Raw genomic sequence first — 138,335 nt, 5'->3', positions numbered from 1 at the left:
CTCGAACATCTGGGTAGATGGTAGGATTTCTTCTTAGGTGGGAGAAACAGCAGAGGGGAGTCAGGAGCTGGAGGAAGTGTTGAAACGGAAAATATCAAATCTGTTGAACTTGAAATCTGGGCCCTGCCTGTCGGGCACTGGGGTTCCTCAGCACTGTTGAGGTTTGGGGTTGGCTATTTCTTTGTCTGGGGATGCCCTGTGCATTGGGGGACAGTTAGCAGCCTCCCTGGCCTCTGCTCACCGGATGGCAGTGGTGTGCACCTGCACACACACCCAGGACATTCCTAGTTGGACAACCGAAAATCTCCCCAGACACTGCCCAGCGGCCCCCGGGGAGAAGCCACCCCTGGTTGCGAACCCCACTTCACACAAACTCTCTCACGCAGTCCTCACCCCCACCCTATAAGAGCAGCCCTGAAGACCCTGTTATTGTCACCGACCCTGTTATTGTGCCGACGGGGAAACTGAGGCCCAGTGTCAAAAAGAAACTTATCCCAAATGATGGTTTTTGTTTGATTCTGTTTTGTTTTGTCATTTTGGCCAAATTGGGCTTGCATGCCCAGCAACCATCATGGACAGCTGTGGACCAGGCAGGTGTGTGGAGGTGACCAGGTTCAGGGGGGAGCTGGGGTGAAGGTCGAATCTGCAGTTGGGAGCCTCTGGTGTCTGGGTGGGTTATTTCTGTGGTGCTGAGGTTGAACCCAGGGCCTCGAGCATGTGGCAATGCCCTTCCACGAGCACCCTCCAGCCCCTGGAGGGGACCCGTCGGCAGGGGACCGGCTGAGGTCGCCCTAGGAGAGTGTAACATCCTTTTTCTCTGAAGGACTCCATCTCCCTGTGGGCTGTGCCCTCCCCTCTGAATCACTCCTGTAGGCAAATCTAGGAGGTCACCCTCCTGTGACCGCTCCTCCCCCCAGCTCCTGCCCCTTCCTCCAGCTGCGCAGGGGCCCAGCCCCCTGCCCTCCCTTCCCTGATGACACAAAGTAAAACACAGGCGCAGCCTCAGAGAGAGAGGAGCCCGGCCAGGCGATCCTGACAAGTGGAACGCCCCATACAACAAAGGTCTCTTCTCATCCAGCAGTGGAAAGACCACTCAGTCCTGCTCAGTCCTGCTCAGTGGGGGTGCAGATGCGGGAACAGCCCCACCAGGGCACAGGCGAGTGAGTGACGGCTTCGTCCACCAAGAGGATGGTCAACCCTGTGCTTCACTGTAAACATTTTTCACTGATGTAACTTCAGAAGAATTGCAAGAATGATACAAAGAATTTCCAGATGCCCTTCATCGGCGTCACCCAGATTCCCCAATACTGACACCTCACTCTGCCCTCCCCTCCCCTCCCCCCTTCTCTTCCCTCTCCCTCTATGCTTCTATATAGTTTATTTATATTGTACATGTTTTTATATCTCACATATTTCGTATATTATATATTTTATTGATAGCCACACCGCTTGCTATGAGGTTGCGGTCACGAGGTCCTTTCCCATGACTTCCAGGTGCACACGCCCAGGGTGAGTGGGACTCTCTTATGGAACCACAGTCAGGATCACAAGCAGGAAGTCAACGTGGATGCAGTAGATTATGGATTTTCCTGGGGTCCGCACCGTCTGTCCGCAGGGCATGGGGTTTTAGGGAAGGAAAATCCCCGATCCTGTGTGTGACCCAGTCATAGGTCCCTTTGGCTTCTCTTGCCTTGGAAGTTGCTCGGTCTTGCATGGCGTGACCTTGACCTTCCTGGAGAGCCCCTGCCAGTCATTTCATAGACCTGGAGTCCGGGCTCGGCTGACGCTCCCTCCTGATTAGACTGGGGTTGGGCTGGCGTTGGCAGGCCCGCTTCCCTTCCCTCTGCCTACAAGGCTGGTCTCTTGGCCTTTCAAGCTCCTCTTCTCCTCCCCCCCGAGTGTCACTTCCAATGTCACCTCTTCCAAAGAGCCTTCGCTGGCCACCCTCTCTGGAGCAGGTCTGCTCTTCTCTGTGACGCAGCCTGCCTACTTCCTTACCTGTGATTGTGTTGACACACGCCATTTGCGTGGCCTGGAGTCCCTTTCTGTTAAGTGAGCACGGTGAGCAGCTTCCTTCCCTGCCTTGTTCTCTGCCTCTGTCCCGCCGCCTAACACCGTGCCTGGCATATAGTAGGTGCTCAAGAAATGTTTGTTGAACAAGTGAATAATGAGAGTGAATAAAATCAGGGGGTAGAATAAAATAGATGATATCAGTAGGATCCCATTTTTCTGGGGGGGAAAACATGCCTGTGATCATACATCTATGAGGGATGGACTAGAAAGATGTGGTTCAAAGTAGAAGACTCTTTGGGAGAAGAAGAGGAGAAGGGCAATTGTTTTTTTTTATTTTTCTCTCTTTAACTTTAGGTCGTTCTTTACTGCTGAATTTTTTACAAGGAGTTTGTATCGTCTTTGTAATGATGGATTCCGTAGGGACCACCAGCTCCCATCCCCCTCCCTCCAGAACCTCCCTTGATAGTTTCCTGCACATTCTTGGAAACTGTCCCTGCCATGAGGGGCAGAACTGGCGCATCCTGAGGGCAGGGGCGCCCACCCCTCCTCCGTCCTGGGCACCCTCCCGGGCACCCTCCCACCCCTCTCTCCACAGAGTCTGTGGCTGAATCAGTACGCAGCTTTGTGAACCGGACCCTGGATCCGAGGCCAGTGTGCTGGGCCTCCTTCTGCAAACATCCTGGGCTGCTCACGCCCCAGGCCACAGACCCCAGCCCTCTGCTGGCGGGCCCCTCGCGAACCTTCCACCTGGCACACTCCTACTCGCCTCTCAGGACCCAGGTCAGGCCGCCGCCTCTGGGAAGCCTTCCCAGCTCCAAGGGCACTGGCGCCCTCCGCTGCCTCCCTCTCTGCTCGGACGCAGACTCGGTTGGAACCTGCATCAGGGTCCCCACCAATCAGAGCCCCTGTGTTCCTCTGAGTCCTAGGGTCCAACCCAGCACCTAGGAGGCTGCAGGAGTCCTGTGTCTTCTGCCAGCGTCCACGAAACTGTAACAGGGTGAAATCAGCAAGGCCTGGACACACCTGGACATAAATAAAGTACTTCAGTTGACTTTCAGGGAAAGCCTCCAGAGTCCGCTCCAGGCCAGCTTGGCAGGTCAGCGACCGTTCACATCATAAGCTCAAAATCCCCCAGAAAACAAACCTGCGACCTGTGAAGAGGGACAGTGACCCTCTCCACCTGCACGTGAGAACCCTGGGACCCCTCCTCCATCCAGCCAGGGAGCAGCTTCTCCCCCGTCCTCCCTGGGAATCCCCCACCCCCTGGAGAGGCCCAGTTGGGCTCCTTTTCCTCAACCTCTGGCCTCCCCCTGCCCGTCGACCATGCACAATTGCTTTTCCTTTTTGCATAACCCTGGTGCCGAGGTATTGGCCTCTCTGCACATCGGGCAGCGAGCCCACCCTCGGTACCCAGGACACCCTAGCCTGGAGGAACAGGGGCTCCCAGCCCTCCCAGAACCCACCACGGCAGCGCAGCACCCACCTATTGAACCCTGGGGTGTGGCCCTGGGGTGTGGCCCCAGGGTTCAATAAGTGTGACCAAGTAAAAGGACAAATGTGCTTGGACTGGGGTACAGCTGTGAGTCAAAGGGGTGGGGGGAGAAGGAGGAGCTGAAGTCACCCTGAGAAAGCCACCGGGGAATTCTGCAGGGCCCTGGGGCCAGAGGAAGTCCCTGCGGGAGGGCCTGCTCCTTCCTCCCCTCCCAGGGAGGTCTGGTCCCGTGGGCCGGGCAGTTGCCAGGGCAACTCTGCTTTGTTGCTGGTTGTACCAAAACATGCAGAGTCCTGACCTCTCCACCCGCCATGGGGGGCGGGGGGGCAGGGGGCGGGGTTTGCAGCAAGAGATGGAGGAACCAGGTCATGTCCACACGTGGGGAAGGAGCGGGCTGGTCTCTGCTTGCTGTAAAACAAGATGCCCCAAACTCAGCACTCCCCGGCTGCTACGGGCACCCCACTTCCTCGCCAGCCTCTCCCAGCCCACCCACCCAGGATCTCCCCCCCAAGCCGTTCCTCCTGGGACCCTCCTCCTTCACCCCACCAGCTCGTCCTGGGAAGGAAGCAGGGAGTCCCTGGCTGTGGGCATCCAGCTCTGACAACACTTCAGAGCCCCCAGACCCGGGCAGCTGACACGTTCACGGCAGGCCAATGGCTGAATCCATTGTTCCCCAGCGTGGGGTGCCGTGGAACCCCAGAGGTTCGCAGGAGGCGCAGGGAGTTCCCTTCTCGCAAAGAGGAAGCCTGGGCTTGGTTTTAGTCTTGTCTGTAACACGTGTCCATGGCCCTCGAGCAAAGAAAGTGCAGATCTGACTCGCCAACCTCTGGCGGGCCGACGGTTTTAATTTAGAAGCTCTGCCTTACTCCATGTGGATTTTAATAGGAATCTATTTAGGGCAAATGACACTGGTCTTCCATTTATAGCAGTGACCTAAACTTTCCTTCCCAACCTGAGTCTAAAAAGTGAGTTAAAGGTAAAATATGAAGTGAGCAATTGTTCAGGTAGAGCATGAAGGTGACAAAGTGGGAAATGTGTCACCGTTTGAAGAGTGGGGTCACTGATGGTGGAACAGCAGGTCTGGTGACATGGGCAGGGGCTACTGGGAAGTGACCCCTCCAGTACCTCCAATGTGTCCCACCCCGTCCTTCACAGAGATCAGACCATCTGGTGCCTGCTGGTCTCGAGTGTCCTTCCCGGCCACCATGAGAGGGTCCTCGGTGTGAACCCTGTGTGTCTTCTCTGCCTCTGTTTTGCAGCTGGGGCAGTTGGGACCAGAAGTGAGAACCCAAAGCCACAGGCCTAATGAAGGTCACCTCTGCCCCGTGAGGGTCTACTCCCAGCATCCAGGTGTGACCGGCTGAGCGGGCATCTCTGATGTCACCCGAAGCCCTGTCCTGCCCCAGATCCCCCCAGTTCCTCTCTCAGGAGCTGACGTGGCCCGAGGTGTAGACCAGGATGTCTGTCCTCCTCTAGAGACACGTCGGGCCGGTGGCCTCCCGGGTGGCTGGAATTCTCACCCACAGCCAGCAGGCCCCAAGCCAGCCACCAAACACCAGCTCTCCAAGGAAGCCGTTGGCCACGTACATGATGGAGAAATGTCATGTTTAGGGGTCGGGAAACCTAACGAGGACTTCACAGCCGTGAGGATGACGTGGAACGCAGTTTCAGTGTCTGCAGGTTAAGCGCTGTCAGGACGCGGCCACCCGCACTGGTGGCATTTTGGCGGTGGCTGCCTTCGGCTGCCCTGGCAAAGTTCAGTACAGTGACCCAGACGCGGGCCGCCGTGGCTTTGCGTGGCTGCTCAGTTCACTGCAGACCACCGTGGCACAGCTAGGAGTTGACACAGGCGTGTCCCCCTAGGGCAGCCTCTTGGTTTCTTACCAGTGCACAGCCACCCTCCACAGCAAGAAACATGCTTTGTTAAAAATTGTGATAAAATACAGGTAATGAATGTTCCATGGTCACCGTTGTCAAGTGTGCAGTTCAGTGGCACCAGGTACAATGCTGTGCACCCACGGCCACGGTCCATCCATCCATCTGGCAAAAATGAAAACTCTGGGCCCTTCAACTTCTACCACCCCCTTCTCCCCGTCACCGCCATTCTTGAACTTGACTGCTCCAGGCTCCCCATGTAGCGCCATTGGTCTATTTGTGACTATTTCTCGTAGCACAAGTGTCCTCAGGGTTCATTCACATTGTAGCAAGATTCCCTTCCTTCGAAAGGCTAAAGAGTTTTCTACGTCTGCACACACACTTTGTTTACCCATCCATGGCCAAATGGCACGGCTTTGGGGCGCGATCAGGGGCGCGTTACTTTGTCTTCCAATTAGGCGCCAAGCTTCGTGCTCCTGTGCAACGCCTCTGATTCTGCACTAAAGGTGACCTCGTAGGCTGACGTTTCTTAACCATCTGGCCATTTCTAGAACAAGCCAGCCGACCCCCGTTTTTATGTCATCATGACCACACAGCAGCCAGGGGACTGCGTCAACATGGTCCTGTTTCAAACACGAACTGAAACGCTCCATCTTCCATCTGCCACCTTGTGTGACATGCTCTGTGAATGTCCCGCTGTTCCCTTGCCTTTGCCATCCCAGCCCTGGAACAGGCCCACAGCACCCCAGCCCCCACCCAGCGCATCCTCTCTTGCAGCCAATCATCCGCCAATCAGCAGCCAGTCATCCCTGAACTCGCTCCTCGTTGGTACCAGCTCGCGGGGAGTGGGCACGGGTGGGGGCAGGGAGGGCTCTGGTGTGTGCCCCCAGGCCTGCCCCTGCCTTCCGCCCGCCACCTTTCCTGAAATTGATTAGAGACTCTCCAAATGACAGGCTCCGAGCCACCAGGCCCCTCGGCACGCGCGGATCTCGGGCTCGTGAGCGTGCCAACCGCTTAGGCTTTGAGAAGCTCAGGAGGAAAGGGCTGCAGGGACTCGGACCCCAGTAAAGTTCACCTGAGGGGGACTTGGGGTGTCCAGTCCTGCAGAAGAAAACCCAGTCAAGCCCAGTGAGACACGTCTCTAAGTACAAAATAGGACTGGGGATGGGGCTCAGTGGTCGCGTGCCCCCGAGGTCAATCCTCTTATCAAAAACGGGGGGCGAGGGAGACACTCAAACGTTAAAATGGTGGAATTGCTTAACCTGGGTACTTAGAGCCTCGGGACCTCAGGACAAGGACTGTCAGAGAGTTCTGGGGGGCGGGAGCTTACAGGGCATGAGCCCTGACCACCCCCAGCCTCCCCGCCCTCCTGATCCCTATCTGAGGACCCCACAGGCTGTGAGCTGCCTGCAGCTGGACCCTGTCCTCTGGCCCCTGGCAGGTGTCAGGGTCCCCCGCAGTGTGGCCGGCCTCCCATCCCCCTCTCCTTCAGTCCCGCCGGGAGCCCCCCCAGGCTTCAAGTTGCTTGGGGGTCTCCTCTGTCCACTGGCCCTTCCTTTCTGTCCTCACCCCCCTCCTGTGGACAGGCTAGCCACTGTCAAACGTCACCTCCACTGGGATGTGCCCCTTCCTTCCCCTGAGCAGTGGTCACAGCCCTGTGTCCACAGGGCCACTCACCTGCAAGTCACAGCCGAGTCTCCGAATCAACACCTGGCAAAGGGGGAGAACTAAAGGGCCCTGTAAGGCTGCTGCGGGTGGACGAGGGGTGGGCGGGGGGCAGGACACGCCCCGCCCGGAGCCCCACGCAGGAGACGGGCTCCGCGAGCATGCGCTGAAGATCTCCAGGGCCTGCTGGCTCCAGGGTCCTGGCTGGTGGCACCAGGTGCCATCCTCCATGGGCACATACAGAAAAAACCACAGAGAGGAGCCCGAGCCCAGGAAGCAGAGGGGACGCAGCCCACGGGGAGGCACCCGTCCAGGACCACCAGGAGGAGGGTGGGCTGCGCCTGCCAGAACCCTCAGGTGGGGTTGGAAGATGAGGGTCCAGGGCTGAGTGACTGGAGGGACGGGGCCAGTGCAGGAATGAGGTCGCTCATCTAACCTGCTGGGGGTTAAGATCTCTGCTCAGAGAGAAACTCAAGGAAAGCAAGCGAGGAAGAGCATCGTGCGTTTATGGATCACGTGGTGTTTGCTGGGTGCTGTGCGGAACATTCCACATAGGCTGGTTCCGTCCACATCCAGGTCCTGCAGGGAGGCTGAAGTGGAGCACAGGAGCCAGGTGGACCTGGGTCCAAATCCCAGCTCTGCTGCTTCTGGCTGTGTGTTCTCAGGCAGGTTACTTCCCCTCTCTGAGCCTGTTTCCTCATCTGTAACTCGGTCGGGGGTCGGGGGTTAACAAGAGAACAGCATGCAGCATATTTAGTACAAGGTGTGATGACACAGGAGCTTTCCTGGGAAAACGAAGACCCAAAGAAGCCGCTACACCTGGGTGGTTTTGTGCTTGGTTTCTGGGTAGGACAGAAGACGGGATAGCAGACAGGACCGGTGGGACAAAGCCAGAGTGGCCGCGGTGTGAAGCCCCGGGTGTACGTGCCACTGCCCCATACTTTGATCATGAGCAGCACACGAAATCAATTGTTGGACCTTACCTTCAGGCCCATGAGTGACCTCTCTCCTGACCTGACAGGTCCCAGCAAGCTGACGTTCAACAGAGAGAGTCTTCTGTGATGGGGGAGTTTAGGGTGTGAGGCTTCATCCCTGTGCGGAGCGTGTGGAACTTCACGTAGCAGAAACACTAACCCCAGCCCAGGAAATCAACAGAGACCTGTCACCAAGAGCAGAGAAGAAACAACCCGAGGTAGGTGAGGACTAGCATGCCAAGTGACCAACACCAAGGACAACGGGAAATACCCTCCCAGATCCTATCTCTGGGGATGGAACCCGGGGGTGCCCTACCACTGACTCATTTCCCCGGCCCTTTTTATTTTTTTTATTTTGAGATGGAGCCTTGCTAAGTTGCTGAGGCTGGCCTCCAACTTGTGACCCTCCTGCCTCAGCCTCTCCAGGTTGCTGGGATGACAGGCGTGCGCTCCCACACCTCACCTCCTTCCTTTCTCTTAAGATCATCTATGCTTCGCTTTGATGTGTCCTCATTCCCGCCTGTGACCACATGGAGGACCCTCATGGTCTGAGTTGAGGTCTACCTCCTGTTGGGAATCTCCCCGGACCCCTGTCCAGTGAGAGTCTGAGGAAGAGTGGAAAGTCGTGAGGAAATGATTGGACAAGAGGGACTCAGCTGGGACACTTAGCAAGGTCCGCTCGCGGAGAGTCCTCTCAGGGTCCTCCGTCTTCAGAGATGAGGACACTCCTGTCCCCGGGGTACAGGGCGCCCCCCACACAAGGCTCTGAGGACCCACTTCAGGGAGAGCTCCCAGAGCCCTCCTGGCCCCTGCCGGTGCCCAAACCCCTTCTGCTTAAAATCTTCCACATTTGGGGGAGACGCGTCCTGAGCCCTGTCAGCAGGGACGTTGGGCTGCACCAAATAAACGTGTCAGCACTGGACGATTCTGACCTATAAAGATGGCAAGTTCATGTGGTTCCACCTCAAAGCCTCGACTGTTCCCCAGAGCCAGCCCAGCCTGCAGCCCCTGGGGACCCTGCCGACTGTGCCGACTGTCCACCCGCGCTGCCCACGCCCCAGCTCACGGTTTTCTGCTCCAAGAAGAATCTGGAAGGTTCCACACAGAGGGTTGGGTCTTCCCACCTTCTTGGTGGCTGCCGGCCAGGACAATATGGAGGGCCGAGCCACACCCGTGTGCAGGGTGGATGGCAGGTCCCTGCACGGATGGTGGTGGGTCCCTTCGGATGGGCAAGGGCGAGCCGTCTCCGCACGTGGAACTCGCAGACAGACGTCGACAGATCGTGGCGGGCCTCTGCTGAGGGGCACCCATTAGGGTATTGGTGATGGTGGAAACTGGGACCCTCAGGGGTGGGGCCACCCAAGGAGTCCTGTAGGTCCAGGGACTCGGAGGTCCCCGTGGAGGAGGGAGACAGAAAGGAAGCCAGTCCTGTAACCAGCCAAAAGTGGAAGGCCAGCAGGGGGGACGGAGGTCCACACCCGCTTCCCACCCCAGAGAGGCACTTTCAAACCCCGGGGGGTGGCATCTCCCAGCTCCTAACCCCGGGACCCGGAGCAGAGGGGACAAGGTTAAGTGGCATAGAATGGTCTCCGTTGGCCTCCATGGCTGCTCACCCCCTCACGGCAACCCCTCTGTTCTGGCTGCTTCTCCACGCACACTGTGACCGAATTCAGGGGCTCCCCCCGTGCCCCGAGGCTCCCGGGCCTCTCGGGAAGAACGGCAGAGCCATCGCGGGAACTGGGGACGAAACCCGCCCTCTGTGTGCAGCCCTTCCCAGGGCCGGATGCTAACGTCCACGGCTGGGATGAGGGACACTGTGGCTCTGTCCACCGAGGGTGCCCTGGGATCAGCCACATCCCGCGAGAGGGCCGCCCCTCCAGCCAGCAGCAGAGGTGGAGGCGGAGAGATGGTGGCAGCGAACGCGAGTCCACAAACCAAAGCCAAACTGGGAGGACCCCCCCCTCCCAGTGTCCAGGAGACAGAGGTGGGCGCAGGCACAGATCAAAGGAAAACAGACGACCTGATGCCACCCCGAACTGTCATGGAAACCGTGGCCAAGGGACAAGGGGCTTCAGACCTTCCCTCCCAAGAAGGGACAGGGGCTAGAGGAAGAGTCACCCCGGACACATCCTCTCTGCAGCGGCCATCAGGAGATGAGGGAGACCATGCACGCACTGGCTACAGTGACCCCAATTCACCCCACCCGTGGTCCTGGCAAGTCCCCGGGGGCCGTAAGAAAGCAGACGGAACCGGCGGGTGACAGTGGGTTACAGGGGATTAAGTAACCCAGCCACAGTGCCCAGCCGGGAACCCCAACCGCACTAGACCTCGCTGACGCCCTCCTTGACATGGACACAGCCCTGAGAGTCCCCTCTGCCTTCACAGCGGAAGCCAACAGTGGACAATGTCCCCTCAGGGATGCCTCCAGAGCCCCACCGCGTGTCCCTGTGAGGTAGCACCAGATCCGGGAACCAGTCCCCACCGCCACTGGAAAAGCCGTCTCGTCCTGTGGATGACACTGGGTCCCCTCTGCGTCTGCCAGGGCTCAGGGAGGCTGCGCCCATGCGCTTGACTCACCCGCCAGGGGGAGGACGGGACATGAACCCGACCAGGGGCAGGCCCCCGCTTATCAGAGAGGTTCTGGGGTGTCGTCTGGTCGGGTGAGTTCAGGGTGAGGCCTCGGGGCGAGATCAGGGTGAGGCCTCGGGTGACAGACAGCCGGGCGTTTCCTCTTCCCGTCACTCAGAGGCAAACGCAGCACTTTGTGGAGCTGCTGGGTTATTGGAGGGCTCCCCCGTGGGCCCAGTGACTGCGACCCCTGTGTCATTTGTGTAGGAGGGGACAGCGTGGGACTGGACCGACCGGCACACTGAGGCATTAATCAGGACAAATGGACAGCAAAACAGACCCGAGCCCTGGGGACACCAGACCCGTGGAGACCTGCTGGGCTTACCGCCCACGTCACTCTGGACGCCTGGGGACGGGTCTTGAAGAAGGACGATGGGATCTGGGTCCCTCTGTGTGGCTGCAAATTAAAGCAAAGTAAAGAAAAAGAAGCGAAGCAACACGGGACACAGGAGGTGACCTTGAAGAGCCAGGGCAGATGGCTGTGTGACCTCAGGGGTCCAGCGAGGAGCCCGTGTGGGAGACCTGAGTCCCCTGGCTCAGTACCGAGTAAAAGGCCACTCAAGCCGCGTCCCGGGTGGCACACCACAGATGGGGCTTATGGCAGTGGGTGGAAGGACACAGACCCCCAGTAGACTTTGGTCACAGATAGGAAGGGGGTGGAGGAACTTGGCCCACAGAGCCCGTCACCAAGGACACCCCAGTCGAGGTCACGGCCACCGACCCATCAGTGGATGGCTACAGCAAACAGCCAGGGCCTCACGACCGGGGACAGTTCAGCTGGCAGCCACCGTGGGCGGGCAGCTCCTACAGCCAGGAACGGAGACCCCTCATCTCCAGCCTAGGACCACAGCAGCAGCGCCTGGGCCCGTCACACAGGAGCAGGAGGGGACGAAACGCCAGGAGCCACACCTCCACCTCAGGTCACCCCCACACTGATGGGTCAGCAGGAGCAGAGCCCGGTGTGGAGAGCCGTCGGGTCCCCTGGTGGCGGAGGCTCGGCAGGCTGCAGAAGGACCGGGAATGGGCGGTCACTGCTCCCGAAGGCCACTGACGGCACACACACCGGCCATCCAGAGGACGTGGGTGGAGGACAACGGCAGGCCTGGCGGGGAAGACAGGTGGCGCTGTGTCCAACCACAGTGTCACACAGTGTGGCACACGACTGCCCGTCACCCTCCCGTTTCCAGGAAGTGACAAGACCTGATAAGAGGAGAAGGCCCCGGAGGGCGCCCAGCACAGGAAATGGCCCCTCGGCCTCCTGACAGATTGAAGATGCGGGTGGAGAGATGAAGTGAGCCGCTCTGACGGGCTGGGACTGCCCGCCAGGGTGCCCCGTGTCCCTGCCGCCATCAGGAACCGTCTTGCCTGCTCTCGGCACCACCCACAATGACTGATGCCACGGAGGAGTGTACCCAACACGGCCGTCCCCCTGCAGCGAGGGCAGAGAGACTCCCTCGAGGCGCTGACTCGGGGACACAGCTTGACGCAGGTGGTCCCAGCCAAAGCCAATCAGAAGGCAGCTATGAAGGGACTCATCCGGCCTAGCGCCACGGAGGGCACCCACAAGGGCCAGGGATCTCATGTCACAGGCCACGCCACACCTCAGTGGGCGCAAGACCAGGACACAGCGTGGACTCTCCAGCTGCCACCCAGCGCAGCAGGAGCCGGGCCTCTCCAGTACCCAGACTCAGCCCCTCTCCATACCCAGACTCAGCCCCTCTCCAGTACCCAGACTCAGCCCCTCTCCATACCCAGACTCAGCCCCTCTCCATACCCAGACTCAGGCCCTCTCCAGTACCCAGACTCAGCCCCTCTCCAGTACCCAGACTCAGGCCCTCTCCAGTACCCAGACTCAGCCCCTCTCCATACCCAGACTCAGCCCCTCTCCAGTACCCAGACTCAGCCCCTCTCCATACCCAGACTCAGCCCCTCTCCAGGACCCAGACTCAGCCCCTCTCCAGTACCCAGACTCAGCCCCTCTCCATACCCAGACTCAGCCCCTCTCCATACCCAGACTCAGCCCCTCTCCAGTACCCAGACTCAGCCCCTCTCCATACCCAGACTCAGCCCCTCTCCAGTACCCAGACTCAGCCCCTCTCCATACCCAGACTCAGCCCCTCTCCAGTACCCAGACTCAGCCCCTCTCCATACCCAGACTCAGGCCCTCTCCAGTACCCAGACTCAGCCCCTCTCCAGTACCCAGACTCAGCCCCTCTCCAGTACCCAGACTCAGCCCCTCTCCAGTACCCAGACTCAGTCCCTCTCCATACCCAGACTCAGCCCCTCTCCAGGACCCAGACTCAGCCCCTCTCCAGTACCCAGACTCAGCCCCTCTCTAGTACCAGTTCGTGACTCTGTCTGTGTGTTGGAGATGGTGGGAGCCAGGTGCGTGGCCACATGCACCTGTGTTGGCCCACTGTGGCCCTGTGGGGGGGGGTGCAGGCGTGGGAGGTTGACAGGTTTGCTTTTCGTGCGTGTGTTCACGTGTAGGGGTGGGGTGCAGGTGTAAGGGACACCAAGGTGACTGAGCTGCACCCCTGGAGCACAGGTCCTGGGGCCAGAAGGCTCTTGTAAAGGAAATCCACACTCATGAGGGACAGTCCATCAGTAAAGACGCCCCAGGCCCAGGACAGAGCTGTCCCAGAGACCACCTCACTGCCAGCCCTGCCCACCCAGCGCCTCCTCCCTTGCCGAGAGGCCCAGGCCCTTTCCCTCCGTGGGCACCGAGCCCCTGGCCCCCCTCTGAGCCGCACACCCTGGGGGCCGCCCTGTGCCTCACAAGGTCCCGTCACCCCCGTGCATCCCGTCCCATGGTCTGCCTCTGGCCGGTCTCCTTTGCAGGGTGGCAGCCAGAAAACCTAGGCTGGGTGGAGGAGGGCCAACCCCCCTGCCCCGCTCTGCCGCTCTGGGTGAGGCTCGCCCTGCCGGGGGCACAAAAGGCCGGCCGTCTGCAGGACGCTCCCTTCCTGGACTGAACAGGCCAACTGGCCTCAGAGCGTGGGAACCGGCAGGAGGGGGCGACTGAGCCTGCACACCTGGGGCGTGTGCTCAGGTGTGTGCACAGGTGTTCATGTAGCTGTCGGTGGGTGGGCGCAGGCGTGTGTGTGTGTGTGTGTGTGTGTGTGTGTGTGTGTGTGTGTCGGGAGGGTGGCCACATCGCAGCACAGTCTGCTCTGCAGAGCAGGGGCTGAGGCGGCCACCCCTCCCGGGGCCCTGTGCATCCGGGCCCTGCTGCTGCCCCTCTGCTGCAGACCAGGTGTCCACCCTAAGCCCTGGCCAGGGAACTGGGTGGCTCTGTGCTGCCTGGCTCCATGGAGTCTCCAGGGTCCCTCTCCAGAGCCATGAGGGCCTGGGGGAAAGGCTGCCCTCCTGACCCCAGAGACAGCACATCCTGCCGACCGTGAGTGGCCCCTGTGTTCTCTCCCGGCTCCCAGGACCACACCCAGAGCAGACACGGTGGGGGGGACACGGTGGGACTCCACAGGCTAGGGACACGCCTGGCTTCGCTCCAGTGGCCACCTCCTGACCTCGGATGGTGGCACAGATGGAATGTCAGTGCCTAGAGGCCCCTCAGCCTCGGGGGCCAGGGCGCTCCCCCATCCCAACCCGCATCAGAAGACAGCCTCGTCCAGGCTGGGCCTCGGTGGGGCGAAGCCCAGCCCAGGTCCAGACAGCCCCAAGAAAACGTGGGATCACACTCCACTGGGAGGCCGCTCTGATCTCTCTACAGGGCACCAAGGACATCCCCACATGAGGAAGAACCAGTCTGAGCCAGAAATGCCCAGGGTGGCTGGTGCCCCTGAACAGACAATGAGGCCCTTCCTTTTATTCGGGAGGGGGAGGGTACTGGGGACTGAACTCAGGGGCACTTGGCCACTGAGCCACATCCCCAGCCCTATTTTTTGTATTTTATTTAGAGACAGGGTCTCCCTGAGTTGCTTAGCGCCTCGCCATGGCTGAGGCTGGTTTTGAGCTCACGATCCTCCTGCCTCAGCCTCCCGAGCCGCTGGGATTATAGGTGTGGGCCACTGCGCCCCTCTGAGGCTCTTCCTTTTCCCCTCTGCAGGTTCCACATCCAAGTCTAGGAAACAAACTGACCACAGGCAGATGGACAGGAGAAAGGGAGCTCAAGGGTATCGCCTGCCCCTGTGCACGGGAGCCGCACAAAACGTGAGACTCAAGGAAAGGCCAGGAGTTGAAGTTCGACAGCACCCACCCTCAGCTTCAGAAAGGAATGGGGACCTGGGGCATATGGGGGAAGGAATGGTCGCCAACGAAGACTGTGACGTTGCCCACTGAAGTCTCACGGGCAGCAGTCCTCAGAAGAGGCCCTGGACTCTGGACTTCACCAGAGGCTGCAGAGGGCAGGAGGCCACGTCCCTGTTAGTCTCCTTTTCTGTCACTCTCTGACGGATGGGTATCTGGGAGGGGGTTCATGACAATCATCTCCCACGGGAGGAACCATCTTTAAGGAGATAAGGGCAATAACTCAGAGAAAGCCCGCTTCCCCCTTCTGTCCTGGGAAGGAAGGGAGCCTGAGGGGGGCGTGTCCAAGAGACCTTGGTCCCCAGGTGGCCCCTTCAAGGTCGGCTTGCCAAAACGCCACACTTGGGGTTTCACTTTTTGAGCCTTAGAATCTTCCAGAAGCAGCTGGAGAATACCCCAGTCACGTCCCCAGTGGTGGAGAACTCTGCTGGGAAGAGGCAAAGCTGCCCCCTGTAGCACCCGTCCATGTGGTGCCTCCCTCGGGTCCTGAATTCACTCTCCCGTCTGTTCACCCAGAGGGCACCTGCCATGAGCCGACCCTTCCCTGGGCACCAGGGATACAGGGGTGAGCAGGTCAGAGACGGGCTGAACCCACGCGGGCTCACGGGGAAAATGCTAAATGACAATCGTGGTCACCAATAAATAAGGTTGCCCATAACCACAGGGTGCCCAGCTAAAATGTGCATTTAGATAAACAACCAACGCTCTTTTGTGCCCCCACGTAGTATTTGGGACCTGGGGAAGTTACTGTTATCTGAAATTCTAGTGTAACTGGACGTCTTGTATTTATATGCCTACGTGAGGTATTTTCAGCTGGTGACAAATCATCTGAGGACGACAATCCAGGCAAGAGAGTGGTGGCAGGGAGGGTCTTCTTTAGCCTGGTGGTCCCAAGACAAGACCTGGGTGGGCAGGAAGGCCCCGCCCCCAAATCCACCTGTGCCCCAGCCCCACCGGCCCCCAGCTCTCGAAGCTGCATTCTGACTCCTTGTCCCTATAAAATCATTAGATCTGTCCCCAGAAGCCAGACAAAATCTAGGGAGACTTAGCTGTCATTTAAGCTCCTACAAGCAGGTGGCCCCCAACAGATAGGAAATCTTTGAACAGAATTCAGAATAGAATCAAGCAGGGAATCTGTCTGTTGAATCCACAGACGAGGTAAAGCCACTTGGGAGAGCATCTCGTCACCCTAAACCTTCATTGAGAAATAGGGAATTCACAGGGTGAACTCAGGGCACCTGGGCTGTGTAACCACCCCCTTTGCAGATTACAAGAAATCCTGCTTAAGTAACTAAAAATAGGGCTCAAGTCCCATCAAGATCTTGGCCAAGACATGGGAACCTCAAAAGTGGTTTAAAAGGCAACCCCAAAATATATTTGGAGTGACATCGTTGCTTGGCAGATCTGCGTGTTTTAGGAGAATCAACACATATTAGTTACACATTTGTGTTAAGAAATAATGAACACAGGGCTGGGGGTGTGGGTCAGGGTAGAGAGCCCTTGCCGAGCATACACAAGGCTCTGGGATCAATCCCCAGCATCACAAAAAATAACATTGAAAAATAAGGGCTGGGGTGGTGGCTCAGGGGTAGAGCACTTGCCTAGCACATGTGAAGCCCTGGGTTCAATCCTCAGCTCATAAAAATAAACAGATCAAATAAAGGTATTGTGTCCATCGACAACTAAAACAAATTTTTAATTAAAAAATAATGAATACAGGTTTGAAATTTCTGCTATTTGTAATTATTTAAAAGAACATGGTCTATGGGAATAACAGGCCATTCTTCAGGTTTTAATTTGAAATACATAGACGAGTTCTTGATTGATTCAGAATGGTGGTTTTTAAGTCAAAATTGTGAACCTAAAAAGAAAATCAGAACCAGGAATCTGGGCTAGCAGGAGACCCCCACCTGGCTCTGCGTGGTCCATTGGATGACGGGCGTATCCTCGGGGCTTCCTGAAAACACAGGGAAAGCCAGGCCAGCTATTTTGCAACAAAAGTCAGTGGTTGAGGGGTCTCTGCAGGAGCTGGCTCAGCTCCTTGTTGAGGACAGCAATCGTGGGCAGGTGTCCCTGTGCGAGCTTACCTGAAGTGTGGAGCCTTTGATAGGTCCTGTTGCCCGTAAACAGGTGGGCACGCAGAAATTTCTTGTGATCACGCCTGTGACTGCCATGAGGGATCCTGGCTTGATCTTTTAAAAATATTTTCTTAGTTGTCAATGGGCTTCATTTTATTTATTTGTATGCGGTGCTGAGAATCGAACGCAGTGCCTCACACATGCCAGGCCAGCGCTCTGCCACTGAGCCACCACCCCAGTCCTGACTTGATTTTGTTAGGGTTTGACCCTAGGTGACTCCATCTTGGGACCAGTGGCCTTTACCAAAGCCTACAACATTTGTCAACGGTATTAAAATCTAAGAACTTAAGTTCACCACACTTAGAAGTTATTAGAATTCTAAAAAATATTTAAATGCCTAAGAAAGTTTTCTTAAGGCAGCTTTCTTTTAAAAAGAAAATGAACATATTAAGTGTATAAGTGCAACTTAAAGGCTTTAAACATGTTTCATTGGCTAAGATTATAAATGGCATCAAAATTCGGTTTTATAAACTTAATAATTTAAAAAATCATTCCTAAAGTTGTTACGTTCATTTAAAAAATGTTTGGGTTTTTTTGTTTTGTTTTGTTTTGTTTTTGTTTGTTTGTTTGTTTTCCTAGCCCAGCACAGTGGCAAGCATCTGTAGTTCCAGCTGCTCAGGAGGCTAAGACACAAGGCTCACTTGAGCCCAGGAATTCAAGGCCAGACTGGGCAACAGAGCCTCATTCGAAGAGAAAGAAAAAGAAAATTCTAAGCTTTAGAAAAATTTTTATTGTGGTGGTAAAATACATTTAACATAGAATTTACCACCTGAACCATTTTTAAGGGTATCGTTCAGTTGCGTTAGGGACACAGACATTGTTGTGTAACCAACCTCCAAAACCCTTCTGCTCTCACAAAATTAACTCCGCGCCCATCACACAAACCCTGCCCCCTCTGTCTTCAGCCACAACAGTGGCCCCCATTCTGTTTTCCATCTCCATGAATCCGACTCCTCTAGTGCCTGGTGCAGGTGGAACTGTACTGCATTTGTGCACAAAAGAAGATGCTTAACCTGAACTTAAAGCTCAAGGGGCCTGTTGAGCACGAGACGTGGTAAATTGGTAAATGGTTGACGTGTAAGTTGAATGTTAATTTTTGAAAGCCAAAGGAAACCGACAAACTATTCTCAGCACAAAAGCTTCAAGCCTCAGGGGCACCAACCATGCACAATGACACTCGTGTACACAACAGTTATGGAAATTGAAATAATGTCACCCACTGCCACCACGAGGCCCCGGGGGAAACCAGACATCATGATCTCCATTGAGACGCGGCTGGCTTCAGCCTGAGTGGGTGGTCCCTGTTTCCAGACCCTGCCCACCAGTAACAATAGCAAAGCTACCACTTTCTAGCACCTTCTATGTGCCAGGGCTTCAAGCCCCTTCCCCTGTTTCATCCTTACAACGCTCACACACCGCAGGACACTTTCACCACCACGTGTCACAGGTGGGGAAATCAAGGCACAGAAAGACACAAGCCGGGCTGGATGCAAATTCGGGAATGGAACCATCTACCTGCCCCTTCTTTCTTCTTCCAGCGCCAAGGGGGGGGCCTCCTGAGGTCGGTGGCGCCCCCTGCTGGAATCCAGGCACATGGCGCATCCCTGAGGCTTCTGCTCAGGGAAGAGGAGAAAGGAAGCGCTCCCCACCCCAGATCTCCAGAACCCACCCCAGTAGGTCTTTACCCTCCCCTCTGCCTCTCTCTAAGGCCAGTCCCACTGTCCCACAGGGCTCTCATCACTTGTCACCTAGAGCACCACCTCCCGCCTGCGCTCAGAATCCAGCTGGAACGCGCTCAGAACCGGCACCCAAGTCCTCCACCGCCTGCCCCCCACATTCCCCCACGCCCCCTGAGCCTCCACACCCCGTCCTTAGCTGCTCTCCTCCCCCACTCCCACCTCCGCCCCCGCCTGCGGAACTCCGACCCATCCTGCTGCGGTGTGTCAAAGGCCCCTCTTCTCCGTGGCTACCAGTCACCCTTCCTCCTCTGCGTACCCCCATCCCGACCCCACGTGCCCTGTTTGCCGAGGGCTTCTGTACCTGGGGACTCCCCAGACCCAGCTGCAGCCCTGAGCCCCCCACCCCCCGAGGGCAGATGCCCCAGCTCCCTTGTCACTTGGCTGGGGTAATTCTGAGGGTCCTGTCCCACAGTCTCCCAGAGACCCCCCAAGGGGACCACGCTCTAGTTGCCCACAGCAGCAGATTGACTAAATCACCCCATTTAATGGCCCCGGCTCTGGGTTCCTCCTCCCTGAGCTGCGCCCAGGTTGCTCCACCGACGAACAGCTGTGCTGAATTCCCGTCTCGAGATCTGCTTCCCGGGGAGCCAGGCTAGACCACGGCACACGCCTTCTCCCCAGCATTTAGCCAATTCCCCGGGCTGGAGCCCTGGCCACCAGAGGCCTTGGGTAATGACCTTCAAAGCCACAGGCAAGTGCATTGAGCACTCTCTACGTGCCTGGCTCTTTATTTAAACTTCACAGCCACCTAGAAGATCAGGTCCCATTTTTCAGGTGAAAAAAACTGAGACTCAAGGAAGATGGACTGCGAGCCACCAAGTGGCAGGGCTGGGACATCAGCACAGCGGAAGGATTCCAGAGACATGTGTCCAGCAGAAGTGATCACGGCACCTGCCTCGCAGGTGGGTGTAAGTGCCTGAGAGGTGGCGTTCTTCCATGCACACCCATGCACGCCTGTGTCCTGTGACCCTCCTCCTGGCCAGCCCAGTGCCTGACCAGTGCTTAGTGCTGGTTTATTAGCTGCTTATTAAAACAAACCAACAAGCTCACAGGACAAAGGCCCCAAGGTACCAGGACAGGCCTAACAGATGGAGCACGAGGGACCAGCCTCTGTTACCAAAGGGCTGTGTGACCTTGGGTAGGTCACTGCTCCTCTCTGGGCACATTCTCAGAGCCTCACTTGCCCCTCAGGAACCTGCCACCAGCTTCACACAAATAGTCTCCCTGAATCCCGACCCCAACCACTCAGGGGAAAGAGAGTGCCCAAGCTAAAGGAAGTTGCCCCTGAGCGAGGCTGGACGGTGACAGGCAGCATCTTGATTTTTCCAGAGTCAGCTGGGCCGGGACCACATCTGGTGAAAAAACCCTGGACCTCCTCCTGCTTCGAAGATGGAGGCCTGGCGCCACCTAGTGGCCGTCACCTCTGCGCGGTTTCCTTTCCTGTGTATCCTCTGGTCACCAATAGCGCCAGAACTTGAGAATTCCACTCCTCCAGGGCATGCCTGTCGCCCAGGCTCAGCCAGGAGAGCCCAACAGCACCAAAGTGGCCACAGCCCTGCCTAAAGCCTAACGGGCCTGAGCAGCGCTTCCAGAAGAAATATGATGCAAGCCAGGAGCGCCCACCTCACATGGGGTTTTAAATTTCCTAGCAGCTGCATCTTTTAAAAATTCAAAGATATAAGTGAAATTAACTTGAAAACGTATTTTTATTTGACCCAATATATCCAAGATGAGACCATTTCAACATGTAGTCGATACTTTTGTTGAATTACGTTCTTGGGCCGGGGTGTGGCTCGGGGGTGGAGCGCTGGCCCAGCATCAGACACCAGGCACTGGACTCACCCCCAGCATCGCACCAAATAAATAAAAAGTAAATAAAGTGACCTTTTCTCCTACTCACACTTTACACCTGTGGCACTTCTCAGTTCAGACTAACACACTCAAGCGCTCCCTGCACCCAGGCCATGGCTTGGACACCGCAGGTCCACGCAGCCCAGGCAGCTTGCTGGCCCTGAGGGCTCTACAGAGTCCACTGCTTATGCAGGGCCCACCACTCCAGCTTGGCTTTACTGACCAGGAGTAGAAATCTGCCCTGCAGGTCATTTTACCATGTAAATTACAAAACAAGGAGATATATACACACACACATATACATACACACTTAGCTCTGGGTGGTGGCAAGGATTCCAGGGGATAATGGAGTACGGGGCCTGACAATGGTTCAATCATGGTGGAACTGAAACCTTCCCATTGCCTGGTGACATTGTGGCCGTGCTGACAACCCAACCGATGACTGCCTATGCATGCAGCACGCTCAGCCCTGGGCCCTAGCAGGCTGTAAACTCTTCCTAAGTGGTAACCCAAGCCTTAGGCTACGGTTCAGCCCACCGATCATTAATTTTGTGTGTAAATTTGGCTAAGCTATGGTGCCCAGTCACCTAGCTAAACACTCATCTAGATGTTACTACTATTTTTAGATGTGATTAACATTAATTAATAGACTTTATTAATTAACTTTTAGATGTGATTAACATTAATTAATAGACTTTGAGTAAAGCAGATTGCCCTCCAAAAATGTGGGTGGGCCTCATCTAATCTGTTAAAGGTCTCAAGAGCAAGGACTGAGGTCTCCCTAAGAAGCGATTCGGCCTCAAGAGCCCAACCCAGAAGCTGCCTGGGTTTCCAGACTTTGGATCTCAGACCCAAGACTACCACGTCCTCTCTACCTGGTTTCTAGCCAGCCTCCCCAGTTGCTGTACACACTGCAGACTTGCCAATCCCACGACCTTCTGAGGCAATTAATGGAAATAAAACCCTCTCTCTTGCACTCCAGAGAGATAAATAGAGAGACAGACAGACAGACAGACAGGACCCCCCCACCCCAGGTAGAGGATGATTCTTGAGGAGCACAGAACTGGCACACTGTGGCGTGAGAACAAGGTGACACCGGCCCCCTCCTCCCTCCAGGTGAGGTACCCTGCAGGGTAGAAGGTATCGCCCAAGAGGAATTAAAGTCCCACTGCAGTGTCTCCCCTCCTCCCCCTCCTTCACAGACCAGAGACCCTCCCCAAGGGGCGGGACCAGAGGAAAGGGGAGCCAGGAAACTGCCCAGCATGGGGTGCCACTAAGGAGGCTAGACCTACGGGTCCCTGTGGTGCAATCAGCAACCAGAGTGACTTTCCTAAAGCCCACATCATGCCATTGCCAAATTCTGGAGTCCTCCTGTGGCCTCCCGTGACCTTAAGATAAAGCCTAAAATCCTTTTGCACAACTTACAAGGCTCTGTGTACCCCAGCCTCAGAGAGGCTACCGCTCACATTGCAGAGTCTTTGGAGCAATTTATAAAATAACACGGACAGTCAGAAGCCCCTTTTACAAAAGCTTGAAATAACTGTCTATGTGCACAGAAAATAACCAGCAGCCAATGAGACCTGGCTCTGTGCCAGACCCTGATGTGCCAAGTGGGAACAGTGCATCATATTATTTTCTATAATCATGGAGGCTGGGTACTGCCGGCATCTTCCTTACAGAGGAAGAAACAGAGGTCCAGAGAGGTCTCCAGCTAGTGAGGGGCAGAACCAGACCTGACCCCAGGTCTTCTAAGTCCAAAGGCCTCACTCCTCTCTGCCAGGCGCCTCAGTACAAATTGGGTTTAATGATAGTGTCCCCCTCATGGTTAAATGGCTGAGATGGGAAACTGTCAGGATAGCTCCTGGCACAGCCTCAGGGCTCAGCAAGGGTGGCCGCCAGCAGAATCACACCATCCCCAGGCAAGCAAGATCACACTCACACACGTTCACAGTGATGTCCTCTGGGGCCAGGTCCTGATGATCATAATTTTAAAAAATTTTTCCGAAATGGCAAGGTATCACGTATTTCTCTCTTTTTAAATTCTTGCACATCCAACAACTTGGTGAGCTGTCGGGCTCCTCGAGCAGGCCCATGCATGTTTGAGCCACCTCTGGCCAGGCTCCCCCAGGCCTGGCACAGACAGACCCCCAGTGGAGGATCCGAGCAGGAAACGGTGCAGAACAGCCCCTCCCCGCCCAGGCGCTCCGGCCTCGCGCTCAGCCAGGGCATGAGTTGGGGGAGGTAGGGGTCCGCCAGGGCCAGGCACTGGCCTCAGATAAGTCCCCTTGGCTGGCACTCCCCAAAAGGCACCATGAGATGTCTGGAGGCTTTTCCGGACCCCCGGGGAGAGTGGGCACGGCCCTGAGGCCTGGGACCTCCGGCCCTGGATCCACGACAGCTGTGACCACTTCAGCTATTTTAAACCCTTGGGCACCCGGAAACTCCTGACCCATCAACCAGGCGCTGGCCCAAAGGGGTAAGCCAGAGCCAGGGCATGCCTGTGAGTGGCCAGAGGGGGCTGGATTGTTTAAGGGGAGGGGGTTCATTTCTGAGCACTCGCCTCCTGCTGGACTCTTGTGTTTTCTGAATATTAGCATCTCATTTAGCACCATCCTACCTCGGGCCCAGAGTTCGAACAGATGGGAAAATGGGGCTCTGAATAGAAGGGCGAATAGCCGGAGGCTACACAAGAGCCAGACTGGGAAGAAAAACCTCTGCCTTCTCCCGCCTTGCTGTCTTCGGTCCCCTGGCCTCAAGTTCCCATCCTGCTCTGCCCACTCTCAGGAGCCGAGTGACCCAGCGCGATTCTTGGCTCTTTCTGCACCTGTTTCTTCTTGCAAAGTGCAGGGTCCCTGCCGGGTGTGATGCTCTGTTCTAAAACATGAAAGGTGCCGCTGGGAACAGCTCGGCCCCCAGAAATGACGCAATGAGCACCCACTGTTATTTCTGCTCCGCTGCTCACCGTGGCCTCTGGCCTCCTGTGATCACCCCTGATCCTGCTACAACCTGTCTGGGCCTCACTCAGTGCGGAGAACGCAATGTCCTCCTCCAAGTCTGGGCCTCAGTTTCCCTGAGGGTTCAATGACGGGAATGTTCAGTATCTGCCACACACAGGAAGGGTTCAACAGGATCTCCCTGCAGAGGGGTGCCCAGACCCAAGACCTGTGCAGGTGCCACCCACAACCTGCCTCCTGGCTGGAGGATGCACTCAGGGGCCACCAGGGGCCAATCAGAAGTTCTCCTTACATCTGCTGTTATCCCTTTGGGAGTGAAGGACCCCTGGCCGGGACTTCAGCCCTCCCTTTCCCCACCCACATTCCTCCCGAAGCCCAGCTGCCCAGGAGATGGACTCTTCACCACTGCCTAATTTGAGCCTCCTTTGGGGGGACAGCTGGGATCACAGGGCCGAGTATACCTCACTGGGGGTGCTTCTGAGCCTTGCCCCTTGTCCAGGCACACCCTTTCCTGGGACTCCCATGCCCCCACCTCCCTCCCAAACACAGTCCCCTCCAACCCACCTCCTCCCTCTCCCGGCCTCTGCCCTCCCATTCCTGCCCTTGCCCCAGGAAGACCACTCGCTCACACACTGCTCGATTATTTGAACAGCCCCTGGCTTTGGTCAGGGGAAAGTGCCAGGGCTGTTTCAGTCCCCCACTAGACCGTCACCCTGCACTTCAGCCTCCAAGGACACAGACTGACCTCTACAATGCCATCCCTTCGCTCTGTGGCCCAGGACAGAGCCCCCGGCCGTAATCCTTGCCCCCTCCCTGTCTCTCCACTGGCACATTCTCTCAGTCACCAGATGCCACCCAAATCTCAGTCCATAAACACCTGTCAGATCAATCCCCTCTCCTGCAGCCCTCTCACGCTCCCCCAGCCAGGGTCTTCATTCCCCCTCCGCAGCTCAGCCTCCTCGCCAGGGGTGCCAGGGACAGTCAGGGCAGCTAAATGACCCAGTGATCCATTGCAGTCCTCGCTGTTCCAAGCTCTCGCCCACTGATGCCCTGGCTTGGCATCCGGTCCCTGCCAGCTGCCGGTCCTCCACTCCCACCCAGCTCCCGATAGCAACGTGGATCTGGTGGGGGCGGGGGCGGGGTTGGTCGGGTCGCAGGGCTCCCTCCCCTCCCCCTGAGTTTGCAAAAGACTCCTTTAAGAGGGCGCAGACATCCGGCCTCCGAGACTCCTGCCCGGGTCCCAGCCTCTGTGCTCGCGCCAGCTCCTGCCCTCGTCCCTTGGCAGCTCCACGTTTGCCTTTTCTGCCCCTCGAGGTTGGGGGACGGGGTACTGGAGGGACGAGAGGGCTCCAAGAAGGGAAAAAATGCCCAACCCAAACTCGCCAAGAAATTGGCAACCTGGACCACGGCGAGGGCGGGGCGAGCTGCGGAGGGCGGGGCCACGCTTGACGAACGGGCCGTCGGTCCACTGCCCGAGGAGCCCGGCAGGCCGCCCCGCCCACGCCCCGCCCCCCGGCGGCAGAATAAGGCGGCCCGCGGGACCACGGCGGCGGACGCCGGCGGCTGCAGCTGGGTCACCTGCCACAGGTGCTCGGGGAGGCCCGGGAGTCCGCGCGCGCCGGGACCAGGCGGGACACTGCGGGCGGGGAAGATGCTGCGCGAGCGGACCGTGCGGCTGCAGTACGGGAGCCGCGTGGAGGCGGTGTGCGTGCTGGGCACGCAGCTCTGGACCGATGTCTGCAGGTGAGCGCCCGCGCCGGCCCGAGACCCCCTCCCATCACCGCCGAGCACCCCACCCCGGACTCTGGGACGTAGGCAGGCTGACCCCCGCCCCAGTCGTCCCGCAGTATGAAGCCCCCAGACATCCTAAGGACCTCACCCCGAAACCTGCCCACCGCCAAACCTTGTGTCCACGGAGCTGCCATCCTGACACCCTCCCAGGCACCCGGCTCCAGCCTCAGCTCCTCCCCGTCCTCCGGCTCTCCCCACCGTCTGGCCCTCATCCGCCCCTCTCCCCAGGACCTCAGCAGGCCCCAGCTTCTCCACCACCCACTCCCCTTTCACTTCCGCTCAGCCCCTCCTGATTCACAGCCTCCTTCCCACTTTCCACTGCCAACTCACCAGAACCTCCTGGATGTCCCCTGGGGTGGAGCAGGACCAGAGGGGAGCTTCCCTGTGGAGGAATATGGCTCTGGGGGTTGTTTAGGCTCTGATTTCACCCTCTAGGGGCTGCCGGTGGTTGCCTGTCCCCCAAGTACTGGCCATGATGTTCATGTCACCAAATGCCCTGCCCGATTTCACCTTGAGTTCAGGGAGGGACCACATTCCACCTGCCCAATGCCTGGGATGCAGGATGCAGAGGTGGGGTCTGCAGAAAGCACCCCAGATTCGGGATCCTGTTCCCTCCCCATCTCTCTGTCCACAAGCTTGGTGAAGGATTGCTGAGACAGCAGGATTGTATGGTAGCACCCTACCATTACCCACAGTTCCACGAAAATGGCCAAGGCTGGTGTTTTACGTTCCCCGGTGTGCAGGATGGGGCCTGGGGACTGTGGGGCAAGCCCCTGCAGGATCATGCTGGGTTTGGTCTGCAGCCCTCTGTTCCAAGAATCTGAAATGTTTCCCCTGGCAGGTGGGATTGGCCGTGTTGTTCTGGGAAGAACCCACATGCAGGACCCAGAGGTGGGACCCTGTGCTGATGACCCGGTGGGTCCCCTAGTCTCTGTGTCATTGCTTCCAAATCATTCTGATGCCTGAAGCACCCTGCTTCTCCCAGGCAAAACCCACCTCTGCAGGGCAGTGGCGATGCCTATAGTCCCAGCAGCCAGGGAGGCTGAGGCAGGAGGATTGCGAGTTCAAATCCAGCCTCAGCAACTTAGCCAGGCCCTACGCAACCTGGCAAGACCCTGTCTCAAAATAAAAAATAAGAAGGGCTGGGGGTGTGGCTCCGTGGTAAATCACCCCTGGTTCAATCCTTGGTACCAAAAATAATAATAATAATAACCCACCTGTGTGTCTCCCATACTCCCTCCCGGCCCATTCTGTCCTTCGGCTCCTCTGGCCCCAGGAGCCCTGCCCACCTGCTCAGCCAGTCTCCTGCCATCTCCACTGCAGGCACTGGCCATGCGGATGCCATCAAGCCCCGGGGCTCCTCTCCACTCCTCCTGCCCTGGCCTCAGCCCCGGCTTCTGCCTCGCCTGGGCCTGGGCCTCTGTTGTCCCTTGTGTAGGTCTCAGAGGTGGCCTGGGGTCTCTGAGGGTCATAACACAGAGTGGAGTGTGGTCTGGGCACCAGTGGCCGGGGCCTTTCTCCACCCCCAGCTCAGCACTGGGCACCGCCAGGGAGTGGGCTGGGAGCCAGGGTGCTCAGGTCTCTAAGCCTCAGCTGTCACCATACCCGCCTGTTTGTTTGCTGGGGCACTTGGGTGCTGCCCGAAAGGCTGGCTTGGTGCCTCCAGTGGGGGCTGGGGAGCAGAGCAGGGCCCCCTGCCCTCGTTTGTCCTGGCAGAGCCAGGCCCAGCCTGGGCGAGGCCAGGAGTGGAGCAGGTGCCAACTCACTCTCCCTCTGGCAGGGGACAGGGGTTTGACAATAGTCTTTGTCCTTCCTCAAGACACCAGCCACAGCCACAAAGATCTGCACCCCCCAGCTGCCCTCGGGGTTCCCCCGCCACCAGGAGAGGCTGAGCAATCTAGACCAGCACCGTCCAAAAGAAATGGGGCGCAGGCCACAGGGGCCATGCCGATACCATCAAGCCCTGGGGCTCCTCTCCACTCCCCCTGCCCTGGCCTCAGCCCCGGCTTCTGCCTTGCCTGGGCCTGGGCCTCTGTTGTCCCTTGTGTAGGTCTCAGAGGTGGCCTGGGGTCTCCAAGGGTCATAACAAGCAGGCACAATTAGTTCTTACTTAATCCAGTATAACCAAATATCCTCATTTTGACGCGTCTGTCCTCCAGATAAAGGTCGCTAATGAGATACTTTACGTCCTTTCGTGCTGTTTTTGAAGTACAGTGTGGGTGTTAGCTGACGGCACTTCTCAGTGTGGACCCGTCGTGTTGCGAGCGCTCAGCAGCCACGCGTCCGGGTGGTCACTGCCCTGGACAGCACCCCTCGGGAGCAGCATATCTCTGTCTCAGCCTGTAGGGCTGAATAAGCCTCTGTCCAGGGGGCTGCCCTGCACATGGTAGTGACATCCCTGGCCTGTACTCACCAGGGGCCAATAGCAACCTCCTAATCATGACACCCAAGGTGTCCCCAATCAAGGCCAGCCGTCCCCTGGCAGGGGACAGAATCACTGCCAGCCGGAGTCCCAGTCTAGCTGGAGGGAGCCTCTGTGGCTCCTAGGGCTGGACTGTCACCCTGCTGTGGTGTCTGATGCCTGCGGTGACAGGAGACCCTGTGCTAAGGAACCAGCTGGCCATCTCTCTCCACCCCCGGGTCTCGCAGGTTGTCCTTTGATTGTCCCATTGTGTAGATGAGGACAGTGAAGCTCAGAGAAACGAAGTCATTTGCCTGGTGACACATAGGACTCAGGTCCATGTCTGTCTGACTCAGACGCACGCTCTTGTCCTCCTCGCCATCCTGTGTGACGCTGACGTAACCAGCAGGCGGAACCAGATGACCCCGTCAACTGTGTGGCTTCCACCTTCCTCCTGGCCCTGAGCCCCCCCAACCCACCCCAGAGACTTCGCCCACTGCGTTGGGCCCCCGCTTCCCACCAAGTCCTCCCCAGCCAGACACGGGGGCTGGCCCAAGCCCCCAGGGCCTCCAGGTAGACCCCAAGCAGCAAGCCTGGCGGACCCCAGGCCAGTTAGGTAGGAGCGGCTCCCCGACTGGGCTTGGCAGCCCCTTTCCCATGGCCTCTGGACTCCCTTTCCAGCCTCAGAGAAGCAGCCCTTCCCCCCCTTCCTCAGCAGCCCTGGGGTCCTGGCAGGAGCTGCCCAGGGTCAGCGTTAGCCCCCACCCCTCCTCAGGACGCCTGTCCACTGGGGGTGACCTTGAACTGCCTTCCCTTCCTAAGCTTCCGTTCACCCACCTGAGTGTCAATCAGAGAACCCAAGGAGGGGCCTTTTGGCCCAATAGAGACTGTAAACCTGATCATGGGGTGGACCGGCGGCCACTTTGCTGCAAAGGCCACCATGGGAAGGCGTGCTCTGGGCCACCTCTCCTCTCCCTTCAGGAATATTTGCCCTGACCCAGCCCCTTTATTATTTTTATTTTATATTTTTTAGTACTAGGAATTGAACCCAGGGGTGCTCTACCACTGAGCTACATCCCCAACCCTTTTCGTTTTTTATTTTGAAACAGGGTCTCATTCATTTGCTGAGGCTGGCCTCAAACTTACAATCCTCCTGCCTCAGCCTCCCGTGTCTGGGATTAGAGGCATCGGCCACCACACCTGGCCACAGCCACATTCTGACTGCTAATCTCCAGCAAGCTACCAGTAGAGGCCCCCCCAAAAAGGAGGTAGGACTTTTTTCTGGAGAACGTACCTTGTAGTCGTTATTCTATTTCCCTCTGCCATTGCTAGTGGGCTCATCTTAGATCTAGCACAAGTGCACCTTGCCCAGTCTCCGCCACGGTCCCTGCAGCTGGCAGCCACCACTTCAGTGGGGCTGGCTGGGGTCTATCTGATGGGGCTTTGAAGTTGGAAAGGGGCACAAAGTGTGGTGTCCCCACCCACCTCTGTGGGTACTGGAGATGTGGACATCCGGGAGTCAGGCAGCCTTGGGGGACAGTAGCAGGGCGGTCACACTCTGCTGCGTGTCCTCCCGTTGACCCACTGACCAGGCCTTGGCTTCTCCTGTCCCTTCCTTGGGTTTTTGATCTGAAGAGATCGGGACTGCTGATAAAGCAGGTGGCCCCTCCCCTCTCTGCAGCAGCTTCAGGACAAAGATAAGCATTAGCAATTGTCCCCGCCCCTGCAGCAGCCGGCCTCAGGAGGAGCCTGTGGGCGGCAGGGGGATGGTCCCCTCCCCTTCCTCATTTCCCCAAGGCAGAGCTGCCCAGCCACTCCCCCTCGGTTGGGCCGAGTGCCCACCTCTGACTGGCAGAGGTGCCAGGGCAGGATCCTGGGCAGGGCTGGGCAATCGGCGGACAGACCGACGCGCACCCTGCCCCGGGGAAGAGCCCGCAGCACTGAAATTCCTCCCGACTCCCTCCTCTGTGTCTCTGTCTCTTGGTTCCTGTGAGTGCTGGGGGCTTTTGTTTTTAAAATGTCATTAGGCTGAGTTGGTGGCCCGCACCTGTAACCGCAGAGACTCAGGAGGCTGAAGCAGGAGGATGGCAGCCTGGGCAACTTAGCAAGACCCTGTCTCAAAGTAACAACAAAAGGGCTGGGACATGGCTCAGTGGCAGGGTCTTGCCTAGCCTACGTCAGGCCCAAGGCTCATCCCCGTTCCCCACCCCCCCAAAAAAGGATCATTAGGTCTAAGGGTAGGATCGGAAATTCAGTAGCAGCAACAAGGCATGGGGTGCCATGGGCTCCCCTGCCCAGTGTGCCAGGCCCTGCCTCACCAATGCCACCTCCCCCAATCCAGGCACCTCTTCCATTCTGGCCCCACTGACTTTGTGAGTGCTGGTAGGCCTGAGTTCTCCAAGCTCATTCCCACCTCAGGGCCTTTGCATCTGCTGTTCCTGCTTCCTGGAACACTATCCCCTGAACTTCTCTAAGCCTGACATTCGTCAGTCCAGGCTTAGCCAAGCAGCTCCTCCACGCAGTCTTCATGGACTACCCCATGTCATCATGCCCCGAGTCCTAGCTACTCTTTACCTCATAGTCCTCTTTTGCTTCTTTGTAAATCTTACTAGTTACTTACTATTACTAACTCGTATTTATTGAACAATTACTATGCACTTAGGAGCCCTCTTAACACGTTGTACAGTTATCTCTGTGCATTTTAATTTACGTGCCTTTAGGGTCAGTGCCGCCCAGCAGCATCTTGCCCGGCATGTGCGAGGCCCCGGGGTTCTCTTGGTAGTAATGAAAAAAAAACACGTGTTTAAGTCTCCCAACTTCATGAGATAGGAACAGTTACGGCCCACTGCTTTTGCATCTGGGGAAAGTCAGCCGTGCCTGTCCAAGATGACCAGCTGGCCGGTGGTGGCGGCAGGGCCCAGGCCTCCCCCGGACGCCTCCCCTTGCTCATCTTCTGCGGAGCCAGTGAAGTGCTCTGGGTGGAGGAGATGAATGGCCGCATGCGGCCATCAGTGCACGTGGACCAGCCTGCCGTGGGGCTGAGCTCCCCACCCCCCATCTCCAGGGACGTCCACGACGGTGTGGGCCTGGGGAAGGTCAAGGGCATGTGGCCGAGCTTGGCCGGAGCAGCGCTTGCTCCTGAGAGAATGACGGAGGGGGGAACCCGGCCAGGTCAGGTGGCCCCATAAATTAGAACAACACCCAGAGCCATCAACCCGACGCGGGAGGCCCTGCCAGGAGGTGCTCCGGCTCCAGTTTCAGGCCAGTGCCCGGGTGGGAGAGCCTGCCATCCCGTCTGCAAGCCTGCCGCCTCCCGCAGAGCTGGGGCCCTGTGCTCTCCCTGTTGACCACAAGGCCCTGAGTTGGGGTGAGGTCGGGGTGCAGGGCCTCCCCCCTCCAGCCACACCTAAATTAAGTTTGAGGGGAGAACAGTTTGGGGAGACCACCCTCTTCCACCCAGCCATGCCAGATCCTGTGCCAGGGGCTTTGAGGGCCTGACCTTCCTTCCCAGTCATTCCCCTAAGGTCCTGGCACAGGGAGACGCTGGGTGTCCCAGCTCCGTCTCTGACCCCCACCGACCTAGTCAGCAGGGGCTCTAGAGGTTCTAAGACCTCTCATGGTCCTGAGCCAGGTACGACCCTGCCCCCTGCTGCCCTCCACCTGGGCCTCTCCACCTGGGGGTTCTCTGCAGGAGGGAGCGGCCAGACCTGGATCCCAGGGGGCTGCAGTTCACCTCACACGCTGCCATCACTGTCCCTGGGATTTACTGGGAGCAAGTGCTCATCCCCGTGGGCCTCCATGTGCTCCTAGGTAGAACAGAATGGCCTTGGTACAGGTCTCATGGGTTACCCAAAGGATGGACCGTACCAGGGATTGGTCCAGTGCCTGGGACATGATAGACACTCAGTACGTAGCTATCATGCCTTAGTTTTGGGCTTATTGAGATTAAAACAAATCATGATAAGATGTGGCTCCTGCTCTCAAAGGACGCTGAACACTTGTTGCTGTTGTTTGAAACACAGGGAAGGAGAGGTGATTCCTGGCTGGTGGCGTCAGGGAAGGCCTCCTGGTCCAGGTGACAGCTCAGCTGGGTATCGAAAGATGGACGGGTCCTGAGTGAGCCCGAGGACCTGCTCCATGCGAGCAAGCGTACCTGGTGGGAAAGTGACCGGGAACATTAAGACTAGAAGGTTGATGAACTTGAACCAGGGCTTCGAAGGCGTGGCTCAGGTGTTGAACTTTGGTCTGTAGGTAGCAGGGAGCTGTGGCAGGCTTCTGAGGAAGAGAGGAACCATGGAGGAGATTGCGTCATCACCAAGGAGAGGCCCAGGCAACTGGAGGCACCAGTGCCTAGTGAGGAGGGAGGCTGAGGTTGCCGGGGGGAGGAGGAGGCTGCCTGGAGACAGACGTCATGGCTGGCCTCGCTGATGCTTGCCAGGGCAGCTGCCCACCCTCCAGCTCCATGCAGAGCACCAGGTGTGAGGCCTGGATGGAGACCTGGCCTCCCTCCCTTCTGTCCTCGAGGGTGCTCGCCACGGTCGCATGCCAGGCTGGCACCCAGAACTCCCCCTTCCAACTCCTCCAAAGACCCGAGGGCAGGATGTCACACCCAGGCTGCCAGGAGCTGGGGTCACTCTGGGGATGAGCCCCGGCTGGTGTTAACGAGGCCCAGGCCAGATGGACAAGCGGCGGGTGCCCGGTGCCAGCCAGGAGCAGGCATGTCGTGCCGTCAAGTCTGGGACTGAGTGAGCCTCCCCAGCACTGCAAGGCCAAGCCGGTGTCCTGCCCCACGGACTGAATGAAGACCAGAGAGGCTGGGTAGCTCCCCAGAGGCCACACAGCACTTGAGGGGCTAGGCAGATGTCCTTTTGCTTGACACCCACCGCTTGGCCATGTCTTTCCATTTCCAGGGTCACCATCTGGTCCCATGCCAACCTCATCCCTCACCCGGGTGGCCATGGCAATCCCCTGCCCACTGTTCCTCCACTTCCGCTATTGCTCTTCTGAAGCCCATCCCTGTCCTGATCCTGGGTGAGCTTCTATGGTGCCCAAATGATCAGGACCTTCCAGTGACTCCCCTGGACTCCAGGGGCCTTTGGCCCCTGGGCCTCAACTTGACTCTCCAGACCCGTTTTCTGTGTCGCTCGCCCCCCCAATTCCCCAACCCTCCCCCACAGTCTAGGATTCTCCCTCCACGCACCCCCCACCTTACTCACAAATCCATTCCTGCTCACCTTCTTGCCGTTTCTCGAACACGCCAGGCCAGCATCGGCCTCGGGCCATGGCCCAAGCTGTCCGCCTTGCTTGGAAACCACGAGAAAGCTTATTGGAAATGTGGTTCTCAGGCCCCTGGCCAGAGCTGATGAATCAGAAACGCGGGCGGTGGGCCCAGCCTCCGTCTTTAAACAGATCCGCAGGTGAGGTTCACGGGCATTCCAATTCTCTAGGACAGGAAGTTGAGACCCCAGCTCAAACGCCACTTCTTCAGGGAACCCCTCCTTGAGCCCCAGACCCCGTGACACCCCTGTGGATGGTGTGATCTACCGAGAGTCTTTCTCATCCACTGGAATGGGAAGGCCACCAGCCCAGAGAACACATCATCTTTGTCGACACGTCTACCCCAGCACCTAGAGCTGTGCCTGGCACATAGTAAGTGACAATAAATACGTGTTAAGTAAACGAGTGGCCATGGGCGCCAGCCCCCTACCCCAGCCCGTCCTGGGGCAGACACAGATGCACCGTGTGCCTGGTCCAGGCCAGGTGCCGAGACAAGGAGCCAGCTGCCCAGGGGAAGATACACAGGGGCACGAGGGATTGAGCTGGGTCTTCAAGGAGGGACATTTGCCAGGCAGAAGCCAGGGCAGGGCATTTGGGGGAGAAGGAACGGCACCATGAGATGGGACGAGGATGGGAATGGGGGGTGGGATGGCAGAAAACGAGTCTGGAGAGACAAGTTGAGGCGTGGGGGCTGGATGCCACCCACTGAGCACCAGGCTGCGGAACGAGGTGGGCACGGCACAGTCCTGAGCTCTGTTTACACCACGCCTGGCCCGCCAAGAAGGTCTGGTTCATTCATTCATTTTCTCCCAAAGCACAAGCTAAGCACAGCCATCCCAGGTGCTGGGACAATGCAGGCCGGCTCCAGGGACCCTGTCCTCCCGCCCATCCTCCCACCCACTCTCAGGTCTCTGCCATAAGCAAAAGGGATGTCATAGACACTCCCTGCCCCACTCTTTGCTCTGCCCCCATCCTGAGCCCCTCCCTGCAGCCTCGGGGGACCCTGGAGCTGCCCACAGCCCCTGCTCCCGGGGTCTCGAGTTTCTGCAGAGGATTCTAAGAGGATCTTCCTGGAGAGGGAAGCAGCCAACAGGATCCACAGGGGGACAAAGGCGCCTTTGTCACTTCTGCCAGCTCCAAGAATAGCTGTTTGCTCAGCTCCCAGCATGACTGGTGCTGAGTGGGGGAGGGTGGGGCTCCGGCTCTGATGTGGGCTGGGTGTTAACCCTCGGACCCTCTGGGGCTCCTCCTCTGGACCCTCTGGGGCCTCCTCCGGTTTCTCACTGGCCCAGAGAATAAAGGCGGCAGGAAGCATCCTTAGAGTCACTAAGGCAGGGTCCTAAGAGACCATCCCCTCTGGGGACTTGTGAACTTTCTAAATAGAATTGTGTGCAGATGAAGTAACAGCGGCTCTGGGTAAAGCTGGGCAGGGGTTCAGCAGCGGCCCCCGCTCCCCAGGACCTCCCTCCCCCACTCTTGGCCAGGGTCTGCGCCTCTGACTCTGGTTCCCTCCTCCCACTTAACACTCAGTGACACAGAGAGGGAAAGCCACTTGCCCTGGGCCAACCAGCAAGCTGATTCGCTGGGATCTGCGCTGGAGGGAGGTGTCCCAGACCCGCAATGGCCAAAACCATACCCCTTCGCAATGGCCAAAACCATACCCCTTCGGTGGCACTGTTGGCCCTTTAAACGGCTCACACTTCCTTAATAGCTTTATTTAGATGGAGATGTCGTAGCATTCCAGGAATGCCATAAAAAGAGACGGTGTCATAAACACATCAGCCTCAGTTCCTCTAAGGCCTCCAGGTGTCCTGCCTCCCAGGGAGAGGCTGGCCTTAGCCCGCTCACTCCCACCCTCTTAGCTGAGGACCAGCCACTGTGCCCAGCCGGGCTGGACTCTGAAGGGTGAGGATCCTGGACCCTGCCCGCCTCCCTGGAACCACCTGGCGGGACCTGGAGGGCAAGGTGTCACCAGCCCTGCGGAGGAGGGAGTGGAGGCAGGGGGAGGGGATCGTCCATGTCTTGTGGCCTGGCTGACAGGCCCTCAGAAGGGCAAGCGTCACATCAAGACCCCCTCAGCCAGCCCGCGACAAAACTGGGCCCAAACGCGGAGCTTCTGCAGATGCACCCCGTCCAGGGCCTTTGCCTGGACTCTGTGTCCCTCCTGATGAGGGAAGCTGGTGGGCGGCAGCTGGCCACAGCCACCAGGCGTCCAGCTTCCCATGCGTCCAGTGTCCCCCTGGCAGGCCGGGACTTTAGAAGGAAGCAGAGAGACCAGGAACAGCTCCCCTGCCCGCGCCGGGGACGGCTGCCCGAGCCTCGCCTGCTGGCGCCTTCAGCGCCCGGGACCAGGGTCTTTGCCGCGAGCCCCTGCAGGTGGTGGCCTGGTCCTGCCATCCGGGGTCTGTGTTTTGTGGGTCTGTTGGGCTTCTGCTCTGCTGTGGCCTGAGTCCAAGGCCTCACGTGCCAGGCAAGTGCCCCCGCGGCACCACACCCCAGCCCCAGCCCCTGGCCTGGGTCAGAGGCTCGCACCCCCGCCACAGCCACCCAGGGCTCTGACCACTGGGCAGCACTGGGCAGCAGCACCCACAGTCCCCAGAACAGGTGAGAACACCCGCCCTCAGGCCAGCCCTTCTGCAGAGCTGAGCGTCCACCGTGGTCCGAGGCCTGCAGCTGCAGCTGTCGCTGGACTCCGAGAGGCGCCCGCCTGGGCCTCCCCTCCCACCGGCCCCTGCCAGCTGCCTCACCCCACCCAGTGAGGCCAGCCAGACTCCCTCGAGGCGTGGGATCGACAAGTCTGCAGTGTTAAGAAGGAAGAGGATCTGAAGGTCAAATAGCACCCCTGTCGGCCTGAGGCCCTTCCAGAGTCACAAACCCCTGGCCCCCAGAGCACAGGTCCCCAAAGACAGATGCAGGCGCCTCCTGCTCCCGTCGGTCACAACCCCCTGTGAATCCCACCCGGAACCTCTGAGCCCTCCTGGGCCTTTAGGAATCCTCAGATCAAGGGCTGGTTTGAGCGGAAACCGCACCTTCCGCCCGGCTCCCTGTCCCCGTGACCTCCCTTAAGCCAGGGTCTTATCAGCTCGGGCTGCCATGACCCCGCTGTGGGGGAGCTCACGGCAGGCTCCTTCTCACAGCTCCGGAGAGGAGGAGTGTGACCTTACCCTCGCGTGGCCTCCTGGGGTGTGGGTGTGGGGGCATAAACACTGTCCCCTCAGCCAGACCACACCAGCTGTCCTGCCTGAAGTCTGGAGGGCTTCTCAAGAAATCCAGAGCATTTCCTTCTCAGTCAGCAGGAGGAGAATCCCGGCCGAGGGTCCTTCAACAGAGCCACCCCGTCCTGCCCATTTAGGACCCTGGTTGACAGAGACAGGGAGGCAGGGTCCTAGGCCCAAGTCTGTCTTTGGAGCAGATTCCTCCCTCTGTCCGGGTCTCGTCGTCCACCTGTGGTACCACGTGCTCCCAAGGCACAGCACAGCGCTGAGGGCTTCCTCAGAGCCTGGGTCCTGTCCATGCCTGTCATCCCATCACCTCAGGAGGCTGGGGCAGGAGGATCGTAAGTTCAAGGTCAGCTTCAGCAACTTAGGGAGGCCCTAAGCAACCTAGTGAGATCCTGTCTCAGGATGAAAAAGGTGAGGGGCTGGGATGCGGCTCTGTGGCGAGGCATCTCTGGGTTCAATCCCTGCTACCAAAAAACAAAGAAGGACTTGGGTCCTGAGGCTGCGGGTCCCGAGTACGGTTTTCAGCACCAAAAAAGAAAAAGAATTCTCGGGTCCCCGGGCCCCTCCCTGCTACTCCCTGTGTTGGCCAGTTCCTGTCGTGACTGAGTGATCACCCTACGGCTGGGTCCTCTGAGGTCCCCCAGACGGGAGCCAGGAGAGCCCTTGCAGACCTGCTCCTGCCGGCCCTGGTCACACCTGCCCAGGGCTCCCCCTTGACCCTCGGTCTTCTCTTCCCACAGCGCGGCCCCGGCCGGGGCCCAGACTTTCAGCCTGAAGCACTCGGAGGACGTGCGGGTAGAGGTCGTCCGCGATGGGGAGGCTGAGGAGGTGGCCACCAACGGCAAGCAGCGCTGGGCCCTGTCGCCCAGCACCATGCTGCGGCTCACCATGAGCAAGGCCAGCACCGAGGCCAGCGCCGACAAGGTACGCGCGGGAGGGGGGGGGGGTGCCGCGGGCAGGCCGGACAAGCCTGTCCCAGAGACACAGAACGCAGCCACGCGTGTCCTTGTCAGCCCCCAGAAGGCCACATCCAAAAGGCAAGAAAAGAAATCCACGTTGAGAGTAGATTTTGCCTGAGCCCACCTATCAAAATGCCATTTTGAAGCCGGGCGAGGTGGCGCACGCCTGTCATCCCAGCAGCTCCGGAGGCTGAGGCAGGAGGATCTCGAGTTCAAAGCCAGCCTCAGCAGCTCCTCGAGACCCTGTCTCTAAATAAAAAAAGGGCTGGGGATTGGCTCAGTGGTGAAGCACCCTGAGTTCAACCCCCAGTACCAAAAAAAAACACAAAAATCTTGACAAGTCATGAATATTAAGAAATCAACAAGACGTTTTATAACCTTTTCCTGTAACAAACCTAAGCCCACCTGAGTCCACACTAGTCACGCTTCAAGTGCTTGGCAGCCGCGTGGCTGGGGACCATTGCATTGGGCAGCACCTGCTAGGTCCCGGAACCACGGTGTCACGGGGGTAGAGCGCAGGCTGCGGGGTGACGGGCCGTTCCGATGCTCAGCACCACAGAGCCCTGGATCTCACTGTGTCTAAAGTGGGGTGCTGAGCAGTCAGGGAGCTGGCTCGGGTCCCCTCGTTTCCAGCTCTACCATATGCCATGCTGGCCCTGGGCATCCGCCAAAGAAAACCACCTCAGGCTGCCCTCCCACCACCACCCGGGAGCTTAGAGGGAGCTGGAGGCACAATGTGGCAGATGTGGGGACCCCACAGGTAGTGGGGTGCACAGGTGGGCAGGTGGCATCCTGGCTGCACTCGGAGGGGAGTCCCTGGTCTGGTGCCATCACCTGGGAGAGGCACTGGACAACCCAGGAGTACTTCCTGGAGGAGGCTGAGGGGGAGGACTTGCCAGGCTGAGGCCTAGGTGGGGCTCCCTCAGGATTTCCTGCTTGTGACCTATGGTCTCTGCCCTCCTCTCTACCCTGTGTGCCCCACCCCCAGGTCACCGTCAACTACTATGACGAGGAGGGGATCGCCCCCATCGACCAGGCTGGGCTTTTCCTCACGGCCATCGGTGAGTCAGCGAGGCTGGGGTCTCGGGGCTGCTGTCCCCAGGGCTGCCCCCACCCTGCTCCGGCTCTGCGCTCTCACCAGACCCTGTAGCTGCAGGCGAGGGGAAGGCACCTCGCCGCCCTCGCCTGCCGTCCTGATGCCAGGCCGCCTGCGGGAGGCGGCCTGTCGAGGTCAGCCAGGACTCACCCCGCGTCGGGGTCCCCTGTCTGGGCTCTGTGGGCCACACAGGAGAAAGGAAAGTCCTTCCTTCCCTCAGCTCTTTTGCAGCCTGAAAAAGAGATTCCCACCGTCCTTGTGCTCCTCAAGCCCAGTCCTGGGGGCACAGAGATATGGCCTTGGGTCCTCGGCTCACCTGATCCAATCCTTCATTTGATCCACCGGATGGTGAGGCCCAGAGAGGTTAGAAAACTCATTCAGAGTCACACAGCAACCAGGTGACAGGTGGATTCTGAATCAGGATGATTCCCCCAGCCCAGGTTCTCTCCACTGCACGACCCTGCCCTCCCGGGGACGCTCCCTCCCAGGCAGGTGGAGCCTGCTTTGCAGGCCCAGGGAGGTGACCTTTAGACCCTGCTGCCGCTCCCCTGCTGTGATGGAGGTGTTACCCAGAGGCCCTCCCAGAGGTGACTTTGTCCATGTGGTTGAACATGGACAGAGCTGCCACATGGCAGGGGAAGGGAACTCAGACACCGAGCGCCAACGATGTGCTGGGTGCTTTTTATTTTTTTTTTTTTTTTTTTTTTTTTTTTTTTTTTTGGAGGTGCTGGGGATTGAACCCAGGGCCTTGTGCACATGAGGCAAGCACTCTACCAACTGAGCTATATCCCCAGCCCTGGGTGCTTTTTAAAAGTAACAATAACTGCTCCCTCCTCCCGCTCAGCCGCGCTGCACCCAGGCTGTGTGGGCGCCTCGACAGCGAGTCGGGCTGCAGCGCTAGACCCTCCACCTATTCCCTTCCTCTCCTTTCTCCCTTTTTGCGGTTCTGGGGATCCAATCCAAAATCTTGTGCACGTTGTCGCTGGCTGGGCCCCCAGCGGCACCCCCTCCCCTCCATCTAGCCTCAGGGTGATTCCAGGGACAGACTTAGTCTTGTCCCTGTTTTGCTGATGAAAAGAATCAAGGCTATAAAAACCAACAAAAGGTTGCCTGGGGCCACACACCTAGAAAGTGGCTGATGTGACTAAGTCACTTGGGTTAGGTCACATCCTCCTCCTGGGGGTTTTGGAACCCCCCCAGCCCGCCCCCCACACCCCCACACCCCCCCACACCCCCACACCCCCGCCAGCCTCCTCTGTGCCCTCAGCTACAGGAACGGGCTCCGTGACTTTCCCATTCCTCAGCCGACCCCCAGTGGGCCTGGTGGGTGGTCAGTCTGCCCTCTTTCTGCATCCAAGGGTGGCCAGCCCGGGCCTGGGACTTTGATGGGGATGACCTCAGGGGGCCCTGGGAGATGAAACCAGAGACGCCCTGGTTTGCTGGGCCCTGGCACGTGAGCGCACCCCACATACACAGTCTCGGATGACTGTCCTCGGAAACCGAATCCCAGGGGCAGGGACACCTGAGGACAGAGACCTGTCCGATGAAGGTGATCCCTGGGGCTGCCTGTGCCGTCCAGACGTCCACCCGCGCAGGCAGACTGAAGACATCTGGAAACCAGGAGGAGGACGGGCTCTTCTCCTTCGTCAGAAGACAGAAGCTCAGAGGGAGCCCCACGGCGCCCGCGGTCAAGGGTCTGAGCTTCTGCGTCCCCTGGACACTTGTGTATTTAACTGCCGGGACTTCCAGATCCCGAGGTTCCACGGGCCAGTAAGATGCCCCCTCTGGGCCCCTAAGGAACATGAGAAGCTTGACAATGTTGACGCATGACCAAAAAAGAAGACATTAGAATAACAGCTTGCCTCCAGCTCTCACTGTCATGGCACCATGAAAAGTGACAGGGGCTCTCAAGAAAGGCCAGGCCATTTACAGAGTCCAAAATCAAGCTAGAGGAGAGCTTGGGCTTGCCCCCCTCCAGGATCTCCTGCTGAACTTGTGCTTCCTGATGCCCGGGGACCCTGAAGGAAAGGAGACTGGCTTCCCCTGGGAGCTCTGATCTCTGCGTCCCCCACCCCAGGCCTCCTCTTCCTCCGGCATCTACCCCAGGGGCCCTTGAGCCCCCATCCCGAGCCATCAATAGGGCCAGTGCCGGGAGGCAGGAACACCCGAGACCACACTGAGACCTCAGGCCACCACCATCCCGAGCCTCAGTTTCCTCATCTGCAAGATGGGACACACTGGTCATTGTTGAGCGGGGCTTCCAAGGATGCACGGAGTGGCCCGTGCAAGGGGACCGAGCCAGGGCCAAGGGCGCAGAGCAGGTGCTCAGCGGAAGCCCTCTCAGCCTCCCTTCCTCAGGGTGGCCACAGGACTCTGCCTGGAGGACGATGAAGCTTACTGTCCTGCAGCCTCCTCCCTGGGAACAGATAGACGGTGCCCTTGGCCAAATCAGGCCCTAATTCAGTCCAGTCCTGCAAGAACTTGCTGTGTGACCGGGATGAGCAGCGCACCTCTAGGCCTCCCTTTCTCCAAGCTACAGAGTGGAAATTAGCCTGAGGACCTCCAGGACTCTGGTTGGAGCTGATCGCAGAGCCTTCCCCTGAGGGCCAAGCGGAGGGGACAACCTGAGGAGGGGGCCGCTGCCAGGCCCTGGCGGTGAGAGCAGCACACAGAATGGGCCTTGGGAACCTGTAGCCACCAGCTCAGTCGCTCCTCGGGCCCCTGACCAGCGCCCGCGTTGGCTATGGGAGAGGGAGTCCTCGCTCCCCGCCGCATCCCAGGCTGCTCAAGCCCGGAGGCCAGCACCCGCCACTGTCCATGGGGCTGGCAGCCGGCCAGCGTCTTGATCCTCAGGGCAGACGGCCTTGAACCCAATCCTAGTGACATTTCCCGTTAATCTGCCCCACACCCAGGCGCCACCCGACCCCTGGGAGCTATTCAGAGGAGCTGAGGTAGGAGCCCGAGCCTCTGGGAAATGTCTGGAGCCCGGAGTCCCTGAGACAGGTGTCCTCCCTCCTCCCCCCGGGCGGGCAGCGCTCTGGGCAGGTCCTGCCAGCCCCGATCACTGTCCCCGCAGGCCTCGGCCCCCTGACACTGGGTGACATCAGACACCGAGGAGCCTGGCAGGGGAGCAGACCCAGGGGATGGCTTGCAACTTGGGGGACCTCGGAGGGAGGGTGAAGGGCAGAGAGGCCATGCAGTTGGCTGTAGGGACAGGCCGCAGGTCCCAAAGAGAATCAGGAAGCACCGTGGAGGTGGGAGGAGGTGATAAGGGGACAGTGATCAAATGCCCGAATTTCATAACAGGAAGGCCGCAAACCCTGGCCCAATTTAATAAAGCAGGAAATAGAAAGAAGTATTGTTTTATTTTTGTACCAGGAAGATGAAAAGAAGAGCTGGGTAAGAAACCATTTAGTGCTGTTTTGTTTGATTTTTTTTTTTTTTTTTTTTTTTTTTTTTTGCATATGGTACAAATATCACGTTGAAAATTTTTGGTTTCTTTGCTTGTGTTTTTGTTTTGTTTCTTGGTGCTAGAGACCAGATCCAGGGTGCTTTACCACTGAGCCACGTCCTCGGCTCTTTTTTGTTTGTTTGTTGTGAGGCAGGGTCTCACTAAGTCGCTGAGGGTCTCACTAAGTCGCTGAGGCTGTCCTCAGACTTGCAATCCTCCTGCCTCAGCCTCCCGAGTGGCTAGGATTACAGGTGTGTGTCACTGTGCCTGGCTAAATTGATAAAATTTCAAAAGTTAAGAAATTCATATTGCAACAAAGCAACGCAGAGCGCTTCCTAATCGCTCTCTAAGAACCGGGGCTTCAGTGCCCGTGACAAAGAGCTTCCGTGCAGCTTAGAGACAGAGGCCCCAGGGCTGCAGGGTGGCCGAACGCCTCTCCACCTTCAGGGGAGCAAGCATTGCGTCTTTGAAGGTGGCCTTAGCTTTTGGCAACAGCCCAGGTAGGAGGTCAGTCAGAGGTCAGCCAGAGGTCAGCCAGAGGTCAGTCCTAGATCCATGGAGACAACAGAAAAGAAGAGACCCGGAGCCGGAGCCGGCCTGCATCCAGGAGCTTCAGGGGTGGCTTCCCTGCCGGGTGCCTTGGTGAAAGCCTGGGTGCCCTGTGTGGACGCCGGTGGTGGCAGGTCCCAGGGAGCGACTCTGAGGAGAGCGGCCGTGGAAAGCGGTCTGCAGTGGGCGCGGGTGGGAAAGAAACTGGCCTCCAGCACCAGCCCTGCTCCTGCTCCTGACCTCAGCCTCTTCGGGAGCACGGGCGGGCCCCTTCTCCCCGGGCCCTTGCTCGCCCCCTCCAGGATCTCCAGGCCAGCTCCCTGGCGGGCGGTTCCCTGGAGCCCTGGCTTGCTCTCCCCCAAAAGGGGCCCAGTGACAGCTCCCTCCAGGACTGGAGGCTCCTTCAGAGCGGGTCTGTGCACGGTCACCAGGGCCTAGCCAGGTGCTGCAGCCGTGGCACGGGCTCCACGGTGGCGGGAGTGGAGAAGTGGGCCTCGCAGCCTCCCAGGAGGCCCCGGGAGCAGGACACTATAGGGTACCTCTTCCAGGGACCTCCCTGCCCCCTCCTGCTTGCCTCTGTCCACCCCAGGACGGCCACATTGAGGGGCAGGAGGCTGGGCAGAGGGAGGACTTGGGTATGGACCCGGTGGGGCTGGACCACAAAGGAAAGGGTGACATCTGTGCCCCTCCTGTGCCAGGACCGCCTCACCCCCCACCCCACCCAGGGAGAGGGCTTGGCTGTCTTGGGGACTGACCGGGAACACATTCGTCCCACCCAGCCCCCACCTCAGTCCAAGTCTTGCTGGGTGTGCGCGGTCCCCCTTGGGCAGCTTTGGGGCCTGAAACCAGCGCGTCTCACTCTGGGTGACACTCTTGATGCCACCCCAGCAGCACCCATCAGTCTCTTAACTCCAAAGAATTAATTATCTGGCTCAAAAGTCAGTAGTGCCTGTCATTGCAATTAGTGCAACGGCTAATTTTTACAGGAAAAGACTCCACTTTAAAACTGAGGAAATTGGAGCTCAGAGAGGTTGTCTAATCTGCCCATAGTCACACAGCTCCTAAGCAGAGAACCAGGGTCCAAACCAACACTGTCTAATGCTAAACCTCTCCACTGCCCCACAGTCTCCACAAAGCCTGTCTCCATGGTGGGCCTAGGGATGATAAAGTCCCTTCCCTGAAAGAAGGATAAGCAGGGACCCTGCCTGGTCATCTACCAGGATCCCCGATCACAGGCACCCTCAGATCAAGAGGGCTGAGGACATGGTTTCTCACCCAGAGGAAAACCCTCGGTCCTTGTTGATGGAATCTAGACTTCTGGTAGTTCTTGGAGAGGAGGACATGTGCACACACAGACACACGTGTGCACACACACACACACACACACACCCAGATGGACTGGGAGAGACAGGGAACCCTGAGCTGGTACATTTTCAAATGATAACCAAGTCAGACGGGTGCAGTGCGGACCTCAGCTCTGCTCCACCTCCCGTGTGCCCCTGGGACTGCACCCTTCTGAACGGAGGCTCCAAATCTGTCCAGTGAGGACCTCCCCCAGGAGGAGGGAGGGGGATCCCTGGCCTGTCCGGCAGCACCCCCAAGGCTGTGAGCTGCCGGTGCACACGGCGTCTGCAGAGGTGCCCTGGGGTGTGGACATCAGCCAGGGGCTCAGAGAAGATGAGCTCACAGGGCCCCCATCCCCAGCCACCGAGTGCCTGGGTGAGTGGCCCCAGGTCCCCCAGGTCCCCCAGGTCCGTGCCACCCTGTCTGGCAGGCTCAGCAGCTCACCCATGTTTCTCCTCCCCAGAGATTTCCCTGGATGTGGACGCCGACCGGGACGGCGAGGTGGAGAAGAACAACCCAAAGAAGGTACCTAGCCATCAGGGTAGACGCCCCGAACTCGGGCAGCTCAAGGGCAGAGCCCGGAGTAGACCCTGTAGGCAGCCAGAGGCTCCCAGGCGCAGGACGCCCACCCGCAGACCAGTGTCGTAACAACTGCCCTACGTGCCCTCCAAAAGGCTGTGTGCGGGGCCATGGAAGCGGCTCAGGTCTGGGGACCAGCCAGGCTTCCTGGGAGAAGGGCCAGCTGTGCTGAGGCTGGAAGGGCGAAGAGATTTGACCAGCAAAAAGGAGGACATCGGTCCAGCCAGAGGACCAGCGTGGGCAGAGGCCCGGGGGCTTGGCATCTGGGAGCGGAAGGGCGGCCAGTGCAGGTGGAACAGAGTGAGCCAGGCGAGGTGGAGACGAGGTAGAGGTGATGGCGTGGAGAGGCGGGCAGGTCTCCTGGGCCTCGCAGCCACCGTGAGGAACCAGGCTTAGCCCTGTGTCAGCAGGGCGGGCTTAGGGGAGGAGAGTGACGTGATCGGGTTCAATTTTCTTGCAGTCCCCTGGCTGCAGTGTAGAAAACGAAGCAGCAGAAGCCGGTGTGGTGCCCACACCCGTGACCCCCCGGCGACTTGGGAGGCTGAGGCAGGAGGATCGCCAGGCCCAGGCAGCCTGGGCAACTTAGGGAGAACTTGTCTCAAATGATATAAAAAGGGCTGGGGACGTAGGCCAGTGGCAGCGTCCCCTGGTTCAGTCCCGAGTGCAGGAAAAGGAAAAGCCAGTGACGCAGCACGCAGGCCCCATGCAGACTCCCGGCCTCGGACCCCGAGTCCCGGCTCAGACTGTCCGCCCAGGGCTCTGGCCGCCCTCCTGCTCCCAGCTCCACGCTGCCAGGCATGGCCGCCCCACACCAGAGCCTTCCTGTCCGTGTGTCCTGGATGTCCACATGGGTCCCCTCTGGGCATCAGACTTGGAAGTCACATTTGCCAGATGGTAGCTCGCACACACACACACACACACACACGCACTCACACCCGTAGATGGTGGCTGCTCGTTAGCCACATCCCGAGGTGCTCTCAGGTGGCCCTCAGGGTCTGCCCTGGGGTAGAGAAGAGGACGCTCACCCGTCCTGTCCTCCTGCGCTTCCAGGCGACCTGGACCTGGGGTCCTGAGGGTCAGGGGGCCATCCTGCTGGTGAACTGTGACCGAGACACGCCCTGGCTGCCCAAGGAGGACTTCGGTGACAACAAGGTCTACAGCAAGGAAGGTACCAGCGGGGCCCCCAGGGGCCAGGAGGGGCAGGTTGGACCTGGGCTTCCTGGGGATGAAGGACCCCAACGTCCACCTGTGCTCAATTGCAGTGCACCTGGAGCCACGTTTTCTAAAGTCACACACGGGAGAGCAAGGAGGCCACCTGGGGTGTCGGAGGGGACGGCCAGTGTCGTCCTCTCCCTTTGGTCTTCCGGGGTTCCCGGGACACGGGCACTGGGAGGCCAGCACCCAGGCCCGTCACGCTGACCCCTGTGCCTCTGCCCCTCAGACCTCAAGGACATGTCCCCGATGGTCCTGAGGACCAAGGGCCCCGACCGCCTGCCGGCTGGATACGAAATGGTCCTCTACATCGCCATGGGGGACTCGGACAAAGTGGGCGTGTTCTACGTGGAGAGTGAGTGAGCCCCACAATGTCCCCTGAGGCCACCACCCTCCTCCCTCCGCCCCCGTGGCCCCCGCACAGCACAGCCTGGCCTCAGGACTCGGGAGGCTCCCTGACGTAGGTCTGTCCTCCCCCGGGAGGCTGCGGTGACCTGGGTCTGTGTCCTCCTTTCTGGTGCCCAGGAGACGGGGATTTCAGGGTTTCTCTCCTCTGGAGTTATGTCACCCTCAAGGTACCTGGGGCAAGGCGGGTGGCCTCTCCACTTTGTTGTTGTTACTGGTTATTGAGCCCAGGGGCGCTGAACCCCTGAGCCGCATTCCCAACCCTTTTTATTTTTTATTTTGAGACGGGGCCTCCACAAGTTGCCGAGGCTGGCCTTGAACTTAGAGTCCTCCTGCCTCGGGCCTCTCGAGTCACTGGGGTCACAGGTGTGCACCACTTGCCCAGCCACCTCTAAATTGTAAAGCCCCCGCCCACAGAGATGCTGTGGGCACCCTGCAGGTAGTGACCCCTTGTTCCTCTCTGTGGTGACAGGGTGTCCTGGGCCTCTGCTGTGCAGGGGACATGCTCTGCCCCAGAGCCAGTCCGCGGAGCTGCCTGCACTTGTCTCACGTTCTGTGACCATGTGTTGAGTCACCTGGGTGCCAGCACCTTCCTCAGAGTCGGGATCCCTGCAGTAAACACAGGAGTCACATCCTGCCCTTGAAAAGCGGCCACCTAGCCAGGGGACGTAATAAATAGCAGGGTTGGAGGAGACGGGAGTAGAGAGAGTCATGGAGCAGGACAGGGCCGAGGCCCCGCGGGCTGGGTGGTCTGGGAGGCCGACAGGGAGGGGGTGTCTGAGCTGAGGCTCTGTGAACGGCGAGGAGCCGGGGGAGAGAGAGGGGAGGGGGTGTGCCGAGCACGGAGGAGGGTGCTGTTCTGAGCCTTGGAGGGGCAGGAATCCGGAGGGGGGATTGTGGGGGACCAAGGTCAGCGAGCCGGGCCAGGGGCCAGGGCATGCGGACAGGGTTTGGATTTTATTCTAAGTGCGGTGGAGCCATCAGAGGGTTTAAGCAAGGGACGGTCAAGATCTGATTTATGTGTTCAGACCTCCCCAGCAAAACAGCCTTGCAGTCACCATGCTCGGGGGCTCTCTGGGGGGCTGGGCCCACTCTTAGACAAGACCATTAGAAAGGCAGTCACCCTGCGGGGAGGCTCACCTCAGACTTAACCAGGACGCCAGTGGACACGAGCCACCCCATGCCAGCCCCCGACGGTGCCACCCTGGGCCCTGCACAGTGACCTGCAGCAGGTCGGAATGTCCCTGGAGTCCGACTGGCTCCACTGCCCCAGGGGGCCGAGATGTTGATATTTATGCCCAGGCCAGAGTTGCCACAGCAGGAGGGGTGCAGGCAGGACGGCGGCCTTGGCCTTGACAGAGACCTGCGGCTGATGGCGAAGCCTTGGCGAGGTCCGGAGTCTCTGCCCCTGCTGGGGGCAGTGGGCTGGACTCACATTTACCTCCCTCCCCCTGGCTGGCCATCCGAGACGGGTCCCGGGCAGGCAAGGAAAGAGAGAAGCCACCTCTGTAAGTCCTCAGAGAATATTCCCCGAGAGTGTTACCTGGGCTGCCTGTCCTCAGGGAGGGCCCTTAACTAGACAGTGGCCGCCACCCAGTGAGATTCCCATAAAGGTGGCCTCTGGGTGGGTACTCTGAGCCCCACCCACGCGGAGAGGAAGAGAAATAACTCACCCGGGGCCCAGTTTCCCTGTCTTCCCGTGCACATCTTGGCTTTGTCAAAACCTGAAGACAAGCCTGGTGCAGGGTGCCCACCTGTGACCCCTGCAGTGGAGAGGCTGAGGCGGGAGAAGAGCAAGTTCAAGAGCAGCGTGGGGATTCAGCAAGCCCTATCCCAAAACGAAGAATAAAAAAGGCTGGAGGTCTAGCTCCGTGGGAAGCACCCCCGGCTCCAATCCCAGGACTGCAAGAGAAAAAAACACAAATATGAATGTACCTGTGGTTGGGAATGTTACACAGTGTCACGTGGTCACCTGTGTCCCAGCAGGGTTGGTCTCATTCTCCTGAGAAGCGGGGAGCTGGGCTCCAGGGGTCCTGGGAGGGAGCTCTGGTGCCAGGGAGGTCTGCCAGCCACAGCCCTGGGGTCCTGCTCTGCATGGGAGCCCCCACTGCTCCAAATGGCAGGGGGATGGAGTGGGGGACGGGCCAGACCCTCTAGGAAGTGGCTGTGGAGAGCCCTCCATAGACAACAGCTTGCTTTGTTGGAAATATTGTGATTATTCTTATTTATAATGATTGGGGTGAGCTGAAGCCTCCAGTGCTCCTACAAAAACCCAGTGACTCGGGTTCTGCCCAGAACCCCAAGAATTGGGGGTGTCACCTCTTCCTACAAGGACGTGGTGACCAATTTGTCCCCATGTGCCTAGGACTTTCCTGGTTTTAGCATTGAACGTCCCTCAACCCAGGAAACCCCGTGGGCCCAGGCAAAACAAGACAGTTGGTCACACCCTCAGGAGTCACCCGGGGAGGTGGAATCATTCCAAAGTGACGGGCAGGGTCACACCAAACCACACCACGCGCTGGCCAGCGGGGGCCAAGCCTGGGGCTGAGGAGAGGTCGCCAAGGCACGAGGGCTACTCAGATGAAAGGCGTTGTTGGTGCCTGCAGGGACAGCCAGCCACGCCAGGGTGGAAGGAACAGGGGACAGCCGCTCCTGGGGACAATGGCTGGGTTGTTCCCATCCAGGAATCCATCCTCCTGGCACTGGCTCAGACCCCAGAACGAGGCCCAGGATAGAGACACATTGTGAGTCCCCGGGCACAGGCCACGTGGGGAGGAGGGAGCTGCCAGAGGAGGGCCAGAGTGTGCCCTCCCTGCTGACCCCTCCCCTGGCCAGATCCCTCTCGGTCCGAGACCCTGGTGGAGCCTTTGCTGTCTGAGCCCTGGGACACTTGGCCCCTGGGACTCCTGCAAACAAGGAGTTGGCTTCCGGGCCTGAGTCTCCTGAGCTGCAGCTCAAGTGCAGCTCAAGTGCAGCCTGGGGCACATGGGGGGGGGAGGGGCACCGTGTGCAGACCCATGTGGACCCACTGGGGAGGGGGCCACAGGGCACACCGTCGGCTCTGGGTCAGACGGACCTGTCCTTCTGGGTTGAGCTGTGACGAGGTCCTTGGGACGCCCAGGTCTGTCTACCCCCTTTCTTCTTGGACCTACCCAAGGACCGAGGCCAGATGCTGCTTCTGTGGTCAGGGCGGGCTGACCTCCCACTGCCTCTCCCGGGCAGCACCCTTAGGTTCCTGCCCGGTACCCGTGGTTACCTGGTGACCGAGGTTACTCAGGTGGCTGTACCATTTGCAATGACCCTGTGGCCTGGGTGCTGTTGTCCTCTGCTTAACAGATGCGGCTCGGAGGGGTCAGGAGAATTCCCAGAGGTTTCCCAACCAGAGCCAGAGTGCCTCCACACCCGGGCCTTTCTGACTTGGGAAGTCGTGACCACTGGGGTAGCCCCCCTTTTAGCAACCTAGGATCCAGGTCTGGTTGGACACTCTGTCCCACAGGGGAGCCACCCAAGCCTGGGCTTCGCAGCTGGTCCCGGCGTTTCACAGGTGTTGATCCTGACACATTTGTAGCAGGAGTGTTTTGGCTCCTGTTCTCACCCCTGGGTCCTAACCCCTGGCGATGGGTCATTCAGCACCATCACTGCTGAGCTGAGCCTGATCCGCCCGTGCAGCCTGCAGGGCTACAGAGCCTCCTTCTGGTTCTGCCGTAGGATCCCGCCTCCTTGGCTTTACCCAGCAAGTATCTCCCCGACACACCCCGCAGCCAACCCTGCCTCCTGCAAGGGTGTCCCCAACACTGCCTTCCTCCGTTCAGATGCCTCCCACCCGGTCCCCTCCCTCCCACCCACTTCAGCGCAAGTCACCAGACAAGACCTCTCACCACGTAGCCGTTATGACCGTCCCTCGAATCCCTTGGGCGCTCTGTCTGAGCACCAGCTGAGCACTGCTCCTAGGCACAGATGCCGTGTGGTGACAGTCCGTCTCCCCAGAGGTCCTTGGCCATGCCAGTCACAGAGTAGTAACGCAATTCCCCAGGACTGGGGCTGTGGCTCGGTGGCGGAGCGCCTGCCTAGCACACGTGAGGCCCTGGTGGCATCCCCAGCACTTGGAGGAAAAAAATAGATATCAATTGCTGGGCCTGAGTCAGCCTGAAGATTCCCCGTTGGCCTCCCCCGTAGGGACAGTCGGGAGGAAGCCACTGGTTCATTCATGAGCATTTATGAAGCGTGATCAGGTGCCAGGTGGGAGCGGGGCTGGGCAGGCCAGTCTCTGGCCCACACGACCACCTACATCTAGAAAGGATGTGACAGGAAGGGGCAGCGGCTCTGGAAGCTCTGAACAGATCCCCAGGGTGCGCTCTGGGGACCTGGGCGGGATTCCCACAAAGGCACAAACCGAGACCTGCAGGAAGGAGGGGCGAGATCATTCCAAGGGAAACCCCGGGACAGTGATGGGCTGGAGACCTCAGAGGGGCAGGAGCCCTGGCGCAGCCTGGGTCCCTCCTGGTCCCGAAAATCGATGGCCAGAGACACAGCATCTGTCTGTCGTCACACCAGCACGGCTTTCGTGACAGAGGGGACCTGTGCGTACAGACGGGTGTGCGCTGGTGTTTTACAAAGGGGTTGGGAGCTTGGAGTTCAGGATCAGGCAAGAACCAGGGTCCAGATCAGTCACCGTGTAGATGACCTTGGACAAGCCACGTCTTCTGAGACTCCGCGTCCTTGTCTGTGAAAGGGGAAAATGGCGTCCTTCCCTCCCCCGCAGCTGTGCGATTACTCTCCGCTGTCACTTCAAACGCACAATTCAGGAGGGAGCCACTGCTTTCACAGACGAGCTGGGACACAGAGTGCTGAGAGGATGATGACCGACACCGTGTAGTCGGCTGGTGGCATCTGCTGCTGTGCTTTCCTCTGTGTCTTGAGGACAAGCCACTTGTCCCCATCAGTGATCTGGCCTACCTCCTGCGGAGGAGCCGGGGCCTGATGCCGCTCCTTCCCCCTCCAGATCCGTTCTTCGGCCAGCGCTACGTCCACATCCTGGGCCGGCAGAAGCTCTACCACGTGGTCAAGTACACGGGCGGCTCCGCGGAGCTGCTCTTCTTCGTGGAAGGCCTCCGCTTCCCCGACGAGAGCTTCTCGGGCCTGGTGTCCATCCACGTCAGCCTGCTGGAGTACATGGCTGAGGTGAGGGCCCAGGCCCCCCACCAGGGGCTGCCCTGGAGGCCAGAAGGCCACCCCCGGCGCCCAGCCACGTTCCTCTGGCCCAGGCCCCCACGGCCACACGTCTGCAGGGTCCTCTGCATGCTCTGGGGTCCTCTTCCTTGGTGCAATCCCAGGAGTCCCCAAAGGTGATGTTCCTGACCCTCCCCAGCCTGTGCCCTGGCCACCCTCCTCCCTACAGTAGTGTGGCCTGGTCCTGAGGCACAGTCCCAGTGGTCAGCCAAGGCCTAACCAGGCCACCCCTGTGAGCTCTGCCAGCCTCCGACTGTGTGCCCTGTTGTGCCCCAGTCGCACCCCTCACCTCAGGGGTGGGTCACACCAGCTCTGACCATAGGCTGAACCTCAAGTCCCAGCCTCAGTGGGGCCCTGTCCTGTGGTCAGCATCTCAGATATTTGCTTTGGCTTTGCGGAGGTTGGAAGAATAGGTGCGCTCCTGTCCCCTAGAGAAGCCCTCGCTGAAGGCGCAGCCTGAGGACCTGAGAGCCTCTCAGCACAAGGACCTTGCATCCCCAGACTCCTGCCCTCAGTCCCACCCATCTCACTCAGGAAAGGGCAGGGACTGGCCGCTCTGGCAGGCACAGGAGCCCGTCCCCATTTTTACCCCTGCGTCCTATGGGGGCAGAATAAATGGGATCTGCAGACAGTGGAGGCTGGTCCTAGCTGGGATGTCTGAGAACAGACCCTGGAATCTGACTGCCCAGGTTTCAATCCTGGCTCAGCCACCCCGAGACACTGGGCAGATGAACTAACCCCCTGTTCCTCAGTGTCCCCGACTGAAAAGTGAGAATTTTTTTTAAGAGAGAGAGAGAGAGAGAGACATTTTTTTTAATATTTATTTTTTAGTTTTCGGTGCATACAACATCTTTATTTTATTTTCATGTAGTGCTGAGGATCAAACCCAGTGCCCCACGCATGCCAGGGTAGCTCGCTACCGCTTAAGCCACATCCCCAGCCCCTGAAAAGTGAGAATTTTAGTAGCATTGACCCCCTGTAGCTCTTGTAAAGCAGAGCCTGGCATACAGTAAGTGCTCAATAAATGTACTAGTGCCATCAGTTTGGAAGGCAGGGGTGGGAAGCACCCGGTTACATGCTGCTTTCTTTTGCGGTGCTGGAGATGCAGCCCAGGGCCTCGGCCATGCCAGCAAGCGCTCTCCCACTGAGCCACTTCCCGGACTCCTAATGAGACTTCTCTCCCCACCCAGGGGATCCCCCTGACCCCCATCTTCACGGACACCGTGACATTCCGGATTGCACCGTGGATCATGACCCCCAACATCCTGCCTCCCGTGTCGGTGTTTGTTTGCTGGTAAGGGGCGGCCGCGGCCCCAAGAGGTGGCAGGGCAGAGGGACCAAGGCTGGCTTCAGGGTCAGGCAGACCTGAGTTCGGGTCCTGGCTCCGTCACTTCCCAGCTGTGTAACCTAGAGCCAGCCCCAGCTCCAGGCCGGGCACCGCTCTCTCCTTCAATCTGGGGATCCGAGATGTAGGACTTGGGGGCAGGAGAGGGAGAGTTCCCCTCCTCATTCTCTTTGTCCATGACCTTGACGAACATTGTATAAAGTAGGTGGGTTTGCATGACCCTTGACCCCAGGGGCCTGCACAAAGGTGACCGTGAACACAGACATGGTCTCCTCTGCCCAGCTCAGACCACAGGTGCCAGGTCTAACTCCCCGCTCACCCTTCCTCCTGGCCTCCTCTTCCCCACCTTCTCAGCATGAAGGACAACTACTTGTTCCTGAAGGAGGTGAAGAACCTGGTGGAGAAAACCAACTGCGAACTGAAGGTCTGCTTCCAGTACATGAACCGCGGCGACCGCTGGATCCAGGTGTGGAGCCCAGGCAGGGCTGGGAGGGACGTGGCCTCAGGTCAGGCAAGAGGAGCTGGCTGAGTGTCCCGCTGTGTATGGGGACCTGGTCAGCTCTGCCTGCGCACGGGCACAGACATGCATGGATAAGTCAATTTGCTAAGTGTGGCTTCTTGTGTAGCCAAGGGCCGTGTCACCACCTAGGTGTCCCTCCATGGGGCCTGGGTGACAACACGCAGTGAAGTCTAAGTGGTACTAAAAAGAATGAGGCCGATCGGTAACGATGGATACAGGACAGTCTTCAGCCTAACCTGAAGGAAAATATTTCAGGATGTTGCCTTTTTTTTTTTAATAGGGTTGAAGCTGGGTGCAGTGGTGCACACCTGTAATACCAGTGACTTGGGAGGCTGGGGCAGGAGGATCCCAAGTTCAAAACCAGCCTCAGCAAAAAATTAGCGAGGCCCTGAGGAACTTAGTGAGACCCTCTCTCAAAGTAAAACATAAAAAGGGCTGGGGATGTGGCTCAGGGGTTCAGCCCCCCCGGGGACCAGGAGGCGGGTACGAGGCAGTCACCCTGTTTGCTCTGTGCCCCTCTGTGTGCAAACCCCCTCTGTTCCCAGAGCCTCCCCACTCCCTGGCCGACGGATGAGCCCTCCCCAGGGCTCCGCTGACGGCTCTCCTCCGTCCCCGCAGGACGAAATTGAGTTTGGCTACATCGAGGCACCCCACAAAGGCTTCCCCGTGGTGCTGGACTCCCCCCGCGATGGGAACCTCAAGGACTTCCCCGTGAAGCAGCTCCTGGTGAGATCCACGGCCTGCTGTGGGTGGCCACTCGGGACCCTCCCACGACAGAGCGGTCAGGAGGGGCCGGGCACCCCGACTCACGGGTCCACTGTCCGGGACCTGTTTTCTCATCTGCAATGTGGGTCAGCTGGGGTAGTGGCCACTGGAACTGTGGGAGACAGGGCCAGACCTAGTTGCAGAGGCCTGGCCCCTGCTGCCGTCCCCCACTGCAACTTAGAGCACAGGGAGTTCCACAGAAGAGAAACACAGTCACGTGACTGTCAAAAAGCCTGGCTCTGACCTCAGAGCTCGTCAGGGCTCGAGCTGGGGCAGAGGCGGGTTTTATTTAACACAGCCCCGTGCCAGGCTCCCACCCGCCCCAAGAACACCTACTCGTGGGGTCCCCTCCTCCTGGGAGAGGAGAGGGCCAGGATGTGGGCCCACTGTCAAATACCAGAGGAACCTGGCCGTGCGCAGCGGTCCCTTACCAAAAATGGGACCTTGGGCAAGCCGCTGACCTCCCCGAGCCCCAGTTACTCCTCTGTAAAGTGGGGAGAGAACTGGGCGGGTCTCACAGGGCTGCTGTGACCATCATGTGTGGGGCATCAGTACTGTCCTCGCCGTTTGTGCGGTTTTCAGCCCTGGATGCTGCCCACAGACCCCCAACCCTGCAGGGTGTGAAGTCAGATGGCCATCCGCAGGGTGGCCACGGGTTGAGGTTTGATCTGCCCGGGCTCTCCCCTGGCCTCCACCTGCCTCCAGTGTCCCAAGGCCCCGGGCTGCACCGTCCCAGAGGCCAGCCCAGGCTGGCTCTGCTGCGTGCTAGGCCCTGCAGATGCTGGAAGCTCACCTGCGGCCTCCAGCCACCTCCGGCCAGCACCACGTTGCCAGCTGGGGCCCAGGCAAGAAAGCGCTACACTCCTGCCATCCACCCCTGCCACAGGCTGTCCCTTGAGCCCCTCAGCGCAGCCAAGACAAGCCACAGCCTCCCACTCTGTTTTTTTTTAAGAGATTTTTGTCAAGGCAAGCTAGAGTCTCACTGCCAGTTCCCAACCAAGATCCCTACATCGTTACCAAAAATCACGAAAGGAACCTTAAAATTCAAGAGATCAATGGGATTATATTTTGATTGGCGCTTGGTGCTAGGAAGCATTCTGAGGCTACTCAGGGCCCAGTGGCCAAGCGTGATTGTTGGGGATGGTGTGGATGTTACATTTCTGCCAATTCTGCATGTATTAGTCAGCTCTTACCAGCTAAGGTGCAGTAACAAGCAACCCCGACTCTCAGTAGCTGACAACAGAGGTTTGCTTCTTGCTCATGCTCCCTATTGACAGCTAGTTGGTCATCTGTGGCTCTGCTTCTTCATGCCTTCCTCATCCTAGAACCTCAGCCCACCTCATTCTAGAGTCTTGTGCCTGGTCCATTTTCCTGGAGTGTTCTAGAGCATTCAAAGACTTCATTCTAGAGCATCCTAGAGCCTCCACCCACTCCATTCTAGAGCCCCAGCCACCCTTGTTCTATAGCATTCTGGAGCTTGGCCCACCTCATTCTAGAGCCTCCGTCTATTTCATTCTAGAACCTAGAGCCACAGCCTTAGTCTGAGAAATGCCATTCTGCCGGCCCATGAAGAAGAAGGTGGACGGACACACACAGTGACTCCTGTGGCTTCTGCTCACAGCTGGCACGCGTCCCTTCTGCTTATATTTCATTGGCTAAAGCAAGTCATGTGACCCTGACACTAGCCAGGATGCAAAATTCTCTTACTGGGAAGGGGATAGAGAACCCCTGGGAACAATGATCCAATCTGGCCCCTGCCTCAGGCCGCCTACTGGATACCTCTTCTAGAGAGGGGGAAACTGAGGGCCCAGGAAATTGAGGGATGTGCAGGAACCTAACAGCCCCCCGAGGACCGATCCTGGGATCCCCACTGTGGTCTGCTTGGGAAGCAGCGCACCCTCACTCCCACGCACGCACGTGGGCACGCTCACGCACTCGGCACCCCCTGCTCTCTGTGGAAACAAGATGCCCCGGGAGGCCCTGCTAGAGGCCCCAGGCCAGACCTCGTGTGGAGAAGAGCCGGCATCTGAGGCAGCCGTGGGGCTGAGGCCTGGCGGCAGGAGACTTACGGCAGGTGTCGCCTCTACCCAGGGCCCAGATTTCGGCTACGTGACCCGGGAGCCCCTCTTTGAGTCTGTCACCAGCCTGGATTCCTTTGGGAACCTGGAGGTCAGCCCCCCGGTGACTGTGAACGGCAAGGCCTACCCCCTTGGACGGATCCTCATCGGCAGCAGTTTTCCTCTGTAAGAGACACGGAGGGCAGTGGGGGGGGGGCGGGAGCAGGAAGGCCACTGATCTGCTTGGGGTGGCCTGGGTGGCCCCTGCATGGTGTCGGTGCCTGGGAGAGTCCCCGGCCATGACTCTGTCAATAGGCAGACATCCCTGGAAAGAAAACAAGGGAGCCTTCTCGTCTCAGCCTAAATTAGCACCTGATATAATCATCCTCTTCCCCAAAGGTGGGGGTGTAAGATGAGGTTATAAACCAGGTGGAAGGAATGGGGGGTCCAGGGGAGAGACACAGTCAGAGAGTGAACCCTCAGGGCTGACTGTACGTGAAGGAGACACGAGAAGACAGCCCTGTCCCCAGAAGCCTGAGTCACTGGCTCCTTGGCCTGTCCACGCTGCCCCCCTCCCCGCCCTGTAACCCACCAGCACAGGAAAGGCAAACTCTTTCCTCCATCAGGGCAGTGGCTAGGGAGAGACAACTTGGGTTCTCACTTCGCAAAAGGGCTGCCAGGAACCTGCCTGTGCAAGACCAGCCAAGGTCTGGACATCGAGTCCCTCTGAGCTCCACGGATGCTCTGCTCTGTGGGACAGGCAGTGACCATTTGCCCACCCTCCTCCTTTTCCCTCCGTTCAGGGGTCACTCATCCACTAGAATGCAGCTGTTTCGGCATCAGCCAAGTGTCCTGGACCAAGTGTCCCTGTCCCTGCCTTCAAGGAGACAGAAAAGGTCACAGACATGCAAATAGGCCCTGAGGAAAGAGAAAGGGTGAACCGCGAGAAGAGGAGGAGGAGGAGGGAGAGGGGGCCCAGGGAGGGATCCCTAAGCCTCTGGAGGTGTGGAGGGGGCTTCTTAGAGACACATAGGCCCAGCTGTGGGCTCTTAGAAGATGGTCGCGGGTGGCATGGCGAGGGGTTCCTGGCCCAGGTGCGCCAGCTCTGTGGAGCAAGGGGAGGTGGGGGGCTGAGGAGGAGGCACTGGGTGGGGAGAGCAGAGGGCCAGAGTCACAGACCCAGGAGGGCGGGAGGAGGCCAGGCAGGAGCCAGACCAGACCCCCCTAAGGACCACGGGTCATCGTCTGAGGGTGTGGGGAGACGAAGGCCTCGGGAGTCAGGAAGTCAGGAAGGGCTTCCCGGAGGAGGTGTCTTTTGAAGCCATTAAAGATAAAGTGAGCGGAAGCTAGTGTCCCACGGAGCAGTGGGCGAGGGCAGATTCGAAGCCGTCCCACTTCGCGGCCCCCCGGGCAGCCCAGGCCGGACTCCTGAGCACGAGGCTGGCCTCCGGGTTCTCACCGGCACCTCGGGGGCTGAGGGTGCAGTTCTGCCCTCACCCAGGTGGCGGCTGTGGCTGACGCCCCCCTTTCCCCCTGGGCTCCGCCTGCACCAGGGTCTCACCCTGTGGCTCAGGCTCCCGCCTCGTCCCGGACACCACCCCGGCTCCAGCTGGGTCCCAGAGGCCGGCCACCAGGGGCAGGCGCTCTGGGGCAGCAGGCGAGGCGGGCCGCCTTCTGAGGGTGCCCCCTCTGCACTCCCACCCAGGTCCGGCGGGCGGCGGATGACCAAGGTGGTGCGCGACTTCCTGCAGGCCCAGCAGGTGCAGGCGCCCGTGGAGCTCTACTCGGACTGGCTGACTGTGGGCCACGTGGATGAGTTCATGACCTTCATCCCCGTCCCAGGCACCAAGGTGAGCCAGTCCCAAGACTGGACGGGAAAGGATCGTAGAGGACCCAAGTACTCCTGGCCCTTGCCAGCCAAGGGCAGGGTCTGAGGGAAACAGCACGGAGGAAGAGGGAAGTAGGCTGAAGCTGGTGTGTGGGTTGTGGCTGTGGCAGGTAAGTTTTTAACCCAGGAAACCCAAAATATTGGCATTTCAATATGTAATTAATATAAGAATTATCTATTAGCCATTTTTCATTTTCTGTTCATGCTAAATCTTCACGATCTGGTGTTTTATTCCCATAGCACCTCTCTAGTCAAGATGAGCCACAGCTCTAGTGGCTACTGAACTGGCCACAGCACTCTAGAGGGGGATGCAGGGTGGGCCTCGGGTCTGGGGAAAGTTCTTCTGTCTTATGACGTGAAAGGAATGGCTGCCACTTCCTGCCCTGGACTGTTCTGTGCGAATGATCTGGCCTCGTGGCACTTGGAGAGGTTCCTCCACTCTGTCCAAGGCCATCTTTTTTTTTAATATATATAACTTTATTTTATTTTTTATGTGGTGCTGAGCCTCGAACCCAGTGCCTCACACATGCTAGGCGAGCGCTCTGCCCCTGAGCCCCAGCCCCAGCCCCCCAAGGCCATCTTTGACCCTGAGCTTTGACCCAGTGATACTGTCAGAGTGGACGGTGCGTGAGAAACTGTCCTCTGAGACCAAGCCCACAGGGCGGCCCCTGCAGCCCAGTACGGGGGGTGAGAGCTGCGGTGCAGGCCAGGGCTCCCTCTTGCTCCTCGGCCACCTGCTCCTGCTGACCCTAAGCCACGGGAATGTCTCGCAGGAGTTCCGGTTGCTCATGGCCAGCACCTCGGCCTGCTACAAGCTCTTCCGGGAGAAGCAGAAGGAGGGCCACGGGGAGGCCATCATGTTCAAAGGTGAGTGTCCACGGGCCTGGGCAAACACTAGGAAACGGGAGCCCCAGAGAGACCCTCGGGGGCTGGACACATGGACACCTGTCCCTTGTGCCCAGCCCCGTGTCCCCGGGCATCTGGCCCACCCTGGGTGTAGGAGGCACCGTGGTGGGAACAGCACCGGCCTCTCGTCTCCCTTGCTGTGACCGGGTGGACCCTGAGCTGTCCACTGCCTCTCACTGTCCTCAACAGCACAGAGTGCCTCTTCAGCACCCAGTGGGTGCTTTAAATGACACAAGGCCAGAGGAGAGTCCAGGGGTTGACTCTCTTGGGAGGCTGAGGCAAGAGGATGGCAAATTCAAGGCCAGCCTCCACAATTTCGTGAGACCCTGTCTCAAATTAAAGAATAAGGGCTGGAGGGCAGCTCAGTGGCAGAGCACTTGCCAAGGCCAGACAAAGAGCAGGGCTGCCGCTTCTCTCCTGGCTCAGGTGACAAGAGGGACCCAAGAGAAAGGAGTGTGTCCTGCTGTCCCCAGGCAGAGGGCCCGGATTTCCCCTGGCCTGGCCGCTCCGGCCCCCAGCCCGGCCCTGGCCCTGTCCTCCATTCCTGTCCAGCAGTTAGCTCAGACAGAGCCCCCTCCCGCCCCGTATCTGAGGCCTGACCATCTGCCCTCCGTGGCCCACAGGCTTGGGCGGCATGAGCAGCAAGCGGATCACCATCAACAAGATCCTGTCCAACGAGAATCTGGTGCAGGAGAACCTGTACTTCCAGGTGAGGACGGGCAGGGCCCCGGGAGCTTCCAGGCTCCCAGCTGCGCACCTCGGGGGGCTTCCGCAGAGAATGAGCGGGGCCCAGGGCTTGGACCCAGAGTGCGTCAGCACCAGGAGGCTCAGCAGGCACTGAGCTGAAGATGGAGGGTAAGGGGCCACCAAGTCCCTTCTAGCAGAGACTGGAAGCAAACAGGAGACCAAGGAAGGAAGGTGGCCAGTAGTGCCAAAGAGCCGAGGTCTCAGCTACACGAGAGCCCGTGCCCTTTAGAACACAAAACCAAAAACTTGCTCTCCAGGAAAAAAAAAAAAAAAAAGGTTTTAGGAGCACATGCCAACCTCTGAGATTTAGCTCAAAGGTCCCTGAGGTCTTCAGACTATGCATGGACCCCCCCCCCCACACTTCTGAATTCCTAAGTCTCAAATTGCATCAAGAAATACAAATTAGTCATATTTATTTGAATTGGGTATTTATTGGGCAATTTTAAAGAACCACATTTTTAAGAATTAAAAAGCAGAAACCAGGCATTGTTGTGCCCACCTGTAATCTCAGCAGCTTGGGAATCTGAGGCAGGAGGATTGCAAGTTCAAGGCCAGCCGCAGCAACTTAAAAAGGCCCTAAGCAACTCGGTGAGACCCTGTCTCAAAATTTAAAAAATTTAAAAAAAAAAGGGCTAGGAATGTAGCCCTGGATGAACACCCTGGATTTTGCCTGACCCCATCAGAGGGGCAAAGGGGCAGAGGCAAGAACTAGTTAGAGTTCCCTGAAGACCAGAGTGGGGCCCATCCACCCAGCAGCAGGGAAGAGGGTTGGAGAGGACCCGGGAAGCCATGTAGCACCCAGTAAAATCTACACAAGGCCTCACCGGCCGCGGGAAAATTATCTGCTGCTTGTAGCAGTAGGATCCCAGGCAGCTCACGAAGGAGACTCTGCCTTTGGTTCCCTCGTGTCTACAAAAGGGACGATGGTGGCGTCTGCCTCCTGGGTTGGAGCTGAAGGAGCCGATCTGTGGGAAGTGCTTGGGACAGGGCCAGTACTTGTACCCGTTAGTGTCCACTCGCAGCAGAATCTTCCTGAGTGTCACTCTCACCTCCTGGGGGGGACGTGAGGGGCCACGGAGACACTGTATGAGGAGCACTTAGATGGGGTCTGGCTCCTGGTAGATGCTCATAAGTGACAGTTGCTGGGATTATTTCTGGAACCTTCCTCCGAGTTGCTACTGTCCCTGAGCCCTGTGGAGGGACCCTGGGAGATGTGGTGGCGGCTAAGCACAGGAAGTCTCTCTGGGGTGCTACGGCCCTGGCCTGCTGCTGCAGAGCACGTGACAGGTGTGTGTCACCTTACCTGCGTGTTCTCCTGCTGTCCCCACCCAGCGCTGCCTGGACTGGAACCGTGACATCCTCAAGAAGGAGCTGGGGCTGACGGAGCAGGACATCATTGACCTGCCCGCTCTGTTCAAGATGGATGAGGACCGCCAGGCCAGAGCATTCTTCCCAAATATGGTGAGACCCCCAGAACCTGACCCTCACCCCACACCATGTAGGAGGCAGCCAGATCCAGGAGGAGCCCCGATTGAAGCTATCCAATCAGGAGGCCCACGTCCTGGTCCGGGGTGAGCTGCTGTGTGACCTCACCCCAGGCACTCGCCCTCTCTGAGGTCCTCCATTCCCTCCTAGCGGGGATAGGCTTGTCCTAGCTTCCTGGCCGGGGTAGTGAGAGAGGAAGTGCTTTGCATCGGGTACAAAGGCCTCTATGTACAGAAGGGATCCTTGTTACCAGAGAGGGGAGTCTCCATGAGGCAGGAAGCAATTAGATCAACACACACACACACACACACACACACACACACACACCCGTGAGCTTAAGTGCACGCGAATGCACGTATAAACCCACGTGTGTGCATATCCACACACATGTATAAGACGTATGTGTTCATTCCGATGTGTGCACATTCACCCACGTGAACACACATGAACTCACACGTGTGCACGCCTTTGCACACACATACACACAAGGCAGGGGTTGCCTGGTTTTCCACCTCAGCCTCGCCATTCATGAGTTGCTTCGCCTCCTCTGGGCCTCAGTTTCCCCATCTATCAAGAGGGGATGGTTCTAGTACCTTCTTCATAGGATTAAGGAAGGGTCCTGGGAGCTTGGGTCAGGGCAGAGCTGTAGCCAGAGCCACTAAAAGACTGACCCTGCGGTAGGTGAACATGATCGTGCTGGACAAGGACCTGGGCATCCCCAAGCCGTTTGGGCCCCAGGTGGAGGAGGAGTGCTGTCTGGAGACACACGTGCGCGCCCTGCTGGAGCCCCTGGGAGTCACCTGCACCTTCATCGACGACATTTCCGCCTACCACAAGTTCCTGGGGGAGGTCCACTGTGGCACCAACGTCCGCAGGAAGCCCTTCGCCTTCAAGTGGTGGCACATGGTGCCCTGACCTGAGGGAGCCCCGGAGCGTCCCTGCTTCCCCGAGTCCTCCAGGCCTCTCGCACCCCAGGGGCCCTCCCCCTGCCTGACCTGACGGGGTGGCCCCGCTGGGAGACCTATGGGGAGCAGGGTGGGATTTGGGGGTACCTGTGCCTTGTCCTCCCTGGGAAGGGCCTCCGTGTCCACTGAAGCCACCCCAGGGAGCTCACCTCTGACCCTCCTGAAACCAGCCGGGCATTTGGCCACTCTCTGTAGAGCCCTGGCACGGGAAACAAAGCAAACCAAGAACAAAAAGAATCACATCCCCAGACCAGGCCCAAGAGTTCTCTATTTGCAATTGGAATGAGGGAAAGGGGAAGGGGATTCTGGGATCACAGTGTCTTCCAGCAGCCATGCCCTGAAGTTCAAGGTGGAACACATGGAAATGCACCCTGGGCCCTGACACACCTTGAACTGCACCGTTATTTCAAATTCGCCTTCCGGGGGTCTCCAGGTGCCACCTCCAATCCATTCCTTACCGCCTCTCAGCCCCCCTTAGCTTTCTCTCTGCAACGCAGACCCCGAGCCCTCTGCTCCCCGAGGGCCCAGGAATTTAGCTCAGAACTTTCCCTGGAAACAAAGGCATCAGAGCGGTTTCTCCATGTGCTTCTCCCCAGGGGCTTGAAGCTCTCTCCCCGAGACCAGCACCCCCTGAGGCTGAGTTCAGCATGTAAAGATGCCCCATCAACCCCAGCCACCATCTCTTGCCTGGTCCTCGAGTCTATGGCCAGGCTCTGACCCTGCTCCTGCCACCACCTCACGTCCCATCCTTCCCACTACTGGCCGCTAAATGCCAGCTTCTTTGCCTCCAGCCACGTTCAGACCTTCCCCTGGGCCTGGGAAACAACCACCCCTCCTCCTAGACCTCAGACCCAACATGGAAGGACCCTGGCCTCACCTCCAGCCCAAACAGCTGCTGGCCTTCGAGGTGGACCGACCCTCCTGTTGAAGTTCACCAGTGTGTTTGCCAAAGACGCTCTCATTCGGACACATCCAGATAAATTCCCTGAGTCCAATGAAAAGAGTTAACTTCAGCTTTAAAAAAAAAAAAATCCTTTAGGACCAGAAGCACAAGTAAATTATAATTTCACTTTGAAGGTTAAAAAAAAAAAAAGAACTATTTTATAACCAATGAAGAGGTTATAAATCTGTGTTCTTGGGGGAACAGGATTTTCACTTTGGATCATTTCATTCGGCCACTCAGTGAGCACTTGTTGCATGGCTGCTGAGCTCGGGCACCATGCCAGCCTCTGAGAATAGCAAACTGGGCACGGAACCAGTCAGTCCCCAAGGCTAAGAAACTACCTTTGAATGCTCAGCCTTGAGCTGGGGATGTAGCTCAGCGGTAAAGCATTTGCCTAGCATGTGCAAGACTGTGGGTTCCATCCCCAGCACTGCAAAAAGTAAAAGTTTAAAAAATTAAAAATAAGCCAGGCGTGGTGGTGCCCACCTGCAATCCCAGCAGCTGGGGAGGCTGAGGCAGGAGAAGCGCAAGTTCAAAGCCAGCCTCGGCAATGGCAAGGCGCTCAGCAACTCAGTGAGACCCTGTCTCTAAATAAAATACAAAATAAGGCTGGAGATGTGGTTCAGTGGTTGAGTGCCCCTGAGTTCAATCCCCAGGACCTAAAAAAATTTAAAATAAATCTAAAAAGTAATAAACAGCCAGCCTTTACCCTTCGATGTTGCACTTTTTAGAAATGCCACTTTATTGCGGCTGGGGATATAGCTCAGTGGGTAGAGTGTTTGCTTCGCATGCACAAGGCCCTTGGGTTCAATCCCCAGCACCACCACTAAAAAAAAAAAAAAAAAGAAAGAAAGAAAGAAATGCCTCTTTATTCAGGAAGTACTCAGGGCACAAATCTTCCCAAAAGTCACTGACTCCATGAAATTGGGATGGGGAGGGTCTTCTTTAAACAAGCCCCTTTCCCATCCAGCGGGGCCAGTACCACCTCTCAGATCAGAGACTCAGAAACGGTTGTCCCCCCTCTGGGGACAGTGGCTCCTGTTGGATCTTCTCTCCAACCCCAGTCGTGAAAACACTAGTGCCTCCCTGAGGGTGTGCGTCTGGAGACTGTCCTGTGTGTGCGTTTGGTTCCTGTGGGTTTGTGGGCTTTCTTTTATTTTTATCTCGTCTACATGAAGGGGAAGTGGGCACCCCCACGTGCAGACGGTGTGTCTTGTAGCTTTTCCTCAAGGTCTCCCCATCCTAAGCCGGTGATCTCTGAAGTTTCTGGAAGCCCCGGGGCTCAGACACTGTCCTGGCCACCTCACTTGCCCACCCGGTGTGCCTCCCCTCGGTGTGGATGTACCCTGTGGACTCGGCGCTCTTCCCCGCCCCCCCCCTTTCTAGAAATGTCCACCCAGAACTTCTGTGTTGCAAAACCCAGCCAGGTTCCTGTTTTGATCACTTGATTTTGAAATATTCAGTGTGAGATGGCAGGGGGTGTCGTGAAGATGGGCTGAGCTGGGCACAAGTTCAACTTTCTGGAAGAGAGGTCGTGGTGGAGATGGAAAGGTGTTTGCCGAAGAGCCTGACTAAAGAGCAATAAATGAACAGTCCGAGGGGAAATCACGTGGCTGTGGGCGTGAGGTTCTTTGCGGCTTCCTAGATGTGGCCCTGAGGGACACAGACCACCTGGGGCCCTCCGTCTGGCCCTGAAGCCCCTGCTAGTCCGCACGCCAGCTCCAGGCTCTAGGCGAGGCTGTCTCAAGCGTCTGAAATCCCACATATATTGTGTTTGCATGTGACAGGGCCACCTCCCAGGGTCAAGATCAATATCCCTAGTAAAGTCAGGGATGCAGACACGTGGTTTATTTAAGAGTGTCCCCAGGGGAAGCCAGTAAGGGAATCGGGAGAGTAGGACAGGGAAGGAGAAGCCGAACAAGGTGTGACTTCAGGTGCTGCCTCAGCCCCAGCCCTGAAGGGCACCTGAGAGATGTTCCACCTGGGAGGCCGAGTCTCCCCACATCTCCCCACATCTCCCCACATCTACATCTACTCTGGGGCCTCTGGTTCTCTGAATGGGCGGGGCTGCCATAGCCCATAGGGAGCCACCTAGAGAAGATCATGTCTGTAGTTAGGAACAAGGTCAAGGTCACAGGAGCTGGAGACGGACTCACAGAAGCAAAAATAAATAAATAAAAGGTGTGGGCAGGACACAAACCGTGCCCGCTGCTCTGGGTAGCTCCATGTTCTCACAACGGGGAGTCATTGCACAGGATTGGCGATGTGACCCATCCTATGATGACCCATGCAGCACAGCCACAGTCTAACAGGGTCTGCGTGAGCAAACCCCCAAGACCCTGACGTGGAGCCTCTGGTTGGCTTCTGGACCTCCTAAGCTCCCTGGGACACACCTGGGCCCCTCACCCCTCAGGCCCTTCTTGGGATGAGGTGTGGGTGCACCTGTCTTCAGGGGCCAATGCAAAAATAAAAAATAAAAAAAATCACTGGTTCTTTAACTTCCAGGCTTACGCCATGGTCCAGCCCTGTGAGATCACTCTCCTCTCCTCTCTTTTATTGAAATTAACACATAATAATAACGGTGCCTACTCACAGTGCAGAGTGATACATGAATACAATGGATAATGATCAAATCAAGGTAATTAGTATTTCCATCTCCTGTCTCCTTAAACATCAATCATTTCTTTGTACTGGAAGGCTTCAAACTTCTGTGTTTCAGCTTTATTTATTTATTTATTTAGACATTGATGGGCTTTTATTTTGTTCATTTATTTACATGTGGTGATGAGGATCGAACCCAGTGCCTCACACATGCTAGGCAAGTGCTCTACCACGGAGCCAGTTTTTTATTAAAAAAAAAAAAAAAAAAAAGGGTGGGGGGGGCGACATGGTGCTGCACACCTGTAATCCCAGCCGCTCCAGAGACTGAGGCAGGAGGATCACAAGTTTGAGGACAGCCTCAGCAACTTAACATGACCCCGTCTCAAATAAAAAAATAAAAAAGGGCTGGGGATATATCTTAGTGGTAAAGTGCCCCAGGGGTTAATTTTTACAAACTAGAGCCATCCCACTGGGCTACAGAACACTAGCATGTATTCCCCTTATCACATCGTAGTCTGGTTTTCATTTTCCAATTCTGTTTATCCCTCCACCCACCCCTGCCTTTTGATATCCGATTCACGTGGTCCAAGTCACAGCAAGGCTGATCTGAAATAGTTGCCTGATCCTCCCCTTCCAGAAACTCCTCAAAAGACGTTGGTGTGGTAAACAAGTTTATCTGGGTCCTATTTTCACATTGTGGCCACTCCCTTACCTCAGCATTGCTGAGATTACGCTGGGACCAAAAAAAAAAAAAATAGCACTTTCCAATAAAATATAGTGCAAGCCACCCACGTGACTTTAAGTTCCCTAATAGTCACGTTAAAAAGGTTAGAATCAGGGGCTGGGGTGGAGGCTCAGTGGTAGAGTGCTTGCCTCGCACGTGTGAGGCACTGAGTTGAATTCTCAGCACCACATACAAATAAATAAATAAAATAAAGGTCCATCAACGTCTAAAAGTTTTTTTAAAAAAGCGAAAATCAGATAAAATCAATGTTATTTATATATTTTCTTTAACCTAGTATATCCAAATTATTATCGTTTTGACATATGATCAAAATTTTAAATTTTTAATGAGAATTTCATATTCTCTCTCTTTTTTTTTTCTGTGATAAATCCTTGAAAACTGATGTGCATACGATACTTACATCAATCTCTCTTGGGACTCGCCACCTTGAAGTGGTCCGTGACCACACACCACACCAGGAGCTACTAGGGAGAAGCATAGTTCTAGAAACTTCTCTGCCGGACTGAACCCCAATGAGGGAAACAGGCACCTTCCTTCAATCCCCAGCTAGTCTGACTGCAAGGATTAATACGATTTTATTAAAATACTTAAGAGAAAAAGGTACCATAGCCATCAGCCCTTGTCACTGGTAACTAAATACAGAGAAACACCAGGCAGAGACACTTCTCCTCCCGCTGGGAGACCGGGAGAAGGCCGTGCCGGGCAGAAAGCCCCTCTTGTGTCTTGTCTCAGGCCTGGCTGATGTGAGAAATCTACTTTCTCACCTGGGCTTCACCCCGGGTCCTTCCACTGCAGCCAGGGGGGCTCCACCAGCCCGCTGGTTGCCTTTGTGAGAGGAGTCCTCACTGCGAGGCCCAGGCTGGCCTCAAACTCCTCAGCTCAAGAGACACTCCTGCCTCAGCCTCCTTGTAGCTGGGATTATGGGTACGGCCACCATACCCAGCTCAGCCCGACCTTTGAGGAACGAGGGTCTGCCGAGATCAGATCACACTGGCTCCGGTTCTCACCCTCTGCAAGCTCAGGCTCACCCCCTCATAGTCCTGGTCACACCCCAAGATGGCTCTGCAGCAGCCTCAGCCAGCATGCCCCCTCGGGGCTCCCCTGCAACCCACCTTTCCAAGGATGTTGGCTTTCCCTCCTGCTGGTGATTTCTGGCACCTGGGCAGTGCTCAGCAAATCTGTTGAGTGACAGAATGAAATATCTCTTCAGCCAGGTGACGGATGCAGAAAAAACAGATCAGCCATTTCTTTCTTTTTTTATTTATTTATTTTTTAATTATTTTAAATTTTTCTTACTTTCAGGGATCAAACCCAGGGCCTCGTGCCCGCTGGGCAAGTGCTCTACCCCTGAGCTCCACCCCAGCCCCCACCATCATAATCACTGACTACACACCTGCCAGATTGGAGCACATGGAGCGCCACTCTAGAGGTCAACAGAGAAGATTTCATATGGTTCCACCTAATATCTGACATTCATTATCTCTCCTAGTTTGCGAGACAAAGCTGTGAAGTTCTCGACCAACTTTATAGACAGGACCATGGGACTCAGGGAAGGGGGTCCAACAGCCCAAAATAATGGAACCAGGATTCACGCTTAGGGTCTGGGCCCAGAGCCCAGCACCTGAGCCCTACCCACGTCTAACAAGTGGGCTTTGTTCCGTTCACAAAGGTCACCCCCACACCAGCCCTTTCTTAGCATGCTGGGTGTCCCCTTGGAATCTCGCCAACAAGAAAACCCCGTTACCTGTGAGCAAAATGTCGGAGATGGTAGGATTCCTACAGTCCTCAGAGAGCCCCGAACAAAAAGCCTCTACCTGGCCCAGCAGTGCTGTCTCCGGCCTTCCACTGAGAGCAAGAGGTCCTCTCTGCTGAGTGCACACACCTGTCATCCCAGCGGCTCGGGAGGCTGAGGCAGGAGGATCGTGAGTTCAAAGCCAGCCTCAGCAAGAGCAGGCATCCAGCAATTCAGTGAGACCCTGTGTCTAAATAACATACAGAATAGGGTGGGGATGGGGCTCGGTGGCTGAGCGCCCCTGAGTTCAATCCCTAGTATCCCCCCCAAAAAATGGCATCTCTGGGTCATGAAAAGCAGACGACCCATATCCACTCACCCAATCATTTCTTTTAACATCTGCTAAGCAGCTATTAGGTGTAAAACTAGAGCAATCCTCTAATTTTTCACCTAAACCAGGACATTTCTGAGAGCAAAAGGGGCCCCCCCAAATAATTCCACCAGGACAACAGTTGAAATCGGAACTGTGCTGGGCACACAGGATGGGAAACCCCACAGAGAGGGTGACGTCTCACCCTCAAGGAGCTGATGGCCTGGTCAGCTAGACAGACAGGACAGCAGACAGGCTGACGGAGGAGGGGCCCCGATGCACTTTCGCTGAATGGAAAAATGAAGGTGGCACAGAAAGCTGTGGAATCACACATGCACGAGGGTACACACACACACACACACACACACACACAATTCCTTCCTGCTGGGAGAGTGACCAAGGGTGTTCCTTCCAACTGGGATCAGAGTCAGTTGAATCAGAGGGAGGGGCTGCCCCCGCTGCAAAGATAGGACTGTGAGCTTGTGACACAACGGGAAATGGTGACCACACAGAGTGGCTAAGATCTTGTCGGGGCTCAGAGAACAATATCCCCAAACAAGGCATACCGTGGCATGCTGAGCAGTGTGATCAGAAGGGACTAAGGGCTTTTAGAGCAGGCTCAGAATCCAGGTCCCCTAGGCCCGCCTAAGAAGCAGCAGTGACTTCCAGCCCCCTCCCTGGGCTTTGTGGGAAGACTGAAGTCGGCCAACACGCTGGACAGACTTTTGGTTCACACCACCGTCCTCTATTTCATAGAGAATCTTTACAAACCACTCTATCCTGGGGGCCCAATGGACTTTGTCCCGAGTCATTTTTGTGTGTTCTCCAAACCCATTGAATCCCCCTAAAAATTACCTGCACTCCCTATTCCCCGCTTCCCCTATGGAAAAGGGGTGTATGAACTTCCAAATCCTGTTGAGCTGATGGGTAATGACACCGGGTGATTGCCTCTTTGCACATAATAAGTGTGTGCCTTTTCTCCAGTCTGTCTTGTCAGTGTACTTCAGAGGACAGCGGGGAAGTCTCCCTTTGCACTTACAATACATCGTAGTCATGCTGGGAGCACTAGGCATGAGCACTGGGGGTCCCCTGGAGGTTGGGGTAGCTGCAGTCGCATGATCCATGCTGCATTTTAGAAAGCAAGAAGTGACCTATGTTTCTTTCTCCCCCCCCCCTTTTGGTGGTGCTGGGGATTGAACCCCAGGCCTTGTGCTTTTGAGGCAAGCACTCTACCCACTGAGCTATATCCCCAGCCTGAGTGACCTAGGTTTCTTTATCACAATTAAACTTATAGGAAAAACCCTTTTTAAGAAACTGCCAGAGGAATGATCAAACCACAGCACCTTCTTACATTTAAATATTTTACAGCACAAAAAATGAAATAGGTCAGAAGACCTCCATGACATCGCACTGGGTGGAAAGGTGACAGGTTGCCTCATGTAGTGGGGAGGAAGAGCAGCATTCAAAGCCACGGATTCCTGCAGAAATGTATGGACCTGCAACAGAAAGATCTGGAAGGAGGGCCACAAAACTGACACTAGCAGTCACCTCCGGGAAGGAAGGCTGACAGAGGGGACTTACACTTATATTGCTTGAGTGTTTTACATAGTGAGAATTTAATTACATATGCATTTTTAAACAAATTTTAAGCTGCCTGAGATCCTTGACATCTTATATAGGCTGGAGTCTTTCCACCCTGATTAGTGTAATCTGTTCCCCCAAAGATGCATGGTTCTCTTTGACCTCCTTCCTTCCCGCCTACTGGGCTTCCCATCACCAGTTTCAGATTGACAGCCCCTGACAGCTACTCACTCATTTAATCCTCCTCCCCACGAGGTGACAGACTCCCCCACCCCATAGAGTCTCCAGTAGGAAACTAATGCAGAGAGAGGTTAAGTAACTTACAGGAGGTCACAGAGTAACTGGCGGATTTAACAGAGTTTGAACCCCAAAGACCTGCACACTTAACCATTCTCCCTCTCTGTCTCCCTAAAAGGCGGAGTCGCCTTTAATATTCTGCATCTCTGTTTTTCTCAGTCAGCTGACATCTGGCCACTACAAATGAATATTCATCACCTCAGTTCCTTCTTGTATGGTTCTGTCTCTAATTTTTTTTTTTTTAAAGATGGTCAAACTACAGATTCAGTTGGAAAGGGAGTTTCATTGTGCGTGATACACTGTGTCTACAAACTGCATACCACACGAGCCCACAGAACCAAAATTAACTGCTAATTTGAGAGTATGTGGCGCTGTGTGCTGCAGCAGGTGGGTATGAGGCAGAGGTTGGCAGGCAGTGACCTCTGAATGCGTGTGTGTGTGTGTGTGTGTGTGTGTGTGTGTGTACGCAGCGCTTCAGGGCTCAGCGGCAGAATGGTCCCCAGAAGACTCTGGGCCACTTGCTAAGTCCCAGCAGCTGAGATGACTTCAGCTGTGTGAAATGCAGTCCCAGCTGGAGTGGGGGTGGCTGGTGACTTTTCCCTCCGGGAGTTCCATAGAGACTGCTCATGAAATCCGAGAAGATGTAGCATATGATTGCCTCTATCCCACTCAAAGAGAATATTTTGAGAACTCTAATTATATGGTGAGGTTTGCATGGGATGAAGAAAAAGGGTTTGGATAAGCCCTTCCTGAGAGCAGGTTGGCAAGGGTCGCTAGGGAGCCCTGGGCAGTGCTGTGGGGCAGGGGCACCCCCTGCAGGTGAACCAGAGTGGCTGCAACACTGCGTTCCCTCCACCTGGTGCATGCCCACTGCCCAACCCTCGACCTAGAGAAGATGTTGACCTACTGTCTGTGTGACCTGGGGTGAGTGGTCAACCCTCTCAGAGGCTCAATTACCCCTATTATAAACGAAGAGCCCTAATCCCTACCTCCTGGGTTGTTGTAATGATTAGAGACACCAAAGATACGCAAAGGATTCTGTGTAGGCTCTGATACACAGTAAACCCTCCAAATTTGGCTGCCATCAGTAGCTGCAGCTGCAGCCCCATTGTCTCCAATGCCAGCATCATGAACAGCACTGAAGATATCACCCCAAGACCTAGCAGAAGGGGACTTCTCTGAGAACGAGGCCAGGCAGGGTCGGGTGGGGAGAGAAGGGATCTGAACCAGGTGGCCAGTTGACATTAGATTTGCCAACTCAGTCTATTCCAATTCTGGGAGATGGGGTTTTTTGTTTGTTTTTTTAATATGTTTCAGTTGTAGATGGAACCGATTTCTTTCTTTCTTTCTTTCCTTCCTTCCTTCCTTCCTTCCTTCCTTTCTTTCTTTCTTTCTTTCCTGCTGAGAATCAATCCCAAGGCCTCACATGTGCTAGGCAAGTGCTCTACCATTGAGCCACAACCCCAGCCCTGGGAGGGGGTTTTCACCTCCTCTCTAGAGCCCCCACAGTGTCTAACCACACTGCAACCTAGAAGAAAAATATCCCCGAGAGCTGGGATAGACTTGGAAGAGCCTAGATGTTTGCAAATCTCGCTGTAGTGCCAGCCCTGCCTGCAATGACCCATGGAAGGGACTCACTCTGCAGCTAAGAGAGGAGAAGGAAGCTCTGCTGCCACACCCTCCGTGGGGTCTCCAGCTTGCCCTGCCTGCAGGTCAGAGGACCAGGCCTGGTGGAGGCCTGGGCTGGGGGGAGAGTCAATCGATCCACCCATCCCCGGCTTTCTCCTCCATCCCCGTCCACCAGGCTCCCTCCTCCCTTCTTCTCTGGTCCCTGAAAATGCACCCAACCCCCTTGAGGTACCCAGAAAGCATTTTAGTACTGATACCTTCGAGAAAACAAACAGGGGTTCCTAAGACTAAGGATAAGGGAAGCGGTTCAAAAAACAGTCAAAGTAAGAGTCGTCTGTGGTCGGCACCAAGTGAAAAGGAACTCCCAGTCTCCATGCTGGCTAAGTCCTCTTGCTTTGCTTGGAGAATACTGGTTGTCCTTTGCAGTACTGGAGATGGGACCACGGGCGCTTTACCACTGAGCTACAGCCCCAGCCCCTTTGACCTTTATTTATTGGTTTGTTTGTTTGTTTGTTTGTTTAGTTGTCAATGGACCTTTATTTTATTTATTTTTATATGTGATGCTGAGAATCAAACCCAGTGCCTCACACATGCTACCAGTCAGCCACAACCCCAGGCCAGACCTTTTCATTTTAGACAGGGTTTTGCTAAATTACTGAGTTAACCTTGAACTTGCAATCCTTGCCTCTGCCTCTGCCTCCTGAATCCTGAATCCCTGAAATTACAGGTGTGCACTAGCATGCCCGGCCAGGAACACCATCTTTACTTAAAATGTTGCTATCGTATTCTTCCTGAGTTTTTTTGCATTTTTGTTTTTAAAATTATTGTATTAAGGGCTGAGGATATAGCTCACATGCACAGGGCCCTGGGTTCAATCCCCAGCATCATAAATAAATAAATAAATAAATAAATAAATGTTGTAGTAAAATATCATCTGTCTCAATTGCCAAGTTTTGGGGGCCTCTTAAATTTGATGCCCCTGGTGAATGCCTCCCTCGACTCACCCAAGTTCTGCCCTGAGAACTGGAGCTGCCTGAGTCGTCACTTCTCTGCTAAGCTGTCCCCAGTCTCTCCTTTCACCTCCTACAAGAAACAGGGTCGGCCCATCCTCTGTGTTACTGCTTCATTCAACCAACCAACATCGACTGCATACCTACTCTATGCCAGGTCCCAAGTCAGGCATTTTAGAAACAAAAATGAATTGTTCATGTATTAAGTATTTATTGGCCACCTACTGTGTGCCAATCACTGAGTCAGGCTCCAGAACACTCCAGTCAGGTTTGATTCTCAGCACCACATATAAATAAATCCATAAAATAAAGGTTCAGGGCTGGGGATGTGGCTCAAGCGGTAGCGCGCTCGCCTGGCATGCGTGCGACCCGGGTTCGATCCTCAGCACCACATACCAACAAAGATGTTGTGTCCGCCGAGAACTAAAAAATAAATAAAAAAAAATTCTCTCTCTCTCTCTCTCCTCTCTCACTCTCTCTTTAAAAAAAAAAAAGGTTCAGAAACAATATATATGTATATAAATTCAAAACAGCCTGCACAGTGGCGCACACCTGTAATTCCAGGTACGTGGGAGGCGGAGGCAGGAGGATTGAACATTCAAGACCAGCCTGAGCAATTCAGCAAAACCTTGCCTCAAAATAAAAATAAAAAGAGTTTAGGAACATAACTCGGTGGTGCAAGGCCCTGGATTCAAACCCCAGCACCAGAAGAAAAAAAAATTCAGCAAGAAGTGGTGATGCACACCTGTGACCCCAGCAACTCCAGAGACTGAGGCAGGAGAATCCAAAGTTCAAAGCCAGCCTCAGCAACTTAACCAGGCCCTAAGCAACTTAGTGAGACCTTGTCTGAAAAAAAGCAAAAAGGGGGGCTGGGGTTGTGGCTCCGTGATGGAACGCTGGCCTAGCATGTGCAAGGCACTGGGTTCAATCCTCAGCACCACATAAAAGTAAACAAATAAAATAAAGGTCTTGTGTCCAACTACAACTATACACACACACACACACACACACACACACACACACACACACACAAGTTCAATTCCCCTCTACCAAAAAAAAAAAAAAATTCAAACAGACTTACAGATAGCCATAAATTCAAAGAAAATAAAGTAGTGGGGATGGGCCAAGCCCTCAAACTGCCCCCGGAGGGCAGAAAGACACATGGGAAGGGGAGTTGTTCAACAGGTAGGAGCTACGCTGATGGCTGCTGCAGAGCTGTTTTATTAGGGCTGGCCCAGGAGTGATCTTCTAAGGGAGGAGAAAATTGGAGCTGAATCTTCAAAGATGACAATCCACCACATGAAGGAGGACAGGACACTCCTGATGCCAGACACTGGGGTGTACCAGGGCACAGAGGTGAGGAACAAGGAGGGGTGTCTGGAGGCTTGGAGCACACAGTGGCAGTTGGTGGTGGGTGGATGTGGAGAAAGACAGGACTCCAGATGACGCTGGGCTTCTAGCTTGGAGAGTGGGCGGGTGACAGTACTGAGAAGAGCAGAAGTGTGAACCCTGCAGGTGGTACGTACACTGGGGACAGGTTGAGTGTGAAGGGCCATGGGACACCCAGCTAGAGATGCCCCGGGGCCAGCCAAGTCAAAGGAGAGGATCAGCCAGAGAGACGGAAGAGGGCAGTGGCTGGGGTACTCAAGGCAAATGACAGAAGGCTCCACAGTCCCACCACAGGGAGTAAGTATGGATTTAGAGTGAAGCAGGTTTGTCTCAGAGGCAAATAAATCTTCCAGATAATAAAGTCATCTGATATTTCCCCCTAAATCTAACTCTCCTTAGCCCTCCAGCTAGAGGAATAACCTTTAGGTTGCCCTAAATTACAAGAAACTAGAATAGGTTGATGATACAAAAGACAATTGATACAACATGATACTTTTCGGTTTTAATTTTTAATTCTGAACTTGATTCCCAGCCCTGAGGGAAGAAAGAACTCCTAAAGCATAATTCTCACCCAAAATTGCTCAGCTTTCCTCCTATAAGAGAGTCTGTAAGCTGGGCGCAGTGGTGAATGCCTGTAATCCCAGCAGCTAGGGAGGCTGAGACAGGAGGTTCAGAAGTTCAAAGCCAGCCTCAGCAACTGGCAAGGCCCAAAACAACTCAGTAAGACCCCATTTCTAGATAAAATATAAAAAAGGGCCAGGGATGTGGCCCAGTAGTTAAGAACCCCTGGGTTCAACCCCCAGTGCCCAAAATAAAAACGTGTAAAATGAAGACACTTATTCCAACCCGATAGTTGCTGTGAGGACCAGATGAGACAGCCCATGTCAACATATTTGTAAGAGATGAGGTTCAATATAACATAAAGCATCTGGCATGGTGTCTAGTGAAATGCAGTAAGTCACTCTCAGGACGAATGGAAACAAAAAAATCTGGGGTCATATCCCAAGGACACCTTGGGAAGATAGTCAGGGGCAGACCATGAAAACCTCTAAGTCCTTCAACAGCTGGACCTTTATGGAATCCCAAAGCTCAGGCGGAGGTGCAGCCGCCCAGGAATTTATTATCTAACTTTAAGCTCCCCAAATCCCCATGAAGCTCAGGAATGATGTGACCGCAGGGTGCTCGGGCCCATTGGCACGAAGTGCCCCTCCATAAATCAAGGTCTCACTTCTGCTGGCCCAGAATGTTTTGCCAAGGTGACCTGCACAAAGCAAAAGGGTAGTTTATCTAGGGGGTGGCCCCTGCCTTCAGATGAAAAGCCCTGATCCTGCCTCGAGGATGAAATCTCTAGAAATGTATCCCACACACATTCTTCCTTCACCTAGCAAGGAGCAGAGGGAGGTGACAGTCTTCCAGGACTCAGCCAATTTGGGCACCCATTTCAACCCATGGGGCAAACTGGAGAAGCCTGTTCCAGTGCTAGGCCCATCCTTCAGAAAGGTCAGGATGACCTTTACCTCATCACCAGTTCCCCCAAAGCAGCCATTCCAATCACAGAATCTTAAATCACTTGGCCAACACCCTAATGATTCAGGTAAGGAAAGATGGGGAGGGACTTGTCCAAGGTCACAAAGCCTTGAGGGGAAGACTCAGGGTGAGCTGGGGGTCTCACTGCACCCCCCCCCTTAATAAAGTCACATGGGCAGAATAGCCTGGCTCCAGTCCAGGACTCCAAAAATTTAACCCCATGCCAACAATTCTTCTGGCCATCTTAATTTCTCCAGTGGAGAAATGAGCTGTGAGCATGGAAGCCAAAGACTATAAGATGGTGCCTTGTCTTTAACAAATAAAGTGGATAAAGAGGGAAAGACACCACCCCTGGGAAACACCAGGACCTAGAGAGGCATCAACCCACACAGATGCTTGGGACGACACCAAGTGACGCCCACCCCAGCACCGAGGCCACGCCCACTCCAGCTAATCAAGTCCCCAAATCAGACTCTGAGAAGATGCAGGAAGGGCGCTGGAAGAAGCAGCTCCCTTGACTAAATGGCAACTTAAAAAACAAAACAAAACAAGAAACCTCAGTTATAGGATTGTTGTGGGGATTGAGAGGATGGATCATGTTTTTTTTTTTTAATATTTATTTTTTAGGTGTAGGTGGACACAACACAATGCCTTTATTTGTATGTGGTGCTGAGGATCGAACCCGGTCCCGCCCGTGCTAGGCGGGCGCTCTACAGCTGAGCCACAATCCCAGTCCCAATGGATCCTGTTTGACGCACGATTGAAATCATTCTGGCGCACCAAGGACAGGGTGCCCTGCCCTGAGCGCACCCCTACTTTAGAGAGCAGAGCGCAGTGTACTCTAACTGTCCCGTCACTTGGCCATCTCCGCCAGTGGAGAGGGAATTTAGTAAGTGGCTTGCTCACTCGCTGTAGCATCCCAGAGCGCCTGGCGCAGGCCACATAGCAGGTGCTTCTTGCATACTTACGAATGAACGAACGACACCTTTGCCAGTCCTCTTTGTACTCATTCATTAACTGTGACAATTTGCCCGGGACCGAGGGGTTCTCTAGTCTCAGTGCTAAAATCTGAACAGTCAGAGATGAGTGGCAATTTTAACAAATTCTCAGGAAGAAAGGAGTTTAATCAAGGCCAGAATTCGAATTGGATGGCTCCGCCCCTTCTGGGCCTAAGCCCCACCCCCTTTCTGCCGCCCTCCCTCTGATTCCTCCCCCTCCCTCCGGGAAGGTCACCTTAGGAGCCGGAGGCCAAATGAGCTTGCGTCTTGCTGGCCGCTACTGCGCACGCTCGCTTTGCCTTGCTCCGCCTTCCCTCCTCCCTCCGGGATCCGAAACCGTCTCCAACTCGGTGGCTCCCGCGCGGCTAGCGGGTCCACGGGGCGGGGGGGACGCCGGCTCTGCGCCGCGGTGTTCGACGGGACGTCGGCAGAGAGCGACCTCGGGGTTAAGGGGTGGGGCTGACGTCAGGAGCCAAGATGGCGGCGGTGGTCGCGGTCTCCTTGAGGCGCCGGTTCCCGGCCACCGCGCTCGGAGGAGCGTGCCTGCAGGTGAGCTTGGGTCTCGCGAGTGTGGAGAGGCGGGAGAGTTGCTGAGGCCTCCCGGAATTGAGGGGGCCGCGGGGAGGTGGAGGCGGCCAGGGCAGGACCTCCGCCCACCTGCGCGGGTTTTGATTTCGGCTGGGCGCGTCGCTGCCCGCTACGCTGCGCCTCCCGACAGCTGGTGTCCGGGCGGAGTCGACTTTTTAGAGCTGTGGAAGGAAAAAAGTTCAAAGAAGGGACTTGAATTGCTCAAGGTCACATGGCAGGCGAGCAACCGTTGGAACCAGAATTTAATTCAAATATTTGGACTCCATACCTTTTTTCTGCTACCAAACTACAGCCTCCGTGGGAAAGAGCGACCTGCGGAGGGTCGGGGGTGGGAACTGGGAAGCCGCTCAGGGTAGAAGGTGCTTGGCGACGTGTAAAGAGAGACCAGACGGGGATTGTGGGGAGAGGTCGGGTGGACGGTGGAGGGAAATGCACCGCCAGCCGGGGGACGGAAACCGGGTCTGCCTCCCCTTTATTGAACTAAGTTCCTTAAAGCAGTGGCAGCCAGGTGTTATTTGCCTGCAAAGGGTGCATAACAGTACCTGCCCCGCAGGGTTGGCATGAGATAACGGTGGTGAAGAGCTTAATGGTGTTCTCGTTTACGTGTGCAGCGATAGGTTTTCCCGCGCCCCTGTATCGTCATGGAACTTGCACACTTCTGATCTGCATTCCGAATGGGAGAAGGGGAAGGGAAATCGCCCCTATGTGTTACATAAGGAGCGAATGATTTACAGATCACCAGTCTGCATCCTCTTCTGGGCTCCTCAACACCTCAGTACTGCAGGTGTGGTGGCACATCTGTACTCCTAGCAACTCAGGAGGCTGAGGCTAGACGATCGAAGTTTCCAGGCCAGCCTGGGCAGCTTAGTGAGACCCTGTCTCAAAGTAAAAATAAAAAGGACGGGGAATGTGGCTCAGTGGTTAAGCACCCATGGGTTCAATCCCTAGTACAACAACCACGACAAAAAAAGTTATGCAACAAGATCTATTAACTCCTTTTTAAAGATTAGAAAACTTTTTAAAGATTTGAGGGCTGAGACTGTGGCTCAGTGGTCTGAGGCTGTGATTCAGTTGTAGAGTGCTTGCCTAACATGCATGAAGCACTGGGTTCAATCCTCAACACCACATAAAAGTAAAATAAAGATATTGTGTCCACCCAAAACTAAAAAAAAATATTAAAAAAATATTTGAGAGCCCAGTTTGTTTGTGTGTTTTGTTTTGGGTGGTGTTGGGGATTGAACCCAGAGCCTTGTACATGCAAGGCAAGCAAGCACTCTACCAACTGAGCTATATCCCCAGCCTGAGGCTCCAGTTTTATTTGCCAAAAATATGACTGCCAAGAACTTGTAAATCCAGGCCAGTTGGTTAACATAATACCTGAAAAACTCCTTAGCATAGATCATGGCTCATAGTGTACAAGAAATGATAGTTTTTTCCTCCTCTTGCATTTGTGTGACAATCTCAAGTGCCTGCGGTGGCTGCGTAGGTAGTACATGTTGCCTGTGCTTTATGTGAACCTGGGCAAGTCATTCACTCTTCACATCTTCTTTCTGAAAAGGAGGGTTAGGGAAAAAGGATGCCTACCAGAGCCTCGGGCCTATGTCTTCTGAGCCTTTAATTGATGATTCAGAATGATCTTGTTTACTATGTTCCTTTTATAGTTGCTGAGGAAGCAATTAAGTTTTGAGAGCCCTGCCAATGAGAGTGAGTTCAAAAGCTCAGGCTCTTCTTCCGCCCAGGGACTGTAGAAAAGGCCGGTTTCATAGGTCAGTGTTGTGATTCAGATGACACCTTTGCACTGTCCCCTCAACAGAAATAGAATAGGTCTCTCCCCTTGTAGAAGTGCACATTTATACTTACAAAAGCCACCTCAGAAGAATCCAATAATGAGCTTGATATGTTTCTGTGGGTCACAGGTTTAGGTCTGAATCTCATTTTTGTGTAGTATGTACCACTGAACCACAACTCTGCCTGTGTTGAACTGTAATATATTAACTGTTGTTAGTGTTGCCTTATTTCTTCATCTAGACTGTGAACTCCTGTAGGGCAGGAACCACCTGTGCATCTCATTGCTCCTAGAACTGGCAGGGCTTAGGATACTTAATCTGCCAGTCAGAATAATGCAAAGTCTGAAAATGTTGTCAATATTGAATAGCAGAAATTATTTTCTAGGCTGTGCTAGGAGCTTGACTCCCCCCACTTATTTTATGTGGATATTAATACTGCCCTCCTCTTTATAGAGGAGGAGCTAGAATCAAGAGAAGTTAATTTGCTGGAAAACACAAAGCTAGCAGGTGGTAAAGCTTGGATTTGATCCAGTGCCACTCACATTTCAGAAATAAGCCTGCACCTTGTGTTTTACGCAGGCTTATCAACATTCAGACCTCCTTGCCTTCCTCCTCTCCATTTCCCAGCCGCCTTCTTCTGCTTCCACATCATTGTCTGTTCTGCCCATCTCTCCAGGCCTGCTCCCTGAGGAAGCTTTCCTAGGGAATAGCAACCAGCCTTCAGTGTGATCCAGAATTCATCCTCCTCCACAGTCCGTTTCAGTCCAGTTGTTGATTACCTTGCTTAAATTGTAAACTAGGAAGTTAATCTCACCCAAGATTCTCTAGAAATGTACTCTCTGCCTTAAATAGTCACTGGTCTTTCAGATGAAGGTAGAAATGGTTTCGGTCTTCTCCCATTGTGGGTTTGTAGTAGAAATTGCTGGGAAGGTAACCTCACTCTGGCCCACTTCCCTGCCTCTGCCCACATATGCCCTTTCCTCCTGTCACCGTGGCAGAACTAGCAGCACTCCTGGCCAGCCCCTCACACTTTCCCAGACCCTGTCCTGTCTCATTTATTAAGAGGTGCCCCTCTAGTAATTCTCCCCTTTCCTGCATGATCAGTTTGTCCTCTGTCAGAACATTAGCCTCAGCCCAGAGGCATGCTGCGATTTCTCCCGTGTGTGTGTGTCTCTAGCTACCAGCCTGGAGTAACTGTTGGAACCAGAATTCAAATTCAAATATTTTTGGATTCCAAGCTTTTTTTTTAAATATTTTTTTAGTTGTGACACAACTACAATTTTATTTTATTTGTTTATTTTTAATGTGATCCTGAGGATCGAACCCAGGTCCTCGCACATGCTAAACGAGACTGGGGTTGTGACTGAGTGGTAGAGCGCTTGCCTAGCGTGTGTGAGGCCCTGGGTTCGATTCTCAACACCACATATAAACAAATAAACAAGTAAAAGTCCTTTGACAACTAAAAACAAATTTAAAAAAACAAAACACTTTTGCACCTGGCTCCCAGTCTCTGGGTTTTGTTTGTTGTGTGTTTGCATTCTTTCTTCTTTCCTTCTTTTTTTTTTTTTTTTAAGAGAGAGAGAATTTTTTTTTTAATATTTATTTTTAGTTTTCGGCGGACACAACATCTTTGTTGGTATGTGGTGCTGAGGATCGAACCCGGGCCGCACGCATGCCAGGCGAGGGCGCCACCGCTTGAGCCACATCCCCAGCCCCTCTTCTTTCCTTCTTGTGGTATTGGGGATGGAACTCAGGGCCTCTGAGAAAACCCTCCCCTCCCCCCCCCTTTTTTTTTTCTTTCTTTTTTTTTTTTTGATACTGAGTCTCACTAAATTGCTGAGGCTGGCCTCAAGCTTGTGATCCTCCTATCTTCGCCTACTAAGGAGCTGGGATTACAGGTTGCACCACCTCGCCCAGTTTGGCTCTCTTTCTGTCTCCTTTTGCTGATTTCCCGTCATCACCCAACCTCTGACAATAGAGCTCAGCCTTTAGGCCTCTTCTCTGTAGATCCTTTCTTGGGCTTTATAGATACAACCTGCCTGTATTTGGCGATAACTCCCAAATTTATGTCTCCAGCCCTGACCTGGGCCCAGATCTCCAGTTGCAGGTGGCCACTGGGTTATGTTCTCAAATCTCCACATGTACATCTAATAGTACATCTGGAACTTCCTCTCCCAATCTTGCTCCCTTCCTACCACACACATCTGCCTGCTCCTTGAATCTCAGCTGGTATGCAGCTCAGTTCTTCTGCTTAAACCCATAACTATTCCTCACCCCCAGTCTGTGAACAAATTCAGTCAGCTCTGTCCTAAACTGACTTCTCAGCACCCTACAGCTGCTGGCCTGGTCTTTGCCACCATGGTCTCTTGGCTGAATTTTACATCTTCTCCCTATCTTACTTCCATCTTTGCTCCTCTATGGTTAATTTTCAAAATAGTAGCCAAAATGATCTTTCCAAAATTTAGGTCTGATAGTGTCATCTCTCTGCTCAGAACTTTCTAATAGCATCTTATCTTACTCATGATAGAAGCCAGCATCCCTACAGGCCCCCCATTAACTGCCTGATCTTGTCTATATTTGTCCCTGTCACTCCGTTTGCCCTACTCTTCCCAGTGACTTAAACACTCAAACCTGTGCACCCAGGGACGCCACCTGCCGAGTTGCACTAAATAACTGCGCTAAATAACAAGAGACAGAAATACTTTTTTCTTTGGGGGGGCTGTGACGGCTCCTCTGACCTTAAGGGTCCACAGAAAGAGAGAGAGAGCACACACACACACACACACACACACCCCTTTTAATGAGGAGAAGCCATTCAAATGAGGCCAGAGGTCAGTTTTCAAGGGGCTGAGTCTAGCCTCATTTGCTATCAGCAGGTTGACTGACATCTAGGAAGGCCACACCCAAGGGCAGAGTATTAGAAGGGGACACATAAAGGGCGTTTCCATGGAACATTCTATCCCAAACAGGGCAAGGGGTTAATATCACAAAGGAACAGGCAAGCATAGCTCGACCCATGGGGCTGCAGGAAGGCATATCTGGTTGCATTATTTCTACCCTCAAGATAGGGGCTACCCTCTTCGGCTACTTAGCTGAATCATGGGGTGGTGGGGGGGGGATGACCGACAGCACCTCAACCAATCAGGAGAGGAAAAACACTGGTCCCATGACATGGCGGCCTCCCACACCCTAAACTAGCCTGTTGCTCCTCCAACCTGTTCCCACCTTGGACTTTGTACTCAATGTCCGCTGTGCCTGATTTGCTCATCCCCTAGATGTGTCTTTGATTAGCCTCTTCACCTTTAGGTCTAAACTGTCACCTTTTTTTTTTTTTTTTTAACTGCCACCTTTTAAGATACATCTTTTGGGTGAAGTCTTTCCTGGCCACCTTATTTAGAATTGTAGCCTCACAGCCAGGACCCCATACCCCTTCCTGTTTTCCCCCTCTGTGCTCTTGTCGCAGCCTGATGTACTGTAGATTTTGTGGATCCCTCCCCTAGTCACTGTGTAAACTCTGTGAAGTTGGAATGGAATGTGTGTCTGTTTTGTACTTCATTCCCAACAACCAGAATAGTCCCTGGAACATAGTAGATACTTAATAATTATATCATGAACAAATAAATGATTAAAAGTGTGGGGCTGGGCTGTCACTACAGTGGGAGAGCACTTGCCTAGGTGTGTGAGGCACTGGGTTTGATCCTCACACCACATATGAATAAATAAATAAATAGACAAACAAATAAAATAAAGGTATTGTGTCCATCTACAAGTAAAAAGTATATTTTTAAAAAATGGCTGGGCGCGGTGACACACATCTGTAATTCCAGCAGCTTGAAAGGCTGAGGCAGGAGGATCGGGAGTTCAAAGCGAGCCTCAGCAAAAGCAAGGCACCAAGCAACTCAGTGAGACCCTGCCTCTTAATAAATACAAAATAGGGCTGGGGATGTGCCTCAGTGGTCAAGCATCCCTGAGTTCAATCCCTGGTATCAAAAAAAGAATGAAAGTGCCTGAGCCAGGTACTGCTTAGCATCTTACTGACTGGGTGATGGCAGCACGTGAAAGGTCCTGGGTTTAATCTCTATGGGGGTTTCATGGTACTGAGGATCAACTCAGGACCTCCCACATGCTAGGCAAGTGCTCTTCTGAGCCACATCCCAGTGCTTTTATATATGTGTGTGTGTGTGTGTGTGTGTGTGTGTGTGTGTGTTGTTTATTGGTACCAGGGATTGAATCCAGGGATGCTTAACCACTGAGCCACATTCCCAGCCCTTTTTATTTTTTATTTTGAGACAGGGTCTCCCTAAGTTACCTAGGGCCTCGCAAAGTTGCTGAAGCTTTGAACATGCAGTCCTCCTGCTTCAGCCTCCTGCGTCACTGGGTTTACAGGTGTGCACCACTGTGCTCTACAATTTGGTAGTTATATTACTTTGTCAAAACCCATCAAATTGTACACTCAAAATTGGTGAATTTTATAAGAATGAATTATGCCTTAGTAAATCTAACCAAAGCAAAAGGCTAAGGGCAATTAAGCAAGCAGAATTGGCTTGGGGGGCTGGGATACAGCCCAGTGGAAGCGCCTTGCCTAGCATATGTAAGCCCCTGATTCAATCCCCCGTACCACAAGGAAAGAAAATAAGGTTGGTGGAGCTATTCTTTTCTGTTCTTTCCTCTTTTTACTTCCTGTTAAATACCACAAGGTGGCATCATGTCTTATTAAATGGGATTCCTAGTGAAAAATGTACCTTTCTAGACACAACTTTCCTTTTCTTAGTGAATTAACCAGTTTTGTGATAAGGTAAAACCTAGCTTTCATTTTCACTTTTTCTTCATACTTTTTCTTCTTTCATACTGAAAGCTGAAATTCATGTTTTCAAATTAACTTTAGTTAATTGGAGGCTTTACCAGCAAATAGCAAATATCTTTTTATTTTTTATAATAAGTTAACCTTTGGAATTTCTACTTTTTTGACAGTTTATGAAAGAATTAGCTGGCCTGAAGTATAATCTGCATTTTTTTAAAAACAAATTGAGGATTCGATTTATAAGTGATAGTGGGACTGACAAGATCCTCCCCTCCCCTCCCTATCCCTGTAGCATAAACTCAGCAAAACTTAATGTGGCCTCTGCTTAAATGGGAGAGTTTCAAGCACTGCAGATTGGGGACAGCTTAGCTACTGAGTTTTTTTTTTTTTTTTTTTTTTTTTTTTTTTTAAAGAGAGAGAGAGAGAGGGGAGAGAGAGAGAGAGAGAATTTTTAATATTTATTTTTTTTTTAGTTCTTGGCGGACACAACATCTCTGTTGGTATGTGGTGCTGAGGATCGAACCCGGGCCGCACGCATGCCAGGCGAGCGCGCTACCGCTGAGCCACATCTCCAGCCCCGTAGCTACTGAGTTTTAAAACTCCAGAATCTTGTCTTGATAACTGCAGTAGCTTTCTCACTAGCTTCTCCAGGTCTAACCTGACAAATTCTACTTTCAGAATTTTGTGATATCTTTAAAAAAAAAAAAGTTGATTATGTCACTGTCTTGATTAAAGTTTTGCTGGCTTCTCATTGCTCTTAGGATAAAATGAAAATTTAGCTTAAGGCTGGGCATAGTGGCACATGCCTGTAATCCCAGCAGCTGGGGAGGCTGAGGCAGGAGGATCATAAGTTCAAAGCCAACCTCAGCAACTTTGCAAGACCCTGTCTCAAAAAGGGCTGGAGATGTGGCTCAGTGATTTAGTGCCATTGGATTCAGTCTCTGGTATTTACAAGAAAAAAGTTTTACTTCCTCACATCTGCCACTCCCCGTCCTTCCCCAGGCCACCGGCCTTCTGCTCCTCATACTGCACCATACTCCCCACTGCAGGCCTTCAGGTGTGCCATTCCCTCAGCCAGAGCGCCCTTTTCTCCTAATCCCATCTGTGCTTAAACATCATTTGATGAGGCTTTTCTGATCTGTTACACTGGTTTTTAAGTCCCTCCTGTATCCCCAGGGCTCCCTGAAGGATCACACTTTACACTTTCCTGTGAATATTTCATTTCACTCTTGTTCACTACAAAGCCAAAGTTCAATGAAGATAAAGGTGTTTGGGTTTTGTTTGTTTGGGGGTTTTTTTGGAAGTACTAGCGGTTGAACCCAGGAGCATTCTGCCTCAGAGTGATGTCCTCAGCCCTTTTGTTAAAATTTTATTTTAAGACAGGGTCTCACTCTCAAGTTGCTCCTGCCTCTGTCTCCCAAGTAGATGGGATCGCAGGTGTGCATCACTACGCCCAGTAGCTTTCTCTGTTTTAATAAATGCTCTGTCCCAGCCCCTAGTACCATGCCTGGTATATCACAGGTGCTTGGAATGTTGCATAACTGTGCCTTTCTCAAGAAGGCTGTGTATGAGTAATATGTGGATTTAGATTCAGTGCTGTAGTTTATTGTGACAGCTAAATTGATTTATCTTGCTTTTTCTTTCCCGCTTCCTGTGAACATTTTAAATTTGAGGCCTGCCGAGGGGCCCAGACAGCTGCAGCCGCAGTTCCTCGAATTAAGAAATTTGCTATCTATCGATGGGACCCTGATAAGGCCGGAGATAAACCTCACATGCAGACTTATGAAATTGATCTGAACAAGTGAGTATCTCTATGCTTGCTAGGTATTTGATGGAGGAAAGGGATTGGTTTTGGTTGTGTTTTTAGTAGGGCTGGATACTAAACCCAGGACCTCATATGTGCTAAGTACACACTTCTGATCTGTACCATCAGCCCAAAAGAGAGCTCTTGATTTGGTTCAGGAACATGTTTTTCACACCTTGAGGACTTAAAATTTTGATATCAGATACCTCCAAAATCTATCATCTATTTTTAAAACAAGAATTGAGGAGGCAGCATGTTATGGAATTGAGGAGGCAGCATGTTATGGCGCAGTGGTCAAGCACTTGACCGCATGCATGAGACCCTAGATTTGAGTTCTAGCACAACAACAACAACAACAAAACAGTAAAAACCAAGAATGAGGTAAGTACCTGTTTCAAAAAGATAACTAGCAAGAAATCTAACCTTTGCAAAAACTTTTCTTCCCCCAAATTAAAATGTTAACAACCTTCTAGAAATACTGGTACAATTGACTTTTTGCATAGTGTTTGAATTAGCATATTACCAATTTTAAAATATAAATGTGCTGGTTATAATTCATCTTTCTGGGCTTGTGTAGTCTATAGTAATGATAAACTGAGAAATTGGTAATATAAGTCCAGCTGGAATTGTAGTAGGTGTGGTTAGAATATTAACAATGATATGGTCTAGGCACAGTGGCGCATGCCTGTAATCCCAACAGCTCAGGGGACTAAGGCAAGAGGGGACTGCAGGTTCAAAGCTAGCTTCAGTACTTAGCAACACTCTTTTTTAATAATTATTTTTAAGATGTAGATGGACACAATACCTTTATTTTATTTTATTTGTTTATTTTTATATGATGACGAGGATCAAACCCAGTGCTTCACACATGCTAGGCAAGCGCTCCACCACTGAGCCACAACCCCGGCCCCAGCAACACTCTGTCTTAAAATAAAAATAAAAAGGGCTTGGAATGTGGTTCAGTGGTTGAATGCCCGTGGGTTCAACCCCCCCTCCCCCCCCCCATACAAAAAAAAAAATCTGGACCTGTGGGGTTTTCTATGGCTATTGGAGACAACAACACCAAACTCAGTGGCTTTAAACAACATAAATATGTTATCTTACAGTCTTATGGGTCAAAAGACAGGTATGGGTCTCATCAGACTAAAATCAAAGTGTCACAATTTATAGGAGCCATATTGTGGAACCAGCCTAGGTGTTCATAGTGGATGAGCAGATTAAGAAAATGTGGTATATGTACATAATGGAGTTTTATTCGGCCATAAAGAAGAATGGAATTATGTCATTTGCAGGAAAATGGATGGAACTTAAAAACATTATGTTAAACAAAATAAGCCAACTCAGAAAAGTTCAGGGTTATGTGTTTTCTCTCATGTGGAAGCTACAGGAAAAAAGGAGACCAGTAGACTAGAGGAGGGGACCAGGAGGAGGAAGGAGGGAAAGAAAACATCCTGGAACAAAACTGACCAAATTCCATTGTTCTATTGTGTCGTTATGAGTATATAACCAAGACAGTACAGTGAACCGGACATGACTTTCCTGTGTTCATATGTGAATACATGACCAGTGTACTCCATCATTACAACCACAAGAATGGGAAGTTAGACTCCATGTGTGTCTGATATGTCAAAATACATTCTACTGCTGGGCATGGTGGCACATGCCTGTAATTTCAGAGGCTCAGGAGGCTGAGGCAGGAGGATAGAGTTCAAAGCCAGCCTCAGCAAAATAGGGCTTGGGATGTGCTCAGTGGTCGAGTGCCTCTGAGTTCAATCCCTGGTCCAAAAAAAAAAAAAAAAAATATATATATATATATATATATATATTCTAGTGTCGTGTATAACTAAAAAGAACAAATTTTTTTAAAAAAAGACAATTAAAAAATGTAACCAGCAAATCCCACTATTGTGTATAATTATAACACCAATTTTTAAAAAAGGTAACTAGGAATCCTACAAAGAATAAAAATAATATAGAAAAAAACAAATTTAAAAAATATATGATGTGATAACATGTCATTGAATACTAGTAGAAGCTGGGTTTACCTTTAGGTTTTTTTGTTTGGTTGGTTTGGTTTGGTTTTGGGCGCTTTGGCTTAGAAATAGCTATTCTCTAGCCTCAGCCTCCTGAGTTGCTGGGATTGCAGGTAAGGCCCTAACACCCAGCTGGTATTTTTTTTATGTTTAATATTCTCCATTTATCTTGTACTTACTATTTGGGAGATTTTTAATTTTTTCTTTTACTTATTTGAATAGAAACGCTTTGCATGCTAATTGTACCAATTTAAAAATATTGACGTGTCTATAGTAAAATTAAGTTTTCATTTCTAAAAATAAAAAAATAAAATATGAAGTGAAGGTGTGGCCCTCATGGACAGTGCAGCCAGAGTGGCCCCAGCTCTGCGCAGCCTCCCAGGCTCTTCTCCTTCCTTCTGGTTGTGGGGGTCCCACCATGGAGCCTGGGGCCGCAGTGAACCAGTGGTCCCCTGGAAGTGCCCTCCAAGGCCCAGGGACAGCACCAGGCAGGAGAGGGAGAGCTGAGTGTGGGGAGTGGACCTGGCCTGGAGACCTTTTGGAGCCGAAAGGAAGCCAGACTTGAGGCTTCTTGTGGCTTGAAAATACCAAATAAGGAATCCATGTACAGGACGCTGGAAATTCGCAAAGGTGAACTGCTTGAGACTGAAAGGCACAGAACAGGTGTACTTTCCTAGTTCTCATCAAGAAGATGGCTTCAAAAGCAACAATGTGACAAGAAGACCAGTGGAAATCTCCATAGGAGGGGGCCATAGAAAAGGTACACTTCAGAAGAGAGTTGGAAGGAAAGGGTGTCCAAGGATGCCCTCAGAGTGGGAGGACTTTATTCATGTGCATCAGACTACTCGAATAGATAGCAGGTGTGCCAGTGCCTGGATCATGAAACGGAGCTTCTGCGTGTAAGATACCTACACTGGGAAGGAACCTTCCTCCAGAGCTCAGCACTTGTTTCCCACCAGAGGATCTTATAAATGCAGCAGATGTGAGAAGAGCTCTGTACATATGACGTTTGTGGCCGGAATTTTGGTCAGAGCTCTGCTTGCCCACTAGTGAAGTCACACAGGGAGAACCTATATCTGCGTAGCGAGTGTTATAAATGCTTTAGTCCAGATACTCACTTCCTAAGACACTGACGCTCTCACATCATGAGAAACCACTTAAGTGTCTGGATTGTGACAGGCTTTTAGTGGGAAATCAGATCTTCTTAACCACCAGAGAACTCATCCTGCTGAAAGGCCCTGAAAGTGTAATAAGAGTGAGGAAAGTTCCCAACATTGTTAAGCCTTCCTCATTACATAAAAGAATTTGTACTAGGAGAAGCCCTATGTGTGTGGTGCCTATGAGAAAGGCTTTGGCCAGAAATCAGACCTTACTGTGCACCAGGGTCCACACAGATGAGAAGCCCTGTAGATGCTTGGAGTGCATGAGGAGTGCCAGCCTCATTAGGTACCAGGCAGCCCACACTCATGCTTCTAAGTATTTTAGTATGAGAAGTTTAGCTGTAGCTCAGGCCTTACTGTACATCAGAAAATTCACATAGCAGAGAAACCACTTCAGTGGCTCATGTGAAAGTGGCTTCCTAGGTGTGAACTTTATTGCCGGACAGAAAATGGGAACTCTGGAGCCACTTGTAAATACAGCGTATGTGATAAAAGGTTCCCTCAGCCACTGGTGAAAAAACATGTAGCTGTAATGTGGGTGAGAAAGCCCTTGAGTTCAGCCCTCCCTTGCATCAGAAGCCTCACAGGTGTCTTAACCAGACAAGTTAATTCTACTAAAAAATGTATTTATAGCTGGGCTTGGTGGTGCACACCTGTAATCCCAGCAACTTGGGATGCTAAGGCAGGAGGATCACAAGTTCAAGGCTGGCCTTAGCAACTTGGTGAGACCCTGTCTCAAAACAAAAAATTAAATTAAAAAGACTTGGGGATGTGACTCAGTGGTAAAGCACCGCTGGATTCAATCCCCAGTAACCTGCCCCTACCCAAAGAAGAATATTTACACATCAGAGACTTCATCAAGATGAAGAAGCCTAGATAGGCTGGGGATGTGGCTCAAGCGGTAGCGCGCTCGCCTGGCATGCGTGCGGCCCGGGTTCGATCCTCAGCACCACATACCAACGAAGATGTTGTGTCTGCCGAGAACTAAAAAAAATAAATATTAAAAATTCTCTCTCTTTCTCTCTCTCTCTCTCTCTCTCTCTCTCTCTCTCTCTCTCTCTCTCTCTCCTCTCACTCTCCTCTCACTCTCTCTTTAAAAAAAAAAAAAAGAAGAAGAAGCCTAGATAAATCTCAGACTTTGATGAGAGCTCAGACTTCAGAGGGGAGCAGAGAGCCTGTAGTTATAGGAAGCATAAGAATACCTTACCCAGAAAGCTGCCCTAACGGCCACTCCAAGGAGAAACCACAGATGCCCTGAAGTTTGGAAAACCCTTAATGTGAGCTCAAACTTGATCACCCACAGGAGAGATATAAGTAGGAAACCTTGCACATGCATTGAGTATGGGAGAACACTGTTCAGTCCTCATTGCAAGAAAATTGACACCAGAGGACAACTTTTTAAATACCTTCAGTGTCATCAGAGCTTCAGACTGTTTGTTCATCTCATTGGACACCGGAAAACCTACCTGGAGAGAAACCCCAGCAAGTGTGGAAAGAAGCTTCTAACAAAACTCTGACTTTCTTACCCATCAGAGAAGCCATACTAGTGAAAAACTGTATATTTATCTTGAGTGTGGCAAAAGATTTACCACTGAGCCACATCCCAGCCCTTTTTATTTTTTATGTTGAGTCAAATTTGTGATCCTCCTGCCTCAGGCTCCCAAGTTGCTAAGATTACAGGTGTACACAACCATTAAGAGGTAGAATTGGTAGCACTCTTCTTAAATAGACAAAAGTTGTCAAATATGTAACAACTAAAAATCCTTAGCAAAATTCAAAGAAATGGAAATTGTGCAAGCCACATTTTCTGACCATAATACAATAAAATTAAGAATTCATATTTTAAAACAAAATCCCAACTGCCTAGAATTCACAACATATTCTTTCAAGTAACTATTTGATTAAGGGAAAAAAATTTTAAATGTTTCCAAGTACATAGAAAATAAAAACATTGCAAATCAAATCTTATAGTATGTGGTTACAACTAGAAAAAAAAAAAGATTGGGTTCACTTCCAATTATGGTATAGTAGCTCTCATCACACTAACTCCAAGTAACAACTATGTACTGCACAAAATAGCAGAAACAACTACCAGGAGCACTGGAAAGTGACCAGCAGTGGGCACTCCAAAGTAGGGAGCTGACCGTTGGAAGAATGCAGTGCATTAGGTGAGTTACATGCTTTTTGCCCAAGAGTAGGCCCAGCTGGCGTGGGGAGTGTGAGAACTAAAACTAGAACGGAAAACAAATTCAGTAGCTTGACAACCAGAGGACATTTCACCACAACTGGAGAATGGAGAAATCCTAAAAAGAGGAAAACCATGGAGAAGGAGCCCCAAATTTTGTTCATGAACTCTGCCCAGATCTTGAGTTCAGTCATATTAATTATCTGTTAAAACAATAAAATATATGTGTGTGTGCGCGTGCGAGCAAGCGCAAGCGCGCGCGCATATCAGGAAAACAATACATATCGATTATAGCTATTTTTCACAAGACATAGCATAATTCAGAATTGCTAACTGTACAAAGAAACAGTGAAACATGACTCATATTTAAGAAAAAGATAATGAGTGGTGACTTGGGGACTGAATGTTTGTCTCCCAAAATCACATACTGGGGCTGGGGACATAGCTCAGTTGGTAGAGTGCTTGCCTCTCATGCACAAGGCCCTGGGTTTGATCCCCAGCACCAAAAAAAGAAAAAAAATCGCATACTAAAGCCCTGTACCCCAATGTGATGGTGATTGGAGATGAACCATTTGAGAGGTGACCAGGGCTTGATGAGGCTGTGAAGATGGAGCTCTTAAGATTGGCGCAAGATTGGTGCCCTTGTAAGAAGAGATGAAGAGAGAGATTTCTTATCTCTCCAAGCACACACTGAGGAAAGGCCATCTGCAAGCCAGGAAGATGTCCTTATGAGAAGCTGACTGTGGCATACCCTGATCTCAGACTTCAGCCCCAAAAACTACACAAAAGAAGTTTTTGTTGCTTAAGCCACCCAGTCTAGGTTCTTGGTTTTGATAGGTGGAGACCAGCCAGGAAGCAACCCAGTTGTTGAACTTAGCAGACAAGAATTGTATAATTAGGCTAAAAAAAAAAAAAAAAAAAAGCTCATAATGAGATGGGAAATCTCAGCAGAGAAATGGAACTATTGAAAAGGCCAAATAGAAAATCCAGAATTAAAACAATACAGTACCTGAAGTAGAAAATTCTCTGGTTGGCATTAGTAGCAGATTGTAAATCTCAGTAGTGAGATTTATTGAACTTGCAAATAAATAAAAAGAAATTATCCAATCCTAAGAGGAAGAAAGACTTAAAAAAGAAAAGCACCTCAGCGGTCTATAGAACAGTGTTAAAAAGTCACATACATGTAACTGGAGTACCAGAAATAACAGAGAAGAATGGGCAATTGATAGCTAGAACTTCCCAAGCTTGCAAAAGACACAATTTATATATTAAAAAGCTTAGTTAATCCCAAACAGGGTAAATAGAAAACTGCACCCAGATCCATGATATCTAAATTGCCGAAGACCAAAACGAGAGAAAAATATCACATTGCATTCAGGGAAATAAGATTAACAATTGCTGACTTCTTATCAGATTCTCTAGAAGCCAAAAGACAGAGACATGGCATCTCCCAAGTGCTAAAAGAGAAATAGCCAGAAATTTGTCTTCAATGGGAGTAGGAATGATAGTAGAATGAATCAGACATTATTACCCTATGTGCGTATAATTACATGACCTGTGTAACTCTACATCATGTGCCACCAGAAGAATGAGTAACTGTACTCCACTTATGTATGATGTGTTAAAATTCATTCTACTGTCATGTATAACTAATTAGAATAAATTTTTAAAAAAAGATCCTTCAAGGGGCTGGGGATGTGGCTCAAGCAGTAGCGTGCTCGCCTGGCATGTGTGCGGCCCTGGGTTCGATCCTCAGCCACCACGCACAAATAAAGATGTTGTGTCCATGGGGTGGGCGGGGGAGATCCTTCAAGATGAAAAAATGAAGACAGTTTCAAATAAACAAAAAGTGAAAGATTTCAGAACCAGAAGATCTACCCTCCATAAAACATAGGAGGAGGGCTGGGGTTGTGGCTCAGTGGTTGGGCACTCACCTCGCATGTGTGAGACCCTGGGACCTATCTTCAGCACCTCGTAAAAATAAATAAAATAAAGGTATTGTGTCCATCTACAACTAAAAAATATATTTTAAAAAAACATAGGAGATTTATTCAAACTGAAGAAAAATAATACAGGTAGAAATTCAAGTATGAAGAACACCAAATGTAATAAATATATAGATAAACACATTGGATTTTATTAAAATTGATGGTGACTAAAAATAAAATTATAACATTATATAACAGATATAATGCATATGACATAGTTTAAGGGCTGGAAACAGGAAGTAAATTGGGCCTATAAAGTAGAAGAGTTCTTAACATTATATAGAGTTATGTACAATATTATAAATACACTGAAAAATAAGGAAATTAAAGTTCATTTCTAAAAATATTTAATCTAAAAATATTTTCTTAAAAGAAGGCAGAAGGGGTGCTGGGATTGTAGCTCAGTGATACCTCGCATGTGTGAGGCATTGGGTTTGATCCTCAGCACCACATAAAAATAAATAAATAGTAAAAATTGAGGTATCGTGTCCATCTACAACGATAGATAGATAGATAGATAGATAGATAGATAGATAGATAGATAGAACGAAAGAAAAAAGAAGGAGAAGAAAGCAGAAGGCTGGGTGCAGTGGCGCACCCCTATTATCCCAGGTACTTGGAAGGCTGAGGCAGGAGCATCACAAGTTCAAGGCCAACCTGGGCATCCTGTCTCAAAGTAAAAAACAAAAAGGGGCTGGGCTATAGCTCGGGTACAGCACCTCTGGGTTTGATCCCCCCCAAAAAAAATTGAAAGATAAAATTATGAAAATATTTTTGTCTGATCTGAGAAGGTCAAACGGCTGATAAATAAATATATCCAAGTATCTCAGATCATGTTATGACCAGCTGGGGAGTTTTGAACTTTCATAAGTACAACTGAGGTTTTTCTATTGTCAGATGTGGTCCCATGGTATTGGATGCTTTAATCAAGATTAAGAATGAAATGGATTCTACCTTGACCTTCCGAAGGTCATGCAGAGAAGGTAAGCATTTAATTCCCGTTAGGCCCCAACATTTATGTTCTGGCTCTCCCAAGAGGTTTGGGCCGACATGAAGCAATGGAGACATCCCGGAAGCAGTTGCTGCTCTGCCGTATGACCTTGCTGCATGTCACCTTTCCTTTTCTCATGTAACTGAATTGAAATTTAGACCCTGGGGCAGGTTCCAGTTCCTGAGTTCGCTTTCCCTCAGGAACTTTCTGTTGCATGGTCTCTGTTAGCTGCACACGCCTCAGGGATGAGGGGGCATGTGCTACTGGCACACGCACTGCCGAGCTCACTGCTTAGGGAGTGGTGGCGGGCTTCCTGCTGATACCTGTGCACACCTGCGCTTGTCTCCCAGGGTGATGCACGTCGTCTTGGCTGCCATCATTGTGTGTACACAGTAGGCATGTGTGGGAGGCCAACTTTACACGTGACTGAGTTACACTCCCTGGCTGGGTGCTGAGGCTCTGTCGCAGCAATGTGGCACCCTTCTTGGGTGCGAGGGTCGGTGTCTTGCTACAGCCCCATGGGTGAAGCTACGCTCACCTGTTCCTTTGTAATATAACCCCTTGCCCTGTTTAGGGTGGAATCTTCCATGGAAGTGCCTTGTGTGTGTCCCCTTCTCTTACCGTGCCCTTGGGTGTGGCCTACCCAGGTGTCAGTCAACCTGCTGACAGTGGACATCATGAAGATACTCAGCCCCCTGAAACCTGACCCCTTGCCTCATTTGAATAGCTTCTCCTCGATAAAAGGGGTCAGCACGTGCTCTAGCTCTCTCTCTTTCCGTGGACCCTTAAGGTCAGAGGAGCCATCACAGTGACCCCAAAGAAAAAGGTATTTGTGTCTCTTGTGTGGTTATTTCGTGCAGCCCAGTTTGACTGGAGTGACCCCTGAGCCTTTTAGTCGCGAGAATAGAAGCCCGGCAGGCATGCTCTAGATTGTTGGGGCAGCGTCTCCCTTGGTCTGGTGACTTGTACTGCTGGTACCATGGGAGCTGTTAAGACAGTGGGAACACCAGCATTTCCTACTTTAAAATGGCTATATATTACAAAAATATAATTACTAGTGATAGTATAATAGGCATACAAATGTGGATTTTTTTAAAGTAAAACTTGAAATGACTCAAAGAGAACTAAAAGGGTTCTCAGATGTGACCAGAATTACACACGGTGCTGTGAAGACTGGCCCTGGTGAACACGGGCCAGGCTGTGAGCCAGCTGTTCTGTGCACTTTAGGTGACACAAAGAGATAGTGTTGCTATTTACCCTGACAGACAGATGAGGTGAAGGGACTTCTCTGAGGATACACAGGAGTCAGCCAAGGCCATCAGACCCCAGGGTGCACTCGGGTGCTCACTGGGTACATTAGTCAGTTTTTGTTGCTGTAATGAAGTATTTGAGAAAATCAGCTTAAAGGAAAAAGGATGAAATCCTTGTTGGCTTACATTTTCAGTCCGTGTCATCTCACTCCACTGTTTCTGAGCTTGTGGCAAGGCCGACAACACAATGGAAGGTAGTGGCAGAGGAAATCACCCACCTCATGGCGGTGGGAAGTGAGAGACAGCGGCTAGAGCCCTTGTGCCTTAGTCAGTCCCTGGAGCCCCACCTCTGAACACTTCTTCCCTGGAGACCAGACCTCCAACACATGGGCCTTGGGGGTGAGTTCCAGATCTCAAACCCGGGCTTGGAAAGCGAGAGGCAGCTGGTTCCCAGCACTTGCCACCACTGTGCTGCTTGTCGTGTGGCCATGAGGGTGAGCCTTCACCTTGAGATGACCAAGACGGTGTTGGTTAGCTTCATGGACTTAAGGGCCTGAGCTAGCTTTCTTCCTAATATGACCTTCCCAAGAGAAAAAGCCAGTATCAGTGTCACAGGAAATAAGTCCAGTCTAAGAGACCTCACATGTCAAGGTCCTTGGTTGGCATGTGATTTTGTGTGTGGTGGGGATGGGGGGTTGAACCCAGGGGCCCTCCATCACTGAGCCACATCCCCAGACCTTTTTATTTTTTATTTTGAGACAGGGTCTCGCTAAGTTGCCCAGGCTGGCCTCGAACTTGTCTCCTGCCTCAGCCTCCTGAGTAGCTGGGATTGTGGGCGTGCACCTCCGGGCCTGGCTCGGCATCTTATTTTGCTTTGCTTTGCTTTGCTTCAGCTCGTTCTGCTTCTCCTTGAAAAGTGAGTGTTTCAGAGCCACCACTGTGCTGCCTGTGGCACAGAGAGTGGGCACGCTCACTCGGTGATCTGTGGCAAGGCCTCAGCTTTGAGATGACCAAGACCATGTTGATGAGCTTTGGGCACTGCATCTGTTAGAATTTAAGTTTGTGCCTTAAAAAAAAGAAAAGAAGGTGGCCAGTTTTTCTCTGAAGATACATGACTCTTGGGCTGGATTGTCGCTCAGTGATAGAGCATTTGCCTGGCACAGAGCCCCGGGGCTCAGTAAAGGGGGCACGACTAGCATGGAGCTGAGGTTGATATGGGAACTGCACGGGGCCAGGAGCACCCCGGGCCCCTCTGACCCTCTGCAGAGCCGTCCTCACTGTGTGGCTTCTGACCTCAAGGTTGCCACAAAATGGTTTTTGGAGCTTCAGCCATGAAATCCACCTTCTAGACAGGAAGGAGGAGGAAAGAGGAAAGGCAAGAGATGTCCCGTGTCGGTGCTGCTCCCCGTGGTAGAGCAGTGACGGCCCAGGAGAAAGGAGCTGGCGCGGGCCTGAGTCTGGGTCTTCCCCTCAGGTATCTGTGGCTCCTGTGCCATGAACATCAACGGAGGCAACACGCTCGCCTGCACCCGCAGGATCGACACCGACCTCAACAAGGTCTCAAAAATCTACCCCCTCCCGCACATGTACGTGATCAAGGACCTCGTTCCCGTGAGTGGCCGCAGCTCCTTCCTGGGTTTGCAGGGGCGGTATCGATGTGAGTGGTGCGATCACTTGTTCAGAGCAGCTGTTTTTCAGTTTTTATAGTTACTTTCCAATCAGTCCAGGCAGAGCTGGGTGGGGCTGTATTCCTGTTATGGCAGGAAGACCACCATGTCCCCAAGAGCATTGGGAAACCTCCCAGGTCTGACACAGTGTGGCCTGTTCAAGTTTAATTAATGAATTTTAATGGCAAAAGATAAATACCTACAAAATCCTCTAGCAGCTCATTTGGTAAGGATTGTTTGGGAATAATAGGGCATAGGTCCCAGAAATGCAGGATTTGGCCATGACTACAAAGAATTTGGGTGGGAAATGCCAGCTGGGAAAGCAACAGTTGTTTGAATTTTACTCCTGCTCTCCCCCCAACCCTCACCCCCCCACCCCCCCACCCCGAGCCCATTTGGCCTTTGGGCCTTTGCTGGCTGTTTGCAAGGGCGGACAGGGAAGGAAAGGACCTTGGCAAATTCTCAGAAAGGCAAGGTACAGATTTTCTAACTGTGCTTACACTGTGACACTGCTAGTTTGCTTTTTGTCACTGTGAACCAAGTACCTGAAAAAAACAATTTAAAGGAAGAAAGGTCTATCTTGCACACTCAGTCACTCTATGGCTGGCCTGATGTGAGGCAGAACATCATAGCAAAAGCCCGTGGTAACGCCGGCGCGGTGGCGCACACCTGTCATCCATCGGCTCTCAAGGCCGAGGCAGGAGGATCAGCAAAAGTGAGGCACTAAGCAACTCAGTGGGACCCTGTCTCTAAGTAAAATACAGAATAGGCTGGGGAAGGGGCTCAGTGGTCCAACACCCTGAGTTCAATCCCTGGTTACACCCCCACCCCCACCCCCCACCACCAAAATAGCATGATAGAGCAGAGCTGCTCAGCTCAGGGCAGCTAGGAAGCAGAGAGAGCAATTAGAGCTCTCATGATCCAGTCACTTCCTGAAACCCCACCTCTCAACATTGCTGTGCTGGGGACCAAGCTTTCAACATGACTCTTTGAGGGACACTTCATAGCCAGACCGTAACAGTGACCATTTCTCCTTTTGTGACCTTTGTATATGTTGGTGTCCAGGAAGAGCCTGACTTCTGCTGTCTATTACAGAAAAATAAGTGGTGTCCAAGAAGCAAGGCGAGGGGGAAACTGAGAAGTGATGGTGTCATCTGATCCTTTTCTTCTTCCTCCCCTTAACCTCAGGATTTGAGCAACTTCTATGCACAGTACAAGTCCATCGAGCCCTACTTGAAGAAGAAGGATGAGTCCCAGGAGGGCAAGCAGCAGTACCTGCAGTCCATGGAAGATCGTGAGAAACTGGTCATTGGTTCCTACTAATTGTCTTGATTCAGGGGGTTCATTGCAGAGATGTTTGTGTGACTTGGGGGAGCAACAGGGGACGATGCAAACCATTTAGCGTATTGTGGAAGGAAAATTTAAGGGCATCTGGCCCAAGTGTTGAAAGTCCTTCTCTAAGGGCCCATGTGAGCCTGTGAAGGCCCAGAGTGAATTGAAGAGTTGTCAGGCCCATGCCCTGCCCCTAGGGTAGGTGGCCAGACATTTGTCTTTTTTCAGAAGAAACCAATATGTTAAGTGGCTTGAGCTAGACACATGGTGACACACCTCTGTAATCTCAGTGACTTGGAAGCTGAGACAGAAGGATCACAAGTTCAAGGCCAGGCTCACCAACTTAGTGAGGTTGGAAGCAATTTGGCAAGACCCTATCTCAAAACAAAAAATAAAAAGGAATGGCGATGTGTCTCAGTGGTAGAGTGCCCCTGGGTTCATTCCCCGGTACCCCACCCCCCCAGAAAAAACGTGCCTGGTGTTTATAAGTTAATAGCTGAAGCAGGGCTGAGGTCTCACTGTGAGGAAATATATCCCATATGCCTAGTTGCAGTCTTACTGTCACCACCAACTTACAGGTGCAGCTAAACATTAAGGGCAGAAGTGGAATTAGCGCCCTCGGTTCTTTCCTAACCCCGACTCGGGTGGTGGGCCATGGGCTCTGGCTACTGTTCCTACAGACAGCCTCTAAAAATTTTAAATAGGAGAAGCTTTCAGTCTCTTCTTCTGTGCTTTTGCCCTTATCAGACTTCTTGGGATTTGCACATTCACTGCCTGCATCTTGGTGGAGAGGTGGGGTGGGAAGGGGACAGATAGAAACAGCCCCAGCTGCAGGGGTCCGAGGCCACAGACTGCCTCACAGTCGCTGCTCTGAACAATCCTCCCATTTCCCTAGGAGAATGACGTACGTGCCTCTGTTTAGCAGAGCAACACATCTCAAGAACAGGGCCTTATTCCTTTCTGGGTCTCTAGATCCTGGTGCACAGTGTTTTATTAATGAGTATTGTATAAGCTGGGCATGGTGGTAGCACAGCCTGTAAGCCCAGCTACTCAGGAGGCTGAGGCAGGAGGATCACAAGTTCAAGGCCAGCCAGCCTCAGCAACTTAGCAAAGCTGTTTCAAAATAAAAAAGACTAGGGCTTGGGGACACAGCTCAGTTGGTAGAGTGCTTGCCTTGCATGCACAAGGCCCTGGGTTTAATCCCTAGCACCACAAAAAAATAAACTAAAAAAAGGGCTGGTGTTGTAGCTTAGTGGCAGAGCACTCCTGGGTTCAATCCTTAGTACCACCAAAAAAAAAGGCAAAAAGCTGGGTGGAGGGTCACACGCTTGTAATACCAGCCACTCTGGAAGCTGAGGCGAAGGATCAGAAGTCCAGGCCTGGGCAACTAGGGAGACCTTGTCTCAAAACAAAAGAGGGCTGGGATTGTGACGCAGTCGCAGAGTACTTGTCCAGCAAGCACAAGGTCCTCAGTTCCATCCCCAGGACCACAGCGGGGTAAAAAATTGTTCTTGGAATGAATAAATGAATTTCACCTTTCATGTCCACTCCTGAGAGTGCCTTGTTACTGGGGCACAGCTCTGTCCACTGCCACTTCTAACTGCCAGAGAGCCTTGCACTTCCCCCAGCCCCTCTCTCCCAACTAGTCATTTCATGTTCCCAGTTACATCAGCTCTGCTGAGGGTTTCACCAAATTATTGAGGCTGGCCTCAAATATGCAATCCTCCTGTCTCAGCCTCCCAAGTCATTAGAATTACAGAGCCTGACACATACTAGGCAAGTGCTCTACCACTAAGCTACATCCCCAGTCCTTTCTTAATTTCCTTTGAGTCTTGCTAAGTTACCCAGGCTGACCTTGAACTTTTTATCCTCCTGCCTCAGCCTCTAGATTACATAGAATTGCAAGTTCATACACTATCATGCCAGATTCATCTGTGTTCTTAAAAAATTCCTTATTGTGGACTGGGGTTGTAGCTCAGTTGGTGGAGCGCTCGCCTAGCACGCATGAGACACTGGGTTTGATCCTTAGCACCACATAAAAAAATAAAATAAAGGTATATGTCCATCTACTATAAAAAATATTTTTTAAAAAATTCTGTCAGGGACTGAGGTTGTGGCTCAGTGGTAGAGCGCTTGCCTAGCATGTGTAAGGCACTGGGTTCGATCCGCAGCACAACAAACAAATAAATAAATAAATATCCATCAGCAACTAAAACAAAAAAAAAATTTTTTTTTAATTCTTGTCAGCGTTAATCCGACAGTTTGTGCTACTCTAGGAGTAGGTACCTTGTGCTCTTCAGCCGTCCACCTCTGTTGAACAGTGAGATTGCTTCTAAACTTTTATTATAAATAAGGCTAGATTAATATCTTTATCCTTCAAAGTCTGCCCCAAATTTTCAGTTAATTCTTTTTACAGAGTTTTGCTTGGGTGTGTTCAAGAGTCTGACCCCGCCTGAGCTTAGCCTCTCTGACCTTAGCTTTCTGGAGCCCTGGGGCCAGCCTGCACCCCTGCACCCTCCTGAGTCAGACATGACCGCGCTGTCTCCCCTCCTGTCCGCTCTCACCTCAGTGTCAGTGTGTCCCTTTTGTTTTGCTGCTTTTAATCTATTTTGTTTCTAAAATCAGAAAGTGGCCTTTTAGGATTTATTGGGCAGCTTGAGCCTGTGTGGCAGCTGATGCCACAGGAGAGCAGGGGTGCCAGGGACAGAGCTCTGGGTTGCTCCTGGCTCTGCTGTGTGTGCCTGGCCGCAGGCCCCGGCTGCCTCGCCCAGCCTGGTTCTTACCTGTGAGTGGGAGCCCGCGGTGCTCCTCAGCTGGGCCCGTCAGGTAAAGCATGGAGCCCGTCAGGGTTGGCTGGAACTGAGGACGAGGTTGGTGCTCCCCTGGGATGCCCGTGGTCTCTGCCAGGCCAAGGGCAGAAGCGCAGCACTGTTTTTTTTAACTTCTGCACTCTCAACTTGGTGCTGGGTGGTAAGTTTATTCAGGTCTTTGTTGACTTTTTATATCAGTGAAGGATTCTCGTTTATTAAAGGCTCAGTGTGCTCATACTTGAGATCCCTGAGCTCTAATCGGACGGATGTTTGTATCTAATTATAAGGCCTTTTTATTTTAACCTGACAAATCTCTGCACACACTCCTTAGGTTTTACCAAGAACATTCACACCCCTTGTTCATGCCCTGATCCCATCATCACACTTCATCACTAATGACACAGCATCTTCTGCCACCAGGCCCTGACTGCCCTTTCTCTCGTCACAGGACGGGCTCTATGAGTGCATCCTCTGTGCCTGCTGCAGCACCAGCTGCCCCAGCTACTGGTGGAATGGAGACAAGTACTTGGGGCCCGCAGTTCTTATGCAGGTGAGTAGGAGTGAGCGAAAGTCGGACTTCTGGACACGGAAGAGGACAGGAGATTGTTGCGAGGCCACCATTCTGAGGGGTAGGATGGTGTCCATGGGCAGTCAGCACACAGGGTGATTGGCTTCGTGGGTCACTGGCTTTCAGTGACTCTGGGCCTCACGTTGACACGCCTTTACACTGAGCCATACTCATCGCCCGTTGTATAAAAGTTTTGAGACAGGGTCTCCCTAAATTGCCCAGTCTGGCCTTGAATTTGCAATCTTCCTGCCTCAGCCTCCTGAGTCACTAGGATTACAGGTGAGCACCACTGTGCCCAGCTCACAGACTCTTAACTCAAAAGATAATTTCATTTGCCCAGTGTGGTGGCACATACCTGTGATCCCAGCAACTCCAGAGGCTAAGGCAAAAGATCACAAGTTTGAGGGCAGCCTAAAGCAAATTAGCAGGGCCCTAAGCAACCTAGTGAGCCTTGTCTCAAAATAGAAAAGGGCTGGGGATGTAGTTCAATGGTAAAGCACCCCTGGGTCAAATCTCCAGTATCATTCCTAGATCAAATAAGGTAGGTGAGGTTAGGTTAGCTAAGTGGGTGAAGGGGGCTGGGGACGCAGCTCAGTGGTGGGCCACCCCTGGGTTCAATCCCAAGTAACTGAAGGGGGAAAAAAGACAAAAGTTCAATTTTTTATTTTCCTGCATAAAGAGCCGTGTGTGGCTGCAAGAGCAGCATTGCCGCGGGGCCGCTCGCACCAGAGCACCTGAGCTGCTGGGGACCACGGAGCTCTCGGTGGTGCCACTGGAGCAGCCCAGGACCATGTGGCTGATCCACTTTTACCTTTCTGATCTCTGGCTGCTGGAGTGGGTATAGGAATTGAGAGAATCAACAAATGGGACAAATATTGTCTCTAGACAGGTCTGTTAAGTCATGGGTTTACTCAGTGACGGAGTCTGGCACAGCTGGGTGCTGTGAAGACAGATTAAAAGCATGTGCCACAGTCCCCACCCTCATTAATTACAATCTGGGTGGGACACTGTTGAGCAGCATGAAAAATAACGAGAAGAGCTGACGCCCAATAGCGTATAATTACCATGGATGAAAGGCCCCTGGGGATCGCCCAGCAGGGTGGGAAGAACTTGGGAGCCTTTCTTGAAAGATGGCAGGAATTAAAGAGTGCAGGGTCAAAGCATCTGGGCCCAGAGGAACCCCTTCTTCTGCATGCCAAGGCCCTTGGGGCCACCAGAGTGCTGCTCTGGCTACTAAGGTGACAACTCCGCTGATCTTCCCCTGGCTTCCCAGGCCTATCGCTGGATGATCGACTCCAGAGATGACTTCACAGAGGAGCGCCTGGCCAAGCTGCAAGACCCCTTCTCCCTGTACCGCTGCCACACCATCATGAACTGCACAAGGACCTGTCCCAAGGTATGCGGCCGCTGCCTCTCAGCCCCCCTCAGGAGTAGCTATGCGCATGCCCAGGCCATGGGCAGAGAGCAGACCTGGTCACTGGAGATGGAGAGGCTCCAGAGTGTCTGTGGCCTCAGCCAGAGAGTCCCTCGGGCACTTCCAGGAATAGGCTTTACTTATAGAGGACAAGGACCTTGGGGGAGTCAAGTGCTGTAGGAGTCCACAGGCAGGCACCTGCAGTCAGCTGACTTCAAGGACCCAGAGGTGGAAGCCATCAGAACAGGCAGCTATGGGCACCAGTCCCTCCCCACCTCCCCTCCGGCTCCAGCCGGTTCCCCTCTACCCCGCAGAGCTCTCTGGCTCAGAGCTACGGTTCTCTGGGCCTCGCCCCCTCTTCTTCCTGCTGCCTTCGGCTCTCCCCAGCCTGGACTCCACCTCACCACACCCGCTTGGCCTTAGCCACTGCCTGTCCTCTCGGAGTTTCTGAAAGGGCATCGCGTGGCCCAGCTTGGCTTCCATGCAGCCCACATCAGACAGGGCGCCAGCTGTGATGGGCTGCCCTGTGATCAGCTGCCAGCGCTGGTCCTGTGGTTCCCAGCACAGCTGCCTAGAGCCAAGCCCGAGGGAAGAGCAGTTTCCCTCACAGTCACAGAGTGAGCCCGGAGACAGCCGCAGGGACACTCCCGGGCAGCCAGGGAGCTGTTAAAAGATTGCAGCCTGCCCCCCTTGCACACACGCACACACGTCCAGTTGGGCAATTTCCTTATTTCTTGCCTGGAAACCTCTGTGTTCCCAGCAGCCCCACCCGGGCCTCGGGCCTCTCTGAGCAAACATCAGGACAGCTGTGGGGCTGCAGCGAGGACAGGGCTCCAGCCATTGCCATGTCGCTTCTTTTTCTTTTAAAATCTCCCCCCCACCGGCCCACCTTCCTTTCTTCTTGCAACACTTTAATTTCAGGGTCAGAGTTAACCTAAAATGAGAGGGCTCACCGGGCACGGAGGTCAGCCAGCAACTCAGGAGGCTGAGACAGAGGCTCACAAGTTTGAGGCCAGACTCAGCAATTTAGTAAGGTCCTGTCTCAAAAAGTTAAAAAGGCAAGGAGCCAATTTCAACAGTGACGTGTCCCTGGGTTCAGTCCCCAATGCCAACAAAATAAAAATGAGGAGGCCCTCCCTACCCCGGCAGGCCCTTGTCTAGTTTTCCACATGCTTGCTGTGTCCTTCCAGCGTCTGCGAAGCTGGCCTTGGGGGTGTGTGGGGGGGTGTGCCTCCTGCAGAACAGGGGTCACAGCTGCAGGGCTGCACTAGAGGCAGGACCATGGTGTTGGAGGTGTGTGAGGGTTAATGGCGCCTCCTGGGCTGTCACGTGCTCATGCCTGTTTCTGCTGCTGCTGCTGGTTCACTAACAATGGAAAGGACCTGAAAAGTTGTCTGGCTAATATTGACACTGGCCTGTGGTCTGAGAAGGGACACTGCCTGGTGTCTTTGGGCTCTCAGTGAGCATGGCTGTGCCCTGTTGGCCCGCTGGAGGGGCCTCCTGGGAGGACACGGAGGAGCTTAGCCCAGAACGGGGCTGTTGGGAATTAGGCGCTGGCCTTCCCTGACTCTGGGCCCTCCAGGGAGGCGCCACCAGGGTCTCCAGGGTCCTCCCATCCCCCTCACTGACTTTGTTACTGATTTTCCTTTTTTCCCTCCTTTTTAAGGGTCTGAATCCAGGGAAGGCTATTGCTGAAATCAAGAAGATGATGGCGACCTACAAGGAGAAGAAAGCTGCGGTTTAGCCGTTTCCCTGCTGAGCGTGGCTTCTCACCAGCTCAGAGCTGAACGTGGCTCACATCTAACTTGATTTCCTTTGAAGGTCTTGATTTTCCATGAATATGGCATGTATGATAAAAGTTATAAGAAATCAGTCCTGGTCTACTTCATTAACGAAGATCCTGCTCCATTTAGGGGCCTTGGCCTTCTCCCCGCTCTAGAACTGAGCCAAGGGCCCCGTGGAGCAGTGGACGTCACAGCCGAAGCTCTGCCCCAGATCTGCTGTCCCTGGGACGAGTCCTCTGCCTCCTTGCCCCTCTGTCTCCCCCCTGCGAGAGTGAAAGGGAGTCGAGTGGCCTGCCTGGCCTTCTGGTATGGGAGGCCTGGCACTCGTGCGAGTTCCTGATGCCCGTCAGGAGGCACAGTGAGGTGGCGGAGCACAGCAGCCCCGCCTGCAGTGTTCAGTATGAAGAGTACTGAAAACCAAATCCTGGTCAGCCTCTGGTGTTGGAAGGGAGGTTTGAGATTCCTCCAGAGCAGAGCAGCGACCACCCGAGCTGTGATGCGGTTAGTGCCTCAGACTACCTCAAGGGAATGCCCACTGCAAACATCAGTTCCCCACACCGCTGCCAAGGCCCTGCACTTAGACACCAGTCAGAGTGGGCACGGGAAACACTGCAAAGAGAAGGAAAAGAAGCCCTTCCAGACTCCTGAGTCCCATGTCCCCTTTGACAGTTGATATTTCCTTCCAGGTTTTGTGTTGTTCAAATTTGTGGCAGACATAACACTCTCCCTTCAAAGGTAGAATGTGGGGGCCAGGCATGGTGGCACACACCTGTCATCCAGCAACTCAGGAAGCTGAGGCAGGAGGATGGCAAGCTCAAAGCCAGCCTCAGCAACTTAGTGAGACCCTGTCTCAAAAGGACTAGGGATGTAGTTCAGTGGTAGAGCACCCCTAAATTCAATCCCCAGGGCCAAAAAGTTATTTTTTAAAGATCTGCAGGTGTAGCTTGGTGGTAGGGTGCCTGCCTAGCATGTTAAGGCCCTGGGTTTCATCCCCAGCATCTCAAAAATTAAATCCAACACTGGTCCACTTTTATGCTTGAATATAGCCCTCGATCCTCTAAAACTGACATGTTTTGCCAGGCATAGTGTGCACACTTGTAATCCCAGTAGCTCTGGAGGCTGAGGCAGGAGGATCCCAAGTTCAAGGCTAGCCTCAGCAACTTAGCAAGGCCCTAAACAACTCAGTGGCCCTCGCCCCACCTATTTGGTTTTTTTGTTTGTTTCCAATTTCTTTTTGTTTTTTTCTTTTGTTTTTTTTTTTTAAAGAGAGAGTGAGAGAGAGAGAGAGAATTTTTTTAATATGTATTTTCTAGTTCTCGGCGGACACAACATCTTTGTTGGTATGTGGTGCTGAGGATCGAACCCGGGCCGCACACATGCCAGGCGAGCGCGCTACCGCTTGAGCCACATCCCCAGCCCTGTTTCCAATTTCTTAAGCCCATTTCTGTCTACAAAACTAACATCTGCTGGGCTCTTAGAACATTTTATTTTATAGAATGAAGTGTTGCTGATTCCAGGGCCAGAAAAGCCAATTAAGATCCCTAAACCAGGGCTGGTGGGTGGGTCAGTGGTAGAGCGCTTGCCTCGCATACATGGAGGCGTGGGTTCCATCCCCAGGACTAAAAACAGGGCTTGAAATGAACTTGGTTTTCTGTTTCACCAATTTCTTCCTGGGTTCTTGTCTAGCAAATTTGAAAAATAAAAGGGCTGGGGTCGGGGCTCAGCAATAGAGCACTTGCCTAGCACGTGTGAGGCCCTGAGTTCGATCCTCAGCACCACATAAAAAAATAAATAAATAAAAAAGATATTGTGTCCAACTACAACTGAAAAAAAAATTTTTTTAAATGCACGAACAATAACAGAAGGCAAGAGTGAACAAACTTATTAGGTTTTTGTTTTGTTTTGTTTTTTTCAGCATAGAAGAGGAGACCCAACTCCCTCAAAGCAAGGGAGGAACTGATAAGTTTTCCACCTAAATGTACTTACTAACCTAGGGACACTGGGCTAATCATTTATCTTCCAGGTGGGGTACTGACCACAATCCACGCAAAACAGGTATTAGAAAAGTGTTAAGGCTGTTGGCTGGGCCCCTGACCCTGCAATTGACCTTTAAGCCCTTGGGTTTAAATTTTACCGTAATTTCTATAGATCTACCCCCACTTCCGTTTTCCCACTGCTCCAGGACAAAGTTGGCTGGAATGTTTCTCCAGGTAAACCCCATAGAGTGATTTGAAAAAAAAAAAAAAATTGAGGCCCATTACGTTCCTTGCCTGACCATCAACTATTCCTACTCAGTGCCCCAAGAAAAGAAAAAAGACTTTGACACTTACCAATGGATATTCTGATCGTTCCTATTTTCCCTTTTCCAAATAACTCAAGGCTTACGGAGGGATGAGGCAGGAGGATCCCAAGTTCGAGGGCAGCTTCAGTAACTTAGCAAGGCTCTATCAAAATAAAAGTTAAAGGGAAGGAAGGGCAAAGGGGTAAAGATGGGGGAATGAGATGGACATTACCCTAGGTACATGAATGGCACCCATGGTGTGGCACTACTTCACGTACAACCAGAGGAGGGAAAAATTCTGCTCCGTTTGTGTTCAGTGAGTCGAGAGCTTCCCACTGTCATGTATAACTGATTCGAACTAATAAAAAGGGCTGGGAATGTGGCTCAGTGGTAAAACAAAACACCCCTGGGTTTGATCCCCAACACACAAATAAAACAATGAGTAACCCAGGGCGACTTTACTTCTTAAGCTATAGCAGGAAGCCCAGGTCATGCCAGAAACATCATGAGCCTGAGCCCAGCGGTGACTTAGAAAATGTCTGACTCTTGGAGAATGAATCTGAAAGCGTTTCTGGCTTTTAGAGCACTAGTTGCAGGCATTGAAGAAGGTAAGGTCTAGGGGTAAAGACACACAGAGTTGTTTCCCGCCAACTAGAAGCCAAGGTCATAAATTAGAAAGGAGCATTGAAATTTAAATAGGACTGGGGGTGTGGCTCAGGGGGAGAGCCCACGCTTAGCAAGCTCAAGGCCCTGGGGTCCATTCCCAGCACCACAAGAAAAAAAAAATCAGAGATCTGGGTCTGTACAGACCCTCCACTGCAGCATCTCGGAGTTCTTGACACTCAGAAAGACCACGCAGAACACAAGCAGGTGTTCCCCCAACTTAACACTCAGGCAGCCCTACAGCAAGCCCTAGTAAGGTCACGGGACAAACCCACCAGCCATGCCCCTGGATCCCCCTCCGTCAGCCCAGGCAGGTCACATTGCTTGGATTCCTGGATAATTTGACTCTGCTCCTAACCTCTAGATTTGTAGGGAAAGATGGAGTTTTCTCATGAGTGCCTTAAAGGCAGGCAGGACCCGGCTATGATGAGCTAACTGGCTGTGGCTGGGGATAGATGAGCCTCATCCGAGGTCATTTCGGCCCCACAGGTCCCTCTCACTCCATTTGAATTTGAGCTAAACTGGAATGTTATCAATGGATACTTTAATTTGTTGCTTATTTACTCTTTCATCAGATTAGAGGCAACTGTTGGATTTTAACAGCCACAAAACTTTTTTTTTTTTTTTTTGTACTGAGGATTAAACCCAGGAGCACTTAACCACTGAGCCACATCCCCAGCCCCTTCTATATTTTAGAGACAGGGTCTCGCTGAGCTGCTTAGGGTCTCACTAAATTACTGAGGCTGGCTTTGAATTTGTGATCCTCCTGCCTCAGCCTCCTGAGCCACTGCGACTGGATTACAGGCACCCTCTGGGACTGAATTTGGTAAATTTCCAACAAGACCAGCCAGGTCAGAAGATGGATTTTCTGCACAAGGCCCCTGTCTCCTCTGTTTCTGCTCAGTGCAGCAGAGACCTCCCATCACTCAGATGCTCTTCAGATCCTTCCCTTCCTTGCCCTCGGAGACAAATGGCTGCTGGGTGCAGTGGCATGCGCTACCTATAGTCCCAGAGACTGCTAAGGTCCAAGTACAGGATCTCAAGTTCACAAGCTGGCAATTGAAGGAGAACCTCAACAACTTAGCAAGACTCTGACTCAAAATTTAAAAAGAGGGCAGGGGATGTAGCTCAATAATAAAGTGCTTTTGGGTTCAACCCCTGTCACCAAAAAAAAAAAAAAAAAAAAAAAGATACAGCTGCAACTGCCTTTTGCTGTGCATTAAACAGCCGTAATCTTAGTGCCAGGTTTGTCACCAGCCGAGAAAATCCCCTTTGGTTGCAAAAATCTAGTGAAACTGGAGAAATCAAGAAGTGACACACACACTGGAATGAACTGACCCACATTAGTGATTTCTCAGCCTTTTGCATTGTGGAGCAAGTGGCCTGTGAGGGCTAGGCTCAGGCCCCCAAGGGGGCAGCAGTCAGGAAGGAAGAAGTCGGTCAGTCCTGGCCCACATGTGACTGGAAATTTCAGCTATGGTTATCTGGGAGGAGAGCCGGGCCCACAGACCGCCTGGACGACCACACAGCGAGAGCCACTTCCCCAAAGGTAACCCCGGCAGATGGCAGGACCTCCCACATCCTCTGTGGTTGGAAGGGAACTTCCCTGGCCTCCTGCCCCATCCAGGAGACGACCCAGCTGCAGGTGTGGCTCCTTCCCAGATGGCTCCGGATGGAGCTTCTTGAATGTCAAGCAGTGTCTACAGCAGACAGAATGTGGGGAGCGACCTTGTAGTGCCCCATGCCCACGCCCCCTGCTTCTGTGAAGCTTTAAACCCATCTCCACCATCGAGAGAACTGCACTCTGAGCATCTCATTTCATGCCCTCAACCGCTTCCATTTCACAGCGCGGGGAGGCTCAGACAGGGAAAGTGACTTTTTTGAGAAAGCAACCAATGCACCCAGGTCTTTCTGATGCCTGGGCCCAGCCCCTTGCCACTGTGCCACACTGCCTCTGGGCAAGGCCACCTCAAGCTAGCCATTTCCAACCCCAGCCCTCCTGCTGCCCTGGAGGTCTGAGTTCCTGGTTAAGGTGCCTGATGCAGGAGGCCACGGGACCCTGAGTGGTTAAGCACCCTGTCCCCACTGGAAATGTCACATGCTGGTGAAAACAGTTTATGTCCTGGTTTAGGGAAGACAACACCATGCCCCAAGGGGTCAACAGAAATGGCCCCTCCACCCTGCTCCACAGCAGCCTACTACAGCTCGGAAAATGACTCTACTGTCCCCAGCTGCTCGGGCCAAAACTTCGGGGTAAACTTTGTTTTGTCTTGTTTTGGTACAGGGGGTTGAATCCAGGGATACATAACCACCGAGCCACATCTCCAGGCCCCTTTTTTATTTATTTTGAGACACTAAGTTGCTTAGGGCTTCCCTGTGTTGCCTAGGCTGGCCTCCAACTTGCCGTTCTCCTGCCTCAGCCTCCTGAGTTGCTGGGATTACAACATGGGCCACCTCACCAGGTGACTCTGCATTTCTGCACCTCCACATCCCATCCTGTCCACCTTCAAGTCCTGCCAGTGAGTATCCCAACACCCAATGTTCATGGAGCTCTTGCTATGACAGGAGCAGCCAAGGACTCCTTGCTGTCCCCTCTGGAGACTGTCCCCCACCATCTCAAACCACCACAGCTCTGCATCCTTCTAGTACTTTCCACAATAGGTTATTGTTGGAGTTTGGCTTTGCTTGCCTTGGGCTGCTTCCCAGTGCGCAGTAGGCACCACAGGGACAGAGCTGTGTCTGTTGGCTCACCTGACGTTCCCAGCCACTAAAACTGTGCATGACACTCCGTAAATTCATACTGGACAAGTGGCGGATGGATCTAGCACAGAGGCCATTGACCCTGGAGTCCGAGGAATACTGTTTCTGTGCCTGTCACTCTGGGGCAGTGTGCTCAATGCTGCGTTCAGGCACGACGTCTCTCTAGTGCTTTTCTGGTCTCCTTGCCTGCCACCAGCGCAGGTGTGTCCACAGGTCACGCCTCCAGGACCTTAGGCTCGGGGTCTGCCTCCGCCACCTCGCTGGTGTATCCTCACAGCCTCTGCCAGCACCTGGGGGCATTTTCCCGGGTCGTATCTGCCCGTGGGAATCTGGCAGGTGTGTTCCTTCCTTCCTTGACATTTACCCGGCAGTGCCACATTGTTCTAAGTGCATGTTCTTGTCTGATCCTCACAATACCCAAGCATGGCTGACGTCACTGTCATCCTACAGGTTAGGGACTGAGGCCCAGAGGGGTTAGGTGACTCGCCCGTGGCCGTGCACCCTGGGAGAGATGGAGGCAGCCGGAACCAGCGCGCAGCGTGCGTCACCACCGCGGCGTGCAGCTGGGGCTGTGCGTCGGGGCTGTCCCCCCTCCGGAGACCCCTGCGTGCGCCCCAGGCGGCGGGCTGGGACTACAAGTCCCAGCAGCCCGGGCGCGTCGCGGACGTGGGCCGCAGCTGGGGCGGGGCTTGGCGGCTGCACACAGACTGCGGCAGCTCCGAGCCGCGCCGCCGCCGCGAACGCAGGTGCCCGCCGCGTCCCGCGCCCAGCCCGCGCCCAGCCCGCGCCGCCAGGACCGCGCCCCGCCGGGGCCTTGCGCACGCCGGGCCGGCGATGAGCGCGAGGAGCCGACATGAGCGCAGGTGGGTGCCCAGCCCCGCGCGCCCGGCCCGCCCCGCGCAGCATCTCCCGGGGCGGCGGAGGCGACACCCTCACAGTGGGTTTGCGACCCGGGGAGCAGCCCCGGGGCGGAGATCTTGGGCCCCCTCCTCCTTAAGGACACCCGTCCCCAGGCCTTGCCCCAGAGGCCAGAGCCTGGGATGGCGCGGCGACGGCCGGCTCCCTCCCTCTCTCCTACACCGTGGCGGGGCTGCCCGGTCGTGAGGGGCCGCGGAGGCGCCCCCTTCCACCAACTGGGATCCAGCCTGAGTGACAGTGTCCAGGTGGGGAAAGTGGTGCACCACCCTAGGCCCTCGGGGCCTCTGGGCAGGTAATCCCCCGGACTGAATGAATGGGGTTGGGGAAGCCAGGGCTCCTCAGTGACTGGCTAAGTGTCGGGGGCACAACCCGCCCCAGATCCCCTATCTCGGGCCTCCAGAGGAAGCCTGTCAGCACCAGACCCGAGGACCACACCCTCCAAGGTCCCCATCACGGGCATCAGAGCCTAATTCCACCAGCTGGGAATGAGGCCCATAGAGCTCTCCTACCCAGATGGGCCGCAGCTGCAGCCCTCTCAGTCTGCCTCTCCACACCTCCTCTGCAGCCCCCAGCCCAAGTGCATCCAGGTGAGAAAGGGGAAGGAGAGGCGGGGTGCTGCTCAGTGGTGGAGCTCTCGCCCAGCACGCACAGGGTTCCGTCCCAGCACTGCAAGAGGAAAGGACAGGACGAAAGAGGAAAGATGGCCCCCAGACTCCAGATCCAGATATCATGCAGAGTCACCAGGCTCTAGCCTGGTGATGACAGGGGCTCCAGGCCCCAGGGACCACAGTGAGGTGGGAGGCAGTCGCCCTGGGCCGCTGCCAGGTCATCAGCAGGAAGCGGGGGCTTCCGCAGGAAACAAGAGGTTCCCAGATGGTTTTGACTCTGGCCTTTCTGCCCTACACAGCTGGCGTCATGGCTCCAGGCCTGTGAGTTCAGACCATGTCCAGTCTTGGCCACTCATACCTGCGTGACTTTGTACAGGCGAATCAACACCTTTGGGTTTCTTTTTTTCACCACCTCTCTCTGTAGTATTTTTAGTTGTAGATGGACAATACCTTTATTTTATTTATTTATTTTTACATGGTGCTGAGGATCAAACCCAGTGCTTCACACATGTAAGGCAAGCACTGCACCACTGAGCTACAACCCCAGCTCCTCATTCTCTTTTATTTAATTTTTTGCAGTGCTGAGTGTTAAACCCGGGCCTTGGGCATGCTAGGCAAGTGCTCCATTGCTGAGCTACCCTCCCAGCCCTCAGGCCTTATTTTAAATGAGGTGTTTTGTTTTGTTTTGGTGGAACTGGGGATTAAAGCCAGGATCACTGAGCCACACCCCCAGCCCTTTAGAGACAGGGTCTCACTAAGTTGCTGAGGCTGGCTTTGAACTTGGATCCTCCTTCCTCAGCCCCCTGAGCTGCTGGGATCACAGGCATGCGCCATCGCGTTTAAAGGAAGTTCTGATCTATATTTTCCATGTGAAGATGGACTAAAAGAGGAGTGCATTCTTTCAGACCCACATTCCCAGCTTTCCCTTTCAGGTTACGTGACCCTGGGCAGGGAGCCCCATTCCTCAGTTTCCCCAACTAGTCTGTCCCTCTGTGTTGAAGCGTGTAAAGACAGTGAGCCAGGGCACAGAAGCCTCACAAGCCCTCGCCATGTGGCCGCGGTTGCTCAGGACAGCAGGAGCAGGCATCTCTGGGACAGTTGTCACCCCACCCAGGCTGCAGGGGCCTGCTCTGGGCTGGCCCGAGCTGGCAAGAGCTCAGATGCCTCCCGCCTCCGAGCAGCCAAGCTGTGAACAGAGATGAACAGCCCACTCCAGTGTTTTGACAGGTGTCCTGCAGGACAGTGGGCCCTGGGCTTGGCCCTTGCCAGGACTCCAGAGAGTTCCACAGATGTGACTTCCTCCTCCTGCAATTTCCTCCCCCTCCCACCCACTTCCCAAGGTTGACTGGGAAGTATCCTAGTGAAATGGCGAGATAGACTGAAGGAAGAACTTCCCAGAGGGAAGGAACATAAAAGCCCTTTAGGAAGGGGTTGGAGCCTGTGTGCCTCACAGGGCTGGGTGGTGTGGCTCTTGGCACCATGTGTGGCCTCATGTTCCACCATGTCTGTGGGGTGCATTCTTCATTCACTCAGTGTTTACCAACCCTGGCATGCAGCGGGCCCCGCGAGGAGGGCCTGGGAGAGCCCATGCAAGGCCGTGGGCCCGGCTGGCAGCAGTGGGTATGGTGGGCAGTGTGGGCTTCCCGGCTTCAGGGGCTCGTGAAGGGTGAAGTCGGGCCAGCACAGCCCGCTGCTTTCCCGTGCCCGAGATCGCTGCAGCTTGTGGCTTGAGGGCTTCTGGCGCCGGAGGAGCTGTGGAGCAGGCCTGGGGCAGGGGCACAGCTCTGGGTTTCAGCCTAGATGATGGCAAGGGAAGGATCTGTCTGGGAAGTGGGCCAGAGAAGCCACACCCCTGGGCAGGGAGCCGCCACCTGCCAGGCCTGCAGAACCTCCGACACCTGCTGTGGTGGCTGCTCCGGCTTCCTCTGCACCAGCTGCACACAGGGTCCCTGGGGTCACCGCCCTAGAGATGGGCAGCGGAAGGCCGGAGACACCCAGGCCCCTGCTTGTGAAAGCCAGCTTGCCTGGTGGAGCCAGCAGCATGACTAAACGTTGACTCAGGCCCTGGGTGGCGCTTACCCCTCAGCCGCATCTCCAGCCCTTTCCATGATTTACTTTGACACAGGGTCTCACTAAGTTGCTTTTGGGCCTAAATTACCCAGGCTGACCTTGAACTTTGCTGTCCTCCTGCCTCAGCCTCCTGGGTTGCCAGGATTATGGGCATGGGCCACCGTACCTGGCCCAGGAGCACAGTCTATGACAAAGACGTGGCGGTGACAAGAGGCTCTGCCCTGTACCTCCAGCTCCCGGACTGTGAACCAGGGACAGAAGCAGCTCCAGCTTCACAGGCCGGGGGAGGTGTGCCCCGGTGACCCTGAGGTGCCCTTTCCCCGACGCCATGGAGGGCAAGAGACTGCCCACCCTGTGCCGCTCGGGAGCCGGTCTCAGGGGGATCAAGGGCTTTGGCAAAGCCCAGGTGGGACTCCAGGGCCGACCGTCCCAAAAGAGGCAAGAAAAGGCTGTGGCCTTCTGGTGGCCAAGGACGTGCAAACCTGGCCCTGCAGACACGTGTTCTGAATGCCCTCCGCCCCCACCAGGCGCCTGCCCCCAGGCCCTGGAGGAGAGCGGAGGCCACAGCTGTCCCCTTCTGCAGATGGGGGAGGGGAGGAAAGGAGGCGCTGCCCTGGCCAGCGGCCCCTGCCGAGTGTGAATGTGTGTGTGTGAGAGAGTGTATGTGTGAGTGTGTGTGTGTCTGTGTGAGTGTGTGTGTCTGTGTGTCTCTGAGTATGTGTGTGAGTGTGTGTGTGTCTGTGTGTGTCTAATTGTGTGTGAGAGTGTGTATGTGTGTGTGAGTGTGTCTGAGTGTGTGTGTGTCTGTGTGTGTCTAATTGTGTGTGAGAGTGTGTATGTGTCTGTGTGTGTGTGAGTGTGTGTGTCTGAGTGTGTGAGTGTGTGTGCACTGGCCCCCTGGAGACCAGCCTCTCTGGAGCTGGCCCTGCTGCCCTTGCTCTGAGTCAGCCTGCGCGGGGAGGCCTGGGTGCCACAGGTGGGGCCTTGGTCCACTTGGTTTCTGAGTCATCGTTTGACCGTGGCCGCAGGGGGCTCGGGCTGTGTCCTGTTGTCTAAAGGTGTCCCCGTGAGCCCGCAGCCCAGGATCGGCACTGACCCTGGCTGCTCCCTTACTGGTGGCCTTTGTGCTGAGTCTCCACCCTGAGCTGACCCCAGGGTCTCGCCAGGAGAGTGAGATGAGACGATTCCTGGAGGCTCAGCTGCCCCTGTCACCTGCACAGCGCTCAGACGCTGTCAGCTGTCCTTTCTGTTCTCAGCACCACGGTGGCTGTGACCGCCCTGGTTCCAGGAGCGCTGGCAGGAGGGCCTGATGGGGAGATGCCCCTCGCCTGGGAAGCCCAGGGCGCGCAGTGTGGCGAGAGTCCTGCAGCACCAGTCTGGGGAGGGGACTCTCGAGCAGCTCTCCTGGGCTCGCCTGGGCTTGTGTCCTAAAGGAAGGAAGCGCTTTTTATCTCCTCTTGCCTCCACCCACGGCTTCTCAGGGGTCTGGCACGCTGGAGGGTGAGCAGGGGGCCGGTTTTGACCTGACCTCAGCCGCCAGGGAGAGGTGAGCCACCACCTCAGGGTGGACCAGACCCCGAAGGCGCTGGCTGGAGGCCCACCCCTGCCCTCGCCCACCTGCTCCTCTGCCACCCCCTTCTGGCAATGAGCCAGGTGAGGGTGGCCCCCAGCTGTGAGCGCAGGTGTGCAGCTGTAGCCTGGTCAGGAGGACAGCAGGCAGGACAAGGAAGGGGCCCAGTTCCCTCCAGCTGCTGGCGCTATGGTCACCCACACCCCGGATTCTCTTTCTATCAGACAAATAAACCCCTTGTTTAATTAAAAAACAAACAGAGAAACCCAGCTTGGGAGTCAGCCTGCCTGGGCCTGCGACCTGGAACTACCGTGTACCTGTTGAGTGATCTTGTGACAAGTTACTGAACCTCTCTGAGCCTCTGCTTTTGTACAGAACGGGAATGATGATCATGGTTCCCCAGCAGGGCCACTGTGTGAACCAAAAGGACCAGGAGCAGAGCCCGTATCTGATGAGTCCTTGGGGAATGGTGGCAGGCCTGGGGTGTGTGTGTGTGTGTGTGTGTGTGTGTGTGTACACGTGTGTGCTCGCTGACAGGGATCAAGGGCCCCAGGCATGCTTGGCGAGTGCTCTGCCTCTAGCTTCCCCCTCAGCCCGACTATTAGGTGAGTGCACTACCACTTGAGCCACATCCCCAGCCCTCAGCCCGACTATTAGGACAATTTGCTGGACTCAGGAAGCTGCAGAAGCCCGAGGGTCAGTTGAGGCTGGGCAGGTGGGACCCCAGCAGCTGTTTGGGACTCTGGCTTGTTAGGAAGAAACTTAGAAGGGCTCAGATTGGGGGAGTGCAGGTTGAGGGGACCCCAGAAAACCAGCCTGCCCACACCTGCCTGGCTTTCTGGGCCCCTTAAGGAACTTTCCAGAAGCCCTTGTGAAGTGTGGGCAGCTGCCCAGCGCCCGCGCTGCCCCGCCCCTGCTGAGGAACTGATTCTGCAGGTCTAGGGAGGGGCCCAGCACCTACGTGTGTTGTCGCAGGTCCTTCAAGGTCAAAGAGGCCCAGGTGGTGTCTGACCAGCACAAGGGCAGAGAGGCCCAGCCCCTTGGGCTCCACAAGACCCTCGGCCCTCTTGCTCTGAGAGCCCAGCTCAGCAGCAGGGGAGGCCTGGGAGGATGAATTCCGGCAGCAGCCTCAGATGGCCGTCTGGAGGGACAGCCAGCAGGCCAGATGATAATCAGTCCGGACTCCTCAGTGTCTGCTCACTCCAGGCCTGGGCTGGGCATCAGGACCGACGAGGACAAGTGGCCCTGACCCCACCTTTGGGGTAGGGCAAGTGAGGATAGAAAGAGGGACACTGAGTCCCCACAGGCTGACAGCCGGCCATGGGGCTCAGGGCGCTCAGAGGCCCATCCCCTGTTCTGGGTCATACCCCTTGGAGATGGCCCACACAGGAGGAAGAAAGACACTGGTTAGGAACCAACTGAAGGAGCTGGGGATGCAGCCCAGGGGGTAGAGTGCTCGCCCCTGGGTTCAATCCCCAGCACCACCAAAAAATAAACACTAAATAAAAACGACAACAGAAGCTGGGCCCAGTGGCACATGCCCATAACCCCAGCAGCTCAGGAGGCTGAGGAAGGAGGGCCCCAAGTTCAAAGCCAGCCTCAGCAACTCGGCAAGACCCTGTCTCTAAATAAAATATAAACCAGGGTTGGGGATGTGGCTCAGTGGCTAAGCACCCCTGAGTTCAATCCCGGGTCCCAAAAAACAGAACCAGCGGAACAGGCAGGGAACAGGCCCGGGAAGACCTGGGCTGCGGGATTTGTCTGGCGGGGCTGGGGGCTGGGGGTGCGGCTCTAGCACGGCAGAGAAAAGGAGCCCCAGAATGACCCTTCTCCTTTCTGCCTCCAGACAGCAGCCCCCTCGTGGGCAGCACGCCCACCGGCTATGGGACCCTGACGATCGAGACATCAATAGATCCCCCCAGCTCCTCAGCTTCATCCGTGGTAGGTGGCCCAGGGCGCAGGGGACCGGGGACGGGGGCGGCAAGGCCCAGCCCGCCCCGCACGGCTTTCCCGTCCAGCGCCCCCCTCTGCCCACAGAGGCTCAGCGGCTACTGTGGCAGTCCATGGAGAGTCATCGGCTATCACGCCGTGGTCTGGATGCTGGCCGGGATCCCTTTGCTGCTCTTCCGCTGGAAGCCCTTGTGGGGGGTGCGCCTGCGCTTCCAGCCCTGCAACCTGGCCCGCGCCGAAACACTCGTCATCGAAATAAGAGACAAAGAGGTGAGGGCCCGGCAGCTGGCGCTGGGACGGGCAGTGGCCAGGCCGTGGTGCCGGAGGCTCGGGTTCCGTGGGGCACCAGGCCCGTGGTCCTCTCTGGACCGCAGCTCTTCCTCCAGAGCCTTGGGCACAGGGGCTGGCTGGCTGGGCGCACCTCCAGTCTCCCCTTTGGCCACCTGGCTGGGGGCGGGGCGGGGCCTCTTCCAGGGCTGAGTCCGCGCCTCTGTTCCAGGATAGCTCGAGGCAGCTCTTCACGGTCCAGGTGCAGACGGAGGCCATCCGGGAGGGGAGGTGAGGCGGCCCCGTCGCCCCTTCTAGAAGCCCCCACTCCCTCTGCCCCTCCCACGAAGACTCTGGTGCCTCCATCCCAGCAAGGGATGCTGGCTCTGTGGTTTGGGGAGCTCTGGGGATAGCCCCAAGCTGCAGAGTAACCCCCAGCTCCTCCCCAGCCTGGAGCTGCCCCCACAGGCCCAGGCAGAGGATGGCCGGAGCCAGGTGGCTGTGGGGGCAGCCCCAGAGGGCATGTGGAAGGACACCGCCGCGCTCCACAGGCGGCAAGAAGCGGTGAGTGGACTCGCTGGGTTCTGGACAAGTCCTCGTCCCTCTCTGGGCCTCGCTTTCACCATCTGTCCAGTGGGAGGGTTGGGCTCCATGTTCTCCATGCACCTCCCGATCCTGTCTTCCCCAAGGAGTGGGTGCCACCTCCTGTCCAGCCTCTCCTTCCTGTGACCCTGGTCCCCCTGCCCTGCCTCCCTCCCTTGCCCCCACTCACGGCCCCTCACGGGACCAGGGCTCCCTCCTACCCTGCCTCTCCCCTGCCAGACGCAGGTGCTGCGGTACTACGTGTTCCAGGGCCAGCGCTACGTCTGGATGGAGACCCAGCAAGCCTTCTACCAAGTCAGGTAGGAGCCAGGCCAGTGCAGCCCGTGTCCTTCCCCAGAGCAGGGCTGGCCCAGGGGCGTGCAGCAGCCTGGCTGGTCCAGGCACCCTCTCGGCCCCAAGGAAACCTTGGGAAGGTCACTGAGCTGCTCTGGGCCCTGGGGCCCCTGCCTGTAAACTGCGGGGAGGTCACCCTGGCCTCCTGGGGTCATTTTGAAGGGGTAGTGTAGGTGAAGCCCCACACCGCCTCTGGCCCGGGTGCTTGCCCTGCTGTGAGCCTGCCTAGGACTCTGGGCTCACCATCTGCTTGGGGTTCTGACCCACCTGCCAACAGGTCCTAATCTGAGTCTCAGAAGCAGAGCCCCAGATGAGGTTCGGGACAGGGAATAGTCTGGAAGGTGATCCTGGTGGCGCTGGGGAAGGGGCACCGGGAGGGGATGTTGTTGGGCTGTGGCCTCTCGGGCACCTCTGGGGATTTCCTGGGATCAGTGTAGAGCATGCACCTCGGGGTGCTGTCCCCCAAGGAGGGAGGGCGCTCCTGACCATTTTGGCTTGTGGCAGCTCCAGGGAGCTCACTGCCACACTCGGCCACCTGGGCCCCGTGTGTTTGGGAAGCCAGGAAGGTCCTCAAGTGAAGACAGGTGTGTGCCACTCTGCAGGGACAGGAGCAGGGCTGGGGCATGGGTGTCGCGTGAGCGCGGGCACTCTCCAGTGCACTCTGTTCACGCTGTCATGTAACCCGCCGTGGCCCTGTGAGGTGGGTACCGTCACTGTCCCCGTTCTGCAGATGAGGCTCAGGGGTTTGGTGACTTGCACAAGGTATCAGCATAGACGATGTTCGTCACTGAGTAATAGCTACCCTGTCACCACTAACACCGCCACCGTCTCTTGCTGTGCTTCCTTGGTGAGACGGCAGAGGAACGAGGATGTGCTGAGCCCAGAGTTCCTGACGGAGCTCCTTCCTGGTGCTCAGCAAGGGCCTAGAGTCCCGAGTCCCCAGCCTGTTGGGGACGGGGGGATGCAGAGCTCAGGCCCTGTCACCTACATGAAGGTCCTCTCCCCCATCCAGCCTGCTGGACCGTGGCCGCACCTGTGACGACATTCACTGCTCCCGCTCTGGCCTCAGCCCCCAGGAGCAGACCATGAGGTAGGTGGGTGCTGCCCGGGCCCCTGCCCAAGAGCTGGGACCTACCTCGCCCACCTTCCATCCAGCTGCCTTCTTTGGGGAGCTACGTGACCCTGGGAGGGTCCTGCAGCGCCGCCCCTCGTGACAGCCTGGCCGCCGCCTCTTGTAGGAAGACCGTGTACGGCCCCAATGTGATCAGCGTACCCGTCAAGTCCTACCCCCAGCTGCTGGTGGAGGAGGTAGGCCCCCATGCCCCTGCTCTGGCGCAGAGTTGCTGCGTGTCCTTGACCCAGGGCTGGCCTCCACTGGGCCACTGGACAGAGGCAGAGCAGACCTGTTGTCCCCTTCTTGGTAGCGAGTCACATCAGACCCCAGTCAGCTCAGCTGGCAGGAAACCAGGTCAAGGACTTGGAAGTTCCCTCAAGGCTTGGGGCAGCCATGGGGGGCAGCCCGCGGGGAGGACGGGAGGCAGGTCCCCACGGTCAGGCTGCCCCTGGAGCCTGGTGCCCTCCTGTGTGTGGTCACAGCATGTGAGTGAGGCCAGACGCTCTGTGTTCACGGGAGGGAGACGAGGGAGGTCAGGGACCTGCACACATCTGACCCTTGGGCAGACCCCATGAAAGAGGGCGGCCTGCGGTCAGGCTGAGAGACACGGCAGCCTTCGCCCCGCCCGCCTGTACCTCCGGAAGGCCTGGCTTTGTCCTGTGGCCCAGCTGCCCTGGCCCAGGCCCTCACGCTGCCTCCCGTGCCTCCCCCAGGCGCTGAACCCCTACTACGGGTTCCAGGCCTTCAGCATCGCGCTGTGGCTGGCTGACCACTACTACTGGTACGCACTGTGCATCTTCCTCGTGTCCACTGTGTCCATCTGCCTGTCCCTGTATAAGACCAGGAAGGTGAGCGGCGTGAGGCAGGCAGGGGTGCGGGTGGTCCCCGCAGGGCCGCCACCCACCCACCTCCTCTTGTCCCCATGCCTACAGCAAAGCCAGACCCTGAGGGACATGGTCAAGCTGTCCGTGCGGGTGCGCGTGTGTCGGCCTGGAGGAGGTAAGGGGCCAGGGCCGGGTGGGAGGCTGGTGGCAGCCAGGGCAGCAGCCCTGCTGAGCCTCCGCCTGCCCGCAGAGGAGGAGTGGGTGGACTCCAGCCAGCTGGTGCCCGGAGACTGCCTGGTGCTGCCCCCCGAGGGCGGGCTGGTGCCCTGTGACGCTGCCCTGGTCGCCGGCGAGTGCGTGGTCAACGAGAGCTCCCTGACAGGTGAGCCCCCGCAGCAGCCTCGTCCTCCTTCCCGTCCGCCTCTGCTTGTGGCGCAGGGTTTGCTTGCAGTGGCTTGTCCTCCTTCTTTCGAGTCACGATCCTGGCTTCAGCCCTGGCTGACCCCAGGCCACTGAGCGGGTGGCTTGACCTTGTGTTTCTTCTCCTGGGAGAGGGGAGTCGTGGCCCCTGGACAGGAGGGGCTCCCAGTGCGTGTGAAGAAACGCCCACATTCGGGGCTTGAGGACCCCGAGGCACCTCGGAGGACATGGCGCACAGACAGGGGTGGGGGTCCTGTTCACACCCTTCCCAGAGTGGCCCCAGGGAAGGCTTCCGGGGGTCCTTCCAGAACTGTCTCTGCGTTGACGTGACCTGCGTGCAGGGATGCGCTCTCACCTCCTTTGGTTGTCGTGTGAGATCACGCTCTGTGCTCTGTGCTCCCGGGGGACACACGTCCTGGGCAGTGATTTCACACCTGGTTACAGTTACCTGAGACCCAGGGCTGGTGGAACGATCCTGGGCATGGTGCCTGGTTTTGGGGCGGGAGGGGATGGCCCTAAGGGCCTCACACGACGTCCTTCCCAGGGGAGAGCGTGCCAGTGCTGAAAACAGCCCTGCCCGAGGGACCCAGGCCCTACTGCCCAGAGGCACATCGGCGGCACACACTCTTCTGCGGGACCCTCGTCTTGCAGGCCCGGGCCTATGTGGGACCCCAGGTCCTGGCGGTGGTGACCCGGACAGGTACGTATCAGAAGGTGGGGAGGAACGCTGGCTCAGCACCGAGACACAGGAGACCAGGGCCCGGAGCCCCACCCCCACCAGCTCTGCCCCTGCTCCGCTGTGTCGGGCCAATCCCTGTCTTAGCAGAAGTTGGGCCAGACTGTGACCAAGTCCCCAGGAGCCAGCAGGGAGGTTATAAGTGCTGGAGGGGGAGGCACATGGCAAGCAGGAAAGAGTCCGGAGTGCCCCCCCCCCCAGCGACTCTAAGGCTGGGCAGGAGGATCCAAGTTCAAGGCCAACCTGGGGAACTTAGTGAGACCCTGCCTCAAAATAGAAAAAGATGAAGGGCTGGGGGTGTGGTTCAGTGTTAGAGCGTCCCTGGGTTCAGTCTTAAATACCACCAAAAAGCAACCCATGGGAGGCCGGGCTGGCCCGTGAGCATCACATCTCAGCACCCCAAGGTGACACGGGTGGGTGGGGGGTCGGGAGACCTGCCCCCAGCCCACGGTTCTCCAGCCATGGCTTCCCTGCCTCTTCCCCAGGGTTCTGCACGGCTAAAGGGGGCCTGGTGAGCTCCATCTTGCACCCGCGGCCCATCAACTTCAAGTTCTATAAGCACAGCATGAAGTTTGTGACTGCCCTCTCTGTCCTGGGTGAGTGTGCCCCTGCATCCCACTCTGCTGGTGGCCCCAGCCTGGGTCCAAGTCCCACTTACTACAGAGTACGGTGGCGCATGCCTGTAATCCAGTCAGTTGGGAGGCTGAGGCAGGAGGATCATGAGTTCAAAGCCAGCCTCAGCAACTTAGCGAGGTGCTAAGCAACTCAGTGAGACCTGTCTCTAAATAAAACACAGAATAGGGCTGGGGATGGGACTCAGTGGTTGTGTGCCCCTGAGTTCAATCCCTGGTACCTCCCCGACAAAAAAGGGCTAAAGGGCTGGGGATGTGGCTAGGGTAGGGCACCCTGGATTCCATCCCCAGCCCCAAAAACCTGACCCCCTCCCCGCCTCCGCAGCTGTGCTTGGCACCGCCTACAGCATCTTCGTCCTCCACCGCAACCGGGTAAGCCCTGGGCCGGGCGGCGGCGACCAAGTCTGCCCACGCCTGCCCTCAGCGCTCACAGAGCCTCCTGCAGGTGCCTGTGAGCGAGATTGTGATCCGAGCCCTGGACCTGGTGACGGTGGTAGTGCCACCCGCCCTGCCAGCCGCCATGACCGTGTGCACACTCTATGCCCAGAGCCGGCTGCGGGCACAGGGCATCTTCTGCATCCACCCGCTGCGCATCAACCTGGGGGGCAAGCTGCGGCTGGTGTGCTTCGACAAGGTGGGCTGCAGGCGGGGCCGAGGGCGTGGGGACAGCCACGGGCCCCACAGGGCTTCCGCCAGGCCTCCTCACCTGGGCCCAGCAGCCTGGGGAAGGCCTGGCTCATGCTGGGTCCTCCTGAGGTGGACACGCTCAGAGGCCACCCGTTCCCACCTCACCCGCTCGCGGTCTGGTAGACAAAATGCCCAAGGTCATCTGTTCACTTGTTCAAGATCCATTGAGGACCTACTGCGTGCCTGGGTCCAGCAGTGACCAGCCCAGACGTCCTCACAGACACATACCTGTGTGTCCCCACCAGAATAAGCAAAACAGGACACTCCGAGGGCTTAAGGAGGGAGCGTGGGGCACCTGATGGGGGGCACGGGGGACAGCTCTAGGGAGGGCGGGGGAGGAAGGGTCCTCCCAGCAGCAGGGCCCGGTGAGCAGTGGGCGAGACCTGGTGGGCAGCACCCTGAGCAGCAGAGCCGTGGGCTGGACATTATCCCGAGGGTGTCAGGGGCCAAAGGCTACGTGAGGGGCGAGGTCAGGTTCACACAGGCCCCGGGCTGGTGCAGGAGCAGGTGTGTGGCTGGGCAGGCGGAGCCCGGCATGGCGAGGCGGCACTCGCCCCGTGGTCATTCACCCAACAATGGGCAGAGCGGCATGCTGCCCAGAGCCAGCCGCTCCCCCGGGACCTGGGAGCAGACGCTGGGGAGGCAGGGAAGTCCCATGTGGGCACCGAAGGCAAGATCCACCTGGAGACGGGGAGGATGGCCTCTGGAAGAAACGCAGGGTGGCCTCTGGCTCCAGCTCTGGCTCCCACGTCCCCATGGCACTGCCAGGCTGGGGTGGGTGCCACCAGCGGGGCACAGCTCATCCCAGGACTCGCCACTGTCCCTGCAGACGGGCACGCTCACGGAAGATGGCCTGGACGTGATGGGGGTGGTGCCCCTGAAGGAGCGGGCCTTCCTGCCGCTGGTGCCCGAGCCCCGCCGCCTGCCTGTGGGGCCCCTGCTCCGAGCACTGGCCACCTGCCACGCCCTCAGCCAAGTCCAGGGCACCCCAGTGGGTGACCCCATGGACCTCAAGATGGTGGAGTCTACCGGCTGGGTGAGGAGGCACGCCTTGGGGCAGTTGGGCCGGACAACTCGCCTCACGCTCACTCGGGTCTCCTGGGGCGGCCTGTTACAGCCACGTCGCGGTAACAGCGGGGCCTGGCGCTTAGTGTGGCCACAGGTGGGCACTGAGTGTGGCCACAGGCGGACGCTGAGGCCCAGCCTTTGTCCTGTTGTCCTCCCTGGCCCTCCTACGCATGCTTAAAACCTATCCCCCAGGGAGGGAACAGGCCAGTGGACATGTGGAATAACTTGTCCAGGTCACCCGATGACTTAGAAGCCACAAAGCCAGGGTGTGAATTTGAGTCAGCCAGACTCCAAAGCCCGCGCTCTTAACTTCTGTACCATCCTGTCTCCTGTGAAGGAAGTCTTCCAGGAGTCTAACTTGAGTCTCCCCTGCTGCCTGGCTCTGTGGGCCAGGCCCCTGGATGCCAGCCTTCTCTGCTTGCCTCCCAGGTTCTGGAGGAGGGGCCAACAGCAGACTCGGCACTTGGGACTCAGGTCTTGGCAGTGATGAGACCCCCACCTCGGGATTCCCAGCTGCAGGGACCGGTGAGCTGGGGTGGTGGTCTGTGTGGTGGGGCCTGGGGAGGGCTCCGAGCCAGGACCTCAGCTGTCCCCCCGCCTGCAGGAGGAGCCTCCGGAGCCAGTGAGCATCCTCTGCCGCTTCCCCTTTTCCTCTGCTCTGCAGCGTATGGACGTGGTGGTGGCCTGGCCAGGGGCCACTCAGCCCGAGGCCTATGTCAAAGGCTCCCCAGAGCTAGTGGCAGGCCTCTGCAGCCCTGAGACGGGTAAAGGGGCCGGGTTGGGCACTGGCACAGAGTGAGCCGGGTTTCCAGCCTCTGCCTGTCCCCCGCTCTGTCCCAGTGACACCCCTCTCCCTGCAGTGCCCTCTGACTTCACCCAGATGCTGCAGAGCTACACAGCTGCTGGCTACCGCGTTGTGGCCCTGGCCAGCAAGCCACTGCCCATCGCACCCCGCCTGGAGGCCGCCCAGCAGCTGACGAGGTGACCCGTGCGGTGGGCAGCCCAAGCCAGGGAAGATGCCTCTGCCCAGTGACCGGGAAAGGGGAGTGGGCCACCAGGTGACCTCTGACCTGTCCTCCCACCTCCAGGGACACTGTGGAGCAGGAGCTGTGTCTCTTGGGGCTGCTGGTCATGAGGAACCTGCTGAAGCCACAGACGACACCGATCATCCAGGCTCTGCGGAGGACACAGATCCGCACCGTCATGGTGACAGGTGCCGGTGGCCGCAGGGCTTGGCTCGGGAGGGTGGAATCGGCTCAGTCCTCGGCAGAGGGAAGAGGTGCCCCGTGCCCCCTCCTGGGGCATCTTTCGGGGGCCAGGCCATTTTCAAACCTTCTGTGGATCTCCATGTCTCAGGCCCAGATGTCACTGCCACCCCCACTTCCCAGATGAGGAAACCGAGGCTCAGTGGAGTGACCTCCTGAGCCCAGATGCGGCGTCCGTGCGGGTTGCAGCCCAGCCACTCACCCCCCCGCCCTGGTGACCTCTGAATCCCCGTGTCCACCTCTGAGAAGTGGGGGTGATGGTGTTACCCCAAAGGCTGTGATGCTCTCGGGGAGCAGAAGAGATTCTGAGCAGAGGAAGGCGGCGGCAGCTCATTAGCCATGTCCCTGGCACCCCAACTGTCACCACGCACGCGCACACACACTCACACAGACTCACACACTCACTCACACACACACATACTCACACACACACTCACACAGACTCACACACACACACACATACTCACACACACACAGACTCACACACACACACACACATACTCACACACATGCTCACACAGACTCACACACACACACATACTCACACACACACAGACTCACACACACACACACACACATACTCACACACATGCTCACACAGACTCACACACACACACACACAGACACACACACACACACACACACATACTCACACACACACAGACTCACACACACACACACACACACATACTCACACACATGCTCACACAGACTCACACACACACACACACAGACTCACACACACACACACACATACACACATGCTCACACAGACTCACACACACACACACACAGACTCACACACACACACACACACATACTCACACACACACAGACTCACACACACACACACACACATACTCACACACATGCTCACACAGACTCACACACACACACACACACATACTCACACACATGCTCACACAGACTCACACTCACATTCACACACTCAAACTCACACACTCACACAGACTCTCATACACACAGACTCTCACACACACAGACTCTCACACACACTCACACACTTGGGCATGCTGTTCCACGAGCCAGGAAGCACCCAGTGTCTGAGGAACCCGAGCCCAGTCCTGTCTCCCCAGGGCCCCCCCAGGGCCCAGCTCTACTGGGGAGGAGGCAGGTCCAGAGGGTCAGGGTGAGGATTGCCCTGGGCAGCATCAGACTTTGACCTTCCCTGCTCCTGCCAGGGGACAACCTGCAGACGGCAGTCACTGTGGCCCGGAGCTGTGGCATGGTGGGCCCCCAGGAGCACCTGGTCATCATCCACGCCACCCACCCCGAGCGGGGACAGCCGGCCTCCCTCCAGTTCCTGCCGGTGGAGTCCTCGGCAGCCGTGAACGGGGCTACGGTGAGACTGGCCCCTGGCTCTGAGTCCACCACCCTCACCAGTGAGCCAGCCCTGTGTCCCCTGACCCGTCCCAGCTCTCCAGGGGGGGCAGGGAGGGCTAAGCTGAGCTCCCTGGGCCCCCAGGATCCTGTCCAGGCTACGAGCTGCACCGTGGAGCCAGAGCCCCGGCGCAGCCACCTGGCCCTCGGAGGGTCCACCTTTGGCGTCCTCAGGAAGCACTTCCCCGAGCTGCTGCCCAAGGTAGGGCTTCCCCGAGTCCCCGGCCCCCACACTCGCCACCCCGCCTGGCTGGCGGCTGCCTCAGCCCTGCCCCTCGCTGTGCCCAGGTCCTGGTGCAGGGCACCGTCTTTGCCCGCATGGCCCCCGAGCAGAAGACGGAGCTGGTGTGCGAGCTGCAGAGGCTTCAGTGAGTGCCAGGGCGGGCTGGGCACGGCCCGCGGCCCCCCCCAGGCCCTTGAGAGTGCCACCCTCGAAGCACCCGCAGCCCTCCTGGGTCTCTGGTGTCAGAAGCCACCGTGGCTCTGCTCAGTCCTCTGCAGAGAAGGCGGTGCCCACCCTGCGCACCCTCTCCGTCAGGTACTGCGTGGGCATGTGCGGAGACGGCGCCAATGACTGCGGGGCGCTGAAGGCAGCCGACGTGGGCATCTCGCTGTCCCAGGCCGAGGCCTCGGTGGTGTCGCCCTTCACCTCCAGTGTGGCCAGTATCGAGTGTGTGCCCATGGTCATCAGGTGAGCCGAGGGGCTGGTGGCGAGGGTGGGGCACACCCTTGGAGCCAGCCTGGCCCCTCATGCCCGGCCCCTGCCACCTAGGGAAGGCCGCTGTTCCCTGGACACTTCGTTCAGCGTCTTCAAGTACATGGCCCTGTACAGCCTGACGCAGTTCATCTCGGTCCTGATCCTCTACACGGTGAGCACCCGCCGCGCCAGGTCCAGAGCAGGTACCCAGCGGTGCCGCTGGGAGCCCGGCAGATTCTCTGTGGCCTCGAGCCTTGGCTCTGCCACTCACCAAATCAGGCAGTGGGACTGACACAAGGTGGAAGCCCTGGGCATGGGGCCTGGCGCACAGTAGGTCCTCATGTGCTAACAACTTGCCCCTAATTCTGGGAGCTCCCAGTCTGCAGGGGAGACGGAGGCAGAGCCCAGGCAGGGGACAACCTGCAGACGGGGCAGGGGTCCGGGCTGCCCCAGATAGCAGCTTTTTGAGCAGGGGCCACTCGCCCGGTGCTGAGCATGTCCTTTGTCCCCCAGGAGTGAGGGTGTGTGGGGGCAGTGCAGATCTCGTACCTGTGTCTGTCCCCACGTCCACCTTACAGCTGGGGGCAACAAGGCAGAGCCCAAGCCCCCCTGTCAGGCTGGGGGTCCCCCACCCTCAGGTTTAGGCAGACTGAGGGCCGGACAGTGCTCCCCACATTGGGTTGGGGGCTCATCCTAGAGTAGGGGCTGTGTCTCCCCGAGTCCTGGCCCCTCAGATGGGAGGGCAGGGTGCCTTTGCTGTCATTCTGTCGCTGGGGACGGCCCTGGGGCTGGACTGGGCCAGGTCTCAGTGGCCCCTCTGTCTCCCTCACCTGCCACAGATCAACACCAACCTGGGTGACGTGCAGTTCCTGGCCATCGACCTGGTCATCACCACCACCATCGCGGTGCTCATGAGCCGCACGGGGCCAGCGCTGACGCTGGGCCGGGTGCGGCCGCCAGGGGCGCTGCTGAGTGTGCCGGTGCTGAGCAGCCTGCTGCTGCAGGTGGCCCTGGTGGCTGGTGTGCAGCTGGGGGGCTACTTCCTGGCCGTGGCCCAGCCTTGGTGAGTGGGGGGCGGAGGGGCTTCCCCCATCTGGCCCCTGCCCGCTCCACTGCACACTTACCCGGACCCCGACTCCCAGGTTCGTGCCTCTGAACAGGACGTTGCCCGCGCCCGACAACCTGCCCAACTACGAGAACACCGTGGTCTTCTCCCTGTCCAGCTTCCAGTACCTCATCCTGGCCGCGGCCGTGTCCAAGGGGGCGCCCTTCCGCCGGCCGCTCTACACCAACGGTGCTGCTGCGGGGTGGGGTGGGGGGCCGGCTGGGAAGGCAGATGGGGGGCCTCTGAGTGGAGCGTGGGTGTGCGTGGGTGTGCGAGTGTTCCAGGGCATGGCTCCCTCGCTGACGGACTCCCCCACCCCCAGTGCCCTTCCTGGTGGCCCTGGCGTTCTTGGGCTCTGTCCTGGTGGGCCTCATCCTGGTCCCCGGCCTCCTGCAGGGGCCACTAGGACTGAGGAACATGGAGGACACCTGCTTCAAGCTGCTGTTGCTGGGTCTGGTCGCCTTCAACCTCGTGGGGGCCTTCATGCTGGAGGTGGGCGGCCCTGGGCCCGGGAGGGGGATGGGGGGCTCGGCCGGCAGCCCCTTCACACCCTGCCGCCCCGCAGAGCGTGCTGGACCAGTGCCTCCCACCCTGTCTGCGGCGGCTCCGACCCAAACGGGCCTCCAAGAAGCGCTTCAAGCAGCTGGAGCGGGAGCTGGCTGAGCAGCCCTGGCCGCCGCGGGCCGCTGGCGCCGTGAGGTAGTGCAGGCTGTGGGCGCGCTGGACACTGGACACTGGACTTCCCTGCCTCTGAGCCACCGACCGGACCCGTCTCTAGAGATGCCACCGCCATCGCCTCCCACAGCCCTGAGGTTGGCCGTTTTCACACTCCTGTCCCAGACAGCCTGGCCCACCTCCTGCCCCTCCCCGGAAGTGCTGACTGTTGTCCCCCACTTCTGACCGTGCCGGGTAGAGACGGCAGCCACCAACTCCATCTGGACCTGCTGTCAGTTTAGCCAATAAAGTCATGATATTTTCCTGGCTTGGCCATGCCTGGCTCTACTTGAGCACTGTGGACCTTCCTGCTGCCCAGGAGGACCCGCACAGCCCCTCTGCTGCCCAGATCACGCTGGACAGTCCCCGCTGGGCCTCCTGTCATCCTCTGTGTGGAGCCGGGGCATGTACACTGTTGAGCATTTACACACATTGCCCTCTAATCCTGCACTGCAGGGACTGTCCCCACTTTGCAGATGAGGGACCTGCGGCTTAGAGGTCAGGAGTGGGGCCAGAGCCCTGAGATCCAGCCAAGCTCTTGGCTCCCCTGTTCCCCTTTGGGGGAAGAGGAAAAAGGGCAGCTGCCATCCCTCCCCCTCCCCCACCTGCCACCCCCACCTCCCCGGTGGTGTCTGTGGTCCAGTCCCTCCCTCAGATAAAACCAGGCTCCAAGCCCAGTCCCCCAGCCAGAAACACGCACTGTCCCCCCGGGAAGGGTGGGTGTGTTGACCTCATCCCACCAGCGGGCCGTTGGCCAAGCCCCTCTGCTTTGGAGATGCAGCTCTGCCTGGCTCCTGGGCAGCAGAGAACAGGAAAGAAGGCCGCTTCCTGCCTTCCAGAGGCCCCTGCCAAGCCCATTGCTGGAACCCCTGGTGCAGTCCCAGCCTGCCCTCCTAGGAGCTCAGGAGATGTTGAGTCCAGCTCGGGAGAAGGAGGGTGGGTGTGAGACGTAACGGGACCTCAGGCCTATGCCAGGCCTTCTGCACTCTGAGCTGAGTCCCCAGCTGGCCACAGTTCAGGGCGAAAGATTTTTTTTTTTTTTTTTTTTTGTAGTTGTGTATGGACAGAATGCCTTCATTTAATTTGTTTATTTTTTCCTTTATTTTGTTTATTTATATGTGGTGCTGAGAACGGAACCCAGTGCCTCACACATGCTAAGCAATGCTCTCCCACTGAGCTATAGCCCCAGCCCTTTGTTCTTTGATAACAGGCATTGAACCCAGGGGTATTTAATCACTGAGCCACGGCCCCTGCCCTTGGAGGGTCTTGCTAAGTTGATGAAGGCCTAAGTGGTTGAGGTTGGCTTTGAACTTGAGACCCTCCTGCCTCAGCGTCTCGAGTCGCTGGGATTACAGGTGTGCGTCACTGCACCCAGCTAGAAGGTGGTGCTTAAAGAGCCTTGGGCGGACATTGAGAGACCTGGTCAAATTCCTCCCCTTCCCTTAGCAGCTACCAGGCATGGGCCAGGCCCAAGGCTAAAGCGGGGAACAAATAAAACAGTCCCAACCTAGGGGGCTTCGGTTTCCCCTCTCCTACGTCAGAGGGATTGGGGTTGACGGTCGGGAAGGCCAAGGGAAGCCAGGGAGGGCTGGGGACCTCTGCTGTCCAGGTGGGGGCAGGTACAGATGCCCACCTTGGTTCATTTGACAAAGGAGCACTGGGAACTGACGGGCACAGGACATATTGAGTCCCTGCCTAACAGGAACTGAGGGGAAGGAGGTGGGAGCAGGGCACAAGTGGATAAGACGGGCAGTCCAGGCTCCTATCAGGGTGTTTCCACTCGCCTCCCAGCCTACACCCCAACGGTCACCCCTGCCTCAGGCCTAGGCCTAGGCTCTCTCGGACAGGCAGGGCAGGGCTGAAGACTGCCCCAGAGGCAGGGGACCTATGACCCCCACCCCCACTACCCAGCCCTCTCTCCTGGGAGGCTGGGTACAGGCTCACTCTTCAGTGGGAACTGACCTGCTGCTCCCAGCCTGGCCCTGTGCCGGGTGAGCAAAGACTGAAGATGAGCAGGGACAGAGCTCATCTGTGCCTCCATGGGAACCAGGAGGGCTCATGGGGAAGGGGACAAGACACAGGGCAACCAGACATCGGTAGACAGCACAGCAGTGAAGTTGGAGAACCTGTCCTGAAGAGAAAGGGGAGGCTCTTCTGGGGGACAGGAGAGGCTGGACCTGGTAGAGAAGGTGGACCTGGTGGAGAAGCTGGACCTGGTGGAGAAGCAGTGGGGAACAAACAGCCTGAGCAAAGGCCCAGGGGCAGGAGAGGGAGGGGCTAGCCATAGGAGGCAAAGCCAGACCATAATGAAGGGCAGAGTCCTGGGAGGCCACAGGAGAGTTTAGCCTCCATCCTGGGTACCATGGGAAGCTGGAGAAAGGTTCTAAGTACAAGGGGGCCACGGCCAAGGTGGGAGGAAGACACAGATGAGATTGGCTATCCAAGCAAGAGGTACCAGTGAGAGACAGTGGACAGGGCTGTCAAGGATAGGTAAGAGGGGCAATTGGCTGGGCACTGGATTGGAAGCCAGGCTGAGGGCAGAGGAAGAAGTCTGGTTAATGGGAGGACGGATGGGATCCCCTAGGGACTGGGAATGCCTTCCAGGGACATGTCTGGGAGAGGTTTGGGTGTTTGTTGGATCTGAGGTGCTTTGGGGACATTCCCGGGGCCTGGACCAATAGCCAGTGGGACACCAGGACCTGGTCAGGGCTGAGGACACGCCATTTACAAGAGCCTGCCCCGGGCCAGGCTGCTGCGCGGGAGGCGTCCAGGGAGACTGGGCAGCCGCTGGGGAGCGGGGAGCGGGGAGGGATGCCAGGCCCGTCCTGGGAGCCAGCGGGAGCCGGGCTGCGCTCCAGCAGCCTGGCCTTCGGTCACTCCTCGCGGAGGCTTGGTTTTCTCCTGAGAAATGGGGTGACACCCGCGGGGCCCAGCGCCGGGCGAGGAGCCGCGACGACGGGGCAGAGGCGCTCTGCGCGGCTTGCGGCGTTGGCCCGACGTGAGCCGCTCACGGGCGCCTCCGCCCCCGGGGCCTCCCGGAGAAGGGGGCCAGAGCCCCGAGGGCGCTGCGTGGCGGCGGGAGGCACCGCTCGCGTTAGGACCCAGCGGCTCCGGGGCTGGAGGCGGGCGCCGGCCGTCGGGGCGGGCGCGGGGCGCGGGCGGGCGCACTCGGAGCGCGGCGGGCGCGGTGGCCGGGACAGGTAGGCGCGCGCGGGCGGGCGCGCGGGGACCGCGGCGGGCGCGGGGGCGGGCGGGCCGGGGTGCGGGCTGCGGGGCCGCGAGCGGGGGGAGGCCGCCCGGGACTCTGAGCCCCGGGCCTCCTGGGCGGGTCTCGGGGCACCTGAAAGTTTGGGGTCGCCGCGGGTGAGGACGCGACCTGGGGAGGGCCGGGGGCCGGAGCTCGGGGGAGGAGCTCGGGACCCCCGGCCTCGTTCCCGGGAGGGCGGAACGTGGCGGGCGGGGGTCGCGGAGCGGCCGAGACAGCGGCGGAGACAAAGAGCAGAGACCGCGGGGAGCGCGGCGCCCGCGGCTGATTGTTCCCAGCTGTGCGGCGGCGTCCGGTTTCCGCGGGACCCCAGCCCGGCCCGGCCTCCGCAGCGGGCAGGGCCCTCCCTGGGCCGCGGCCAGCCCGGGGGCCGCTGGTCCCCGCAGCCTGCACGGCGCGGGCGGGGGGAGGCGGCGGCAGCCGGTGGGGGCAGTTCTGCGCCCCCAGCCCCCAAGACCATGGTCCGGACGCTTGGAGACGTGGTCCCCTGCGAGGGATCCTCTGCTCCCCTTCGACGGCCCTTCCCTAGCCCGCCGGCTTCCCGCCCTCGCCCTCGATAAGCCTGGGCCTGGCGCCTTCGTGCTGGACAAGGACTCCATGCAGGGGCCTCCCCCAGCCTCTTGAGGCCTCTTGAGGCCTCCTCATGCCCCCACTCAGGAACTCCTCCTGAGAGGTGACAGCTCCAGCTGGCCTGGCTGCCGCCAGCATGGGTGGGGGATGGTGGTCCCCCTAAGATGAGGAAGCCAAGGGTTTCTAGAACTGGGATGTGTGAGTCCTGCTTCTGGCCCCACATTGAATGCTTGGGATGGGAATGGGGTCTGAGAAGCCTCAGTTTGGGAGAAATTGGGCCCAGAGACCCTGTTTCTAACCCCTTCTCTGCCTTTTCCAGGGGGAGGGGGGCATATCCAGCTAAGTTTGGGTTTCCAGTTAGCTGTCTGAAGAACTTCCTGTGCTGGGCGGGGAGGGGACCCTGCTGGATGGAGGAGCCTGGGACTGTGTCTTCACAGATCTCCCTGCAGTAGGCTGACAGTCTTGAGGTCACCCTCCACTGAGCTGGAGCAGGACAGGGGGACCTGGAGGCTCCACCAAGCCCTCTTTGTAACCAAGACTGGAGGCTGGACTCCAGGCGTTCCTGAATGGCATGAAACCAGTGAGAGCCCTGGGCCAATGCTCTCGCCCCCCCCCCCCCCAATCACACACTTGTCATACACATCAGGGGATGCAGGACCCCTGGGCTGGGTGACATCACCATCCCTAGTGCCACAAAGCCAGGGCCCACAGAGCCTCCTCAGGCTCCTCCTAAGTGCTTCCTGCTGCAGACAAATAAACCTCAGTCTCGTGAGTCTGGGGCGAAGACAGCCAGGTCTGGGGGGGCCTGGATCCTGGCAGGAGAGTTCTGGGGGCTGGGAGCCCTGCCCAGCCCTGGCTGCTCTGGGGCCCCTCAGGCCCACATGCACGTGGTTTCCTGCTGAGCAGCATACGCAGGGCCCAGGGGCTAATTGGGAACAGGTGGCAGACCTGGCAAAATGCTTAGTGGGGGCTGTGGGGCTGGCTGCAGGGCTGGTGCCCCTTGGACGTGCCTGGGATCCAGGCACCCACGGAGGGGCTGGACCTGGGGGGGTGCAGCCAGGGAGAGAACAGCCAGGCTGTGTGGGGTGGGGGGCGGCTGCAGAAAGGTCCCTTTAGTGCACAGGGCGAGGTGGGGTCTGTTCATTTGTCAGGATCAGCCCTGGAGCCAGGTCGGAAGCCCCTCCTGCCCTGCCACACAGGCTCCTCCAAAGCAGCCCCACCCCAGCCCTGTCCTCCAGTGCCTGGCTTCTGTTAAAGTGCCTTCTCCAGGCTGAATTCTGGGACGGAGGTGGCTCTGTGGCCTGGGTTATCAAGCTTGGGTGCAGCTTTCTGCTCCTGTCCCCCTAGCTGTCCTCTGAAACCACCCCAACCTCACTCCGTGGCCATGAGAGCTGCCTACCTCTTCCTGCTGTGCCTGCCTGGTGAGTGACCACTGGAGTAGCGGTGGCTGCCCGGTGGAGTGCAGTGGGGGGTCTGGTTGGTTTCTTGTTGATCTTGGTTTTTTGGCACTGGAGATTGAACCCGGGGTGCTCTGCCACTGACTCCATCCCAGCCCTTTTTATTTTTTACTTTACAACCGAGTCTAAGTTTCTCAGGTTGACCTTGAACATGGTGATCCTTACTGGGGGTGGGAGTTGTGAAGGGAGCTCACAGGGAGTCTTTGCCATACCTTGTGGCCAGGATTCTGTCCCCCAACCTTCCACAGCATCAGGCAGGCAGGGTTCTGGAGGATGGGCTCACTCGAGGCCCCAGGATCCAGGCTCGTCTTATCACTGTTGGAGCCAGTGTGCAGGAGTGGGGCATGCAGAGGCTGGGGGTCTGGAAACCTGGGTTCTAGATGCATTTGGGGGCAAGGCAAAGGCCTTGTGAGGTCTTAACAGTCATTCATTCACTCAATAAACATGTCCATTTCTTACAATGTGCAGGCTCTGGGTTAGGCCCCGGGGACACAGCGATGGACTAGGCAGACAGATCCCTGCCCTTATCAGGCTGCTAAGCTAGGGAGAAGAGGCCGGCTGTAGCCGTGTAGACGGGATGAACTCCAGGGTGTGTTCAGTGCTGTGGTGGAATAAGCAGGAGGGCGGGGGGCTAGGGGTGCCCCTCAGCAGAGGTGACAGTTCAGGTGAGTCCTGAGGGAGGCAAAGGCCCTGAGGCAGCAGGAGGCAGTGAGGGGAGGGGCCGGGTGAGGTCAGGGGGGTGACACAAGACCAAGGAGCTGTGGGCCTGTGTGGGAGAGGAAGGGGTTTGAAGCCTTGAGTCCAGGAGTGCCCTGTGACCTCCATCTGCCTTCCCGGAAATGTCCTGGGCCCCTTGTCGTCCTTTGCGGGCACCCATGTGCTGTGCTTCCTCAGCAGGCCTGCTGGCTCAGGGCCAATATGACCTGGACCCTCTGCCCCCATTTCCGGACCATGTCCAGTACGCCCACTACAATGACCAGATCGGTAAGGGCTGTGCCTCCCCAACATGTCCCCCAGCCCTGCCATGTCAAAACCAAGCCCCAGATATGCATGGCTCAGCTGGGGCCCAGTGGGGTAGGACCGCGGGATCCTTTGGTCTGGCTTGTGGCTCCTTGGCAACCTCCTGGGGGCAGGGGATCAGCCTGACCCGCACCAATTCCACCTTCCTTTTCGCTTTCAGACCAGCCAGACTACTACGATTACCAAGGTATAGGGCTGGGGCAGGCAGCTGGGGTGGGGGAGCCCTTGGGGACCCAGGAAGGGAAGGGGAAGCAGACACCTTGATCATCCCCATGCAGAGGTGAGTTCTCGGTCCCCTGAGGAGCAGTTCCAGTCCCAGCAGCAAGTCCAACAGGAGGTCATCCCAGCCCCCACCCCAGGTAGGCCACAAGCTCCTCCCACTTGAGCTCCCTGTCAACCCTGGGAGTAGGTCGGTGACCCCCTGCTCTGAATAGACCCCACCCAGTGACTCCTGCCTGCCTCTTTCTACACCAGAACCTGGAAATGTGGAGACGGAGCCCACGGAGCCAGGGCCTCTTGGTAAGAGCTTTCTAGAAGCTGGAGAAATGGAGGCATGCTCTGCTCCCTCCCTGGCCGTGGTGCTGGCAGGACTGCTGTTTGGGGCCCTGTGGGCTGCGGGTGCTAATGTGGGGGGCTGGGGCAAGCCGGCAGCCCCACACCCTCCAGTCTATCTCCAGCGCCCACCCCCAGCTCTGGGAGACTCCCACCACCTGCCATGGACCTGGCCAGAGGCCCTCTCCTCAGACACTGGGAGGGGCAGGGGGTGTGCAGGAGGGGGCTTCCTGCCAGAAGAGGGACCGGGTGTGCCTGTGGCCAGGCAGGGAAGGTCCCAGGCTGGCTGAGCAGTGTCCAGCCAAGAGCCTGAGAGATGGCATGAGACTCGGTAGCCTCATTTGAGTTGCTGAGTGCAGGTTCCTCGGAGCACTTGTGTGTGTGCTTTTGAGTAGGTGTGGACTTGTGAGGCCACAGGGTGGGTGTGAAGATGTGTTTGAACTTGTGTTGGAGTATGAGCTTCTGAGATTATTACGGATGTTACATGAAATCGAGCAGCCTGGAAAGTCCAGCAAAGCCATGAGCACTGGGCATGCATGGGTATCTGGCTGGGCCTGGGGGCGTGAGGCACCTAGAGACTCGAGAGCGCTTGTCAGGTTGGCAAGGTTGGGGCTACCCTCCAGCTGAGCTCAAGCGTGGTCCCGTCTGTCCCCCAGACTGCCGTGAGGAACAGTACCCGTGCACCCGCCTCTACTCCATCCATAAGCCCTGCAAACAGTGTCTCAACGAGGTCTGCTTCTACAGGTGGGCACCGGTGGGCGCACCCCGGGACGGCGAGGGGGGCACGTGGAGGCAGCAGCAGGGGCAGGGAACGGCTCCGGGTAGCCAAGGTGGGAGTTTGGGGACCATGAATCCTAAAAAGGAGCTCAACTCTGAGGGTGGGCCTGGGCCCAGTGGGGACAGGTAAAAGTGGGGCTGACACCTCTCCCGACCTGTCCCCTCAGCCTCCGCCGTGTGTACGTGGTCAACAAGGAGATCTGTGTCCGCACAGTGTGTGCCCATGAGGAGCTCCTCCGAGGTAAGAGCCCATCTCCCCTCGCCACACCCCCTTCATTTTCCAGCAGCTGCTGGCCCCAGTGGGTCCATTCAGGAGGCCACGTGCTGGGCTCGCTTGAAGGGTACCAGGAGCACCCCTCTCTGCCACTTCATCCTCAGAACCCCCAAGAGACCTGGGGGACAGCAGTTCCCATCACACACCCCACCCTCACCCTCTTCCTTCCTGTCCCCCCAACAGCTGACCTCTGTCGGGACAAGTTCTCCAAATGTGGTGTGATGGCCAGCAGTGGCCTGTGCCAGTCTGTGGCAGCCTCGTGTGCCAAGAGCTGCGGGGGCTGCTAGGGTAGAGCTGGTGCCCAGAGCCCTGAACCCTGCTCAGCTCTTGGAGCCTCGGGCCCTGCCTGACCTGGTGCTTTTCTGCCCGTCCCAACTCCCCTTTTATTCTGTCAAGTTAGTGGACTGCAGCCCTGGGGATCCCGAGCTGTGCTGCCCCAGGCCCTGCCCCCAGCCTGTGGCCACCCCCAGGGCACAGTGGGGGCCCCTGCTGCCCAGCCTCCACCCCCTGGGTGGGGCATCCAGGCCTCTAAGTGGGCCCTGGGTCCTGATGTGCCTTATCAGTCCCTCTGAGGACAGTCCCCCCTTGACAGTCCCCAGAGGTGGGCTGTGCCCCTCGCCCCAGTGGTCTGCTTGGATTTCCTGCAGCCCCCAGGCGTGGACCACCTTCGTTTTATACAAAATTAAAAACAAGTTTTTACAAAAGTTCCAGAGTCGCTTTTTCAGTCCAGGCAAGAGGGGAGAGTCTGTTGCCTCCAACGCCGCCTGTCCCCAGAGAGAAGCCTCCTAGCCCCTGGAGAGAAGGGGACGTTTGGGTGACAGGTAGCCTTGCTTCCAGTCCCAGCCCTGCCTCCTTGCCCACCAGCTTCAGGTCAAGGTAGGTAGACCCAGGGGAGGCCGGCGCCATTGCGAGGACAGAAGTGGGCGAGCACGGCGGGTCCCCCACCGCGGCCCCAAGGCTGCT

General features: G+C 55.7%; 4 protein-coding genes, 1 long non-coding RNA gene and 1 other non-coding gene across 11 annotated transcripts; 4 read left to right on the top strand and 2 right to left on the bottom strand.

The window, feature by feature from the left end:
* Positions 1–3,809: 3,809 nt before the first annotated feature.
* On the bottom strand, positions 3,810–26,901 carry LOC144257400 (uncharacterized). Of its 2 annotated transcripts, none has more exons than XR_013344454.1 (3): positions 9,086–11,414; positions 7,058–8,204; positions 3,810–3,913 (listed from the first exon to the last, which is right to left on the bottom strand). It is a non-coding gene; the product is annotated as an uncharacterized LOC144257400 (long non-coding RNA). The 2 variants fall into 2 exon arrangements; XR_013344455.1 differs by lacking the exon at positions 3,810–3,913 and adding an exon at positions 26,604–26,901 and having other exon boundaries at positions 6,796–8,204; positions 9,086–9,312.
* Padi2 (peptidyl arginine deiminase 2) lies at positions 25,136–64,338 on the top strand. Its single transcript, XM_026400823.2, has 16 exons — positions 25,136–25,338; positions 37,026–37,209; positions 38,233–38,305; positions 44,148–44,209; positions 45,314–45,431; positions 45,705–45,830; positions 50,883–51,061; positions 52,300–52,403; positions 52,809–52,920; positions 53,593–53,700; positions 55,831–55,982; positions 57,502–57,646; positions 58,458–58,551; positions 59,214–59,299; positions 60,670–60,798; positions 61,504–64,338. Exons 1-16 carry the CDS (start codon positions 25,247–25,249, stop codon positions 61,735–61,737), a joined length of 1,998 nt encoding a protein of 665 aa, XP_026256608.2. The 5' UTR covers positions 25,136–25,246; the 3' UTR covers positions 61,738–64,338.
* Positions 39,060–39,132, bottom strand: Trnam-cau (transfer RNA methionine (anticodon CAU)). The gene has a single exon. It is a non-coding gene; the product is annotated as a tRNA-Met (tRNA).
* A 12,616-nt stretch (positions 64,339–76,954) lies between the features above and the next one.
* Sdhb (succinate dehydrogenase complex iron sulfur subunit B) lies at positions 76,955–104,859 on the top strand. The gene is made up of 8 exons (XM_026400827.2): positions 76,955–77,158; positions 85,459–85,586; positions 93,853–93,938; positions 96,671–96,807; positions 98,052–98,168; positions 101,454–101,555; positions 102,847–102,969; positions 104,654–104,859. The coding sequence occupies exons 1-8, from the start codon at positions 77,087–77,089 to the stop codon at positions 104,729–104,731; spliced, it is 843 nt and encodes a 280-aa protein (XP_026256612.1). The 5' UTR covers positions 76,955–77,086; the 3' UTR covers positions 104,732–104,859.
* Positions 104,860–111,251: 6,392 nt separating this feature from the next.
* On the top strand, positions 111,252–129,716 carry Atp13a2 (ATPase cation transporting 13A2). Of its 2 annotated transcripts, none has more exons than XM_026400846.2 (29): positions 111,252–111,338; positions 117,488–117,582; positions 117,679–117,861; positions 118,091–118,149; positions 118,308–118,422; positions 118,681–118,760; positions 119,807–119,884; positions 120,033–120,102; positions 120,622–120,756; positions 120,841–120,907; positions 120,983–121,114; positions 121,697–121,852; positions 122,374–122,484; positions 122,846–122,892; positions 122,966–123,154; positions 124,037–124,243; positions 124,705–124,800; positions 124,880–125,039; positions 125,136–125,256; positions 125,364–125,488; positions 126,743–126,903; positions 127,027–127,143; positions 127,230–127,309; positions 127,480–127,632; positions 127,714–127,810; positions 128,478–128,701; positions 128,781–128,932; positions 129,140–129,235; positions 129,309–129,716. In XM_026400846.2, exons 1-29 carry the CDS (start codon positions 111,329–111,331, stop codon positions 129,404–129,406), a joined length of 3,414 nt encoding a protein of 1,137 aa, XP_026256631.2. In that variant the 5' UTR covers positions 111,252–111,328; the 3' UTR covers positions 129,407–129,716. The 2 variants fall into 2 exon arrangements, with proteins under 2 accessions (XP_026256631.2, XP_026256630.2); XM_026400845.2 differs by having other exon boundaries at positions 129,066–129,235.
* Positions 129,717–132,609: 2,893 nt separating this feature from the next.
* Positions 132,610–138,028, top strand: Mfap2 (microfibril associated protein 2). 4 transcript variants are annotated; one of them, XM_026400841.2, is made up of 9 exons: positions 132,610–132,657; positions 134,640–134,713; positions 135,647–135,733; positions 135,930–135,956; positions 136,048–136,128; positions 136,244–136,288; positions 136,978–137,065; positions 137,266–137,339; positions 137,556–138,028. In XM_026400841.2, exons 2-9 carry the CDS (start codon positions 134,677–134,679, stop codon positions 137,657–137,659), a joined length of 543 nt encoding a protein of 180 aa, XP_026256626.1. In that variant the 5' UTR covers positions 132,610–132,657; positions 134,640–134,676; the 3' UTR covers positions 137,660–138,028. The 4 variants fall into 4 exon arrangements, with proteins under 4 accessions (XP_026256626.1, XP_026256623.1, XP_026256625.1 ...); XM_026400838.2 differs by having other exon boundaries at positions 135,644–135,733; XM_026400840.1 differs by lacking the exon at positions 132,610–132,657 and adding an exon at positions 133,638–133,872.
* Positions 138,029–138,335: the final 307 nt, after the last annotated feature.

Source organism: Urocitellus parryii, chromosome 11 (genome assembly GCF_045843805.1).
Source record: "Urocitellus parryii isolate mUroPar1 chromosome 11, mUroPar1.hap1, whole genome shotgun sequence".
NCBI lineage: Eukaryota > Metazoa > Chordata > Mammalia > Rodentia > Sciuridae > Urocitellus > Urocitellus parryii.
The sequence above is the reverse complement of the archived record's forward strand: the minus strand, read 5'-3'. Positions and strand labels throughout refer to the sequence as shown.

Excerpts from the sequence above, each read along its gene's own strand:
- Padi2 (XM_026400823.2), top strand. The coding sequence starts at position 25,247 with ATGCTGCGCGAGCGGACCGTGCGGCTGCAGTACGGGAGCCGCGTGGAG. Across the intron at positions 37,210-38,232 it reads CCGAGGCCAGCGCCGACAAG|GTCACCGTCAACTACTATGA; the intron begins GTACGCGCGGGA and ends CCCCACCCCCAG. Across the intron at positions 51,062-52,299 it reads TGCTGGAGTACATGGCTGAG|GGGATCCCCCTGACCCCCAT; the intron begins GTGAGGGCCCAG and ends CTCCCCACCCAG.
- Sdhb (XM_026400827.2), top strand. The coding sequence starts at position 77,087 with ATGGCGGCGGTGGTCGCGGTCTCCTTGAGGCGCCGGTTCCCGGCCACC. Across the intron at positions 93,939-96,670 it reads CCGAAGGTCATGCAGAGAAG|GTATCTGTGGCTCCTGTGCC; the intron begins GTAAGCATTTAA and ends TCTTCCCCTCAG. Across the intron at positions 96,808-98,051 it reads TGATCAAGGACCTCGTTCCC|GATTTGAGCAACTTCTATGC; the intron begins GTGAGTGGCCGC and ends CCTTAACCTCAG.
- Atp13a2 (XM_026400845.2), top strand. Across the intron at positions 119,885-120,032 it reads CCCCAGGAGCAGACCATGAG|GAAGACCGTGTACGGCCCCA; the intron begins GTAGGTGGGTGC and ends CGCCTCTTGTAG. Across the intron at positions 125,040-125,135 it reads CCTCTGCAGCCCTGAGACGG|TGCCCTCTGACTTCACCCAG; the intron begins GTAAAGGGGCCG and ends CTCTCCCTGCAG.
- Mfap2 (XM_026400838.2), top strand. The coding sequence starts at position 134,677 with ATGAGAGCTGCCTACCTCTTCCTGCTGTGCCTGCCTG. Across the intron at positions 136,129-136,243 it reads CATCCCAGCCCCCACCCCAG|AACCTGGAAATGTGGAGACG; the intron begins GTAGGCCACAAG and ends TTTCTACACCAG. Across the intron at positions 136,289-136,977 it reads CACGGAGCCAGGGCCTCTTG|ACTGCCGTGAGGAACAGTAC; the intron begins GTAAGAGCTTTC and ends TCTGTCCCCCAG.